Below are 142638 nucleotides of genomic sequence, written 5' to 3'. Positions count from 1 at the left end.
GCACCTTAAACAAGCAGTCGATTACTCACACGCTGAACCTGTTCATTTTCCCAGAATGACTTGTCTATAAATCAAAGCTGTGCTGGCTCTTCCTTGCTTCATTGATATTGAGCAGGCAAGGGGAAAGTCACTCTGACTTTTCCCCACCTGTAGAAAACAATACCAAAACACATGGCAACCAATAGCAGGTGTGCTCACAGCAGGCATTTAATTCACAAGAATGCTACGTCGTGTCCAATTAAGGCACCTGATGGTGACGATTATGAAGAAACCTTCTCATATATTTGTCGTATGTAAAATTACAAGAGCAGTCTGTATGACTGTTATAATACACTCATAAAGGGGTAGGCATTTCACTTATCAAATATGTATGACTCATACGATTTCATATTATCTTTCATTGCATCTCATTGTATTTCATTGTATCTTTTCATTGTAGTCATGGTTTAAATGTAGTAGTGTTTACCACTCGAAAGTGGTCCATGAACTTATATGACCGCTAAAAATCGTATATGTGCGATTCACATTGTCCGGCTAGAGGAATTCTGTCTTTATCAGTTTTCCCTGGTAATCCGTGTTTGCCCTTAAAATGACAGCGAGTAAAGCTGGGGACCCCAGGCTTCGCTGGTCGTTGTGTATTTGCGAACCTATAAATCAAGTTGAGGCGCTTCCCAAACCAAGCTCCCTCTGCGCTCGCGCTCTCTTGCTCTCTCTCTCTCTCTCTCTCTCTCTTGCTCTCTCTCTCTCTCGCTCTCTCATACACACATTTATGCATTATTTAATGTACAGACGTAGGCAGCGTCTGCCGAACATTTCAGGCAACTATAAAGCAAATGCAGTTAGGTTATCACGCTCAATTCTGGCACCTTAATATGAACACGGTCAGTTATTATGCCTGCGTCTCACGTCATTTGATTTTAGTGTTCGCTCGTTTTTTCCGCTGAAATCGGCAAAACTCGGTCGGAAAAAGCACAAATAAAAACCGCGTGCTGCTCATGCGAGGTGTCTAGTATCTCCCACTCTTATGGTTTTCTATTTTACAAATCCCCCTCCACCCCCTCCGTACCTCTCTGTTGGTCAGTGCGTCTGTCGCTAAATCTACCAACCTCCGGTCGTGCTCACGTCGATGATAGGATTCTTAAACAGCTGGCTCAAAATACAGTAGCGACATCAATTTTGCTTCCAGTTGTTCTTATCGAAACTGCGTTATAGACTTGTATTACCAAACAAGCAAGTGCATATAAAAATATGACACCCATTTAAATTCACTGTTGGGAGGTTGGAATTCTCCATACGAACACTGAAAGAAGCCTCGCTGCAAATTTGGCTAAACTCCCCTGAATCTAGCATCCTCTAGTATCTCCTAGCAACAAAACGCCACCTCACCAAACCGAAACATAGAGAGAGAAATATAATTTTGGAACCCAGTAACATCTCATAGGGGAAAAGGTACACAGCGTTACAACAGTCCTGCAGCGGATACCTGTTTTGCAATGAAAATTCGGTTTCACCAATTTACTGCTCAGACGACTGCAAAAACTGCAAAAGGTGTATTGGTGCATGTTAATTTAAATTTCATGTGTATCAAAATTATAATAAAATACATCACAGTACCTCGCATCATCGCTGTTCCTCGGTACACGTATGATCCGCTGCGTCTAATGAAAAAGCTGTTTTTTCACCCTCTGACAACGCTGTGAGCTCAGACACACAGGGAGAGAGAAACAGAGAGAGAGAGAGAGAGAGAGATGGGTAGAGGGACACTACAGCCCGAGCTGGGATTGCCACTCCCGGTTTGATTCTACTGCAGAGGCAAGTGTGGTACAATAATAATAAAGAAACAAAATAAGCTTTTCTAGTGTGCTTACTGCTAAATCCTCTGCACGCCGCTACACTGCATAGAACTATCCCAGATTAGCTAGTATCATGATCGTTAGTCGAGCTATTCCACAAGAATATAGCTGCGCGATATATGACATATCTTCTTTTTACGTTTTAATGTATTTAAAATAAGGATAACACCTGACGGAATTTTAAGTAGAATTTAAATGACAGGTCTGACGGCGGAGATGAAATCTAGTGCAAACTAGTATGTGACCCTCGTGTTGCATTTTTTATTAACGTGCACAATGTTCACCACTGTCAAATTATCGTTACAATGTAACGAAACGTTTTAGGACATATTTGTAATATTCATTTATTACCTGTGTGTGTCCACTCGGTTGGTTTTGTCTACATTATTTATTGTATTACAAATGCATGCAGTTTACAGTATTGAACTCGCTCAACTACTTCGAACTCTGAGCACGTAACAGACTATCGGCGCGCACGCGGGCGCACATACGCACTAAACCTCATTGAACCGCGCAGGCTAACATAACTGACCATGCACCAATACACTTAGCAAAAAAACGCGCACAAAGCATGCATAAAATCAGTATCGTAATGTACTTTACGCTTCAATATGCAAGAGCCGGGCGGGGGCGGGGCGCGCGGGGGGGGTCTACATTCAATGCACCAAGCCACCTCTCTGCCTGTGCTTCACCCTGCCAGGAATCCCGTTGAAATCATTATTGGCATTTCACCGTGATTAATACCCGCATAACGGTAAAACGAGTCGAGGATGCGGCAGCGTTATTCTCGGTCTTCTTATTTGGACTGTGTGGTGATTTATGATTAGTGAGCGTGTAAAAAAATAGAAATTAAATTGACATATTCGCAGGGTGGTTATGCTGTTGGGCAATTTTGGAATGCCAATAACCACTGGATCACTTTCCATAGAAACTGGGTGGTTTGATGAAGGGGATACTTGTTTAGGTGAAGTTCTTGTCACTCAAGTGTTTTCAATAATAGCCATACTGTATGAATATTCAAACCTGGTCTGGTGCTTCCTTGAGATTCCTTTTTAGTACCCATATAGATAGGCTGTTTACGGAGTGGGCCTGGTTTCAGTCCTTGGTGTCTGTGTGTACACTGGCAGTTTTTATTTTTATTTAACTTTTTTGGTTCACAGGATAAAATTCCCTTCTCGTGGAACATCTCATTTTAGAGAGGGTTCTATCAGGGGTATACAGGCTCTACAGACAACAGCAACACATAGCAGACTCACAAACAAAAGATGTTTGGAAGACCAATCGTCCTCAGTGACATCTCCCCTTGTGTCAGTGAGGGCGCAGGTGTGTGTGTTTGTGTGTGTGTTTGTGTGTGTGTGTGTGCGTGTATGTGCGTGTGTGTGTGGATGAGCCTTTATCTGAGCTGAATTGTGCTTACCCCTGAAATTCACTGCTTTCACTGCTGTTTATTTTACTAGTATATTTAATTCAGTAATTGAACTGAGAATGTATTATATTTGTATTGTGAGCATTGTTTAAAATGTATTTACATTCCCAATGGCAACGTCCATGTACCATCTTAACATTAACCAGACAATTCAATTAACATCAATTAAAACTGGCCAATTGATTGTCTGTGTGAACTTTGTGTGTATCCACGAGGCCAGCAACTGGCCAATAACCTGCACCTGTTTAGACCTAATTAGCCTGTGATGAAATACAGGTGCATGGCTGGACAGCAGAGGTCAGTCACTCAGTACTTTTGTCTGTTTGTGAGTCTGGCAAAGGCCACTGCCTGTCTTGTGTTGGTGTCTAAAGTAAAGCATTTGCACATGCGCATGCACATGTACATGTGTTTGTGTATGTGTATGTTTGAGTGCGTGTGTGCATGTGTGTGTGTGTGTGTGTGTGTGTGTGTGTGTGTGTATATGCATATGCAGGTGAGTGTGTATGTGGGTGTGACTACATGTATGTGTCTCAGTCAGGCAGGGGGTGGGGCTAGGCAGTTAGAGATGCTGGTGGAGTGAAGCTGCACCTCTGCATAACCCACAGCGTGTGTAATCAGCAGAGTGACGGCATGCCCTGCGACCCCACCACAAAGGACTCGGGGAGACAAATGGACTCGCCACAAGATGGATCAAGGGACAGAGAGGTGAGTCTCCTCCACACACAGACAAATCGACCGGGTCGATCCAGGTCAGTAGAGGCAGTTCCTCACAACAGGTTGACCCGCCATCATTAGATGCAAGGCACCGGTGCACAACAGGGGGATGAAGTGTTCACCTTTTCACCAGGAGGCTGCGTGTCCCAGGCCTCTACAGCATTTAAATGTTGTCAACTTTGTTTTAGACTAAAACTAACAAAAAACACAACCGATCTCAACAACTGTCATGAATACACAGAGAATAGTTCTCATATTTACATATCAAAACAATCATTGTTTTGCACATGTTCTTGTTTTCCGTTGATTGCCTATTCATTTGCAGTGAAATTGCAAATGAATGGAAGGAGTGCTGATAGATAGGCTGCTGTTATATGTTGCTTGTGCATTTATTTCATGCACCTTTAGGTTTTGAAAGGTTTGAGTCTTAGCATTGCATTGCTCAATTGATCTGAGAAGTTTTGCTACTTTCATTGTGTAGTGCCCCACAGCAGGATGACCCCGGCCGACTCCCCTCGTCACACAATGTAGATTAGTTTTGTGTGCTGGAAAAGGTCATTGAAAACAGACTTCCACCGCCCGTGTTGAATGGCACACAATTGAGTCCAGAGGGAAAACAGTGACCCAGGGAAAAAACCCATGGGATCATACATCTACACACACAAATCTGAACCACAGCCACATGCACAGAGACAAGCAGAAGTTGCAAATGGCCACACACACACACACACACACACACACACACACACACACACACACCATGCACAGAGATAAAGCTTGCTTTTTGCGCCGCAGCAGTTGGATCCGTTTGTCTGCAGAAAGGAGCTGCGGGGCAACCGTACTAACCACAGCGAGAGCAACGGAGGGGCCAGCAACTCGCTTAAATACCGTTTCAACTTTCAAATTTGTCTACAAGCGCAGTTTGACTTGAGAGGAGACGACGAGCTGGAGATAGCCGGAGCGGAGTGTTCCGCTCGCACACACAGAGGCCCCGCAGCCTCCCAGAAGGGAGAGCAGAGAGGGAAGTGCTGCGTGGCACACAAACAGGCACAGACTCGCGTCTGCCGCGGGACTTTGTTCCCAGGCGGGAGCCGGGCACGGCGTGGAGAGGATGAGAGCTTTCCAGCAAAGGAGGAGAGATACGGAGAGGAAGAGAGGGCGGGCAGGGGGGGTACACACACCACAAAAAAACCTGTTGGGGAAGGAAAGAGGGAGCTGAAAACAGACAAATGCAGACCCAGAGATCGATAGACAAGGCTAATGAGCGAAGGTGGAATGAAAAAGGGCTGGCAGCAGGGGAAGGTCGCCATGCGACGCGGCTCTTCGGCCGCGTGGTCATAATGGCTCCAACCGGCCTGAGGGACATGCCCCCCTGCTCTACAAAGTTCAGGAGGAACAGCAGACCATAGCCAGGGTCAGGTTTGATCTGACCATGGGCTGTCCTCAACCTCATGCATTTAACGCATGCAAACAAGTAGGTGGTCTTTCTCAAATTCTTTTCACATTTTTTGTTTGTTTAAGCAACTGCCAAATCAATGATGCTGCAGAAGTGTCTGACAAATAAGTAACACATTCTTAAATTAGGTATCCTTAAATTTAAGGGGAAAACTCACTACAGTTAGATCCTGAGAAGCTAAGATCAGACTACCAATGTACACCTGTGGCCTTAAATTGACTGTCTTTTCATCCCAACTGTGACATTATCCCCTGTGCTGTGGGACTTACTCTATTATGTTTCTCACCCCATCCACAGGTTAATTCTACATTCCAAATATTCCAACAATGCCCAACAGCATAACAACGTCATTTTTATATTTCATCAGTCAAGTCCCTTAAGATGCCGCAGGTAGTAAGATGTCATTTGTATGACATCTGTAAGTCTTTAAATAATTTCATGACAGATACTGTTGTCTCCATAGTTGTATTGTCTGCATAGCTGTATGCAGCCACTGTTCATTGTTGTCCAAATTATTTTGGCGAAATCATTATAATCGTCAATATATACTTAATTATTGTTGCAATAATTCCCTGTCCTTCATATTATCCTCATTAAGGAGCTGACAGGGATTCAGATATAGAGTGAGACTCCCAGCTGTGCTGCAGTTTCTCACTCCCTCAGGAGACAATTGGATGTCTGTCGGTGATGAATTGCTCCAGGCTGGCACTTATCTCGGGGCTCTCAGCAAATGTTTAGGGGGAACAGGCATGGTCCAGAGGAGTCCTGTGACCCAGAGGACGTACCCCTCAGGGCTCACCGCCGGCCTGAGGCACCTTGGAGAGAATGGGAGCATTAATCTTCCCCCTATGCCTTCCCCATCACCTGATACTGCCCACTAAAGATGATAAAGCTGGAGCGTCATAAATCACACAATGGATGCTGGCAGGACTGACCAATCACGAGCACTCCGACACAGGAGCGATGAATGGGAACCGCACTGGGCTCTGATCATTGCTCACTGACCTAAACTAGCCAACCACCAGTGATGGAATCTGCATAGTTTTGCAATGCGCACAGCATATCAAGCATTTATGAACCTAGGGGGTAACCACTCTATTGAGCAGCACCATACTGTTCATATGGACTAATATTTCTTGATGTGTTTTAAGCTTGTTTTACAGTTCTGGAGTGCTGTAAGAGTCTAAGGCAGATACCCACAGACACAGTCATGTTTTGATTGGTGTCAAATCATAATTGCTCAAAAGACAGTCCATGTTACATGGTGATTAAGAAAAAACTGAACAGATTCACCTCCCTCTACTTGTATGTAGTCCTGCCTTTTTTTTTTTCAAAAGTCAAAAAGAGCTTGCCCAAATACTAGTGGACTGTTGGCAAAACATACAACACCCTAAACAAATTCAGACTACAAATACAGTGTGTGATCCCATTAGTGTAAGATCAACTGATTGATGTATTTCACCACAAAATTTGCGCCGATGCAAGAACAACATCATCACAAAGTCACAAAAAAGAGCACCCCTAACAGGCTTTAGCTGGAACTTTCCAGTGGGTTCCCAGCCGACTCGCTGGCTGCTAAATGGGAGCAAACCATTACCCTGTTCCTGCAAATGAGGAAAGCTGTCCATCACGTTCAGGCCTCTCTGAGAGCAGCATACCTATAATCCCATCTAGCTGGGAGTGCGATGGTCAGGAGAGGGGGCAGACGGGAGGAAATTGCGCCGCGTTGCCGTTTGACTGACAGGCTCCGCGGGTTAGCGGACCGGTTTCGGTGGAGCGGACCGTGACATTGGCTGCGGCAGACGCACAGATTAGCACCAGAGGGTGAACCCCCTCAGACACTTCAGAAGCGCCGCTAACTTTTTTTGTCGTTGCTGCTTTTGTCGTCAGTGCCGCTGTTTAGCTTTAAATTCCTTTTTCAAACAGTTGCGGGGCGGAGGTGATTTACCGCAAACATCCGGACTGGCGAGCAGAAAAGCGACACTCCTGTGTTGTAATGGCTCATTGTGGATTTTATAGCGGATGAAATATGTTTTAATTTGTGGAGTGCTTGAGGGTTTTGTCGATAACTCAGCGACGTGAGCGAGGGGCAGAGCCGCTCTCTTTCCCTCCCGCTCTCAATCCGAGGGCTGCAGCCGCGCGTTCCCATGGCAACAGAGCACGGCAGCGAGGCGAGCCGCGTGCCAAGACAGCACGCTGAGGCGCTGTGACACTGGAAGAGAGGAAAAAACTGTATCTCTCTCTTTCTCTTCTCTCTGTCTCTCCCTCTTTCTTATCCTGTCTTTATCTCTCTTTTTGCTCTCTTTCTATCTCTCTCTCTCTCTCTCTTACTCTCCATCTCTCACTCCCCCCTTTGAGAAATACACATAACAGATGCCATGTTTGCCTCTGTCCTTTGGGTATGTATGAAAAATATTTACATGCTGGAGGGGGAGACCAAATTTGACAGCTAAAAGCAACAGACAGATCATTAAGAGTCCTGGCAAATACTGTACAGACAGACAGGAAGAAATGAATTTTTTCACCAAGACATAGCCTTGAGAAGAATGGAAAAGATGGACTGTCAGACACGAGTGGCAGGATGTACTGCAACATTCAAGCTACTGGTCCTGCATGCTCAGTTCCAAAACTGGCACACTCCCTTTGAACCCCCTTCCCCCAGCCCCACCCCCAAAAAAGGAGAAGAAGAAGAAACAGGAGAGGCATAAATCAATAAGCGAATAAATAAAAGAGTATCTGAATAAGAAGCTGTACCTCCAGACTTTTGCCAGAGGTACATCCTTCAGGTGGGGATGTTTGCCTGCCATTCTAAGCCTCATAGGAACGCCGGCTCCAATTAGCGTTCTAAGACCTACTTACATATGACTAGGCTCATTGCAGAGCTCACTTCATCTGCACTTGTAATCACAGAGTTTATGTGCCTATGTATACATATGTGCTTGTGTGTGTGTGTGTGTGTGTGTGTGTGTACACGCACACGTGTGTGTGTGGCTTACAGTACGACTGGAGGAAAAAAGAGGGGAATCACTGCATGTAAACCCCCCCTAGACATGCTGGTTTTCGGAGACCTTGAGGGGTTTAACTCACTGAGGTCTTGAATTTCACCTGCCATTCTAGCAATGGCTTGGAGTGAACACACACACACACACACACACACACACACACACACACACAGGTATCCCAGCTCCAGCTTTGAACAGTCTTTCCAAGCGCCGCTTATTGCTTTTAAAGCTTCAAACCACACATGTGCATCCTCGCCCCTCCAGATAAATCCCATTAACACTGAATCCTGCAGTCATTTCAGTGACCCACCCCGCCCCTTTGCCACTGTGAATAATTAAAGGCAACCCATTTGTGTTTCAGCCTCCCATTTATGTTCCTCTGTTTTATTAGAGGTCTTAGGTGTGTATTTGTTCTGAGAGCTCGGCTATCAGCAAAGTGGATGTCCCCCGCGTGCCGTTCACCGCGCACGGCTGTAATTGACTACTTCATTTGGGGAGAGCAGAGAGCCTCCAGAGAGTGGCTCGTTCAGGCCCGACCCGCCATTAATCAGCACAGGTGACGTGACGTCAGGCGTGGAGCCGGGGAGCCGCGGAGAGCAGGAAACGGTGAAGCCACTTGCACACTTCGAGGAGCTGATCTGAAAAACCCACGGACGGAAAATGAGATGTCAGGAGTGATTAATTTGAATCTAAAAATGTAACCATTTCAGAAAAGACACAGGCTGCGCCCTAGACTCCGTGTTGGCCTCCTCATTCTGTGTGAAGGATTTCTTTTTTTTCCTTTTTTTCCCCGAGTTTGAATTCTTATTCACTGGAGTATCCATTTAACGAAAATGCTTCTTGGAACATGAATATGAATATGAATGTGAATGTGAATATGAATACCCAGTTACTGAGTGGACACTGTTTGGAGTGTGCGGTGAATCAAGTCTCCATGAGGAAAAGGTTATCTGGTTTTGATTTACCAGCCCCTTGGGTTTCTAGGATCTTCCTCTCATTACAACTTCATTGACCTGTAATGACATCGCTGACCCTCTGGGGGGCGATCCCATGTTAATTAAGATAGACCTGAGCGTGGCCTTGTAAGAGAGTGATGCAAAGCAGCCAAACAGGCCGAACCCTGGGTCACAGTGTCAACGCTGTCACCCGCTGTCTGCTCCTAACCACAGGCTGCATCTCTGGTTACAGCCTGCGCTCCTACAATGCAACACTGTGCCAGCAGAGGATGATGTCACTGTCTTGGTTAAAGACAGGAGGCTGCTCGTTTGTGTAAGTGGATCTCCTAAGGCTCCCGCTATCATCTGAGTTTATTTACCTGTCAGATCAGATGTGCTGGGCCTGATTACTCCTCACTCAAGCTCCTCAGAGATACATGGATCCACCTCTGAATGACAAATCCTGCTCTTGGAGAATGAGTGACAGCTTGCAGGTTTTAAGATTTTCCACATTTAAAGATAGTGCCTAATGTCATCAAGGGAATGTCTACACCTCAGCCAGGCCCCCTGTATGAATATTAGTAGGACAGCAGGCAATTAGCGGATTGGTACATCAAAATGAACAAATATGTGCTGCCCCCCTGTGGCCAAAGATGGCATCGTTATTTCATAGCCTGTCTGTCATTTTGTTTAGGTTTTTAATGAAGGGATCTCCCTCCTCCCCCAGCCATCTGTCTCAGGGAATTCCTGTAGTCTCTCTCTCTCTCTCTCTCTCTCTCTCTCTCTCTCTCTCTCTCTCTCTCTCTCTCTCTCTCTCTCTCCCTCTCTCTCGAACAATGGTGTAGTCTGTATCTTTGTTGCTATAATGAGGGACTGCCAGTTTAGCCAGGGCTTGCATACCACAGTCAGCCGGTGAATTAATAGAGCACCGAGGCGTGAAGTAATTGGGACAGTGCAGCAGCGGGCACAGCCCAGGCCGGTCTCCACGCGGCCCGCATGACCTACACTCCTGTTGTGGGCCTCCACATCTGTGCTGCGAGCCTGTCTCCACCCCCAGCTGCGCCTGCACTGGCATCGCCGACCCACATCGGCTGGGAGGCCTAGATTAGGTGCCTCATCAGAGGGGACAAGGCTCTGCTGAAGAGCCTTCTATCTGTTGCTCTGTGATCTGTGGCTTTGTTTTGCAACCGTTTTTGGGGGCCCAGGTGAACAGCGGTGCTCGTTGTCTTCCTGCGGAGGCCGGTGCATCTCATCTTTGGGGGACTCCGTGGGTGACAGCACACTCACAGCGGGGGGGGGGTGGCACACCTGGCACTGTCAGCTCTGTGCAGTGGCAGCGTGAGAGCCTTCTGGGTTTCAGAGGCATGGCCACATGTGGTTGGCATCTGTTGCTCAGCCACCCCTCGGTACTGTCGCCATGAGCCTTGTGACAGTTGTTGAGTGGGATCCTCAGTAGAGGGAATTCTCTGTTTGAATGCACTTTGGAGCTCAGCATGGCTTCTGCGTTTGTGCTTTTCCTCCTGTGAAGCCTTTCTGAACACGTAAAGTAGTTTTATGGGGTTCCATTCACCTGTTTTCCTGAATAAAGGCAATTCCCAGAGAGGCTCATTTGTGCATTTGTTCATTCATTCATTCATTCATTCATCCATCCATCCATCCATCCATCCATCCATCCATCCATCCATCTATCCATTTTTTCTGTCCATTGATCCATTGTAGTCTAAATATCCTGCTTTCTGTTTTTTTGACCCACTGTTCAATGATGTTAATGCCTCCCTGCTTTTGAGGTCAGAGCGATCGCCAATATTTAGTATCAGCCTACACACAGTATATCCAGTTTTCTTGGTTGGGTGCTGGTTGTTATCCCACTAGTGCTGTATGACAAATATCACTGTGACAATGTTCAATGCTTGAATGGATCCCCCACCTCCCTTCGGCTCGCGCCTCTATCAGATGCTATTGGCATGACAGCAGTGCTTTTGTGCTGCTGAGGCAGTCTCTTCCCATTCTTCACTTCCGATGCTCCCAGAATGGCTAATAGATGCTTCTTGTTGTTTGCTTGCTGTCTGCTCTGTTCCTGCGTGCGGCGTTTGTTTGAGTGGTGCTGTGAAAGCGCTGATGGCACGGATTGCGCGGCCGCCCGCGACGCTAGCTCTCTTCCCCAGCCTCTCTGCGATAAAGAACCCCATGCTGGCTGGACCCGCGGATTGTCACTTAGCTTGTCAGCAGCCACACTTCCCCGCCACGCTCCTTCACCAAAAACTCTGAGGGAGAGCCAGGCCTGGCTTTCGCCCAGACTGGAAGCTGGGTGGCTGGGGGAAGCGAGCTCAATGGAGGCCTGCACTCCGTACCGAGGTAAGACTGGTGTTAAAAGATGCTGTGTTGCAGAAGGTGAAGTCCTTTGGGTGTCATGTTACACTGAGGTGCTGTGTGCAAGTACAATGCCGTGGCACTCATTGTCAACAGCATGGAGGTTATCTCCAGTTCCCTGGCCAAATTCCTAATCGGGCCCTCACAGCCTGGCCACCTGATCCTCCCTTTCTCTACTTGGCAGAAACAATTCTTGCCATCTTGTCCCTGATGTGTGATGCCCATTTTGCTAAGAATTGGCTGCTTTGTATCCTGCAGATGAGTGCGTTGAGGTTTGAGGTCATTAGTAAGGTGCCTTATAAACACAAGTCATTCTAATTATCTGAGTTTTCAGGAGGGGAATGAGGCTTTGCACTTCTCCTTCAGCACTGGACACCTCCAGTGAAACTGAGCCTAGCATGCAGATGTTGTGCATCTGTTCTCCACGTATCCCTCCGCAGTTATAGCTCAGGTCTGGCGAATACGAAATGGATTGAGGGGAAGGAGAGTGATGGCACCGAAATAAGACACCAGGGCAACAATGCCTCTCCCCGATCCGTTCTGTCACAGCAGGCCGCAGTGGAAAGTCATTCAAAAAAAAAAAAAAATAGTGACACCAGTGGGTGACACTGCAAGCGTGGCTCACGGAGCCGTGAGCTTCACGGTTCGTTATGCAGAGCAGATTCCAGCCAATGAGACCATTGAGAGGCACGGAGTGGACGCACGATAAGCCACGATATCGGGGAGGAGGGGGGCACGCTTCAGTTCCCTCTGATGGATGAGCGCTTCTCCACCTGCTTCCTGCCCGTTTCTGTGTACACCTGTGGAGAGATAGCTGTCTCAGCTCCGCGCTCCATCAGAGCAGTCCCTGCCGAGAGAGAGAGAGAGAGAGAGAGGGAGAGGGAGAGAGAGAGGAGCAACCTGTCAGCACTGACAGGTATGTAGTGTCTCCCAGTCCAAACCAAAGGATGGCGTGGGGATTGGAGGGAAGCAATCCTGGGATGTTCCTTTCATCGTTAGGGCTGATGCTTTTGGCTTATGGACCATGGCTCTGTAAGGAAGGGGGTGGGGGGAGGAGAGAGGGAAGAGAGTGGAGGGAGGGAGGCTTCTGATGATGATGCCATTGGCCCCCCCAGGTCTGACCGGTGCGTTTGTGCAGAGCCAGCTGCAGCACCGTGCCCCAAAGCTCTTGAGGAGATTCATTTTGGCTGACGTCAACCCGTGAAGAGAGAAGGTTGTGGGGAATGAGGAGAGCGCACATCTTGGTCCGGATGATTTCTCATGTTAACCATTATGAGGATGGGCGGAGAGAACGTGTTGCCATGACTGCCAGCTGCCCTCTACCGGGGCCTCAGCAACCCCCCCCCCCCCCCCCATCCCCACCTTCCGTCCCCATAATCAAGGCTTGATTCACACATTGCGGGGATATCAGATGTGTCATTTATTCAGTGACGCAGCAATGCGGACGCAGAAATCACCCACCATTGTGACTCGCTGTAGAACTTCACAATATCGCTGTAAATAACCTTCTCTCCAAAAATAAGGGTTTCCGAGCAATAATGAAAACCCCTTCCAATGCAGGCACGCAGACAAACCACACTGGGCCGCAGGGATTTCAGTAGCAGTAACCAGCACATTAAACTGCAGTGTTAAGGCATGCACATCAGAAAAAATCAAAATTTTGAAATGAAATGGCTTTGTCGTGTGGCAGATGAATCCCAGTTTCACCCCTCAGATTAAGTATTAAATATTTTTTTCTCATATCTCTTGTGGCATCAGTCTACATCAAAGCCTTTCAGGACTCGTAGCATTCCAAGGAGTGCATGATCCAATAAATCTCCAACTGTCACGATTTCACGCAAGCAGTTTCATGACAGTGTATATCATACCTATTGGCAAAGTGACACGCTGTACATATGGAGCTCATCTTGAGCCCGTTCCAACAACCCAGGGATAAGCAAAATTGATTAAATTAACAAAAGAAACATCTAAAATGGTTTATTTTTAAACAATCCCCATTAAACTGGCACAGACAGCATGTCTGAAAATTCAATTAACTGCTGAATCGAAACAAATAAACTGACGTATATTCCTTACACACAGTTTGTAGGCAGTGTTTCACTCGACCAATGACAGACCACCCCTGTGTCAATGGGACTCCATGACTCACAGTCTGCCAATCTATCTTTGTCCTTGATTTTACTCACATCTTTGCATACATGTACTGGGGCAGCTCCTATACCTTACAGGTTAAACATCAAACACACATTGAAGATCCCATTTACTCAGTTGAGGGTTTTTAACTAGAGCACCCCTGATAATATGACCAGAACAAATAACATTAGTGTGGCTCTGCACACACAGGTGAAGTACCTTACTTAAAGGAACAGTGGCAGTGCTGTACCTGGGATTAAAATCTTCATACTCTGGGTTACAAGCCCAGCTCCTTAATCCCTGTACCACACTGCTACTCATTATTCAACAGTCGCTTCCTCAGAGCTCAAAGAGCTTACACCAGGGCCAGCACTGTCAGGCAGCTGGTGACATAACAGTCTGTACAGCAGGCGATTGATATGCACAGGGCACTGCAGCTCGTAGCGGTGCAACACCCAATGAAGCAAGCCCACAAAAAACCCCAGCCCATCATGCAGTAGCGCCGTCAGTTCTGTGGTCAGGGCCTTCCCTTGGTCGTTTTGGCGCTCTCACGCTTTTCTGGAGCTCAGTCATTTGCTGCAGTCCTTGTGAACTTTGTGCTTTGTGAACATCTGGAGAGCCGGTCCCCTATCCTGCTTCTTGCCTCACACAACAGTGAAGAGCTGACGTGCAGCAGTTCGTGCTGGAATAGTCAAACACGGTCACTTGTGCATGCCTAGAACCACTGTTTCAGGAAGGTCTTCACTGACATCACTGACCAATGGGCACTAAGAAATCTTCATAGTGCTGCTATGCAGTGGGGTTCGCGGGTCAGGGGCACCAGTTCGTCACAGGGTACAGTAGACAGTGGACCGTCTTGAACCTGTAATTGTCACCAAATTGCACATAGACATATTATCAAAGTATGCATTAGCAGAAACTTATGCAAAAACACTGACTTTCATTCCAACAATCTGTCCCTTACTCCAGAGCATGAAACATGCTAAATCCAAGGTGTCAAAAATACTGTACAAAATAGCTGAAAAGTCACTCAGTGAGCTTAATCTGAGCACGCTGGACCTGAATTATAAAGCTGCTGTATAACTGGGAGATTGCACGACAGAGATAGGGTGGTGTTGAAGAGAGTATCTTGTAGTTGTCTCTAACGGAGAAATGGAGAACAGGAGCCACAGGCTGATTGTGATATACTATACTACGCTTGACAGTTGGGTCACAAGGGAGGAGGGTCAAACATAACCAGGGAACACTGTGTGCTGAATAAATTGCTAGATACAGGAAAGAAAATAGGCATGTAGACTGGTTCTTTAAGAAAACAGAAACCAAGGAAAGTATTTGGTATAATACAAAAGCAAAAGTCATATCCATGTCTAACTAGGACCAAAACATGCTATAAAATAAGATACACATTGGATCATTTTCCTCTGCTTAAGAAAGTAAATGAAAAATGTTGTATTTTAATGTTCATAGCATTGCTCTGTTACATAGTCAGATGAAATGAAAATTGAGGTTTTTGGACATGCTGATCAGCTTTGTATTTGGCATAAAAATGTGAGACTTGTGCTAGAAAAGAACCCATCACCAATGTGAAATGATGGAGGGTTTATTATTTTTTGGAACTGTTCTGCATCTCTGTGTCTTGGAGCCCTTGTTAAGATTGAGGGAGTTATGAACTCCAACATGTACAAAGGCATTTTGGCCAAGCACCTGGTTCCCTCTGCCAAAAAGTTTGAACTTGGATGAAAAAGGACATTCCAGTATGAAAATGATCCAAAATATTCATCCAAATCTGCAAGAAAATGGTTAACTCAGCAAAAAATGAATGTTCTCAACTGATCACCTTAGTCTCCAGATCTTAATCCAATCAAGCATTGTGGACCAGAGGAGTTCACAAATTAAAGGTCTGTGGAACAACTCTGACAGTGGGGACAGTCAAAATTCCCTCCCCAGAGTCACCAGAATCTCATAAAACACTACAGGAAGTTTCTTGTCAGTGTAATTCATAGCAGAACAGATTTACATAATATTAATTACAAGGATGTAAATGAATGTGAACCTTGTGTTTTTTGGAATAAGATTCTATATTTGTGAATAAATCTGAATGCTATTACAATTAAATATAATAAGTATTAACAATATTATTAACAATAATAATTAACAATATTATTATAACATATGTCACATGTTTCTTTTATATCTTGCTTTTTGTTGCTATTTAGCAAGGTGTATGAATAAAGGGCACAGTAAATGTGTACATTCTATACTGTCTGCCCCATCTGAACTATGCCTCAGATTACGTCAGAGCCCAGCAGATGATGAAGACTGACCTGGAGGGGTCTTCCTCTTTGGAAAACGTTCCCCTCAGCTCCACGCTATTCAACTTGTTCTCGAACAGGCCGTAGCTGAGTGTCACCTTCAGACAACATTGAGAGACGCACAAAGACTAGATATTAATGCCGAAATGCACACATTCATGCGGGTATAAACAGCATTAAAGGGCAGGGCGGCACAGTCATGGGAGAGTGGCGTGACCAGCTCACAGTGTTTGCCACAGCACATGGAGAGTATGGGAATGTTTGAGTGAATGTGTGACTACGCCAGCGAGACTGATTGAATGAGCGTGTGTTTGAGGCAGCCAGTCAGTGAATGAGCGAGTGGGCGTTCGAGCAAGCGAGCGAGTGCATTAACCAGGGATATAAATAACATAACACTCTGCAGTAATAACAGGAAAATAGCACCGTCGCTGGGTGACACAGGTGCACGATTCCACAGAAGGCTGCACCTCGAAGGCCACACGCAGGCTAAGAGCTAGTGTTCTGCTGGTGTTGAAAGATGTAGTTACATCATTTGAAACGCCCCCCACCCACCCACTCAACTCCTGTCATTTTTTGTGTGAAAACACTGACCCCTAATGGGGAACCTTGGCAGGTTACATTTGGGGTTGATTTACACTATATGGCCAAAAGTATGCGGACACCCCTCGTAATTATTGAGTTCAGGTGTTTCAGCCACTCCGATTGTTAACAAGTGCATAAAGTCAAGCACATAGCCATGCAATCTCCATAGACAAACCTTGGAAGCAGAATGGGTCGTACTGGGGAGCTCAGTGACTTTAAACATGGCACTGTCATAGGATGCCATCTTTGCCATAAGTCAGTTTGCAAAATTTCTGCCCTGCTAGATCTGCCCAGGTCAACTGTAAGTGCTATTATTGTCAAGCGGAAGCATCTAGGAGCAACAACAGCTCAGCCACGAAGCAAACTTACAGAGTGGGACCGCCGAGTGCTGAAGCACCGCCTATCCTCTGTTGAATCACTCACTACAGAGTTCCAAACTGTCTCTGGCTGCAACATCAGCACAAGAACTGTGCATCGGGAGCTTCATGAAATGGGTTTCCATGGCCCAGCAGCATGGCCCAATGCCAAGTGACGGCTGGAGTGGTGCAAAGCATGCCGCCACTGGACTCTGGAGCAGCAGAAACACGTTCTCTGGAGTGATGAATCATACTTCACTATCTGGCAGTCTGATGGATGAATCTGGGTTTGGCGGATGCCAGGAGAGCGCTACCTACCAGAATGTACACTGCCTACCGTAAAGTTTGGTGGAGGAGGGATAATGGTCTGGGGCTGTTTGTCAGGGTTTGGGCTAGGCACCTTAGTTCCAGTGAAGGGTAACATTAATGCTACAGCATACAAAGTCATTTTAGACAATTATATGCTTCCAACTTTGTGGCAACAGTTTGGGGAAGGCCCTTTCCTGTTCCAGCATGACTGTGTCCCTGTGCACAAAGCAACATCCATAAAGACATGGTTTGACAAGTTTGGTGTGGAAGAACTCCAGTGGCCTGCACAGAGCCCTGACCTCAACCCCACTAAACACTTGAACACCTTTGGGATAAATTAGAACACTGATTGCGAGCCAAGCCTTCTGGCCTACAAATTCCTACAAATTCCCACAGACACACTCTAAAATCTTGTGGAAAGCCTTCCCAGGAGAGTGGAGGCTGTTATAGCTGCAAAGGGGGGGGGGGGGGGGGGGATTCCATATTGATTTGGAATGAGATGTCCAATAAACTCATATAGGTGTGATGGTCAGGTGCCCACATACTTTTGGCCATATAGTGTAGCTTATTAAGCATGTAATGAAAACCAGCATTATTAAATGTGGCATTATTTGTAATCTGTTCAGTGTTACCCGGTTATATTTGCAAACTATTACTGGTGAACTGAACACCTGGTCATTAGCATCCTCAACATTAATGCTACAATGAAATCCAAATGTATGTCTCTGACCTGCAGCGGGATATTACTGGGTGTCAGCAGCAGCAGGTTCTCCAGGTGGGAATGGAACATTGGGCTGTGGACCATTGGGATGCCCAGTCTCTTCTCCACTATGAAGCCCACAGTGCAGTCATCTGGCAGGCGGATCACGGCAGAGGTCTGCTCGAACCTGGGGCCACTGGACACAGACATGGCGAGAGTGAACATCACACAGATAAAATGTAATCACAGAGGATGGTCTGAACAAAGCACAGACAAGAGTTTAAGGCTAACATACATATTACACTTTAGATACATAGTGTAGACACAGAAAATGACAGGGTCACAGTCAGCGGTACACAGCCTGTTACGCCGGTGATCGGGGCACAAGCGCGGACCACAGGATGTTCCGGTTCCAGGCGATTATTAGAAAGGGACAGGCAGTTCGTGAATCCAGGGACAGGCAGGGTTCAAAACACAGGGAGGCAATCCGGGGGCAAATCCAAAGACGGGAGTCAGGGAGAACAGGGTCCGGAATCAGGCAGGTGGGTGGCAGCGATCAGATCAAAACGGCAGGCAGGAATCGTGGTCAAGAAACAGGCAGGATCGGCAATGAAGAAGTAAATCACAAAAACAAGCGCGGGGACGAGACAGGTGAAACACACTGCAACGAACTAGCAACGAGACAGAGAAACGAGGGGAAGATATAGGGCTGGGGTAACGAGGAGATGGGAAGCAGGTGAGCAGGCAGGCAGGTGCAGGCAATGAGGGAATAAGGTGGGCGGGGACCCGGCGGGGAGCCGGGCGGGGCAGGAACACAAGGGAAACAAAAGCACACGGACAGGGAAAACAAAAACACCGCGGCTTAAGGGGGCGGAGCCCTGACACAGCCGCACAGAACTGACACAGACAGTGGTACCGGCAAACTGAAAACAGAGGGGTATACAGATTTATGAGTATAGAAAAATACATGCAAAGTTATGCAAGTATGGAGAGAGGAGTACACAGACAGGACTACACAGACAGATGGGCTCACAGAAAGGGGTGGACACACATCTGGGCTCACAGACAGGGGTACATCTACAGGGGTTAACAGACAGAGGTACTAAAGATCAACGTTCTCTGTGCGCTTCGACACTCACCTCGCCCAAGGCGCCATTTTTTCAGCCAGCCTTCGGCTTAGACAGAACCCAGCTCCTCCAGTGGCAAACCAGAACTCCACCTCTCTCTGAAAAAACACACCAGGGAGAAACATGCACCTCTTTAACACAGATAAACTCCTGCTTTGGATATTTCTTAAATATTGCATTTGCCTCTTACAATGCAATGCAAAGGGTCTGAATCATAAAAAACTACATAATGAGAAAATGAACACTCCTGTAATAATCTGAATAATGTGAAGGATTTAAAACATTCATATTTAGTATTATGTCCAATAATTACATTGTGTATTTGAAGTGTGTCAGATGCTGATCAAGTACATGACCTACCAACATATGTTTGATGATCTGCATCAAAAAACAGCTCATGGAAGACCTTTATCACTGTCACTATGTCACTCTTTCAGCTTGCCATGCTCCTTGGTGTTGAGTTTGAACCCTGACCTCCCGACATCATCTATTTCACCTCCACGAGATTCATGGGAAGGAGGTCTGGCCACCAAACACCACAAGGCTCATCGATCGCATAATAAACACTGTCACAAACACAATACACACGCCCTTTGAACTGAGACACACGGGGAAACCCAGGAAAATCCATATTTGACCAGTACGGATTAACACAGCAGACTAAAAACATCTGAGATAAAAAAAATCCTGTCTGTTGACACCTTCACTCCCACACAGTGCCCTGCTAATTTCAATAATCAAGTGACAAATTGCATAACTCTTTAGTTTTGTGCATCTTGACACATTGTTAACTATTCCTGCTCAAAAATAAAAATTCTCTCTCACTTCCCTTTTCTCTCTCTGGTTTCTCCCTCCAATTCTTTGTTCCCTCTACCTCCATATGATGCTCGCTCTCTCTCTCTCTCTCTCTCTCTCTCTCGCTTTCTCTCACGTACTCTCTTTCTCTCATGCCTTCCCTCCTCCTCTCTCTCTCTCTCTCCCTCTGCCTCTTGCTCTCGCTTTTTCTTCCCTCTCCCATGCTCCGGGCTGTTCTCCCCCTGGACAGTGGAAATGAAAAGGTTGATGGGGCGTTTATTACCCAGATGCCCCGCAGCGCTAAGCGATGATAATGTGCCAACAGCAGGCCGTAATTGAATACCGTGCATCCTCCTTCCACTGGACATATCACGCCGGCTTTAACACTGACCACAAATCTCCCCTTAATGAATCACCTTCGGAGAGGAGGAACGCAGCGGCACGTGGTTCACACTGCAGAGCAGGCGGGCGGTTTCAGTACAGGGTTTCAGTTCAGTGTTTTAATCATGAGAGCTGCCAACAGCACGGCTGTCATCAAGTGGGAGTGAAGTCGGTGGAGGATCCACATCCATCACATGACGCTCGTCTGTGTGTGTGTGTGTGTGTGTGTGTCTGTGTGTGCGCGCGCTTGAGTGCACGCGCGTGTGTGTGTGACTGCGGTGCCCACGCCGCCAGCTGCAGCCATTTGGGCCGACTCTGAGTCTTGTCATTCCTTAAGCACCATTACCCTTAATAAGTGCGGGGTCCAGCGAAAGAAGCACAGACCCGCCAGCGCGGTAAATGTAAGGTGACAAACAGACACGCATGCACACTTTCTGAAGCCCTCTCATTTCTCGCACCCCGAAACACCGCCGTCTCGGCGCTCTGGCATGGACCCGGCACCGCACACTGCCTCGCTTAGCGAGCTCATCACACATTAATCTCTGTTTCGTTCACCGCTTTCAAATTCCAGCACTCACACATCCTGTTTGTATCTGCCTGCCCATTCAATACCATTCTACTCTTCAGTAGTATTACTGTACTTCATTAACAGTTAGAACTTCCTTTTTAACCAAATAACATACAGCAACAGTGTCATTACAACCGTTTTAAACTCCTTGTAATCCCTCTTCTGCATTGAATTACGCACTCTGTGACAATCCCATTGAAAATGGAGCTGTATCATTTCAAATATGATTAATTAATTACAATTACGCGTTTAACATGCAGAAGTGTGGATCAAACTGGCGTATTTCATTTCACAGCGGCTTAGGTCCTTTACAAGGTGGCATGATGAGATTCAGCGATCGATAAGCAACTAGAACTTAATCACCAATTGATCCAAACAATTGAGTAGATCTCAGTGGCTTTATACTCTGTCTCCTTTTCTTGCTGGAAAGGTAACTGCAACCTCACAGAATCAATATTAGCAATAACAGAAGCGTAAAGAAGCCGGTAGATGGGAGGGCAAAAGAGTCATTACAGCCGCGGCTGTGCATGCTGGGAGCTGACCGTCTTGTTGTTCTCCAGCAGCTCGTGGGCTCTGATTGGGTGGTCCAGGCTGGGCTTGCCCACGTAGATGTCGTTGTCAGGGGGGAAGGCGGAGAGCAGGGACAGCAGTGCGCTGGGGTTCACGTAGTTGTCATCGTCCACGTGGCAAAGCCACCTAAACAGAACAACACACACACACACACACATACACATTAAAATACTTACGATTACAAGTGACAGAAATATTCTTACTCCACACGCCACACAGGGCCATGGCATATGTTTTCCCTGCCCTCTTTTGCCAGTCTAAATGGAATAGGTGTTTAAGGGCTGACATAATGTGAGATTCCCAAGACTAGGGTCTGGCTACCCTGATCTACATGGAAGCTGCAATATGTCCAGAGAAAAGGGGCAGACTAAGGCTAGGTTTAGAGTTATGGTTAAGGTTAGGGTTAGTACCCCTCAATTTTCATATCGCTTTTACTGTTTCATACAGTGGTTACAGCCCTTTGCACAGGAATGGAAGGCAGCATTAGGGTCCATGTTCATTGCTGAAGTCACATGATGCAGCTATACTGAAAGACTGTAAAAGCCTTGCTGTAAATATATGGTGTCTAAGGCATTAAAATTAATACATCAGGGCCATGGATATTACCCCAAACTGATCAAAATTAAATCGCAGATTGCATGTGTCTACAATCCAAGGAGCCAGCAGGCAAGATAGGGACTCACTTCTTGTCTGAGGCCATGAAGAAGTCGTACTCTGCTGACATCTTGCAGGACAGGGCTTGGTGGCTGTGCTCAGGGGAACAGCTGGTGACGATGATGTTATACCCTGGACACAGACAAGAATCAGCCAATCCTGGATCAAATCTGAGTCAATACCATTGGTTTCCCAGACTACAGAGGGTTACAGAATCATTATGACTGATAGTCTCATTTACATCAAGAACTGACTTCCTTCTTTTTATGAAATGATTCTCAAACTCAGATAATACTGACAAAAATTTCCATATGTACTGAATTAAATATTGCAGTGGATATTCTCCCCGTTTAAGTGACAGTAATGCTCAGCCACAGAGCCCTGTGGGGACAGGGGGGATGGTGGGTATGGTGATGAGCTGTAAATGGACTCAAAAAGCAGAGAAAACCATGGAGAAACACATGAAAAGGTTTTCTTTGATCACTGCTCAATTCCAGAGTCTTCACTTAGCTGATCTATTCCACTCCAGACCCACAGCGAATGGTTTTATGTGCAGAGAAAGGCTGCAATCGATTTAAACAATCCCGAGCCCTCGGGTTTAGAGACGTCCAAAGCGACGGGTTTAGGCAGCCGCAGCGTACCTTTGGAGGCGTTTTCTTCATTCTCCGCATCTGTGAAGATGTACGTCTGCGGAAACAAAAAAAAAAAAAAAAAGAGGCAGATCTGCTTAGATACGTCTCACGTCCGCCGGCACTCTGTGTGAGGAGAACGCGCCCGTATCTCTTGGAGCGTTCGAGCTAATGAGTCGGGCCGTGTGAAGTGGCGGCAGGGAGGAAGACCGATCTGAGATGACCCTGACAGGGCTGTCTGAGTGAGGCTGTTCGCCTCACTGAAGTGACAGGAGATGGCACAGGCCTTATGCTCCAGTTAGTGCTGACATCGCTTCCTGTCACCTTAGGGTTCCTTCTGGCAGCCACTGAGACATGAGCCGAGTGTCCTTTTGCAGCCAGCCTGACTACAACCTGTAACATCGCTGACCCCTGGCATCAGTCAGGGGAACAAAATCACCTATTAGTAGAGATGAACCCCAGAATTGGTAGAGCTACCCTGTGTTGTCAATCACTGGCTCGTAGGAACCAATTAAAATGCTTTGCTATCTGTAGCACAAACATGTGATTAGTTGAATTCAGTGGGTTATTAACAGCTCCCCCCATTTAAGGGGTTTAATGAAGCTTCACTTCCCCACTACTACTTATTATAGTATTTTTTGCATCTATAGTATAGTAGTTTATGATTCATTTGTCAAGCTATATGGGTCTATCTATCAGTATATTAGGCCTTAATCTTCTAGCGGGTTGTCTGAACATAAAAGGCTAACATAAAAACCTGTGATTAAAGTGTTTTGCTTCATGAATTCCAAAAATTGGTTGAGCCATCACGCATGATCAGAGACTTACTGGACTGAACCAATCAGTGTTTTGCTATGGACAACAAAGTCTTTTGATTGGCTCACACAGGTCAGTAACAGGCAGCTTCACCCATTTTGGGGCTCATGAAGACTTCACAAATTAACACTTTGACACCATTAAGATGTCTATGGAGATGAGCCCCAGCTGTCAACTTAAACTTCAGGCAGTTTAACCCAAAGTGAAATCCCCCATGGAAAAAGGATGAGCAAAGACAGCTTAGTGAATGTTGACTTACAGCTGAAGCGCAGGGTGGATCAGCTGCAGACTAAAAATCTGTCTGACTCTGGTCTTTCTGAGGGAGACGGAGCAGAGCTGAAAGTGAGCAGTGGCATTACTGCCTTTGTGTGAGGATAGTAGTGCGAAACAGGCTTTCCGTCTGAGAGGGCACATGGAGAGCTGCAGGGGTGAACTGAGGAGCAAAGTCAAACGAACAGGGAGATTCACAAACATGCAAGGAGAAAAATGAAGACGGAGAGGAAGAGGGCGGAGAGGTGACAGGGTCCTTCGTGCTTGAGCGAGAGGGCAGGAGTCGAAAAAGCACAGAGGTGCTCGTGCTGTTTAACGGCTGACGGAACGCGCCGACATGCTACGGTTAACAACAGGTTAGGGGAGGGGTCAGAGCCGATGCTCTGATCTCATTCATATGTGTCACCATTCACAGTAAGCGCTGGGCTTTCCCTTGTTTCTGCCGGCTGCCTCAGGCAAGCAGGCACATTGCATTATAGGCACTTATCAGCATTTAGCAGACACTCTTAACCACAGCAACTCGCACAGGTTACAATATTCACATGTTATCAATTTATGCAGTTGGAAATTTGCTGAGGCAATTTTGGGTTAAGTACCTTGCCTAAGGGTACACCTTCAGTACCCCAGCGGGGAATCGAACCAGCAACCTTTCGTTTACGAGCCCTGCTCCTTTCCACTACATTACACTGGCGCTCCACAGCCCTCTGTGGTCTGCAGCCTGTTTTAAAACCCTGGTCAATTATGGAGGACACATCCATCACGCCGGTTGCTCTCATAGCGCAAATCATTACACCGACAGATTTGCTTAATAGCTTCATCGCACCGAGTAAGCAGATTGCATTTCTTAAACGGTGTTTTTTGAGAAAGCGCGCAATCGATCTCCACCAGGCTAGAGTCAGACGTAGAGCGGATGTGAGTTTAATTCTGGGATTCATCTATCGTGGTTTGCATGGCATTGGATCAGCCCCCGGGGGGGGTGTTTGCACACCGGCCTCTCTGATCAATCAAGAAGCAGACTAATCACATTCGCCGATCAATACGAGCTTGATCAAACCAAATGAGCCGAACGGGACCAAACGCCATCCTCTCATTTGTAACCCTGTCTTGTCATTGTAGCTCAAACTTTCCCGGATTCTGTAATCAACGTCAAATTAATTTGTTTTGACCAAGGAGCTGAAACAGGGCCTTATGCAGACTCTGTTGTTGTGGGACAGCATGCTGGGGTGTAAAAAGGTCACAACACTCCACAAGGGAGGAAAACAGTTAGTCATCCCATGCAATTAACCAGGCTATAGTAGGAAGTGGACCGTTCCATTTATTTCTGGGTGTGGGTATGTAGGTCCTGTATAAAGATGTTTTTGCATTCTTTTTGCTCCCTTCCAAATAGGAACTACATTAACAGCCAGCACTAGAAAATTAACATTTACAAAGCAGAACATGCTGTAGAAAAACAATACATATACTGTAAATAAATACATATATAGACACATAACTGACAGAGATTCATCAAAATGACTAATGAAAGGTACAGGAATACAGAAAGATGACAAAACACAAATGTATCAGACAGAGCTAGGGATGGGTATGGAGTAAAATGAGAGAAGGGAGGAACAAAACATTAAACAAAAGTGAATGAAAGATTGTGGAAAAGAATTGAGAGTACACAACCTTGGCCAGCTTTCACTTAAATCACCATAAACTTAGCATCAAATTTTCCACATTTTGGATGAGTAAAAGATCGCTAATCCAAGTCCAGCAAATGATACAGCTGAAGTATAAAATCCTAAATGTAACTGAAATCGTGCCCTATTTTTGGGTGGTTTCTGATTGCTTTCAGTAACAGGGGTTGGCAGGGGGGCTGTGAGACTGAGTGTGGGTGTGGGGTTTCAGCTCTCTTCCTGCATGAGCTGTAGACTTCCTCTTTCGCTGCAGTTTCCGTTCTATCATTGTTGCGAGAGTCAGTCTGTGCTAGTAACTTCCTCTTGGCACAGAACTGTTGCACACTATCCTGTGACAATGGACTGCACCGGTTGGATACCCAACATCGAAAACTGAGTGTCTGCACTTAACTTCAAGAAATGTATGAAAATCTTGTGTTTACACTGAAATATCCAAGTTCTAAACTGCCAAATGAATGCTTGACCATGAGCTGTGGAAAAGCTGTTTGACATAGTATTGACTGTTGCTAGCTCACAAGAGTTATGACCGACCACGCTGACTTTTTTTTTTCTTTTATCTTATTGCGTGAGTTGGTGGTATTCGATGAATGCTGCAATTTGATTGGTTTTATGAATGGGGGAAAAATCTTTTTCCATTTTCATTGATGTAATTATTTATTTAATTGTTATTGTTTTACAATAACGCATATTGCCAAACAATTATCCTCAGGGCAGCATCCCTTTACTATACAAATTTGACACTGAAATTAACAATAACCTATTAAGCAACAGAATACAACATGAAATCTCAGTGTGCTGAGACACAAGGTTGCTATATGTTTCACATTTGCTATGTTCTGTATTAATTCTAATTATACTACTTAGTATGCCTTTGTTTCAACCACAGCTTTGTCCCTCTGAAATAAGTACTGTATATTATTTGTGATAAGAACAATAGAACAATATCTATAGAATCTTTTCTCATTTTGGATCTCCCCTTGAATGAGTAACATACTGTACATCTTTTGAATCTACAGTAGTACTCAGCACTGTCACATACCAGTCCAGTTAGTGCCAAAAACAATTAAGGTGAATTTGAGCACTGAATTTAGTATGTTCTGACTACTGACTTAAGTATGAGATAATCAGATAATTTAAGGTTCATCCACACTTGGGTTGTACTTAATGCGAGGGCACGTACTGTTGACTTTGAGATGATGGTCTTAACGATACTACTGTGTCTCACCCCCTAAACATGTTAAACGTTGAATCTGTTAGGCTGGTGTGTCTTTCTGATGCCATTCAAAGCATGATGAAAGGGAAAACAGTAGGCCTGGTGTCCATTTTAACACACAAAAACAAAGCAAGGGCTATATTCAAGACAGCCAATGCTCTGCATTTTGATGTAGGGATCTCATCTGGCATAAATAAAATTTCTGGAAGCCAAGTGTGTATGTATTTTTAAGATCAGTTATAAAACCAGCTGTGTGGGACCAAAGCTGTTCAGAATATCAGAATTAACATAATGGCTGTCTGCTCTTTGAATAAGGCAATCCACAGACACCGAACTTCATATGTTCATGCAAGCCATGGAAGAAGTCCTCATCTCTATCTCAAGACCAGGGGAAATCTTAGAGATCTTTAGGGTAAACTTTGCTATTTGCTTCATAAATATCAAAGGTCGTTCCTTATCCACAGGATGACAGCTGCTGTCTTCAAAACTGAGGTTTTACTTGTCAGCCGATATTTAGTGTGATTGATCTTCGAGTGCATATTGACAGAGCAGCATTTCTTACTCCAGGGTAGAGAAAAACAGTGCCATTCGTCTTTCCTATCCTCATCAATGCCTATTCATTTGATTTTGAGAAAACAAGTGCAGAAAACAACATCTATATTTGTCTGTATCTATAGTTAATGAGGAAAAATATCATATCGCTGCATTACATCTTACATCTAATAAATCTAATCCTACATCGTACATCTTACATCTTACATCTTACATCTAAAAAAGACTGAGGAACAGACAGTTGAAGTTGCATGAAGTAAAGGTCTCCAAACCACTAATGTGCAAGCAACAGCACAGTGATTCTTCCCCCTGTGTTTCCAGTGTAAACCATATTCAATTAAATGAATTACGTTCTAATATTATTAACATTCATAGTGAGAATGTGTGGGCAATTCCAGCATGTGTTCTTGTAGTCAAGACCTACATGTAAATGAGTGTGTGATTATAAATGGGGGTGGACTGAGGGACGTGGTAGGTTAGTCTATGTTCCAGCAGCAATGGAGAGGTTCCTCCAGCAGTGCGTTAATCAGAAAATTCATGAACTTTGTACAAACTGCTGCTACAGTCTGTGACTCAGACAGAAAGTACAGAGAGAGGAAGGGGTGGTTTGGTACAAAAAGGCACATGCAGTCACAACAGGAAGCCAGCAGCTCAGCGCACCACACTGTATTGAGAAAGCTGCAAAAAAGCCTCATGCATCCCAAGATGCAAGATACTTAAGTCATGACCTGCCCATCCCCCTTGGAAAAGATGAACATGAAGAATATTGTGTTAAATGAGCGCTGTTATTTTCAGATTGATGTCCAGAATTCGTTTTCCATGCTGTTCTATTCTAAATTATATATGACACTAGCACAGATGTCACATCACAGAATACTTGATAATATAAACAGATTTCAAGACGTTATTTAACACAGAACCCAGGAGGGAATGGGTGAACGATTAGAGTGGTAGATGGTCTTTAAAGAGACATCTATTGTATACGCACACATATACAGCGTACAACTACAGTGACAGTGGTCAATTGCACATATATAAAGGACTTTGCTTGTTATATTACTTGAAATATATAGTCTTATAGTTTGAATGAAACAACTCTTAAACGACCTTTTTTTCAGTCTTCCCAATGTGAAAATGGGGGGGACAAGTAATGCCGTCTGAAAAAGTTGAGGGGACATGCCCCAAACCGTAAATTCTTCTCTGCTTTTAAGTATCGTATCAGGATATGGTTTCCATCTTTTTTAACCTTTTTTAACGATTTTTAACCATCATTTTAACCTTTATTGCTGTCAGCATAAATGTCCCTTCACCACAGTTACACTTGTTCAGACATTTGCGTTTAAAACTCACATGCTCTTTGGTTCTCGATATCCAGGTCTCCAACAGCAGCGCCAGGCGTATCCTGTGAAATCTGCCGGTGGTCTTAACGGCGATAAAAATGTCTGTGAGTTGAAGAGGTGCACCAGGAAGCACCGTCGGCTTTCTCCTTCGGACCTCCACATTCCTAAGGCGCTGCTTTCTCTCCCGAATCTCCTTGTACAGCTCGGACGAGCTCTGGTTCAACGCAGTAGTAGCACCCGGGGACTTGGCCAAATCCGAAAGTTTCCCCAGCGCTTTTGGCTCACCTTCTCTCCCCGGCGGACGCAGTTCCAGCACAGGGCCATGCACAAACCCGGGGCCTCCTCGGTACACGGACACGCTGTGCTTCTGGGGATGCCGTGCCCGCAGTCGTAAATCCACAAGCACGATTATTAAAAAAGTCAACGTAGCTCCAGACAGAGTACGTAGCGCCTTCTTGACAAGCATAGCCGATCATATAAATAAACAGCAAACAATCAAGTCCAGCCGGTAAACTATTTCAGATTAAACGCTTGGGAAGAAGTTATGACAGATTTGGTGCAATCTACACTTACTCAACAGAGGAAGACTGAGAGACGTTTTGAGCTATATTAGAAGCTTTAGAATAACGGCACACTCAGGTGTACTTTTTTATTCCGGTGAGCACATCCTTATGAAAATAAAACGCCCGTGGTTAACATGAATGTTAACTTATCCAGCACGCCAGACATCAAAGGGTGGTTAGCGAGTATTAACAAGCAAATAATATATAGGCCTTTTAAAAAAGGTTTTCGTTGTTTTGACGTTATCTAAGGCGGCCAAACGAATAATGCCTGTGAAACACTAACAGTACGTCTTATCAAAATGGTATCATGTCATCTTAACTGAAACGTTCTCATTTCCATCTGCTGTTCTGAAAAATAAAAAGTTACGGGGGAAATGTCGATCTGTGTTTTATTTATTTATAACATTTATCATCACGATTAATTGTATTAGTAAATAAGTGGAGTCGTTTATAATCTACATTTAAAAAGTACAGAAACTTCTGCCGTTTTGATAGCCATGAAATTCCGTTATGATGAAACCTCGCTCATGTAGGAAGACGCACCAAAATTCGGTAGTAGGCTAATACATTTTTTTTTAAATTATCCGATTTTCAAACAATTTGCGTTTTATTCTACGATAAACAGTTCACATGTGCCTGTCAGCTCACAGTCCTACCTGTGATGCAATGAATCTGTCACTGGTAGAGAGCGGATGCGATCTCATTAGCTCAACTCTCTGAGACGCATGAGGCAAATCCCCGCCTACTGCGTTCTCCGAGAATGGGCGGAATTTGTTAGTAAAGAGGAAACGTGGACCTCCCCGACAGATTGTGCGTATACTGCTGTCAGGTGCACAGAGCAAAGAAAGTAGCGGCAACGTTGATTGCTTCCCATTCCGTTAGCTGTCCCACTATAATTTTTTCTGCAGAGTATGGTAGCCTATGCACATTAGGTGACCGATCTCTTCCTGATCGCAGCATAAGGTCTGTGTTAATTATGCGGAATGATTCAGCGCTCCTTATACGGTTTATACTCATGAAACACATTGTGTTGGTGAAGAATTGCTGCACGCAGACAGGTGTACAGGCACGGTGAAGGGTGCTTTGAGAATACATTTATGGGCAGACATATTTCGAATGCGCGTCCAAGTTTTCGAATGTGAGGATTCTTTGTGCGTATCCATGTCCTCCCACGCTTCTCTTGGGGGGAGACATTGCGCTGCAGAAATGGGTTTTCGCTTGTGCACAAAAGCACAGGCTGTTTATGATTTAATCCCGAACAGGTTTCTCCCATCTCGAACATGGCACAGGGATTAGCCGTCATTGGCAGCGGTGCGAAGAATCCTACCAAGTGACAGGAACTGCGGATGTTTTCAGCCGCAGAGTTAAAACGTTGCATTAAAAGTTGCTTGTCCAATATGTACCACTTAAAATAGATTTATTCCTTGTATCTAATTTTTACCAGAGAAATGATTAAAGGTTCTAAATTTACATGCCCTGAACATGCTCTCAGTGACATTGTTCTACCCTAAATTCACACAAATAATAATAAAAAAAAGTCTTTAATATAAGTTAAATCTCATCCAGGATATTCTTCAGGTTCATTAAGAGATAAAGAAGGCAGATACACACTGCATTTTCATAATGTTATTTGAAAATATCTCTTATGTTGCATGTAATTAAAACAGTTGTACCCTTGTTAAACATAAGGTAAGCATACTGTGCAATGCAATTTATTTTATTAATATGCTATTTTTCATTAACATGAAGTTACCGACATTTCTTATGTACTCACATTTGTGATCAATATATCAATGTTATTAGTATAGAATCAATGCATTCTGTAAGCACTGATACTCAGATTAAACATTAAAGCAGAGGAAAAACATTGTTGCATCGTGAAATAAATATGTTTTCATGCAATAAACCATGGCTTTCTATCTTTTATGGAGGTTGATACAATTAACAAGACAAAAAGCAACCTCCATCACCGCCTTTATTTATTTGTGCTTTCTCAGAGATATCAAATTACAACTATTCATCCTCGGGTCCTAGCGACCAGCTGCCACCTTTCTCTCTCCCTCCCCCATGTTCCCCGGTGTAGTCCCTCAGGTATACCAGAGAAGTCTGGGCACACCCTGGCTAGGAAAGGCCCTGGATCGGTTTACGGCCTACCTGAAAAGATCCTTTTAAAACAGCAAGTACATTGCTCCCTACTTTGAACAATAAGTCAGAGGAGCAAACCTTTTCAGGCTTTGTGCTGGAACCCAATATACATGGCGCACCACACACAAGGTTGGACCGCTCTCTGATGCTAACCCAAGAAATTTCAGGGATTAATGAGCTTCGTGATCGTCTCTGCAGTGATTGGTGCTCGCATAATTCCGTTTTATCATGGAAATCCATACCGTGCAAAAGAAAAAAAAATAAAGAATGCCCCTTACACAAAACTGGACAGTGGTTCATATGAAAACTCAGCTGGTGCTGTCACCATGACAGTGGTAGAGCTGTGGGTGCCACTTGCCTTTGTCACTTCACAGGTGAGGGTATTGGTGTAGATCAGGAAGTAGGTAAAACGGTTGTAATATGTGTTCATTTCAAACAGAGCTCAGAGATATAACTCATCTCTTTTCACTCATACAAGTCATACAAGTTGAAACCTTGCTCACCAGGCAAGGGTCAGGCCAGCTGCATTCAGGTAGTCTCATTATACAGTCAGCATCTCATTGCGCTTGAAATACTGTTCTCTCTGTTCAGATGTCACTGAGCATCGCCGACACTGCAGTGAGTCCAGGCATAATCTGTCTTTTATCCCTCATACCACAGAAGGGATCTGTCAGCGAGTATACGCTTACCACTGCAAGGTGTAGTGTAACCTCTGTGGGAAAATTGCGCAGTGAGTGATGGAAAGCCTTCTTTGTCAGAAACATCGGTCAGCCCTGGATTTAAGTACCTGACAAGTCCCTGTTATCGGCCTCTGCCATCCATCCGCTCATTTACAATGTAGGACATGTATTGAATGACACTGAAGTTGTGAAGACCACACACCCCCTCTCGCACTGTTGCCTGGAAGCACATGTTACATTTCCACCGGCGTGTCTGTTACACACTTAATGCCGAAGTGACCAGAGAAATTCCACGTTGGTGGTGGTGGGGGGGGGGGGGGGGGGGGGGAGCTTGAGAGGCCGACTGCAGCCAGAAGGGACCGCTCTAGCTATCAACAGGAGTGCCATCAAAAAACGACACAGTTTTCTTATAATGGCATTATATCAAAGTGTTGCACTGCAGACACTGACAAAGCCTGGAGGATTACTGAAACAAACAATCAATGGGAGAAAAGGGCAGATTAAACAAAGCATCTTTTTTCCTCCTAACAGAGGCGAGTGTGAGAAATGTCTGGTTTCGCCACGGTTAGATGCTGTTCATTTGCTAAACTGCAGCTCTCCACATGCAGAAGTATGCCCAGGTGTGCCGCTGTTGTCATGCGCTCGGCCAAGGAATGGAGCACAAATGGCCGCAGCAAATATGCAGCTGTTTAAATGGATAACATCAAAAACCATGTTACGTAAGTCGCCGTTGATAAAAGCATCTGCTAAGCACATGTAACGTGCAAGTGCACCTCCCAGAATCACGCGAAACCAGCGGCGTTGTTATTTTAAGCCTAGCCCCAAATATTTTCGCCCTGAAAAAGGAGGTGCTCATAGCAAAACAAAAGCCAGACTGTGCAACAGAGCGGAACTTGACTTGCAGCGTCCGAAGGTGTGATAATGATTATTTATTAATTAAGGTAGATATAGCCTCCCCAACCTACCGATGCAGGTCTCCCTTCAAAAAAAAAAGAAAAAAAAAAAGACAAGCCCCAGGCGAACTTGACTTCGCCCCGAATCTTTTCAACGGCTAAAAAACATCCCTGCACAAAACCCAAAAGATCAAGGAATCACAGCCTGCATCATGCTTTGTGCATGTTCTGCTCCATGTGCCTGCGGCAGCAGGGTACTGCCTGGCCATGCTCCACTGGTGCACAATCGATGCTAAATGCCAGACACCGTAGGCTAGCCCAATAGTGATCAATTACAGTACAAATGTCCCTTTACCTTTTTATTCATGGCTGAGGTCCATAAAGATAATCTGCAGTATATCAGCAAAACCTTAGGAATCATCTATTTTTTGCTGAATTGTGCCAGCAGCACGTTGGTGCTAGAGAAATGAATGGAGATAGCTGGGGGCAGTCTGTGGAGCCATAGGAGTGTGGTCTTTAAGCAACTTCTTCTTCCTCTTTGCTCTTGTGAGAGATTTATTTGAGGGTCGCAGATGTAACTAGCTCTTGACCATGATGTGCTTGCCACAGTGTTGATTTGCAGATCCACCTCTTTAGGGCCTCCGACTTGCTCACATTTCACATCAGCACCAAGGTCTGCATTCTGAGCAATGAATGCTCAGGTTTTATCAGTATGATTACTGGCTCCTGTTTAAGCTTCACGAAGGTGCTGTTTATAAGGAAAGTTCACACACTTTGGATTAGAAAAATCTATACACGTGTTATCCATTCATCCAAAAACCAGCCATAGTTTATCAGTGTGTTTCTACTGTTGCAGACAACAACCTCCTCCATAAACTAATAGTACAATATTGTTAGCACTAGCACTAGCAACACATTTTTGCCATAACTCTTCCAAACTACACTGCATGTAATTTTTTCAGACCATGGTATTTTTTAAAAATGATGTGCCCCTTGGCATTTGCATGGCTCCATATACTGCATACTGTATCTACTGCATGAACTTTATGTACAGTATTTGTTTACATTATAACATCTGAAGTCATCCGAGGGTTAAACATACTAAAATGTGCATAAGCGATGAGTCTCATAAATTTATTCCAATTTCCAGCAAAAGTGATATATTTTGTGAAATCCCACATTTTCTTGCAAATGTGGAGGGAAAAAAAACACGTTCTATTTGAATTTTCAAAGCAAATTTTACAAACTTGGACCATCTAGCTGTGCAGCCTTTGGTTTCATCGCCAACTCAATGGTTAGGCAAGAATTAGGAAGCTGTAGTCCTTATGTGACGTAGCCTATAGAGTGGTGCTGGTGCCCCCTGTGCTTCATTACACCAGCCATGTGGGAGGTGAAGAAAGTGCCAAGAGGAATGGAGACGTAATGGACTTGGATGTGGGACAGGTAGGAGGTGCATGTTTGTGCACAGGTTCAAAGGTTGTCAGAGTGGGTGGAGGGCACTACAAATTTTAATCGTGACTCTAAAAATTCCCACTTTTCTTGCCTCCTTCTTTTGCCTGTGTGCAAAACAGTGTCTTACAAACCCTGTGCGTGTGTCCCATCTGAGGTCGTTCTCACGCTCGCTTCGGACAGTCCGGCACATTGCTCCATACAACCAGCTTTTCCCCTTAATTTCACTCTGCTTCATATTGATGGCACAGCAAGAGTACAAGCGTCTCAATGACTACCTTTTTACCTACAAGGGATGTGTCTTTCTTATCAACAAAACCAATGAGGTCTCTCCGGAGTACATAGACAGCTTGGAACACTTCGAGATCAGAGACAGCGATGTCTTTGTCATCACTTACCCCAAATCTGGTGAGTACTTCACTGGTTTTTCAGTACCATCAAAGGGCTGGTTGTTTACATTGTGTTGAAGTGAAGCTTTATATTATGCTATATACATACAGTATATGTATTATATATATGTATATATATATATGAAGCGAAGTGATTATTGCAATCCTTGATTTTGCTGTTGAACACATTGAAGGCACATCTTTTTATGATGCAACACATTCAAGCTCAAAGATTTACAGCAAATCCCATAAATTATAAGTGATCTGTGATGTGATACCTGTTTGATTATTGACAATTATTTTTATCTATGTGGACACAATTAAAATTATTTCTTTTCATTGAGGTGTGTTGATATGCATTGCTCACTCAGCTATGCATTGAGTGTGTCTGCATACAGAGGATACAGAGTTATAATTTTAATATACTTTGTTATGACCCTGAGTCATAAGAGTGTTTTGTTGTGTTTTTTTTCCTGTGTGCTGTTGGCTCTCCGCCATTGTCCCCCAATGGTGGAATGAACTTCCACACTTCATGCATTTTGGCGAGTCTATGTTTACCAGATGGTGACCTCTGGACATAATAATGTTACATATTTACCAATACAGTGGGTCAAGTGTAACAGCAGTGATAAGGATCATGCCTCACTGACCAATTAGGCAATGAGGTGTACTGCTTATGATGATGTCATGGCCAACAGTCAGTGTCACTCAAGATTGTCACAGCCAATTATGAACAATTATGTAATTAAACAGCAAAAATATTCAACCATCATCCACAGTCCAGATTCAGACATCATACTTCATTCTTTCTGAACACACACACACACACACACACACACACACAATGAGTAATGCATTTATTTTACTCTAAGTATGTATATTTATAATTATATATGTTGTGAAAAACGTGATCAGATGCATGTGTTATGAAAGGGTCTATTGTAGCGTTGGTGACAGTGGCACTCGGGACAGGAATGTGTTACCTGATATCATCTTCTGAGGTGAGCCTGAGAGGAGAAAGGTGTCCAACCTGGGAGGGTTGGCTGTCTGCTTGTGTTGGGGTCTGTGAGTGTCATGGTCTTCCCAAAGCTTTAAACCATTCAAGGGACGCAGTTATTATGGTCATTTCAGTGAGGACGAAGAACCTCATAACTGATTATATGAGCAGGCATTCTGACATCACCTTCAGTTTTTCTTTTACATTTCCAAGGTACAATGTGATGCAAGCATATTTTGTATGCTTTATCGGGTCACATATACCAATTGTCAATTTGGTTTGGCACAGAATGACCCAGATGTTCTTCAGAAAGTCATACCATTCACAAGGATGTTGACCCCTATACAAAAAGGGATTTCTGGAATGCATTCCAGACAATTTGGTGTATGTGTGTGTGTATGTGTGTGTGTGTGCCTGTGAGTTTAATCTCTTCCTCCTCATATAAGCTTCACATCAGTAGCTTCATGTCAATGCCCATCCCAACAGCACATTTAGTATCAAATGAGTAACTTTAGTTTTTGGGATTGGATAAGTGTTTTGGTAATTAGTGCTAGCTGAAACTTAATTCATGTGTACTGTAATGTTTATTTACTTGAAGACGATTCAGACACAGGTATCAGAAAAAGGGAGCTTAATGCAGACTAGTCCCTGTCTTCACACTGTTCCTGATGGAACATTAACATTACTGCCACATCCAAAACTGCACTTCTATTGCAGCACCTTATAATAAATAACTAATTCACTTTATCATGCAATATCAGCTGATAACTAGCTTAGGATAGAACCTCATTTTTGTTACTTTTAAATCTGTCTTGTTGCCTATTATTGTCAATAATTGATATAGCTGACCCTAACAGTCTTGTGTTATAGTATAGTTGACTGCCCTGTAAGTTGCGTTAGGTGAAAACGTTTACTGAATGCTGCACTTGTTAAGATGTCCACAAGGTGGCACCATAGAGGAGCAAAAGCTCTTTTGTGATCCACGGCTGAGTTGAATTCTAATGCTTTGTATAAAATTAGATCGGGACTCTTCAGTCCGTACACAGTGGTTGTGAAATAGCTGAATCACAGCCTGTCAACACATTTTTGCCATAACTCCTCCAAACTACATGCTGTATGGCATTTTTTTCAAGCTGTGGTATTTTTTTTTAAAACTGATGCTCCCTTGTGTGACATACGCGTGGCTGCATATACTGCATGTAGTTTCTACTGCAGGAACTTCACGTATTTGTTTAAATTACAACTAAGTCATCCGATGGTTAAATGTGCCAAAAAATGTGCATGAGCAATGATTCTCATAAATTGATTACAAATTCCAGCATGTTTATATATTTTGCAAAATACACTTTTCTTTTCACCTGCATCTGTGTGTGTGTGCTTGTGTGTGAGTGTGTGTGTGTGTGTGTGTTGGGGGGGGAGGGGGTGGTAATTTGAATTTTCAATGCAAATTTTATAGACCATCTAGCTGTGCAGCCTTTTGTTTCATCGCCAACTCAATGGTTAGGCAAGAATTAGGAAGCTGTAGTCCTTATGGGACGTAGCCTATAGAGTGGTGCTGGTGCCCTCTGTGCTTCATTACACCAGCCATGTGGGAGGTGAAGAAAGTGCAAAGAGGAATGGAGACGTAATGGACTTGGATGTGGGACAGGTAGGAGGTGCATGTTTGTGCACAGGTTCAAAGGTTGTCAGAGTGAGTGGAGGGCACTACAAATTTTAATCGTGACTCTAAAAATTCCCACTTTTCTTGCCTCCTTCTTTTGCCTGTGTGCAAAACAGTGTCTTACAAACCCTGTGCGTGTGTCCCATCTGAGGTCGTTCTCACGCTCGCTTCGGACAGTCCGGCACATTGCTCCATACTACCAGCTTTTCCCCTTAATTTCACTCTGCTTCATATTGATGGCACAGCAAGAGTACAAGCGTCTCAATGACTACCTTTTTACCTACAAGGGATGTGTCTTTCTTATCAACAAAGCCAATGAGGTCTCTCCGGAGTACATAGACAGCTTGGAACACTTCGAGATCAGAGACAGCGATGTCTTTGTCATCACTTACCCCAAATCTGGTGAGTACTTCATTGGTTTTTCAGTACCATCAAAGGGCTGGTTGTTTACATTGTGTTGAAGTGAAGCTTTATATTATGCTATATACATACAGTATATGTATTATATATATGTATATATATATATGAAGCGAAGTGATTATTGCAATCCTTGATTTTGCTGTTGAACACATTGAAGGCACATCTTTTTATGATGCAACACATTCAAGCTCAAAGATTTACAGCAAATCCCATAAATTATAAGTGATCTGTGATGTGATACCTGTTTGATTATTGACAATTATTTTTATCTATGTGGACACAATTAAAATTATTTCTTTTCATTGAGGTGTGTTGATATGCATTGCTCACTCAGCTATGCATTGAGTGTGTCTGCATACAGAGGATACAGAGTTATAATTTTAATATACTTTGTTATGACCCTGAGTCATAAGAGTGTTTTGTTGTGTTTTTTTTTCCTGTGTGCTGTTGGCTCTCTGCCATTGTCCCCCAATGGTGGAATGAACTTCCACACTTCATGCATTTTGGCGAGTCTATGTTTACCAGATGGTGACCTCTGGACATAATAATGTTACATATTTACCAATACAGTGGGTCAAGTGTAACAGCAGTGATAAGGATCATGCCTCACTGACCAATTAGGCAATGAGGTGTACTGCTTATGATGATGTCATGGCCAACAGTCAGTGTCACTCAAGATTGTCACAGCCAATTATGAACAATTATGTAATTAAACAGCAAAAATATTCAACCATCATCCACAGTCCAGATTCAGACATCATACTTCATTCTTTCTGAACGCGCACACACACACACACACACACACACACACACACACTCAGGTCCTCCTCTTTGCTCTTTTGAAAAATTTACTGGTGGGTCGCAAATGTAAATAGCCTTTGACCTTGATGTGCTTGCTACCGCATTGAGGTCTGCATTCTCAGCAATGGATGCCCAGGTTTTAAAAGCCTGTGTACTCTCTCCTCTTTAAACTTCACAAAGGTGCTGTTCATAAGTGAAGTTCACACACTTTGGACTAGAAAAATCTGTACATATATGTGTATAACTGTTGCAAACAATCATGAGAGAGCTACAGAAGGCCAAAACACCAATCAAAGTCCAAAGTTCTTCATAATGAAACCTGACAGGCTCGCAGCCTCTTTCATCATCTGTACATTATGTTACATGGAATGGGAGGTGTTTGCAACAGTGCATCACGTCCATTGAACACAGGCAGGGAGACTCCTTTGCACTTTCCTAAGGATACCACTAGGGGGCAGAAATGTGCCGTGGTCACATAAACCTTAATCTGTAGAGGTTTCCTGATTATGCGTCACATGACAAATAGAGACGTGAGGTCAAGAAAGGGCTCTGAAAGTGTGCGTGGAAACTGTGCTTTGGAAGTGAATTTTAATACTGTATGAAACATATTATGCTGAAATAGCAGCACATCAAATTGTGCACATAAACCTCAGCCTTGACTCCAATGCATTGATGGCACAACAGAGTTCTCTTGATAGGAATGTACAACATATGCAACAGATTAAAGCGCCACTTGATTTGAGCCCTGCTGCCTCACTGACCAATTAGGCGATGAGGTGTAGTGCTTATGATGATGTCACGGCCAACAGTCAGTGTCACTCAAGATTGTCACAGCCAATTATGAACAATTATGTAATTAAACAGCAAAAATATTCAACCATCATCCACAGTCCAGATTCAGACATCATACTTCATTCTTTCTGAACACACACACACACACACACACACACACAATGAGTAATGCATTTATTTTACTCTAAGTATGTATATTTATAATTATATATGTTGTGAAAAACGTGATCAGATGCATGTGTTATGAAAGGGTCTATTGTAGCGTTGGTGACAGTGGCACTCGGGACAGGAATGTGTTACCTGATATCATCTTCTGAGGTGAGCCTGAGAGGAGAAAGGTGTCCAACCTGGGAGGGTTGGCTGTCTGCTTGTGTTGGGGTCTGTGAGTGTCATGGTCTTCCCAAAGCTTTAAACCATTCAAGGGACGCAGTTATTATGGTCATTTCAGTGAGGACGAAGAACCTCATAATTGATTATATGAGCAGGCATTCTGACATCACCTTCAGTTTTGCTTTTACATTTCCAAGGTACAATGTGATGCAAGGATATTTTGTATGCTTTATCGGGTCACATATACCAATTGTCAATTTGGTTTGGCACAGAATGACCCAGATGTTCTTCAGAAAGTCATACCATTCACAAGGATGTTGACCCCTATACAAAAGGGATTTCTGGAATGCATTTCAGACAATTTGGTGTGTGTGTGTGTGTGTGTGTGTGTGTGTGTGTGTGTGTGTGTGTGTGTGCCTGTGAGTTTAATCTCTTCCTCCTCATATAAGCTTCACATCAGTAGCTTCATGTCAATGCCCATCCCAACAGCACATTTAGTATCAAATGAGTAACTTTAGTTTTTGGGATTGGATAAGTGTTTTGGTAATTAGTGCTAGCTGAAACTTAATTCATGTGTACTGTAATGTTTATTTACTTGAAGACGATTCAGACACAGGTATCAGAAAAAGGGAGCTTAATGCAGACTAGTCCCTGTCTTCACACTGTTCCTGATGGAACATTAACATTACTGCCACATCCAAAACTGCACTTCTATTGCAGCACTTTATAATAAATAACTAATTCACTTTATCATGCAATATCAGCTGTTAACTAGCTTAGGACAGAACCTCATTTTTGTTACTTTTAAATCTGTCTTGTTGCCTATTATTGTCAATAATTGATATAGCTGACCCTAACAGTCTTGTGTTATAGTATAGTTGATTGCCCTGTAAATTGCGTTAGGTGAAAACATTTACTGAATGCTGCACTTGTTAAGATGTCCACAAGGTGACACCATAGAGGAGCAAAAGCTCTTTTGTGATCCACGGCTGAGTTGAATTCTAATGCTTTGTATAAAATTAGATCGGGACTCTTCAGTCCGTACTAAAACACAGTGGTTGTGAAATAGCTGAATCACAGCCTGTCAACACATTTTTGCCATAACTCCTCCAAACTACATGCTGTATGTCATTTTTTCAAGCCGTGGTATTTTTTTTTTATATTGATGCGCTTGTGTGACATTTGCATGGCTGCATATACTGCATGTAGTTTCTACTACAGGAACTTCACGTATCCGTTTCACGTAGCCATGTGGGAGGTGAAGAAAGTGCCAAGTAGTGAATTTTTACGAAACATATTACGGAGAGATATCAAAACATCAATATGCCATCCAAATTGTGCACATAAACCCTATCCCTGGCTCCAATTCTTTGATGACACGAAGGAGTTTGTCTCTTGATACACAGTTGTCTCTTGATAAGAATGTACGACATATTCAACAGGTTAAAGCACCACATGATTTGAGCCCTGCTTTCTCACTGACGAAATTAGGTGATGAAGTGTAATACTTATGAGGATGTCATGGCCAACAGGCCATGTCACTCAAGATTGTCATAGCCAATTATGAACAATGCAGTTATTTTACCCAAAGTATGTACATTTATAATTATATATATTGTGAAAAACGTGATCAGATGCATGTGTTATGAAAGGGTCTATTGTTGCTTCGCAAATGGTGGCACTCGGGACAGGAATGCGTTACCTGATATCATCCTCTGAGGTGAGCCTGAGAGGAGAAATGTGTCCAACCTGGGAGGGTTGGCTGTCTGCTTGTGTTGGGGTCTGTGAGTGTCATGGTCTTCCCAAAGCTTTAAACCATTCAAGGGACGCAGTTATTATGGTCATTTCAGTGAGGACGAAGAACCTCATAATTGATTATATGAGCAGGCATTCTGACATCACCTTCAGTTTTGCTTTTACATTTCCAAGGTACAATGTGATGCAAGGATATTTTGTATGCTTTATCGGGTCACATATACCAATTGTCAATTTGGTTTGGCACAGAATGACCCAGATGTTCTTCAGAAAGTCATACCATTCACAAGGATGTTGACCCCTATACAAAAAGGGATTTCTGGAATGCATTCCAGACAATTTGGTGTATGTGTGTGTGTATGTGTGTGTGTGTGCCTGTGAGTTTAATCTCTTCCTCCTCATATAAGCTTCACATCAGTAGCTTCATGTCAATGCCCATCCCAACAGCACATTTAGTATCAAATGAGTAACTTTAGTTTTTGGGATTGGATAAGTGTTTTGGTAATTAGTGCTAGCTGAAACTTAATTCATGTGTACTGTAATGTTTATTTACTTGAAGACGATTCAGACACAGGTATCAGAAAAAGGGAGCTTAATGCAGACTAGTCCCTGTCTTCACACTGTTCCTGATGGAACATTAACATTACTGCCACATCCAAAACTGCACTTCTATTGCAGCACCTTATAATAAATAACTAATTCACTTTATCATGCAATATCAGCTGATAACTAGCTTAGGATAGAACCTCATTTTTGTTACTTTTAAATCTGTCTTGTTGCCTATTATTGTCAATAATTGATATAGCTGACCCTAACAGTCTTGTGTTATAGTATAGTTGACTGCCCTGTAAGTTGCGTTAGGTGAAAACGTTTACTGAATGCTGCACTTGTTAAGATGTCCACAAGGTGGCACCATAGAGGAGCAAAAGCTCTTTTGTGATCCACGGCTGAGTTGAATTCTAATGCTTTGTATAAAATTAGATCGGGACTCTTCAGTCCGTACACAGTGGTTGTGAAATAGCTGAATCACAGCCTGTCAACACATTTTTGCCATAACTCCTCCAAACTACATGCTGTATGGCATTTTTTTCAAGCTGTGGTATTTTTTTTTTAAACTGATGCTCCCTTGTGTGACATACGCGTGGCTGCATATACTGCATGTAGTTTCTACTGCAGGAACTTCACGTATTTGTTTAAATTACAACTAAGTCATCCGATGGTTAAATGTGCCAAAAAATGTGCATGAGCAATGATTCTCATAAATTGATTACAAATTCCAGCATGTTTATATATTTTGCAAAATACACTTTTCTTTTCACCTGCATCTGTGTGTGTGTGCTTGTGTGTGAGTGTGTGTGTGTGTGTGTGTTGGGGGGGGGAGGGGGTGGTAATTTGAATTTTCAATGCAAATTTTATAGACCATCTAGCTGTGCAGCCTTTTGTTTCATCGCCAACTCAATGGTTAGGCAAGAATTAGGAAGCTGTAGTCCTTATGGGACGTAGCCTATAGAGTGGTGCTGGTGCCCTCTGTGCTTCATTACACCAGCCATGTGGGAGGTGAAGAAAGTGCAAAGAGGAATGGAGACGTAATGGACTTGGATGTGGGACAGGTAGGAGGTGCATGTTTGTGCACAGGTTCAAAGGTTGTCAGAGTGAGTGGAGGGCACTACAAATTTTAATCGTGACTCTAAAAATTCCCACTTTTCTTGCCTCCTTCTTTTGCCTGTGTGCAAAACAGTGTCTTACAAACCCTGTGCGTGTGTCCCATCTGAGGTCGTTCTCACGCTCGCTTCGGACAGTCCGGCACATTGCTCCATACAACCAGCTTTTCCCCTTAATTTCACTCTGCTTCATATTGATGGCACAGCAAGAGTACAAGCGTCTCAATGACTACCTTTTTACCTACAAGGGATGTGTCTTTCTTATCAACAAAACCAATGAGGTCTCTCCGGAGTACATAGACAGCTTGGAACACTTCGAGATCAGAGACAGCGATGTCTTTGTCATCACTTACCCCAAATCTGGTGAGTACTTCACTGGTTTTTCAGTACCATCAAAGGGCTGGTTGTTTACATTGTGTTGAAGTGAAGCTTTATATTATGCTATATACATACAGTATATGTATTATATATATGTATATATATATATGAAGCGAAGTGATTATTGCAATCCTTGATTTTGCTGTTGAACACATTGAAGGCACATCTTTTTATGATGCAACACATTCAAGCTCAAAGATTTACAGCAAATCCCATAAATTATAAGTGATCTGTGATGTGATACCTGTTTGATTATTGACAATTATTTTTATCTATGTGGACACAATTAAAATTATTTCTTTTCATTGAGGTGTGTTGATATGCATTGCTCACTCAGCTATGCATTGAGTGTGTCTGCATACAGAGGATACAGAGTTATAATTTTAATATACTTTGTTATGACCCTGAGTCATAAGAGTGTTTTGTTGTGTTTTTTTTTCCTGTGTGCTGTTGGCTCTCTGCCATTGTCCCCCAATGGTGGAATGAACTTCCACACTTCATGCATTTTGGCGAGTCTATGTTTACCAGATGGTGACCTCTGGACATAATAATGTTACATATTTACCAATACAGTGGGTCAAGTGTAACAGCAGTGATAAGGATCATGCCTCACTGACCAATTAGGCAATGAGGTGTACTGCTTATGATGATGTCATGGCCAACAGTCAGTGTCACTCAAGATTGTCACAGCCAATTATGAACAATTATGTAATTAAACAGCAAAAATATTCAACCATCATCCACAGTCCAGATTCAGACATCATACTTCATTCTTTCTGAACACACACACACACACACACACACACACACACATACACACACACACACACACACACACACACACACACAATGAGTAATGCATTTATTTTACTCTAAGTATGTATATTTATAATTATATATGTTGTGAAAAACGTGATCAGATGCATGTGTTATGAAAGGGTCTATTGTAGCGTTGGTGACAGTGGCACTCGGGACAGGAATGTGTTACCTGATATCATCTTCTGAGGTGAGCCTGAGAGGAGAAAGGTGTCCAACCTGGGAGGGTTGGCTGTCTGCTTGTGTTGGGGTCTGTGAGTGTCATGGTCTTCCCAAAGCTTTAAACCATTCAAGGGACGCAGTTATTATGGTCATTTCAGTGAGGACGAAGAACCTCATAACTGATTATATGAGCAGGCATTCTGACATCACCTTCAGTTTTTCTTTTACATTTCCAAGGTACAATGTGATGCAAGCATATTTTGTATGCTTTATCGGGTCACATATACCAATTGTCAATTTGGTTTGGCACAGAATGACCCAGATGTTCTTCAGAAAGTCATACCATTCACAAGGATGTTGACCTCTATACAAAAAGGGATTTCTGGAATGCATTCCAGACAATTTGGTGTATGTGTGTGTGTATGTGTGTGTGTGTGTGCCTGTGAGTTTAATCTCTTCCTCCTCATATAAGCTTCACATCAGTAGCTTCATGTCAATGCCCATCCCAACAGCACATTTAGTATCAAATGAGTAACTTTAGTTTTTGGGATTGGATAAGTGTTTTGGTAATTAGTGCTAGCTGAAACTTAATTCATGTGTACTGTAATGTTTATTTACTTGAAGACGATTCAGACACAGGTATCAGAAAAAGGGAGCTTAATGCAGACTAGTCCCTGTCTTCACACTGTTCCTGATGGAACATTAACATTACTGCCACATCCAAAACTGCACTTCTATTGCAGCACCTTATAATAAATAACTAATTCACTTTATCATGCAATATCAGCTGATAACTAGCTTAGGATAGAACCTCATTTTTGTTACTTTTAAATCTGTCTTGTTGCCTATTATTGTCAATAATTGATATAGCTGACCCTAACAGTCTTGTGTTATAGTATAGTTGACTGCCCTGTAAGTTGCGTTAGGTGAAAACGTTTACTGAATGCTGCACTTGTTAAGATGTCCACAAGGTGGCACCATAGAGGAGCAAAAGCTCTTTTGTGATCCACGGCTGAGTTGAATTCTAATGCTTTGTATAAAATTAGATCGGGACTCTTCAGTCCGTACACAGTGGTTGTGAAATAGCTGAATCACAGCCTGTCAACACATTTTTGCCATAACTCCTCCAAACTACATGCTGTATGGCATTTTTTTCAAGCTGTGGTATTTTTTTTTAAAACTGATGCTCCCTTGTGTGACATACGCGTGGCTGCATATACTGCATGTAGTTTCTACTGCAGGAACTTCACGTATTTGTTTAAATTACAACTAAGTCATCCGATGGTTAAATGTGCCAAAAAATGTGCATGAGCAATGATTCTCATAAATTGATTACAAATTCCAGCATGTTTATATATTTTGCAAAATACACTTTTCTTTTCACCTGCATCTGTGTGTGTGTGCTTGTGTGTGAGTGTGTGTGTGTGTGTGTGTTGGGGGGGGAGGGGGTGGTAATTTGAATTTTCAATGCAAATTTTATAGACCATCTAGCTGTGCAGCCTTTTGTTTCATCGCCAACTCAATGGTTAGGCAAGAATTAGGAAGCTGTAGTCCTTATGGGACGTAGCCTATAGAGTGGTGCTGGTGCCCTCTGTGCTTCATTACACCAGCCATGTGGGAGGTGAAGAAAGTGCAAAGAGGAATGGAGACGTAATGGACTTGGATGTGGGACAGGTAGGAGGTGCATGTTTGTGCACAGGTTCAAAGGTTGTCAGAGTGAGTGGAGGGCACTACAAATTTTAATCGTGACTCTAAAAATTCCCACTTTTCTTGCCTCCTTCTTTTGCCTGTGTGCAAAACAGTGTCTTACAAACCCTGTGCGTGTGTCCCATCTGAGGTCGTTCTCACGCTCGCTTCGGACAGTCCGGCACATTGCTCCATACTACCAGCTTTTCCCCTTAATTTCACTCTGCTTCATATTGATGGCACAGCAAGAGTACAAGCGTCTCAATGACTACCTTTTTACCTACAAGGGATGTGTCTTTCTTATCAACAAAGCCAATGAGGTCTCTCCGGAGTACATAGACAGCTTGGAACACTTCGAGATCAGAGACAGCGATGTCTTTGTCATCACTTACCCCAAATCTGGTGAGTACTTCACTGGTTTTTCAGTACCATCAAAGGGCTGGTTGTTTACATTGTGTTGAAGTGAAGCTTTATATTATGCTATATACATACAGTATATGTATTATATATATGTATATATATATATGAAGCGAAGTGATTATTGCAATCCTTGATTTTGCTGTTGAACACATTGAAGGCACATCTTTTTATGATGCAACACATTCAAGCTCAAAGATTTACAGCAAATCCCATAAATTATAAGTGATCTGTGATGTGATACCTGTTTGATTATTGACAATTATTTTTATCTATGTGGACACAATTAAAATTATTTCTTTTCATTGAGGTGTGTTGATATGCATTGCTCACTCAGCTATGCATTGAGTGTGTCTGCATACAGAGGATACAGAGTTATAATTTTAATATACTTTGTTATGACCCTGAGTCATAAGAGTGTTTTGTTGTGTTTTTTTTTTCCTGTGTGCTGTTGGCTCTCTGCCATTGTCCCCCAATGGTGGAATGAACTTCCACACTTCATGCATTTTGGCGAGTCTATGTTTACCAGATGGTGACCTCTGGACATAATAATGTTACATATTTACCAATACAGTGGGTCAAGTGTAACAGCAGTGATAAGGATCATGCCTCACTGACCAATTAGGCAATGAGGTGTACTGCTTATGATGATGTCATGGCCAACAGTCAGTGTCACTCAAGATTGTCACAGCCAATTATGAACAATTATGTAATTAAACAGCAAAAATATTCAACCATCATCCACAGTCCAGATTCAGACATCATACTTCATTCTTTCTGAACGCGCACACACACACACACACACACACACTCAGGTCCTCCTCTTTGCTCTTTTGAAAAATTTACTGGTGGGTCGCAAATGTAAATAGCCTTTGACCTTGATGTGCTTGCTACCGCATTGAGGTCTGCATTCTCAGCAATGGATGCCCAGGTTTTAAAAGCCTGTGTACTCTCTCCTCTTTAAACTTCACAAAGGTGCTGTTCATAAGTGAAGTTCACACACTTTGGACTAGAAAAATCTGTACATATATGTGTATAACTGTTGCAAACAATCATGAGAGAGCTACAGAAGGCCAAAACACCAATCAAAGTCCAAAGTTCTTCATAATGAAACCTGACAGGCTCGCAGCCTCTTTCATCATCTGTACATTATGTTACATGGAATGGGAGGTGTTTGCAACAGTGCATCACGTCCATTGAACACAGGCAGGGAGACTCCTTTGCACTTTCCTAAGGATACCACTAGGGGGCAGAAATGTGCCGTGGTCACATAAACCTTAATCTGTAGAGGTTTCCTGATTATGCGTCACATGACAAATAGAGACGTGAGGTCAAGAAAGGGCTCTGAAAGTGTGCGTGGAAACTGTGCTTTGGAAGTGAATTTTAATACTGTATGAAACGTATTATGCTGAAATAGCAGCACATCAAATTGTGCACATAAACCTCAGCCTTGACTCCAATGCATTGATGGCACAACAGAGTTCTCTTGATAGGAATGTACAACATATGCAACAGATTAAAGCGCCACTTGATTTGAGCCCTGCTGCCTCACTGACCAATTAGGCGATGAGGTGTAGTGCTTATGATGATGTCACGGCCAACAGTCAGTGTCACTCAAGATTGTCACAGCCAATTATGAACAATTATGTAATTAAACAGAAAAAATATTCAACCATCATCCACAGTCCAGATTCAGACATCATACTTCATTCTTTCTGAACACACACACACACACACACACACACACAATGAGTAATGCATTTATTTTACTCTAAGTATGTATATTTATAATTATATATGTTGTGAAAAACGTGATCAGATGCATGTGTTATGAAAGGGTCTATTGTAGCGTTGGTGACAGTGGCACTCGGGACAGGAATGTGTTACCTGATATCATCTTCTGAGGTGAGCCTGAGAGGGGAAAGGTGTCCAACCTGGGAGGGTTGGCTGTCTGCTTGTGTTGGGGTCTGTGAGTGTCATGGTCTTCCCAAAGCTTTAAACCATTCAAGGGACGCAGTTATTATGGTCATTTCAGTGAGGACGAAGAACCTCATAATTGATTATATGAACAGGCATTCTGACATCACCTTCAGTTTTGCTTTTACATTTCCAAGGTACAATGTGATGCAAGGATATTTTGTATGCTTTATCGGGTCACATATACCAATTGTCAATTTGGTTTGGCACAGAATGACCCAGATGTTCTTCAGAAAGTCATACCATTCACAAGGATGTTGACCCCTATACAAAAGGGATTTCTGGAATGCATTTCAGACAATTTGGTGTGTGTGTGTGTGTGTGTGTGTGTGTGTGCCTGTGAGTTTAATCTCTTCCTCCTCATATAAGCTTCACATCAGTAGCTTCATGTCAATGCCCATCCCAACAGCACATTTAGTATCAAATGAGTAACTTTAGTTTTTGGGATTGGATAAGTGTTTTGGTAATTAGTGCTAGCTGAAACTTAATTCATGTGTACTGTAATGTTTATTTACTTGAAGACGATTCAGACACAGGTATCAGAAAAAGGGAGCTTAATGCAGACTAGTCCCTGTCTTCACACTGTTCCTGATGGAACATTAACATTACTGCCACATCCAAAACTGCACTTCTATTGCAGCACTTTATAATAAATAACTAATTCACTTTATCATGCAATATCAGCTGTTAACTAGCTTAGGACAGAACCTCATTTTTGTTACTTTTAAATCTGTCTTGTTGCCTATTATTGTCAATAATTGATATAGCTGACCCTAACAGTCTTGTGTTATAGTATAGTTGATTGCCCTGTAAATTGCGTTAGGTGAAAACATTTACTGAATGCTGCACTTGTTAAGATGTCCACAAGGTGACACCATAGAGGAGCAAAAGCTCTTTTGTGATCCACGGCTGAGTTGAATTCTAATGCTTTGTATAAAATTAGATCGGGACTCTTCAGTCCGTACTAAAACACAGTGGTTGTGAAATAGCTGAATCACAGCCTGTCAACACATTTTTGCCATAACTCCTCCAAACTACATGCTGTATGTCATTTTTTCAAGCCGTGGTATTTTTTTTTTATATTGATGCGCTTGTGTGACATTTGCATGGCTGCATATACTGCATGTAGTTTCTACTACAGGAACTTCACGTATCCGTTTAAATTATAACTAAGTCATCTGATGGTTAAATGTACCAAAAAATGTGCATAAGCAATGATTCTCATAAATTGATTACAAATTCCAGCATGTTTATATATTTTGCAAAATACACTTTTCTTTTCACCTGCATCTGTGTGTGTGTGCGTGTGTGTGTGTGTGTGTGTGTGTGTGTGTGTGTTGGGGGGGGGGGGGGGGGGGGGGGGTGGTAATTTGAATTTTCAATGCAAATTTTACAGACCATCTAGCTGTGCAGCCTTGTGTTTCATCGCCAACTCAATGGTTAGGCAAGAATTAGGAAGCTGTAGTCCTTATGTGACGTAGCCTATAGAGTGGTGCTGGTGCCCCCTGTGCTTCATTACACCAGCCATGTGGGAGGTGAAGAAAGTGCCAAGAGGAACGTAGATATAATGGACTTCGGTGTGGGACAGGTAGGAGGTGCATGTTTGTGCACAGGTTCAAAGGTATTGAATTTAGGGCACTACAAATTTTAATCGTGACTCTAAAAATTCCCACTTTTCTTGCCTCCTTCTTTTGCCTGTGTGCAAAACAGTGTCTTACAAACCCCGTGCGTGTGTCCCATCTGGGGTCGTTCTCACACTTTCTTCTGACAGTCCGGCGCATCGCTCTGTATTGCCAACCTTTCCCCTTCGTAATTTCACTCTGCTTCATACTGATGGCACAGCAAGAGTACAAGCGTCTCAGTGAGTACCTTTTTACCTACAAGGGATGTGTCTTTCCTATCGACAAAGACAATGAGGTCTCTCCGGAGTACATAGACAGCTTGGAACACTTCGAGATCAGAGACAGCAATGTCTATGTCATCACCTACCCCAAATCTGGTGAGTACTTCACTGATTTTTCAGTAACATGAAATGACTGGTTGTCGCCACCAGTGTTGCACTGGTGTGTGCATTGTTGTGAACTAAGTGGAAATGGTCTATGTTTGAAACTGTTTACTAGATGGTGACCTCTGGACATAGTACTGTTACATATTTACCAATACAGTGGGTCAAGTGTAACAGCAGTGATAAGGATCAATCGACATCCATCAGCCTCTGAACAGAAGACATGGCTATCTCCAGTTTTTCAATTTCAGTTACCTGTTCTTCCCTCAGCCATCCACATGCTTCATGAAGACCATGTATGTTAGCTCTCACAAGTAAAATAACTAGCCTTTGACCATGATGTGCTTGCCACAGTGTTGATTTGCAGATCCACCTCTTTAGAGCCTCCGACTCCCTCACATTTCACTTCAGCACCAAGGTCTGCAGTCTGAGCAATGAATGCTTTTTTTGCCAGGTTTTATCAGCCTATTTACTGTCTTTTACATTTACATTTATTCATTTAGCAGACGCTTTTAATCCAAAGCGACTTACATGTGTACAATGTTATCCATTTATACAGCTGGATATTTACTGAGGCAATTGTGGGTTAAGTACATTACCCAGGGGTACAGCAGCAGTGTCCCAGCAGGGATCGAACCGGCAACCTTTCGGTTATGATTCCTGCTCCTTAACCACTATGCTACACTGCCGCCCTCTGTTTACGCTTCACAAAGGTGCTGTTTATAAGTAAATTTCACACACTTACACACGTTGGACTAGAAAAAAACTATATACATGTTATCCATCCTTCTAAAACACAGTCCTAGTTTATCAGTGTGCCCATATTCTTGCAGACAACAACCCCCTCCATAGATTAATAGTATAATCATTTTTAGCTGTCTGAACCTATGGTCTATAACGGACCATTGACTCACATTTAACATGTCCAACACCTCACCCATCCTTTTTTTTCACAGTCAGTCTAATATATGAATCAATGATTAAAACATTTAAAAGCTCTCTATGTAATACATTTAATAAGTTTCAGAAAAATTTCAGAAATATTTTACTGTGGCATTTTTGTTGCCAGCCCCGGTCTAAAATATACCTTCTATTCTTATAAAGGTTTATCAATACAGCCAATTATTATGAAATAATTGTAGAAATTATCTGCCAAAGCTGATATCTGTTCTCTGACACCCTGGCATGTAACCTTTATGCTACTATGGATGTTCCCACTCCTATCTGCAGTTGCACAACTGTTGCAAACAATCATGAGAGAGCTACAGAAGGCCAAAACACCAATCAAAGTCCAAAGTTTTTCATAATGAAACCTGACAGGCTTGTAGCCTCTTTGATCGTCTATACATTATATAACGCTAAATAGGAAGTATTTGCAGCAATACATCATCGTGTCCATTGAATACAGGCAGGGAGACTCCTTCGTACTTTCCTAAGAATCCCTCTAGGTTTGCAGCACTTTGCCATGGTCACATAAACCTTAATCTATAGAGGTTTCCCGATTAGGTGTCACATGACAAATAGAGACGTAGGGTCAAGAAAGGGCTCTGAAAGTGTGCGTGGAAATTGTGCTTTGGTAGTGAATTTTTACGAAACATATTACGGAGAGATATCAAAACATCAATATGCCATCCAAATTGTGCACATAAACCCTATCCCTGGCTCCAATTCTTTGATGACACGAAGGAGTTTGTCTCTTGATACACAGTTGTCTCTTGATAAGAATGTACGACATATTCAACAGGTTAAAGCACCACATGATTGAGCCCTGCTTTCTCACTGACGAAATTAGGTGATGAAGTGTAATACTTATGAGGATGTCATGGCCAACAGGCCATGTCACTCAAGATTGTCATAGCCAATTATGAACAATGCAGTTATTTTACCCAAAGTATGTACATTTATAATTATATATATTGTGAAAAACGTGATCAGATGCATGTGTTATGAAAGGGTCTATTGTTGCTTCGCAAATGGTGGCACTCGGGACAGGAATGCGTTACCTGATATCATCCTCTGAGGTGAGCCTGAGAGGAGAAATGTGTCCAACCTGGGAGGGTTGGCTGTCTGCTTGTGTTGGGGTCTGTGAGTGTCATGGTCTTCCCAAAGCTTTAAACCATTCAAGGGACACAGTTATTATGGTCATTTCAGTGAGGACGAAGAACCTCATAATTGATTATATGAGCAGGCATTCTGACATCACCTTCAGTTTTGCTTTTACATTTCCAAGGTACAATGTGATGCAAGGATATTTTGTATGCTTTATCGGGTCACATATACCAATTGTCAATTTGGTTTGGCACAGAATGACCCAGATGTTCTTCAGAAAGTCATACCATTCACAAGGATGTTGACCCCTATACAAAAAGGGATTTCTGGAATGCATTCCAGACAATTTGGTGTATGTGTGTGTGTGTGCCTGTGAGTTTAATCTCTTCCTCCTCATATAAGCTTCACATCAGTAGCTTCATGTCAATGCCCATCCCAACAGCACATTTAGTATCAAATGAGTAACTTTAGTTTTTGGGATTGGATAAGTGTTTTGGTAATTAGTGCTAGCTGAAACTTAATTCATGTGTACTGTAATGTTTATTTACTTGAAGACGATTCAGACACAGGTATCAGAAAAAGGGAGCTTAATGCAGACTAGTCCCTGTCTTCACACTGTTCCTGATGGAACATTAACATTACTGCCACATCCAAAACTGCACTTCTATTGCAGCACTTTATAATAAATAACTAATTCACTTTATCATGCAATATCAGCTGATAACTAGCTTAGGACAGAACCTCATTTTTGTTACTTTTAAATCTGTCTTGTTGCCTATTATTGTCAATAATTGATATAGCTGACCCTAACAGTCTTGTGTTATAGTATAGTTGACTGCCCTGTAAGTTGCGTTAGGTGAAAACGTTTACTGAATGCTGCACTTGTTAAGATGTCCACAAGGTGGCACCATAGAGGAGCAAAAGCTCTTTTGTGATCCACGGCTGAGTTGAATTCTAATGCTTTGTATAAAATTAGATCGGGACTCTTCAGTCCGTACTAAAACACAGTGGTTGTGAAATAGCTGAATCACAGCCTGTCAACACATTTTTGCCATAACTCCTTCAAACTACATGCTGTATGGCATTTTTTTTCAAGCCGTGGTATTTTTTTAAAACTGATGCTCCCTTGTGTGACATACGCGTGGCTGCATATACTGCATGTAGTTTCTACTGCAGGAACTTCACGTATTTGTTTAAATTACAACTAAGTCATCCGATGGTTAAATGTGCCAAAAATGTGCATGAGCAATGATTCTCATAAATTGATTACAAATTCCAGCAAGTTTATATATTTTGCAAAATACACTTTTCCTTTCATGCATCTGTGAGTGTGTGTGTGTGTGTGTGTGTGTGTGTGTTGGGGGGGGGGGGGGGGTAATTTGAATTTTCAATGCAAATTTTACAGACTTTACCATGTACTTGTGCAGCCGCTGGTTCACCAGTTAGGCAAGAATTAGGAAGCTGTAGTCCTTATGGGACGTAGCCTATAGAGTGGTGCTGGTGCCCCCTGTGCTTCATTACACTAGCCATGTGGGAGGTGAAGAAAGTGCAAAGAGGAACGCAGATATAATGGACTTCTGTATGGGACGGGTGCGTATATTCAAAGGTTGTCAGAGAGTGGAGAGCACTACAAACTTTAAACTTGGCTCTAAAACTCCCCACTTTTCTTGCCTCCTTCTTTTGCCTGTGTGCAAAACAGTGTCTCACAAACCCTGTGCGTGTGTCCCATCTGGGGTCACTGTCACACATTCTTCTGACAGTCAGGCTTTTCCCCTTCGTAATTTCACTCTCTTACATACTGATGGCACAGCAAGAGTACAAGCGTCTCGATGACTACCTTTTCACATACAAGGGATGTGTCTTCCCTAATGAGGACATCCATGATATCACTCCGGAGTACATAGACAGCTTGGAACACTTCGAGATCAGAGACAGCGATGTCTTTGTCATCACTTACCCCAAATCTGGTGAGTACTTCACTGGTTTTTCAGTACCGTCAAAGGGCTGGTTTTTGCCACGAGTGTTGCACTGAAGTTTTATATCATTTTATATTAATATATATATGTATAGAACTAGTCAACTTGTATGCACCTGATGAAGAGATAATGGGAAACTTTCAAAGAAATTAATTTAAAGCCTTATGCTTAAATGGTAGAAATTTGTTTCAAATATTAATATAAATAGTGTAGTTGATGGCAATGCATGAATCTCTTTCCATTCTTTAATTTAAAAAAATATTTTTGGCTCTTTTTGAGAATCTAAAATATAAGATAGGTTTGATTTGTTTGTAACATTTTTTTGGTCACCACATAATTCTGTTTGTGTTATTTGTGCTATTAAAATGTGGAAAATAGTAAATACATACAAATATACACAGTACCAGTGTGGGTATGAGTTTGGACACGCTTTATTTATTTAATTATTTGTACATATACATACTCACATATATATATATATATATATATATATATATGCTTGCGTTGTTTTTCATGTGTGTATTTCAGAGTGAACTGTTTACTGCAATCCTTGATTTTGCTGTTAAAATCAGACAGACTTTTTATCATTTTATGAGGCATCACATTTTGAAAAGTTCAGAGATTCACAGCAGCTCCTAGAAACTGTACAGGATCAGTGATGTGACACCTATTTGATTATTGACAATTATTTTTTTCTATGTGGACGCAATATTATTGAATTATATTTATATTATTTATATTATTATATTATATTTATTTTGATTAAGGTGCATTGCTCACTCAGTTTTGCGATGATTATGTCTGTATGCAGAGTTATGATTTTGATATTTAGCATTCCATTGCCCTGCAAGTAGGTTTGGTGCTACTTTCCTTTAAAATGGACAAGTTGTAAAAATAAATATACACCTCTAAAGGTAAACACTGGTGCAGGGTTGTGTTAGAAATTCTTAGAAATCCTTTGTGATAGTCATTATAGGGGTGAATAAAGTTTATTCAAGGTGGGGAAGCCATACTTTGTTATGCATTAATAAACAATAATAAACTTCTACTAAAGTGGAAATGATCTATGTTTGAGGCTGTTTACCAGATGGTGACCTCTGGACATAGTACTGTTACATATTTACCAATACAGTGGGTCAAGTGTAACAGCAGTGATAATGATCATGCTACATCCATACAGCCTTTGCACTGTTTTCTCCCAAATCCTCCACCCCCAGGACTGATCCCACCCATTATGTGCCACATGTGAAATGTCCACAGCAAAAAAGACTTGAAAGACAAGGCTACCTCCAGTTTTTCAATTCCAATTACCTGTCCTACCCTCAGCCAGCAAGAAGCTTTCTGAAGATCTACTATGTCAGTTCTCTCAAGTGAAATGCTTCGTGAGTGGTGCTTGTCAGTACCGGGAACTGGGCTGTATAGCGTTTGATCACATTTTCATTCCAGCTCATAAATTCACCAGTGTGGACTGGACCCCTTCTTTGTCTCACCCTTGGCCTCTCTCTTTCACTCTCCCTCCCACACGCAGGGACAGTGTGGACCCAGCGAATCGTCACCTTATTGTACGAGGACGACTTCCCAGACTCTGTGAATCAGAGCACGTACAAGCGCATGCCCTGGCTGGAGTATTTGGAGAAGGGCAAGGAGTACAACTCGCGGCCATCTCCACGCCTCTTCTGCTCCCACCTCCCGCAGCACCTGGTCCCCAGGGGGCTGCTCAAGAAGAAGGCCAAAGTAAGCCATAAGGAAGCAAGTCGACTGAACTGTATCAAATGCCACACCCCCATACTTACAACCTCTCACCACACCCTACTCTCCTGTCAGAACATTTTGCTCTGCTACCTGTGGATGTTTAGTTAGCCCCTTAGCGGAAGGGTCTCTCATCATGTTCATAATCCTCCTGTACACTCGCCCCCAGGTGGCAGAATGAGCATCCTGCAAATGTCAGGATCACTGTCCTTTTTCCATCGCAGGCTAAAAATCCACCCAGTCAGCATACACCCGGGCTCTCCGTACTCAGGACACCTCTCCCTCCAAACGCTAACATGAGCTACTAGCTGTAAGACTGACTGTGCTTTAACCATAAAAGATAAAAGTATGGTGACACCTCAAGCTTGCAATTTCATTAGCTTAGTTGTAACCGCATTGTGAAGAAACAAATCTGTTTTGTAACACTTCAATGCTGAAAAAAGTTTAAAAAATGCTGGCTCTACCCCTCAGAAGGTAAACAGAAATATTGTCAAGCACCTGCTGGGGGTGAACACACACAATTTTTTTTTTTTTTGTTTGTTTTTTATGGATGAGACACGCACGTAGCTTCATTTGTTCACCCAACCTTTCACCAGCTCTAACCCCCAGAACACTCGTTATCAGATGACATCACATGTTGACAATCACAGTGTTTAAGGTCATGCGGTTTAAATTTAAAGTCCCTCCATTGTAGTTTATGGTTGTATGCCCTTTGACAACGCTTAGTATTCAGTGTTTCATAAACATAAGAGCCAACAAAAATGGAGGGTAGGAGTTTGCATGGAGTTTAAAGACCACACAAGAGGGAACCTGTCTGTTTTTTCTATGGCTGGGTTTGTTAACCATTTAGATGTACATGCAGTCCATTCACTCAGTTGCAATTACACTTTCTGAAATTTTGAAGTGCATCTGCATACATCTGGAAAAATGTAAAGTCATGTACAGATTTATATTACCTCGTCTCAGACTTTGAGGGTTGTGGATTCATGGGTTTGAAAGGGTGTGGACTGCAGGTGCATTCCTGAGGAATATTATGTCACTTAACCTCAATTGCTACTGTAAAATCAAGCTGGTCTGTGAATGGGTTATGAAATGTATTAGATACGGGGCTGTAAGTGCTTATAGCCCTGATTATGCATATCTGCTAAGCAGTAATGGGTTGAATGAGCCAATGATTCCTTTAATAGAATGGGAATTACAGTCTCACAGAGATAAGTGGAAAGTGCTCTTAAATGATAGCACATATCTGATCCGATTGAATTGCAAAGTTTACGATAATCCCAGGTTCAAATCAGTTCAGATCAGGTGTACTCTTTCAAAGAGGTGGCCGGAGGTAAAGAACAGCAAACTCTCACCCAGTGAAAACATTCGTATTTACATTTATTCGTTTAGCAGTGGCTGTTATCCAGAGTGGGTTATAAAAGTGCATACAAAAAGGTTAGGAACACACACACAATTACTAACATGGGTAATGTACGTTATCATTCCACCTTATCTGAAAACCCTTTGCCTATGCTCCATATTCTTCTATGTTAGATGAACTGTTTTGACCTCACAAAGAAACCAACTTATTATCAATGCTGAGATGTCCCATCAGCTGCATAGTTGGTTAGTATTTTTATCATTATTGATGTGCCAAGACATCAAATACTGTTTGCACCCTCTTAGAACATCATGCTAAAAATAACAGACAAAATTAATATTCAGTTGACACAGAACAGGACATCACAATATCCCTCATACCCAAGACTAGGGGCCACATGTATCAATGGTGCGTATGCACTAAAATCGTGTGGAGCACTTTTCTACACATAAAACAATATTTATGAAAAGATACTTCCCGGGAAAACATGTGTACCTCTATGCATGGTCCCGAGGTGGTGTATGCATAAAATTTGTAAATTTCGATACCAAGAGGAACTAATGGTGATGCAAGTAAACAGGTCTTGTGTCAATCATTGATAAGTGTTATCGTGCCAGGATGAAGAGACTGAGGGGGCACAAGGCCAGTCCAAGCCTTTATGGGGCCCTAAGCAGAATTTGACTTGGGGGGCCCCCCACCGCCTCAGCGCCACCAATACTATTGACTATTGTCAAATCTTGATCATTTGCACACCTACTGTAAATCTAACACACCCATTAGCAATTTTATTAGTTGTAGCTGTGTTGCTTACATCATACTAATGTCAGCCTGGCATGTTTTTACCCTTCTATGGTTTTTAATCTTAAAAGGTAGCAAACTCACAAGAGTGGTCTGGTGTTAATTTGCACTTTAATATCCAAAGTGATACAGTACTAAGTGGCATACTGAACGCGGTGTACTGAAAAGTAACAAAATAAACCAGCAGACAATACATTTACTGTAAACAAGTTAACCACCGCTCTTGGGGGCCCTAAGCAGGCGCTTAGTTTGCTTATGCGTCGGGCAGAGATGAGGGGGCAGTTAAAAATGGCGAGGGGGCAAATCTTTTTATATAGTAAAACAGTAGATTATCATCCTGCTATACCTATTTTAGCTTTTTTTTTTCATCCTACGGGTGGCAATATAGTGGCATTTTAACTAGATGCGAACAATTCCCTACCTTACCTTTTTCCATGTGTTTGTGCGTCATGGCCATAATATGAATTAACCATGCAGTAGCCTTTGAAAGGCTAAATAACAACAACACAAGACTACTGTTTCAAAATCAAATAATACATTTATTTCACAGCAGTGGTGAAGCCAGTATTAAACCTGAGTGTCCTCGCACAATTTAGGGAATCGGAGCAATCGGAACGTAGGTCTACAAGACGCAAAATACAATTTATGAACGATTCTAACCACTGAGAGATGACTGCTCTTACGTCCAGCTATTGATCCCCAACATCAATCTCTGCATTTCACTCAGATTTACCTGGGATCTTTAATATGCTAATTCGCCTTAATTAAAGGCGTGTCTCGGTCCATATAAACAATTGTGGGAGTGGACGTTAAGCGCGTTCATGTGCACATAATCTCACACAAATTTGATGTACGATCAATTTATGACAACAATTAGGCGTATGTGGTGTTTGATAACTCAGACGAAAAACCTCCGTATACAAATCGTGGGATTGCGCGTACACATGGTCCTACGGCAAGTTGTAGGCCTACACAAAGATTGATACATGTGGCCCTAGGTCTTTTATTTATTATTAAGACATCTTACTTTATCTGCTTCATTTGTGGGGTTTTTTTTTGTAATTCTGTAATGTCTGATTTTATCAGATCATCTACGTCACCAGAAACCCAAAGGATGTCATCGTTTCCTACTTTCATTTTTCAAAATTCATGGTCAAACTGGAGACGCACAACCATCTGGATGAAACGCTGGACAGATTTTGCAGTGGATGGGGTAAGTGCATGTCAGGGTTTAGACTAACATCATTTCTTTGACATTAGTTTTCTCTTTCAGCTTACAGTTATATTACATTACATTATTGTCATTTAGCAGATGCTCTTATCCAGAGCGACTTACATACATTAGGTTACAATTGTACCCATTTATACAGCTGGATATTTGCTGAGGTAGTTGTGGGTTAAGTACCTTTCACAAGGTACAAAAGCAGTGCTTTAATGGGGAATGACATCAGAAAACGTTTTGGTTACCAGTCATGCTCCTTACCACTATGCTGCATTGCAGTCCCTGTTTTTTGGGTGTTCCATGCCAAAGGATTACACTAAGCCAACCTTGTAGGCTACTAATTTCTGATCGTGTGGGGTTCATTCCTCTAACCATGAATGTTGCCTTGCTTTCATTTATCTTCTCAGTTATTGGAGGCTCCTGGTTTGACCACGTCAAGGGATGGTACAATAACAGAGACAAGTTCAACATATTGATCCTGAGCTATGAGGAGATGAAAAAAGTGAGAGAGAGAGAGAACTGTTTTGGACAATTTTTACACAACATCCAAAAAGTTTTTGCATAATGTCCTCTGAACAAAATGCTGGTTTGTCAGAACATCAGTACTGTGACTGTTTTCAATTTATACCATTTGACTATTCATACATTCTGTATTTAACATCACATACTGACAGTTTTTATTCTTTATTCTCTTCCAAAATATAATATACATGTTCTGTGCTTTTTGTGGTTTTTTTCTGTCAGGATCTGAGATCTGTTGTTGTGAGGATCAGTGAGTTTGTGGGGAAGCATCTGTCTGATGCCGCCATTGACAAAATAGTGGAAAAAGTCACCTTTAAAAACATGAAGGTTGATCCCACCGCAAATTATGATTTTCTGCTACAGGATGTCTCAGACAAGGACCAAGGAACATTTCTGCGCAAAGGTAAAGACAACATACATTCTACAAATAGAAACATCCGTTGACAACCATGAAATCACTGAATGTTCTCTGATTCTGATGACGTCATATATTCTCAAATTATAGGTATCGTTACCAAGAAACTATTGCCTCCTGTGATAAATATTTAGTTAATGTAAATTCACTGACACAATACCCCATACTCTTGAAGTGTTTGAGAGATACTGTTTATGAGTACTGTGTTAGACATGATGATCCTCAGTCTATTGTGTGTCGTACCATCACCAGCAGCTAACCAAGTTCTTTTGTGAACCCATTTAACTTATAATAGCAGCTAACTGTTAGCTCTCTAATCACAGCAGATAGCGCTGCTTTGAAAAATGCACTTGTGAAGAAAAATCAGCTCGTAATGTTTGAAAACAGATAGCTGTGATAAGCCTCATGTGCAGCCCCTTTTCAAATACTTAGTCGACACAGTCACTTGTCACTGCTACATAATTACTCTCCCCTGTGGGTGCTGGTGTGATGCAGGTACAGTCGGGGATTGGAAGAACTCCTTCACGGTGGCTCAGAGTGAGCACTTCGACAGGGTGTTCCAGGAAAAGATGAAGGATTTCCCCATGACCTTTGTCTGGGACATCTCTGAGTTCCAAGGCTGACTGGAGAAGTCTACACACACCCATGAGACCAGACGGGGAGCCCTGCACACCTCGAGCTGATCCCTCCTAAATTCAAATGAATGAGACCCTTTTTTCCATCTTTTTTCCCAATGATGTAGATACCCATTTAAATATTCCAGGGCCACTCTAAAGGAAGTCTCCCACACTCATTCCAGCATACACATCATGGTGCTACCAAGTGTGCGGCCGCCGCTGTGCTTAAGAAGCATTTCTGTTTGCAAAAGATAAGACGTTCAAAGTCACACCATCCAACTTGTAAAGCCCAGTAAAGTGAGTCCGTGAAGTTACAAAATACAAATGTAATTGATATCTTTTACTGATTTTACACTTTCATTATATTATTATTATTACATTTGCTTAGCAGACATCTTCATACAGCATTACTATCATTGCATATGTTCTCAGATATTATTCTCATATACAACTAGATGTTACACTACTGGATGGTAATTAGTAGAATATGGTTCTTTGCTGGGGGTTACAATGCTACTGTACAACCTGGGAACTGAGCCTGCAGTCTGGATTAGCCAAGTTTCATGACCACTATACCACACTGTCACCCTCATATACATATATATCAATCACTACATATTATAAAACAAATGAGGAGAAACAAAACTAGTCTCCTAAGTTAACGCAGGTGATCGACATAAAAGCTCATAGACCTTTCTGAGCGGGTCAGAAAGTTAAGGTGCTTCTAAGCACAGACTGAGCCCTATGGCCCAGGGTCAAGCCTGGCTGCACCATCTGCCGGCATTGACCTGGAGCCCACAGTGTAAAAACAAACAGGCTTTCTTCTATCGGGGTAAGGGTGGGTACCTGAGGAAGGGTCCCCTAGTCACAGCACTCCCAGCATCCTCCGACTCATTCGGTCACCTGTGAGTTACTCAAACAGCGTCAGAGAGATTTTCTCATCCTCTCATCACGGGTCTGCTTCCTAATTCACAGTGAGACTTGTAATGTGGACAATAATTACAGCAGGCATGTGTGTGAATCAGAGGATTGCATTCACTGCACCCTGTGCTCCTGCAGGTTTCTACGCATTTGTAACATCCATATCTTGTTTAATTTAGTCATGGGAAATAAAATGCCTCTGTTTTCATAGGGAAAAAGAGGATGGATGAGTGAATTGTGGTGCTTTAAAGAAAAAAAAAACATGTAAACGGTTTTTTATAAACAATGATTAAATCACAAATCATGTTTTGCAAAATAATTTCTTCACTGGCACAACTAGCTATTCTCTTCCTTGTTCATTTGCTTGAAAGCTGATGGATGATGCTGCCCTCTTCAGTACAGAAGTGCATTTTTATGAAAGTGGAATTTTGTACTGTAAAAACATGGTGTTGTAGGGGAAACATGACAACCAATAAAGAAAGATGCATGGTCAGAGTCAAGCCTGGATAATGCAAGCCCTGGCTGACCGCCAACAGAATAGCATGGCACTTTATAAACTGTCTTGCACGTATGTTAACCCTAATGCTGAGATTTTCCAGATGTCCAGTTTTCTCAGCTTTCAAGGTTACAAAGACGCCTTTTAAAATCTTTCCTTGTGTTCTATTCAATCAGTTCAGATTACAGTGCAATACAACAGACTGTAACATCCCACCGTTCAGAGAGCCACTGAGAGTAACTACTATAATGGGTGGTGTTTGTGTACATCCCAAATCATGCCATCTCTCCAAGCGTCTCTCTTCTTCACATGCTCAGCTGCCTACCTGCACACAGTCCCCCACAGCATAAAAGCAAATAAATAGCATTGTTCACAGAGGAGTGTATTCTTAGAGGGTCATTTCATTTTTCATGGGGAATTTAGTCTTTGCAAATGGCAACACAGGTGTACTTAAAATTGTGTAACAAGGAAAAGTCACAGATTGAAGCTGTATGGAGGCTTTACATTATTGTTATTTAGCAGATGGTCTTATCCAGAGCAACTTACAATTTCATCAATTTACTAATATATTTACTGAGGCAATTTTGGGCGAAGTACCTTACCCAAGGGTACAACAACAGTGCTCTAGAGGGGAATTGAATCAGCAACCTTTCAGATACAAGTCCAGCACCTTACCACTGTGCCATCCCTTTTCAGACTTTATTAGTGAATGGGCCTTCATGCAGTATCAGGATTATATGTGAATGTGAAAATGAACTGTCAGATGTGAAATTATTTAATCTGTAATCAAGGAGCTTCAAGCACTGAATTCCATGCTTTCCAGACTTTATACTCACTATGCCAACTATCTGACAGTATGGTCATCTGATGACAGTAATGATGGACAGATACTGCTCAAAGTGTGGAAAGAATGATCTCACAAGTTTGTGTTGATTTCCCCATGTTATAGGGACAAGTGAAATAATTTTTATACTTTTCCCCGTCCCACAATATGTAGGGAGTGATTAGCATTATGCCTCTTGTTCAGCTACGCTTAAAAGGTGTTTTTTGTTCTAATATACAGCAAGGCGTCTATGTGACACCTCAAAGTGGTGGGTGGGGGGGTTTCATTCCAAGATTCCATTCTGACATCAAGGTGACATGGTCAAGCTGCTTCTGAATCCCATGGAGCTGGGTTTCCCAGTGATGGCTTCTGTATGCTGGTTTTTTGGTATATGTCTTTTTTTAAGTGGGTTTGACTAAGCTGCTAAATGACAAATGAACAGTCTAACTTCAGGAGGATTACCACGGCCATCCCTTACTGGTACCAATTCCCTGTTTTTCTAGCCTACAGTAACCCCAAGGCAGCGTTTATGAAATAAAGCAGACCTTTAGCAAAGGCAGTGCTTTCCAAACCCATGTATACTGTTTTAACCACCGCAATCAGTTGCAATTTCTGTGCAAAAGAAAGTCGTTTTTGGGTGTGTCTTTGCACTGTTTCTTCTTTATTTTAAAATCTTGTTGTAAATGGGTAAATGATATATGTCTTCTCTGTGATTATATTGTCATTTTTCAGATTTAAGCAGGAAAATAAAGGTAAACAATGAAAAAGGCAAGAAACTACATTTTTGTGGCACTGTCATTGTACTTTTTTAATGTAGTCATCTATTTTGGGTTGGTATTTTACCATTGCTGCTAACCAGTGCTGTTCCAAGTCTGTTACAGGATGTTCCAAACTAATACATAAACAATTTGTTCTCTCATCCTATAACCCCATACACCCACTGGTTTTTAAAACACCCTGGGACAAGACACAAATAGTGCAGCCCTAAAATTTGTATGGAACTGTGTATGCTTTTTTTTTCTAAAAGTTAGCTACAACTGTTGCACAATATTATAGCATATATCATGTGGCAGTGATACAGCAATAACATCGTTGACATTATGATATGTAATTCGTTTTTCTGCAGAAAACAAAAATAAAACACTCAAACATTTGGACATGTTTTACCTCATTATAAGAACCACCTTTTCTACATTCAAAACATAGATTCTAATAATAATATTAGCTGATGGAGCAGTGATTGTTATTTATTTAGTGAAGATGAAATGCAGTCCGTCGTGTAGTTCTGCTACTGTAAATGGGTGTGTACAAGGTGGAGCGCGACCCAACCCTGCTCCAAACCCTGCCCACCACAGAATTCAACAGGCCATAAACCTAACGGACCGCTTCTTCTCACGAGGAGAGAGCTCTTTAAACGCACTTTGGAGGGGAAATACAGTACCTGACAAACGGGAGATAGCGATGGCAGAGGCTAACATTTCTGTCACGGAAAGTCAGTTCCAATGCCCAGTTTGCCTGGATGTCTTGAAAGATCCAGCGACCATTCCCTGTGGTCACACGTACTGCATGGTGTGCATTAATCGCTACTGGGATCAGGAGAACGCGGGAGACAATAGTTGCCCGCAATGTCGGGATACATTTAGCCCCCGCCCGGTTTTACGGAGGAACACAATTCTTGTAGAAGTGGTGGAGAAACTGAAGCTGACGGAACTCGTAAATGCATCTGCTCCCGACCGTTATTTGGGAGGTCTGGGAGAAGTCGCGTGTGACTTTTGCCCAGTTGACCACAAACTCAAAGCTGTTAAGTCATGCCTGGCATGCCTGGCCTCTTATTGTCAGCTACACGTTGTTCCGCATCGGGAGGTCGGCACTCTGCGGCGGCATAAACTGGTGGACGCGATCGAGAGTCTAGCCGAAAGACTCTGTTCACAGCACCGAATGGGCCTGGAGGGCGGCGGCGGCGACAGCCAGGGCGACTGGACCGGGGACTGTCCGCTCTGCGAGTCAGACCAAGAGGATCTGAGTAATGCTGATGCACAGAGAGCAAGGAGACAGGTGAGGCAGCATCTCATCAGTGTTTGGGAAAATAATAACAACAACAATAATAATAACAATAATAATAATACTTATTATTATTATTATTATTATTATTATTATTATTATTATTACAGTTAACACCAACAGCATATTAGCTAATTCATACATTCACCTGCATGCTGCATCTCAATAGGATTTACAGCAGAGGAACACACAAAGCCAACAGCCCAATAACTAGAAATAAATTCACCTGTATCTCAACAAGACAGGATTTACAGCGCAGGTACACTCAATTAAAGCCAACGGAACATTAACAAAATACACCGCTCTAAACCACAAATCAGAGATAAGTTTATGCCATCTCTAATGTTAGCAAAAATGCCTAAAAACGCAATTGACAGCAATCTATGGTGTCACATATAGCAAACACAGGAAGACTTTATAAGCCTAAATTAATCATAAAATAGTCTTACCTTATGCAATGCATTTTTTTCCTGGCTCTGCTTCATGCGAAATCATCCACGATATCATCCATAGCACAGGTGGTACAAAAGCTTCAGACTGCATTACAGTCAATGCAAACAGCTCTTTGGTCTTAAATGCTCAGAACACAAAGTTCACGGTCTTCTCAAAAGTTCGCTTACAGTTGCTTGATGATTTTAGCATTTTCACGTCCGATGGCAAATTCATTGAAAGGGTACCCTCGTGCAAGTAAGTTATTTGGGTATATGGATAGACGACAAGCTTTTATTTAATGTAGCCTACATACTGCTAATCTAGTTAGGAAGCTCAAAGTGAAGATTGGCTTTTATTTTAGAAATAAATATTGTTTTACTTTTAATGCTAAGAAAAAACTTATGGAAGCTACTTTTCTGCCTGTGATCGATTACGGTACAGTGGTTCCCCCCTTATCCGCGGTTTCAGTCTTGAGCCGTAGAACTGATGAATAGGCTGTATATAGCCTGAATGTATTTCAATGAGTGTCAGCCAGAGAGCGAAAAAATGAAGGATGGGTTTATTCTAATTATTGTATTAGTTCCTTGCACCTGATTTAACGGAAAAACATCTTTTTTAATCACACTATACCGCCCACTGAAAGCACGTTTTAATTTAGGCGCACCTCACCTACCTCAGTAAATCAGGGGGGAGTCTTTATTTGTATCGCAAATCTGAGGATTAAAACTTACTTACAGAGCGAATTCTCCCGTTCTCTGCTATAGGCCTACCTATCTTAAACAAATAATTCCTAATCGTTGTGTTGTTATTAACCCTTTTCACCATGTCTCGCCCTGCACATTTAACTATATTTCATGTTTATGAAAAATATAATCAATTAATTATAAATATTATAATGACTAGAGGAAACTCTTGCTGATTTATGTTTTCATTAGCGCTATTAAGTTTCTCATAGTTTTCAATAAGCATTTTCCTCAAAGCTAAAGTTAGCTAGCATTTTTCCAATCTAGTGTTCTAATCGCACCAGTTTTAGAATACGCGGTAAACGCTAAATCACTCCGGTGTGACCGTACGCGCGAAAGGGTAAAAAAAAAACTGTCCTTTGAACAGTGGATTTTCTTGCACTTTAAATATAATTCAACTGAAAAACAAATAACCCTATCCCCCAATCCCCCACGGATAAGGGGGAGATCTACGCTATATGCTTGCAGTCTCCTCCATTCTATGGAGCCTTGATTCAGCGTACCATGCATCGATACGTTTTATTACAAATGCAAAGTCTCTTACTCACCACTGCATTCATTATGAGTAGACATCACTGACCACTCGCAGATAACAGCACTGGTATATTTTTATCTATAAAGCGATACTGGGTAAACTTCCAGTTTACCTCTTGTACCCTTCTCTGTCTCAGCTCAGGTAGTTACCAGCTACGCTCCTCCAGGTGCGTGGTTGCTTTTTAATGTACCCCGGGTTTTGACGGATATGGAGAAAACTGCATTTACTTAGGCCTACTATGCAACTTGGACATGGAATAATCTACAGAATGATTTAAAATCAGACACATTTGTATCCTTTGATAAATTTGAGGACATCATAAAGAATGTGGTGAATGAGACATGTGGTTGTTTTTCTTGAGAGGCCACTTTTAAAGTTTAAATAAAAGTTTAAATAGCTGTTTTTGTTGTGGATTTTTGTATAGTATGTTGTATATGTTGTATTTTTAATATGTTGTGAATTTGCACGGCTGCTATCTTGGCCAGGTCTCTCTTGTACAAGAGATTTTTAATCTCAATGGGACTTCCTGATCAAATAAAGGTAAAATAAAATAAAATAAAATAAAAGTAAATAAAGTGATACACCACAAAAAAAATAAATAATAATAAAAAATTAATCAATGTAGGTTATCTGGCATGCATAATATTTCAAAGAGCATTCTTTAACAGGCAGCTCCTCAAATAGCCCTCCCTGCCCTTTAAAAAAATCTGCTGTTGTATGGCCATGCAGTTGTAGATTGGTCTGCAGGCCTGTGTTATATCTTCGAGGGGCCCCATTCAGACAGATCAGGGGTGGATAACATATAACATATAACAACAGATAACATGAAGACATAATGGGGTCTTCATGAACCATGACTTTACAGAAGTGCCATCTTGTCCCTGTCTATGACTGCCTCTGAAAGGCCCCTTAGCCAGAGCTTTTAATGCTGTTGTTTTGCACTTGCTTTTTGGATTTCTCCTGGAGTTGAAGGGCCCACTTTGCATGTCCATTGTACTCAGCCCCTCTAAAGTCCTATACAAAAACTGAAGGGATAAACACTCACTTAAAAGGTACCATGATGTTTTTTTTTTCTTGTGACATCTTCAAAGTTGTTCAGTAGGACTTTGGGGGCTTTGTTATGGCCATGAATGACTAAGCCCTTTGACTATGCGTCAAGAAATGCAAAGTTACACAGCGACTTTACACAGAGGCTCTGGCTTCAGGGCCCCCTGATCCCTTGGGCCCGTGGACCTGGGCCCGGTAGGCCCGTTCGGTAATCCACCCCTGACTTTCACCCCACCAGAGAAGAGCGGAGCTTGATGTGGTACAATTAAGCTTGTTACTTGGTGGAGATAACTGTTGCATGAAGATGGTAGGCATTGCTAGTAAATATTGGTTTTTGATTTTAACCGCAGTTATTGGTATGTTAAGTCGGCCATTTGCTCTGTTTCTGCTATTCATGTGAAGGAAAACAGTATATGTGAAATTCATAAGCACTGCCATTTCCCAGGGGATATTTTAGTTCATAAGCACTGTCTTTAGGGTTATTGTAGGTTGAAACAGAGAATTAGTATCAGCAGCATGCGACCTTGGTGAATTGGGGTGAGGCCAAGGCAGATGTCAGAGTTTTTAAAAAAAATATATAACAGGTGTGGCCTTGAAGATAATGGTGGAAGTTCCAGGCAAGATTTTGCTTTAAAAAATTAGAGAAGTGCAGACATGTGAAGATAATGGTGTATCAGAAAGACATGCTAGATAACAGGGGAATGTGGTATGACTTTGCTGGAGGAGGTTGAGTCTAGGCAGGGGCTGACTGGCAACAAAAAGCAGCCCAGGAATTTGCTGTCAAGCGGCCCCAATTTGATACACCAAATTCGAACTGACACAACATGTTTGTCGATCAACGAATCATTCATTTAAAAAAAAAAATCTGTTAATTTGTATTGTTTTTGTTAGTTTCATCATTTTACATATTAGCCTAATTTTCCAAGGTTTTTCTCCCCATGTTTGTGTACAGAAAGCAAAAATTCAAAGCTGAATTAATGTAATGATCACCTGACACCTAATTTGACTTAATACCCTGCTTTTATTATCAGAATTGTTTAAAATATTGCAAAACAGTCAACAGTGTTTAAACACAGAACTAAATTAGAACCAGCAGACTCTATCCACAGGAGCACACTATGTTCACACTACATAATTCACACAAAGCACACTATATTTACAGCAAACTAAATTCACATAAAGAACACCATATTTACAAAATATCACACATAGCATATTATATCCACACTATATCACACAAAGCACACTATATTCACAATGTTTTTTGTTTTTGATTTCCTTTCTAAATAGTAGAGTGTAAAATGTTTGTGTAAAATATGTAAACTTTGTTTAGATTGTAGAGTAAGTATTTAACAAATCATTTTTATTGCTGGTCTGGCTATTATATGCCTTATAGGCTATAATGCGAAAAAGAATTGATGAGTAGTCTAGAAGAAAATGATCAAATTTACATGTTTATTTTACCCATTTTCAGTCGAAGTTGATGACCATTTTTTTAGACACTTTAGAAAAGTTTAGCGTAAATTTTTTTCTAAATGTTTGTGCGCTGAGTCTGACTAGTTAAACCTTGGAAATGGTCAAACCTGCAGCGGGACTCTAGCATTGAAACCCCAAGGTTAACAAAAACATTTTGTTCTTTAGTTAGTTCATTTAGCTAGTTCATTTAGCTAGTTCACAGCACATAGCATGTAAGCATGACAAAGCACCTGCTCCCTGCTCACTCCTCTTTGATGTTTCTGTCTCTTCGCCACTGTCCTCATCATCACCTGCAGACTGCTTAAATAAATCTTAGCACACTGCAGCATCAGCCAGCAAAGCCCTTTTCTTTTCAGCACCGCCGGCCGCGGGTTTTCTCTTTCTATCCATGTTTCGGCAATGAGCGCTAGATACTAACTGTCCGAGTGCTAGATACCTTCAGTTGTGATGGCAACTGCTACCTGCTATTACAGACTGCACCAGCCGTGTCGCTGCAGCTAAGATGACCTGTTGAAGGGACTTCATCATTTATACACTGGGGTCTAAAATACTTGGGACACTCACTTTTTTCTGAAAATCCACAATATTTTTGCTGCATATTCCATCAGACATTGGGAAAGTCATATTTATGTCAATGTCAATTTCAGCTTCATCTTCTGTGACCATGTTCCAACCTTGTTAGGTTTATATAGGCTTCAGTATGAGTGTTCAATTAGGGGGCAGGGCAATGGTCAATCAGGCCTAATTGAAGTGATGGTCATTTTTGTTCACTTGTCTGCACTCAATAAGTATGTAGGTACCTTTTAAAATTAAGTTAATGTCATGGAATTGTCGGTTTGTTTGGCAGAATTAATGTCATACATATTATTAAAATGTTGGAAATAAGGGTAGTCATCAGGCAATTGTGTGCCAACCACATAAAGAGATGTTTTGAAAATGTTAATAGCTGCCAAAACATGGAACTGTTTTCGCCACACCATAAATTAGTTTCAAGTGATAAAACTAATAGCTGCATGGACACATCCACACTTAACCACAAAATGCCCAGGTGTCCCAATAATTTTGGACCAAATGACACTAAGGAAAACTGCTAAAAAAAATAACACAAACTCTTTATCAATGACATTATCCCAAAAATGTGTCACATGACATCCCCTCTAACCAATAAAATCAAAGGTTATTTAATATGTTTATAAAATTTGTTGCTACAAGGACGTGAAGGAGACAAGAGCATATGTGGAGTCACATGCAGGAGTAGTACGATGGTAAGTCAATTTCAAACAGTAAAATATATAAAAATCAGTTACCAAAAATATTACTAAATAGCCCACACTGTTTTCTAACACTTTTAGTCATTTCATATGAAGATTTCTAAAAATTAGTCTTTAAAAACCTCACGTCACGTTTCTTGAGTGACAGATGGATGCATATCAGCAGGGGACATTTCTAACATATCCAGGGAGGAGATTCAGCCTATGTTTCGTTGCATGAATTACCATTGTGTATACACAAAATTAATAATTCATAGACTTCTATCTTCTATCTGTGGTTGGAGAAACCCCTTCCAGTCTGGGCCGAATAGACAGGGGGCTCCCTCCACACCCGCACAATAATTCACCAAGTTGCGTAACCGATATATACCGTTTCATAATATTTTCAGAAAGTAAATTCCAGTGCCCAAAAAAGAACAAATATACTTCTCAAGAGTCTGATGTAATTGGTTTACTGTATATGTGCGCAAATCACATACAGCAAACTGGGCTGGTCTGCGCGGAGCAGCACACACATTCACTCTCACAGTCACTCTTCCTGAGTGCCCTCCCACTGCACGCACTTCTCTTTTACTCCTTTCCTCAGCTCCTCTCGTTGTAGAGCTTAAACTCAAGAACCCCTCCTTCGGTTTCATAACACACTTTCTGTACATCATTATTTTTCAGTTTGGCATCTTTCCCACTTCATCTTTTATACTTATTGCCAAGCGCGCACCTGTTTGATATACGCAACAAAACAACTGTCTTGCCTTGGCCGTACATCATCTCCAGGGCCGCCTATATCTAATATATAAAAAATAATTAGTTACTTGCTATAAAAATACTTGATTACTTGCTCTGGCCTGTCTAATAACTACCTGGCAATGTTTGCCAAGGTTGCACATGCGCTTATCGGATATCTGCTTGGCAATGCTTGCCAGGGTAGCCCATGTCTAAATATAACTGATTACTAGCTTTGGCTTAATTAACTTTTACTGGCATTATTTCCACAAGTCATACCCCTTCATTAAAAAATGACACTCGACAGCATCAGAAAAATATTCGCGACCCCCTCCTCACAGAGTCCAATTATTTTTATCTTAAACTCTATAGTCCATTTTCTGGGCAATGCTTGGACAGTGTCCAACTCTCACTAACAGTCCCACCAAGAGGCCTCACTGTGTAACTTACGGCGTGCAGATATCTCACAGCTGCATACCCTCCCCACAGTCTCCTGTACTCTCTTGACCCTTCTTTCTCTTCTCTGCTCACAGGCATACAAAGTATAATAGGATACATTATTGTTTGTTTAAGGCTTACAGTGTTAGGTTGTTTAATTAATAGAGTAAATGGTATAGTGGTAGAGTAAATATCAATAACTTCAGTTAATATATCTGTACCTGTGGTTAAAATAAAAAAAACTAACATGCACCCAAAACCTCTCCTTCACCACATATTGGACTTGGGAGTCCTTTAGAGGCAAAAATACACAGAAACTACACAAAGTGGGAGGGATTACTGGAGTTGCCATGGATATGCCTCTGGCAGTAGGCACTCAAGAGGTGATAAGGCCATTCAGCAGGGTTGTAAATTGTGTACACAGATGGGGGGAGGGCAGTAATTGAAGCTCCTCACACAGACCTGTGAACTGTTTACACAGAAGGGGGGGGGGGGGGGGAGAGGACTTCAAGGCCCTGGGACTGACTCTGATCCACAGGGGGGAGGGGTAGCTGGTGGCAGTGGAGTCTCAGTGCTGGATGGATCTGCTTCAATGAAAGGATCTACTGGCAAACTTATAATTTACATAGGGGGTATACACTTAGTCAAAAAATTTCCACCACAATCTGCATCAGACTCTGAAGATTATTCTTGTACTTATTTTCTGTAATTATTACATAAAATTGCGTAATTCGGTGACGTTGCAGTACAAGTGTGGAGGGAGCCACCAGTCCAACTGGCCCAGACTGGGAGCGGTTTTCTCCCGCAGGATGTGAACAAGAGTGGCCCGTCCACATGAAAAGGGGGTGTGTCGTGAGACATATACTGTACCGTTGCAGAGCGCGAGTGGGAGAGGTGTTACTGATGGGCAGAACATTGTGTCCTTGAACGCTGTGTATGAAATGTTTAGTCCTTGAGTCAGTTATTAATATTAATTTATATAATAATAATAATAATATATTAATTTATCATTATTCTAATTAATAATTTATACTAACAAAATATAATTTATAAATGTCATTACATTGCATTCATTCCCATTACATTATAATGAAACAAATGCAGTGTCCCTCATTTTTTATTACTATTTTAGTCCATGTGGAATTATGATGGCTATGATTTTTGATGTCATGTTCATTTTGATTAGAGAGAGCATATGCAGCATCCCCATATGTGACTGCGACAAATGATCGTATACAGGGAACCAGCGTTACAGCTTTATGCTCCAGCTTTTCCTCCTCATGTGTTTCTCTCAGCCTGCATTGGTAATATGCTGATAAAATGTGACATTCTGACGGGCTCCTAAATCTGTCTCCTCTGCTTGGTTACAAAGGCGCAGCTTCTGGAGTGTCAGAGGGCGGTGCAAGGCCAGATTCGGGCCGGGGAGCGGGAGCTGGGGAACTTCCAGCAGGCCCTCGATTTGCTCAAGGTAGGTACCCATGCCATTTGGCAGCAGAATGCTAATCTTTGGTCCTTTGACCATCCCACCATGAAACATTTCATTTTCTTTTTTTTTTTAGTTTCTTGTTTAACCTGCTCCAAATCAGGCCAACTTTTATGTTTGTATTCTCAGAAAGTTAATTGAAGAAAATGTTACGTTAAAAGGGATTATTTTTCATCGGGGTACTGTGGCGGAAAACTGCTCCCAGTCCGGGCCTGTTAGACTGGTGGCTCCCTCCACACTTGTACTGCAACGTATTCAAATCACACACTTTTATATATACAAATTAAAGAAAAATAAGCACAATGATGATCTTCAGAGTCTGATGCAATTGGTTTATTGTATATGTTGCAAATCACATACAGTAAACCTGGCTGGTCCGCAGAGCAGTCTTTGTCATCCTATCCCCATCCCCTATCCCCCATTCTCTGCCAAACCCGCCAAATGCGTCTTTCTTTTATGGTCATTCCCTAGCTCCTTCTGTAGTCAGACTCCTCCTGCAAAGTCACACCCCATTCCCCCATTATCTGGCATGTCTTTCCGATACACCATTACCTTCACATTTCTGCACTTCTCTTTATTTATTGGTTTAGTAAAAAACATATCTCGCCTGGAATTTCCACCAATATTTCCAAGGCCAGGCCGGGGTAATTTTTTAAAAACCTTGGCATTTTCCCCAAAAACTACAGACAACTGGCTTGGCATTCCCCCAGTACACCAAGGTCGCATATTCCTGATACTGATTGTCCTACAGCAGCCTCAAGCGGAGTTTCTGAACTCAAATAACCCCTAGGTGATGCTTATACAGACATGTATTAATGCTTGTTTAAATTACACCTAATGCTTAAAATTACACCACAGTACCCTGAGTTGAGGTACCCTGAGTTTGTAAATGTTGTTTCTTTACATACATTAGATTTGAATGTAAGTTGCTTGTTGATCTATTTACATTTTCATTTGGCAATTGCTCTTATGCAAAACCAGTTCAAGAAAAATTACTAAAGTAAGTAAAACTGAAAGTTCATCAGACAGAATGGCATGAAAGATGGTAATAAGGCTTTTTGATGCTTGTGCTATATGGGGCCCTCTCTAGGAGAAGTCAACATGCAGTGTGATGGAAGGTTTTACAGAGATGTGACGGGGCTTGTAATTGTGAACTTAATATCTTTAAATGACAGTGGCGGGGATGTTCCATTCCTATCACTCTTTTATGACAAAGGTCATTAGGGCATTGTGATGCCAGAAACCAAGGGTTTCTCAATGGGGAGTGCATGTTGTGTGGTCGCAGCATTGTTTCGGGTCCGGCGTCGTGTGACATTCTGATTCTCACAGATTTGCTCCCTCATCCCCCTAGTGTTCGTCATCCGCTGTGGTGGAGGACAGCGAGACTCTGTTCATCGACCTGGCCCAGCGACTGGAGAAGACGCGGGTGGAGGTGCGGGCCCGGCTGGAGGCCCAGGAAAGGGCAGTGCTGGGCCGGGTGGAGCGGGAGATGGAGGAGCTGGAGAAGGAGGTGGCCGCGCTGAGGAAGAGGGACACGGAGATGGGCCAGCTGCTGCTGACAGTAGACAACGCCCACTTCCTGCAGGTCAGCCAGTGTGTGTGTGTGTGTGTGTGTGTGTGTGTTTATGTACATGTTTGTGTACGTGTGTAAAGATGCAAGCATCATTCTTCACCATCACCTTTCTTCTCTGCCCACTAAAAGAGGTGACTAGACTTCCTTTTTCACCCGCTTTCACACATTAATAAAGCAGAAGGTGGTGTGGTGGAAAAGTATGACAGATCGTATATTCCATATGTAGTTCATAAGCATTGCCAGTAGATGTCAGTTAAGTATTCATAGGACTTTAGTTTTGATTTTTTAACAGGTGGAAGTGTTTATGACAAGAGATGTCAGAGAAATTTGTTGATCATTGACCGCTGTTTTGGAACATCTAAGCGCCTGTCAGGACTCAGTTACGGACTCAGACGCGGACCACGAGTGCTCCAATTACAGGCGTTTAATAGCAGAATCCTCAAACAAGCAGGCAGTCCAAAAACAGGCAGGGTCAAAATACCAGGTAAGCAGTCCAAGGGCAAAACAGGGATCAAAAACGGAAACAGGCAGGGTCAAACCTTGAAGGCAGGCAGATCAGGCAATCAGGACAGAAGGGCAGGCAAAAACAAAGTCGAGGAACAGGCGAGGCAAAAACCAGCAAAATCCAAACAGGGTAAACAGGCGGGAAACGAGACAGGCAGAAACACTGAAACGATCTGGCAAACAACACAGAGACAAGGAGGGTAGATATAGGGCAGGGCTGATTAGGAGATGGGAAGCAGGTGTGCAGGCAGGCGGGTGGAGACAATCAGGTGGGCGGAGACAGGGCGGAGAGCGGGGCAGGGCTAGAACACAAGGAAAACAAAGGCACATGGACAGGGAAAAACAAAAACACAACAGCTAGGGGGCGGGAGCCCTGACAGCGCCGGGGTGATGCTGCGGACAACCCAGAAAAGAGGCTATGTATTTATGTTGTTGTGGGCTTTTTTGTAATATTTCAAAATAATAGTTTTAAAATAGCATTAATAAAAAATAGTAAAAGTTAAAAATTTTGATTTTTTTTTCTTCCCTCATTTGCCCCTATGGATGGACGGCGCCCCTAGCATTCACCTATACCGCCTATGCCACGGGCCGGCTCTGGGCTCAAGGAAGCTGAATGCCTGGACGGAACTGCTGTTTCTCGGTTCAACAGTGGCCACAAGAACAAGGTAAGCAGAGCCTTTTTCCAAAGTCTGCAAGTGTTAGTTGTATTCTAGAGCAGTGTGTATCAGCCCGGGCCAAGGCAGTGCAAAGCCTCTCCCCTAAAGAATCTAAATCTGTTAAGGGGAAGAGTCTGATGTAATGTTGTGTGCATGAGCGAAGAGAATTGAATGAAAATGTGAGAGGAAATGAGTGGATGCTTAAAGTGATGATAGTGTGTTAGCTTGTTGTCTGTATTGCATTTGCTGGAGGTTTGATTCATTTGGTGTTGATGCATCACAGGCATATAGGGTATTGGAACCCATGACGTTGAGAAGTGGTAAGGGAATACCCAAGAAGCAAGAGGAGGAAGATGAAGAAATACATGGAGAAAAGGAAGTACTCCAGATGCCCCTAGTTCAAAAAGGGGGTCAGACACAGTATGTACCATGGTCATTTATGGACATGGCAGAGTTAGCAGGACGATTGCCAGATCTCACAAAAGGAGCTGAAAAGTGGATTACAGCCCTAGAGGAAGGTACAGGGGGAACTAGGTTGGCTCTAGGTGACATTAAGGCCCTGCTGATCCATGTGGTTGGAAAGCATGTGACCAGAGAGGTCTTCATGGCAACAGGATTGGACCAGGTAGCAACGGGGCACACAGTAGATCATGTACGATTTAGAAGATACAGGACCCAAGTATGGGCGGAACTCCGGCGGCAGTATCCTGAAAAAATGGATCCCTCAAAGCTGGAAGGAGAAGAGTTAAAGGAAGGGGAGAGTGTGCAGAAGTTTCTACACACATTCCAACGAAGATGGAGAGAAGAGACAGGAATTCCCTGGAATGAAAATGCCATCACAAAGAATTTGTTCAAATTGATGATCAAGAACAGCCTGCCGCAACCCGTACAGAAGCGCCTGGAGGGGGTAGTAGGACTAATGAAAATGGAGTGGCCAATGTTCTCAGAGTATGTAACACATCATGTGGAAGAGTATCAAAAGGAGAAGAAAGACGCAGATGAACAGAACAAGCAACTGACTGGCAAACTCGAACAACTGCAGCTGGGGGCCAAGAAAGACAAAGAGAAAGACAAAGGCAGGAGTCAAGCCCCAATGGTGCTAGCTGAATCACCCGCGCCAAATTCAACTGTCGTGACTCCAGTGGCTGTAGCAACACCTCAGTCACAAACGCCAATCCCAGCCGAGTCACCTCTTGTGACTCCAACAGCTGCAACAGCCTCGCAAATTCCATCCTTATGTCTGTATGTTAATCAGTCAGGAGGTGGTTATCAACCCCTAATCGGAATACAATGGGGAAGAGGAAGATTGGGACAAAGAGGAGGAATGCCTCAGAGAGGTCCGCCGGGACAGCCACCAAATTATCCCAGCCAAGGACCACAACCATCAGATGGCCAACCCAGAGAAAAAGCGTGTTGGGCGTGTCACCAAGTTGGGCATCAAAAGAGGGACTGTCCAACCAACCCATGGGCAGGACCACCTCCCCCCAAACCATGGACAGGACCAGCAGCAGACTGGCAACGTTAGGGGTGCCCAGAGAAGCCAGAGGGAGAAGTGATGTCACAAATTGTTTCAGCACAACTGCAAGGTGAGCTCACCATACCTGTAATCATCAATCACCTAGACCATCAGTTTATGGTGGACACAAGTGCAACTTACTAATGCATTGGAAAAACAGGCTCCGGCCTCCCCCTCTCCAATTTATCTGTTAAGACTATTGGCCTCTCTGGGAAACCACAAATAATTCCGCTTACGCAGCCTGTCCCAATGGGAAGTGCTGATAGAACTATAGTTGCACCTTTACTCCACTCAGCTCAGACCCCAGTCAACCTACTAGGTAGGGACATATTGTGTCCACTGAAAGCCAATATCATGTGTACACAAGATGGCATCTACTGTATGTAGATATCCCAGATGATTCACAAGACAAAATGATGCCCATGCTGTCTCAATGAAGTAATTTATTGCAACCCATAGTAAATTGACTACATTTGACTCCCCAAGAATTGATGTTGCGACAACCATGGAAAAGGTGGGAACCATGGATGCGCGCTCAGCTAGGTAAAGCTACAGTGCCTCAACTGCCATTACACTGCACCCTCATGTTTGATGAGTATCAAACACACAAAGACTATGAAGCACACTGGGATGAATTGATCAACAGGCGCCAATAACACCTCATAAGACAAGATATCTTTATTGGACCACAAGGAGCGGCAGCTGCAATAATGTTGCCACCGGCTCTGCAACAGCAACAATGGTTTCAGGTCCAGACGTCCACCCCACATGTGACGTTGCTAACAGCAGAGGGCCATGAATCACATGAACTGGGACCAATGCTTAGAACGGCTCTGCGGGTGCTAGAGTGGACGCCAACAACAAACGAGTACATTCACATCTCTCCAGATAAACAGTTTGTCAGGATCTGAGTAAAGCCATACAATGAGGGACTGGCAGAAAGGGTTCTGTTAGATGAAAGGATACCAACACAAATGCCCATTGCATCAGAACATGACATTTTACTGCAGCAGGTGCCAGAGAGTGTGTGGTCAACACACAAAGTGGACATAGGATGTGTTAAGTCTGCAAAGCCAGTGCGTATCACATTAAAACAAGGGATCAATTTGCTGTACCACAAGCAGTATCCCCTCAGACAGCAGGCAATAGACAGTATTAACCCCACAACTGATGACCTGTTACAGGCTGGTGTGCTGGTAAAAACTGAAAGTCCGTGCAGCACTCCAATTTTTCCAATCAAAAAGCCACACTGAAATGATTATCGTTTGGTGCATGATTTGAGGGCAATCAACTCCATTGTTGAGGCAGAGGTACTCCTAGTCCTAGACCCAAGCAAGCTGCTTTCCAATATTCCACCAAACACATGATGGTACACAGTGATTGCTCTATGTTCTGCTTTTTTCAGTGTACCATCGCACCCTGAATCACAGTACCTCTTTGCATTCACATACCAAGGTCAGCAATATACTGCCACAAGGATATTATGAGAGTCCATCAGTGTTTAACAGGGTGTTAGCACAGGATTTGCAGCATTTAAACATATCCAGCACCCTGATCCAATATGTGGATGATTTGTTGATTTGCAGCCCCACAAAAGAGCAGTGCGAAGCAGATTCGATTGCAGTACTAACAGCCCTTGCAACAGGAGGCCATGAAGTTAGCAGAGACAAGTTGCAGTTCTGTCAACAAACAGTTGACTACATGGGCAGACAACTGAGCGGAGATATATTGCACTGTCACAAGTTGAAGCTATCACCACAGCACCCAAACCACAAACAGTAGGACAGATGCTTTCCTTCCTGGGAATAGCAGGGTATAGTAGACCGTGGATTTGCAACTATGTGGTCATTACGACACCTTTACGGGCACTAATTAGAGCAGCAGGGCAGGGCGATAGTACGGCCCAATTACAGTGGACTGAAGAGGCTCTAAAAAGTCAGATGCAAGCAGCCCCAGCACTCGGAAATCCAGACTATAGCAAACCATTCCATCTGTATGTTGTGGAGCGTTCAGGCTTTGCGAGTGCATTTTTGATGCAGGACACACCCGCAGGTAAACAGCCATTGGGTTACTATAGCACAGAATTGGACGCCGTGGAGCAAGGCCTGCCACCATGCTACCAGGGACTGGCAGCAGCTGTATTTGCCTATCAAAAGGCCTCTACCTTGACAATGGGACATCCAGTAACACTGGATTACACGCGTTGTTAACCAGTCCATGCTTTTTCTTAACCCAAGCCAGGAGAACTGGTTACGAAGTAATTCTGTCCGCACCAGATATCAACATCCAGCGATGTACTACTGTCAACCCGGCAACCAGAATGGTTTTGCCCATAGATGGTGCCCCTCACAAATGTATCCAAAGAACAGATGCCTTCCTAAAAGCTTGCGAAGATTTGCACAACCAACCCATTGTAGGTGACCTCACGCTGTTTGTAGACAGTTCATGCTATAGAGATGAAAAAGGGAATCATGCAGGATATGGCATTGCATGGTTGAACACTGATGGCATCTCCTTCTCTAAAGTGCAGGCAACGAAGATTGCGCAGCCGTGTTCTGCTCAATTAGCAGAAATCAAAGCCCTAACAGCAGCGTGTCAGTTGGCAGCTGGTAAGCATGCCAACATTTATACTGATTCTGCTTATGCGTATGGTGTTTGTCATATTTATGGTACTATCTGGAAGCAACGAGGTTTCAACTCAGAAGACCTCACCACTGTGGACAGTTGCGACATGGCGAGCGAAGATGGACCTAAGTGGTTGATGCTCTCCTCAAGTAAGCACCATACCTTGGATTGATTGCCACGCTGGAGGGAGAGACCCAAATCACTGTGCATCGTAAGTGCTAGTAACCTCTCCACAGTGATGACCCTCTACGGTGTGCAAAACACCTGGGTTGAAGAAACACACTTACACTGATTACACACTCACATGAAGACAGAAGCTGATACACATTCACAGGAGCCAAATGGTCCCTAATCCAGTTAAATAGTTAAATACTCATACATATTTATCTCTCCTACCTCTGCCAAAGAAGAATCATGACCAGCAATGGCTGAGTGAACTGCTAGCAACCTCTCCTCTTTCCACTGGTCCAACGACTCCGACATTAGACCTTGGAAGAAGAGAAGACATTAATCCGCTTAAGTTGCCTTAAGTGATTTAATGATAAAGTGTGACTTCATAATAAAGTTTTGATTATGTACTTAATGAATGCTGCTAATCATACCGTGGTTGGTCCCATTGCTTCTGTAACCATGCTTTGCAGGCGAATTTTAACTGACGCAATCACAGTATGTAAGTAACGTCAAACATTAGAAGTCAACCCTTATCGGGCCTCGTTGAGTGGTACTGATGGCCATGATTTGCCCTGTCAACGTTGTTCCAGGGACCTCTGGCGGACGGCAACCGAGGTCCAGGTGGCGGGCAAAAAGTGCATGCTGGCCACCATACCTACAGCCACTATCCATGTGGAGGGGGCCACATGGCATTATACAACATATGTCTTAAAGACACTGGGGGCATGCCTTGGCGGAGTTCTGTGATAAAGCTTGCCCCTGACCACGGTAATGTGGAGAAGTCCTGGATGACGACTCCTGGGCAAATTGGTTTACTAATGGCATATGTAAGTGGTAGAAAGTCCGTTTAGGGAGTCTGCCAGTTTGTTCAATCCATCGGTGAGTCGGTGGGGGCTGACTAAATATGTTATATGTGGTTATACCTGACTGACTATGTTTCATGTTTTCTTGATCATTATTTATGTTGATTAACTTCTCATGATTCGGTTTGTACTAACTCTTTTTGATATTGATGAGTGGCTTTTACCCACTCCCCGCAAAACAGGGAGGGGATGTTTTCCACACTGTGCTCTGCTCTGCTGTTGGACCTCCCTCTGAGCGATAGTCATCGTCTTGATGATCGCTAATGCCCTATGCCAGCGTCTTGCTGACTGGCTGGAGGGAATCTGACAGCAGGCAACAGGGACAGTATGACAGTGTGACATATAAGTCACAAAGGGGGGAAACGTGGTGGAAAAGTATGACAGATTGTATATTCCATATGTAGGAAAAGTATGACAAATAATATATTCCATATGTAGTTCATAAGTATTGCCAGTAGATGTCAGTTATGTCAAAGCAGGTAATCAGTTATTTTTTATATTAGAGGTGTGTGAACTGTGGAAATACTGGTGTAAAACAAAGGCAGGATATGGAGTGGGAACAATGCCAGAATGAGAAATAATGATGTACAGGGGAATGTGGTGTAAAACAGAGGGAAGAGTTCAAGTTTAAGCTCCACAACAGGAGAAGCTAGGGGAAAGCATAAAAAGAGAGTGTATTCAGAAGGTGCTTCAGAGTTGCTCTGTGCGGACCAGCCCAGTTTACTGTATGTGATTTGAAAACATATACAATAAACCTAATTACATCAGACTCTGTGGATTATACTTGTTCTTTTGGGGAGCTACTGAAAAGTGTGGAAAGAGCTCTCAGTCCATCTGGCCCAGGCAGGGATTAGTTTCTCCCACAGTGGCTGTCTATCTATTAGTAATGACCGATTGTAACTCTACCAATGTTAGGATGGAGGTCAATGCGTGCGCACTGTGCTTTGTGTGAACTGAACCATTCGAACCACCAGTTCACCTGTATTTGCCCTCTGTCTGGGCAGTTCACTTCTTTGCTGTGTGCGCTGCCAGCCAGCAGGGGGCGCCCCAGAGCAGCAGAAATCTCCACCGAATGCTTCATTGCCGTGGCACTGCAACCAGTGGCAACCTCAGCTGACCTCTGCTTGTGGTCGTCCAGCACGGGAATTGTATCCGAAAGTGTGGTGTTCTACTGCTTCCTTTAAAAGGGAGAGCTTTTTATGTGTTTTTTTTGTTTTGTTTTTTTTTTTTTGAGTTGATTTGGTGGTTTGTTTGGAATTATAATGAGATCTCTGAGGTCTTCATCAGTGTTCTAATCAATATTGTGACGCCATATTTGTTTTGGTAAAGCCAAAGACAATCTTCCACCTGGACTGCATGTTTGTCCTATTCTCTTATATTCTGTTGTAATCATCTGAAGAATCTCTCATTTTAGCTTTTCATAGATTATTCTTTTCTACTTTGGCAGAAAATAAAGTGCAGCCATTGTTTTGCAGGTCAGTCACAGTGGAAGGTTAAAGTGATCTTCCAATCCCTCTTTATACTTGTGTGTGATAAAATCCTGTTCGTTTTCCGACCTGCAAAGTTTGATACAGTTTATATTGTAGCAAAAAAAATGCCAACACCCCTATAAGTAGTCTACACGGTGTCCTCAAATACTGCTACTGAACAAGTGTAACATTTTCCTCTTTTCATTTATTATTTATCTTTCCTGTCTTTCAGTGTTATGCATTTGCAGATTCTCTTATCAGTTACTGGAATGTATTATCAACATGTAGCCTTCTGGTTACAAAGCCAGTAGCATCAACATTGCAGTGTTACAGGGGGAAGCCACAGTGTGACCTGCTGGTGACCTCACTCCTCATTCTCCCAAAGTGAGCCCTGTTGCTATGGACGGAACGAGGAGACTATTAAGGAATTAGTAGTATGAACAGAGGTTGTACAAAGGTTGGATTGAGGGTGAATTCAGTACGTTAGTCTTGTGTTGCAGTGTAAAGCCATGCTTTTATCCACACCTGTGAAAGTCTGTGTTCTGAGGGCAGGCTTTTGTAAGCAAATCCCCGCTTGCCTAAAGTGACTATGTCACCCAACCGCTCAACATGGTGAATAGGATCTTGCTGATGCCTGCAGTTTGTCCCAGAAAACTTGGGCACGTCTGAAAGCTTCTCCCTCACACAGAGGTGTCACCTGGTTTTAAGATAGGGGGGGGTCCACAAAGGGGTGGGAGTGGAGCCGAAGGGGGGGGGGGGGGGGTGCAGACCGAGTGATCACAGTGAGCGGCAGCGGTCTCAGTTGTGGCACTGCTGTCACTCCTGAGTGCTCATCCCTGCGCAAAGCTCCACAGAGAGACACCGAGCACAAATCAGCCTCCGAGGCTCATCTCTCCTGAGAGGAAACCAGCTGTAACAGCCCTGCCCTCACAGAGAGCAAACAGCAGCTCACGTCAGAGCCCCTGCTTAACCTCTGTTCAAAGAGGCAGGATCAAATGTTGCATTGTGGTGAAGGGACATGGCTTGGAACCGTAAGGTTACTGGTTCAAATACCATGAGTGGCATTGTGGTTGTACCTTCAGAGCAAAGTACTTACCCTTTACCTATTCCGTTCATGCCTTTGGCAGGAGCCTTGTTGTTCTTGGAAACAGGATTGGGTTTGCCCATACGCAGCACCTCACATTCCCTCCCCGCTGCACTGCTAGGCTATCCTATTGTCTAAAACTGCCTGCTGGACAGGAACGAAAACTCCTGGAGGTTGCGCTGCACGCACTCGAGGCACGTCGCCTGGCACAACAACCGCAAGACGACCGTGGCTGCCCCGCCTTGCCCGAGGATATGCGTTTTTCTGGAGCGCCAGCAGGGGGCACTCTCCTTCTATAACCTATCTGATACAGTCTACCTCCTGCACACCTTCACTGTCTAAAGGTAAACAATAAAAAAGGCAAGAAACTACATTTTTGTGGCACTGTCATTGTACTTTTTTTAACATAGTCGTCTTTTTTGGGTTGATATTTTACCATTGCTGCTAACCAGTGCTGTTCCAAGTCTGTTACAGGATGTTCCAAATTAATACATAAACAATTTGTTCTCTCATCCTATAACCCCATATATCCACCGGCTTTAAAACATCCTGGGACAAGACACAAATAGCGCAGCCCTAAAACTTTTGTGGAACTGTGTATGCTTTTTTTTCTAAAAGTTAGCTACAACTGTTGCACAATATCATTGCATATATCATGTCGCAGTGACACGGAAATAACATCGTTAACATTGTGATATGTAATTCGTTTTTCTGAAGAAAATATGAACACATATGTGATTGTGATTTATTTAGTGAAGATGACATGCAGTCCGTCGTGTAGTTCTGCTACTGTAAATGGGTGTGTACAAGGTGGAGCGCGCTTATAGTTGACATCCTACGGTAACGCTGACTGTGTGACGTCAATGTTTGTTTCCTCGCTGCTTCGCCAGCTAGAATCTGAATCAGGAATATCAGTTGCTGTTATGTGACCATTTCCTTGGGGATGCCCGATACAGTAGGGTGGCTATTCCCGTTCTGCTCCAAACCCTGCCCACCACAGAATTCAACAGGCCATAAACGTAACGGACCGCTTCTTCTCACGAGGAGAGAGCTCTTTAAACGCACTTTGGAGGGGAAATACAGTACCTGACAAACGGGAGATAGCGATGGCAGAGGCTAACATTTCTGTCACGGAAAGTCAGTTCCGATGTCCCGTTTGCCTGGATATCTTGAAAGATCCAGTAGCCGTCCCCTGTGGTCACACGTACTGCATGGTGTGCATTAATCGCTACTGGGATCAGGCGGACGCGGGACACTATAGTTGCCCGCAATGTCGGGATACATTTAGCCCCCGCCCGGTTTTACGGAGGAACACAGTTCTTGCAGAAGTGGTGGAGAAACTGAAGCTGACGGAACTCGTAAATGCATCTGCTCCCGACCGTTATTTGGGGGGTCTGGGAGAAGTCGCGTGTGACTTTTGCCCGGTTGACCACAAACTCAAAGCTGTTAAGTCATGCCTGGCATGCCTGGCCTCTTATTGTCAGCTACACGTTGTTCCGCATCGGGAGGTCGGCACTCTGCGGCGGCATAAACTGGTGGACGCGATCGAGAGTCTAGCCGAAAAACTCTGTTCACAGCACCGAATGGGCCTGGAGGGCGGCGGCGGCGACAGCCAGGGCGACTGGACCGGGGACTGTCCGCTCTGCGAGTCAGACCAAGAGGATCTGCGCAATGCTGATGCACAGAGAGCAAGGAGACAGGTGAGGCAGCATCTCATCAGTGTTTGGGAAAAAAAACAAGTATAGTTGCACGTCCCTGAAGTGCTTACTTAACATTTCTGTTTTCCACATGCCACATTCCACATTCATTTCCACATGAAAAGTGCCAAATTAGTAACTGGATGTGAAGAGTGGTCCGTCCACATGGGCAGTGAAGGGGGTGTGTAGTGGGACGGATACTGCACCGTTGCAGAGCGCGAGTGGGAGCTAGAGGTGTTACTGATGGGCAGAACACTGTGTCCTTGAACGCTGTGTATGAAATGGTTTGCCCTTGAGTCAGTGAACGGGTGGAAAGAAGAGGAATTCGAAGTATGCACTTGTGGTAGCAGCCGTTTTAAAAAAGGGAACACACGGTTAGTCGGCGATATGTGTTAGCTAGCCACTGTTGGTTGTAAAGATACGCTACCACTGTTGCTGGAGGATCAGTGAAACGGAAACTTTGCAACAGTGATTGTAATTTGTGCTATGCATTTTTAACAGCTGAAACGCTATCCCGTGACCAGATTTGACTCCTGTTAGACAACTGACTCAGTTCGTACTGAAATTGATGACTGTTGTAAGCGATGGAGTATCTGTCCGTTAACTAGTTGTAGACTGGGAGTCATGTAAAGTTAGATTTAAGATTCAAAATGTTTGATCATCATCGTCATACTTCACTTTCGGAACCATTTGATATATAAAAAAATATTAAATTTTTGCGAAAGGGTCCCACACCAGTTTTCCTTTCATAATTCATTTCCTATAAGTAGGCTAGAATGTCCAAATCAAACCCACAGTATACAGAAGGCCCTTAATGATCCTAACGCAAGTGCATTGTATTGCACTTTGTGCAGATCGATGTTAAGACACTCTGCAATTTGATAAGCACGCATTTTAAAACTAAATTATATCAAAATAAGGAAGTAAACCAGCAGAGTAATGCGAAGAAAATGATTTAACCAAGGTGCACAGGGGGCAAACAAAGTAATGGAAACGCCAAAAGAACTCGTATTTTCAAGTAACTTAAACATGGGGTCTACCCATGTCTTTCATATTAATGTCAATATTAATTGCAATTATGTTTCTGCGATAAAAGGCGTTTAAAATCAGCACACTAATATGTCAGTTTCTAAAGCAACATGACAGTTTTAACAGATTTGGAAAGAGGTGAGGTATTTTTTGCCGAATTGCAGGTGCTTCCGTCACAGAAATTGCAAAATGGTTTAAGCTGTCAAGGAAGACCATGCAGCTGCATGTGTACACAATAATAATAATAATAATAATAATAATAATAATAATAATAACAACAATAATAAACTTTATTTATATAGCACCTTTCATAGAAGAAATGCAGCTCAAAGTGCTTTACGATAAAGAAATTACATGCACCGAGTGCTTCACATGGAATGAGCATAGAAACAGGGATAGAATGCCATAATTACTGTAAAATAACATGGAAAATAAAAATAATAACCAAAAATTAAAGAAAGGTGAAATTAGAATACATAGTATGCATAATAAAATAAAATAAAAATAAAGTTAAAAGATAGAATACATAGAGGCCTGTATCAGGGAAGTCATAGCTAGTTAAAGGCAAAAGTGAAAAGATAAGTGTTTAGCTTTCTTTTAAAAATATTTAGCGAGCTGGCTTCCCTGATCTCTATAGGTAGTGCGTTCCATAGCTTTGGGGCGTAACTGACAAAGGCTGCATCCCCGATTTTCTTTCGGCTGTTGCTGAAAACTTTCAGTAAACCAGCAGCAGATGATCGCAGCGTTCTTGAAGGCAAATAGTTAACAAGACGATCTCAGACTGATATTCATACTAACATGCTACATTGGTGCTTCACTGCAGCAAATGAAGCCCTTTACTTTTACGTTGTTTTCCACCTCAGTGAAAGCCAAACTGCTGCTGGTGCCCTCTGCAGAAATCTACAGGGGGGGGATTAGCTGAAGCCACCTGTTCCTGTGGAGTGTGGCTCACTACACGCAGAGAGCGCTTCTGCTGACCCAAGGAGAATGTCGTGCAGAGATGTCTTTGAGTTAACTTGTCTTGACAAGACATGTCAATCCACTTTATCAGGGAATTAAAACCTTTGAATTCATTTTGGATATACTCCAATGGTTACAGAAAAAATAACAGTTCCAGGTACAACTTGGTTTGCAAGGTTGCTTGTTGAAGGAGCAGCAGAGCAGTGGGTATGATGGCCTCATTCTGGTTTGGTAAAGGCCCAGAATCTTTTCCACAGTGGTACAGAGAATGAGGAGATCAACAGGACCTTGTAATACATCTGTGTTTTCATTGTATTACTTCATTTTTAGTACCCTATCAGCTATGAGATCATGACACAGAATCCACAAAATGTAGCTACTGAGAGCCAGGATCCAAAAAAATTCACTTAGTAATTTCAAAGAACAATCAGTCAAATAATCCAAGTCTCTAAACTGATTTGTTCTCTAAAATCTCAGCAATGTCCCTAATATTCACACATTGCAATGAAACGAATGTAAATGCGATGTCCCTCATTTTTTATTACTAGTTTAGTCCATGTGGAATTATGATGGCTATGATTTTTTGATGTGATGTTCATTTTGATTAGAGAAAGCATATGAAGGATCCCCATATGTGATTGTGACAAATGATCGTATACAGGGAACCAGCGTTACAGCTTTATGCTCCAGCTTTTCCTCCTCATGTGTTTCTCTCAGCCTGCATTGGTAATATGCTGATAAAATGTGACATTCTGACTGGGGCTCCTAAGTCTGTCTCCTCTGCTTGGTTACAAAGGCGCAGCTTCTGGAGTGTCAGAGGGCGGTGCAAGGCCGGATTCGGGCCGGGGAGCGGGAGCTGGGGGAGTTCCAGCAGGCCCTCGATTCGCTCAAGGTAGGTACCCATGCGATTTGGCAGCAGAATGCTAATCTTTGGTCCTTTGATGTCTTTTCCGAGTATCGCACCATGAAACATTTCAATTTCTTTTTTTGTTTCTTGTTTAACCTGCAGAAATGGATCCAAATCAGGCCAACTTTTATGTTTGTATGCTCAGAAGGTTAATTGAAGAAAATGTTACATTAAAAGGGTTTATTTTTCATCGGGGTACCCTGAGTTGAGGTACCCTAAGTTTGTACATGTTGTTTCTTTACATACATTAGATTTGAACATAAATTTAAATAAATAAAAATAAATAAGACTTTTTGATGCTTGTGCTATATGGGGCCCTCTCTAGGAGAAGTCAACATGCAGTGTGGTGGAAGGTTTTACAGAGATGTGACGGGGCTTGTAATTGTGAACTTAATATCTTTAAATTACAGTGGCGGTGATGTTCCATTCCTATCACTCTTTTATGACAAAGGTCATTAGGGCATTGTGATGCCAGAAACCAAGGGTTTCTCAATGGGGAGTGCATGCTGTGTGGTCGCAGCATTGTTTCGGGTCCGGCATCGTGTGACATTCTGATTCTCACAGATTTGCTCCCTCATCCCCCTAGTGTTCGTCATCCGCTGTGGTGGAGGACAGCGAGACTCTGTTCATCGACCTGGCCCAGCGACTGGAGAAGACGCGGGTGGAGGTGCGGGCCCGGCTGGAGGCCCAGGAGAGGGCGGTGCTGGGCCGGGTGGAGCGGGAGATGGAGGAGCTGGAGAGGGAGGTGGCCGAGCTGAGGAAGAGGGACACGGAGATGGGCCAGCTGCTGCTGACGGAAGACAACGCCTATTTCCTGCAGGTCGGCTAGCGTGTGTGTGTGTGTATGTTTATGTACATGTTTGTGTACGTGTGTAAAGATGCAAGCATCATTCTTCACCATCACCCTTCTTGTCTGCCCACTAAAAGAGGTGACTAGACTTCCTTTTTCACCTGCTTTCACACATTAATAAAGCGGAAGGTGGCTGATTGATGGTAACTCTACCGATGTGAGGATGGAGGTCAATGCGTGCGCACTGTGCTCTGTGTGGACTGGACTATTTAAACCACCAGTTCACCTGTAGTTGCCTTCTGTCTGCGCAGTCTGCTTCTTTGCTGTGTGCGCTGCCAGCCAGCAGGAGGCGCCCCGGAGCGGCAGAAATCTCCACAGAATGCTTCAGTGCAGCAAGAAGAGCCCTTTCCCACCTGAGGGCCAGGATGGAGGAGCTCTGGAGGGAGGAGGTAGAGAAGATCACCAGAGCAGGTGGGTTTCCTGCAACCAGTGGCAACCTCAGCTGAACTCTGCTTGTGGTCATCCAGCACTGGAATTGTATCCGAAAGTGTGGTGTTCTACCGTTTCCTTTAACAGGGAGAGCTTTTTTTGACATTTCATCCACTGGGGTTCTGTAGAGTTGAGTGAGTGGGTGGTTTGTTTGGAATTCTAATGAGGTCTCTGAGGTCTTCATCAGTGTTCTAATTAATGTCGTAATGCCATATTTGTTTTGGTAAAGCCAAAGACAATTTTCCATTTCTGGACTGTACATTTGTTCTATTCTTTTACATTCTGTTGTAATCATCTGAAGAATCTCTCATTTTAGCTTTTCATAGATTATTCTTTTCTAATTTTGCAGAAAATAAAGTGCAGCCATTGTTTTGCAGGTCAGTCACAGTGGAAGATTGAAGTGATCTTCCAATCCCTCTTTATATTTGTGTGTGATAAAATCCTGGTCGTTTTCCGAGCTGCAAAGTTTAATACAGTTTATATTGTAGCAAAAAAAATGCCAACACCCCTGTAAGTAGTCTACACGGTGTCCTCAAATACTGCTACTGAACAAGTGTAACATTTTCCTCTTTTCATTTATTATTTATCTTTCCTGTCTTTCAGTGTTATGCATTTGCAGATTCTCTTATCAGTTACTGGAATGTATTATCAACATGTAGCCCTCTGGTTACAAAGCCAGTAGCATCAACATTGCAGTGTTACAGGGGGAAGCTACAGTGTGACCTGCTGGTGACCTCACTCCTCATTCTCCCAAAGTGAGCCCTGTTGCTATGGGCAGAATGAGGAGACTATTAAGGAATTAGTAGTATGAACAGGATGTACAGAGGTTGGACTGAGGGTGAATTCAGTACATTAGTCTTGTGTTGCAGTGTAAAGCCATGCTTTTATCCACACCTGTGAAAGTCTGTGTTCTGAGGGCAGGCTTTTGTAAGCAAATCCCTGCTTGCCTAAAGTGACTATGTCACCCAACCGCTCAACATGGTGAATAGGATCTTGCTGATGCCTGCAGTTTGTCCCAGAAAACTTGGGCACATCTGAAAGCTTCTCCCTCACACAGAGGTGTCATCTGGTTTTAAGCTACGCTCTTAGCGTGGGGGGAGGGGGTCCACAAAGGGGTGGGAGTGGAGCCGAGGGGGGGGGGGGGGGGGTAGGGTGCAGACCGAGTCGCGTCACAGTGAGCGGCAGCAGTCTCAGTTGTGGCACTGCTGTCACTCCTGAGTGCTCATCCCTGCGCAAAGCTCCACAGAGAGACACCGAGCACAAATCAGCCTCCGGGGCTCATCTCTCCTGAGAGGAAACCAGCTGTAACAGCCCTGCCCTCACAGAGAGCAAACAGCAGCTCACGTCAGAGCCCCTGCTTAACCTCTGTTCAAAGAGGCAGGATCAAATGTTGCATTGTGGTGAAGGGACATGGCTTGGAACCGTAAGGTTACTGGTTCAAATACCATGAGTGGCATTGTGGTTGTACCTTCAGAGCAAAGTACTTACCCTTTACTGGTTCAGTAAATATTCAGCTGCATTAATGAGGCCTGTGTAAAGACTATGTAGATTGTCCTGGATAAAGGCAGCTGCTGAAGAAAATAAATATTAATAAGGAGCACATCTTCATGTTATTTTTCTCCCTCTCTTCTCCAGTGAACCAAAATGTCTATCAGCTGCCTGGTAATGACAGTTTGAAAGGTAAGCCTGTTTGTACCACCAGCTTAGATATGTGGAGATCACTGAAAGCACTGTTTTAGTTGGGAGAATTCCATTCTTCTCATTCATCACTTGAAGGACAGCCTTGGTAATGCACAGATTATTGGATGTTGTGTTTATTTAGCCACAAACAGTCATACAGGTTCCTTTTTTTCCTGTTGATTTTGGAAACACAGGCGCACCAGTCCATAACAACAGATCTTTTGTTGTGCACGTGGGGCGTCTGAATGGCTCACTTCATATTTAATGCAATGCAGATGGGCCTGTGCGGAAGTGTCTCCCCTTATCAGGAGTGGAGAAGACGGTGGCGCCCTGCCCGTTCCCCCTGTCTCCCCTCAGCCTGCAGCCGTCAGACCAGCGCACGAGGGAGAATTTTCTCAGGTGTAAGTACTCCCCCTCTCGTCACACTCCCTCTCCACCGGCTCACTGTAGAAACCCAACCTGACCTCGTTTTCACACCCCTGTGCCGACGAAGCCGTCCCTTGCGGACATGTGTCTACATGCGTTTGGCAGGAGCCTCGCTGTTCTCGGAAACACGATCGGGTTCACCCATACGCAGCGCCTCGTGTTCCCTCTCCGCTGCACCGCTAGGCTATCCTATCGTCTAAATTTGCTAATTACCTAGGTCTCCTTTCTTCCTTACCTCTTACTCTGTTTTCGTGTAAGCTGTTATACGCTGTGTATTTCCACTGTCTGTCAAAGATTCAGGTCATAGTTGTCATTAATGGTAAGTTTGTCTAGCACTGGCTTGTCTTCTCCTGCCCTTTGCAGATGCCTGCCACCTCTCCCTGGACCCCAACACAGCGCACCCCACTCTGGTGCTGTTTGGAGATCCCCAGAGAGTCCACTGTGGGGAGGAGCCCCAGGCTTACGGGCCACACCCTCAGCGCTTTGACAGCGTGGCCCAGGTCCTGTGTAGGGAAGGACAGTTCGGGGGAGCCAGCTACTGGGAGGTGGAATGGAGGGGGGGCGGCTGGGTGGACATCGGAGTGACCTACCAGGGCATCGGCCGGAAGGGGGGAGGGAAACCGTGCCTGCTGGGCAGGAACGAAAACTCCTGGAGGTTGCGCTGCACGCACTCGGGGTACGCCGCCTGGCACGACAACCGCAAGACGACCGTGGCCGCCCCGCCCTGCCCGAGAATCGGTGTTTTTCTAGAGCGCCAGCAGGGGGCACTCTCCTTCTACAGCCTGTCTGATACAGTCTACCTCCTGCACACCTTCCACTGCCCCTTCACCCAGCCTCTCTACCCAGCTTTCCGGCTGGACCTGGACTCCACCATCCTCATCTGTCCCTTTGACTCTCCCACTCTGCACCCTGACCCCTAACCCCTGACCCTGTGTTGTCCCCCCTGGCCCACCCTTCTCCAGTCACCTGTAGTCTTTCACAATGTCCTGCTAGCTCAATAATGGGATCAGCAACCAATGATTTCTTTTGTGACATTTTAACTCAAAGAGACATATCACCATTTGAGAAACCCATCTAAATGGGATTCAGACCTGCCGCCGGTACTTCAGTCCAGACTATTAACGTCTCCATTATGTCCTTCCTATACAATCCTTCGTTTGCCTGCTCACCCTCACCTACACTACATTCTTGAGCATGGCAAAAACTGAATTTATCTCCCCATCCCCAAACCCCCCACACACACACACACTCAGTCTGTCCCACTCACTTACATAAACACCTGTTTCTGAAACTACTTTTCAACAGCCCTTCATCCTTCCTCTACAACATCCTCTCCTTTAATCATTGTGGGGAAAGAAATACCAAAGTGTTCCTTTATTTTTACACATTTTATCTCCCTATTGCCCTAGCACCAGTATTGGCTCACGTGGATGTATGCCGTGACTTTGAAGAGTCAGAGATGAATGATAGCCCTCTCTGAGGACGATCGGTTTCTGTATTCCTGAATCTCACTGTCTGTGTTCTTGAAAATGGTGCTATTGTACACTGTTGCTTCTTCAGGAAGAACCACTCCTTTTCCGTGGTGTCACGTCACACACTAGGTTTTTTGTGAGAGCTAGTAATGCCTATATATGTATGGTTTTTAAATCCAGGCCATGTTTTTGCACAGCTGTGGTATATTGTACCTCACCCCAATCCATCTCCCTGTGTGCACAGGGTTTACTCAAAGGGTGACAAAGGACAGAATTTAGTCCCCTGGCTTTTCAGTTTTGCCTTAACTCTGAATTGCATATTTAAATAAGTGTTTTTAAAGTCTTGTTTCTGATTATTTTTTGTAGTGAAAAAAGCAACACTTGTTTGAATTTGTTATACAAACTTTTTAGCCCTAACTTTTCAGTTGTGAAAGATGGGTTTGGACATAGTTTGGCAGTGGAATAACATGGAGTGGAAATGCTGACTTTGCCTGTGTGTGGTTCTTTGTCTCTTAAAGAGCCCTGTCTACCTCTCCTGGCTTTAGCTCATGCCTTAGTGTCTTTCGCTTGTGGTCTCGTGGTTCTGTAGGTTCTGTGTCTGTGCGTACCTGTTTATGTGTGTCTGTGAGTGTGCTTTACTGTTGATATTTATATATGCAATTAAACCACGCATTTCACCTTAAACCTTCTCATTTCATTTTCATATTTGAGTAAATTGAATAAAATATCTACTCTCTGCACTCAACGTTTTAACATGAAGATGAGTGTAAAAGATCATAATGTCCTCATTGAAAATGTATATTTTTTTTATAAAACTTGAACTAACATGTCTCCACACATATAGTTTCATTCACAAGAATTTGTCAGCGACTTACAGTGTTAGGCTTGAATAAGAGTGCAAGGTCTACTACTTTTGGACATTGAACTATTTCACCACATGAGGCAAAATATGCTTCAATGGTCTCAATAATGGTCTTACTTTGACAAGTCTCCCCAATTCTCCTTCCATCACCGTCACATTTTAACAAAAACGGGCTGACAAATGAAAGTGTTATTTTACAGCATCAGATGCATACCTAAGCCAAACGAAACACGGCACGCTAGCACACCCGATTATATCGAGGCCGTTGCAGTGTGTTCAAGACAGACGCAATACACAAGGTATTTTGTAACGGTGCCGATAGGAGATAAATTCAAAGGTTCAGGGTAGTGTGGTATTTGTCTAGTTCAGAACGTCTCCCGTTAGTTTATCTTTGTGACCTTTTCTGAATGCTATAGCTGGCTGGAGAGTTGTGAGCACTTCGCAAATACGGTGACTTCCAGCACCAGCAAGACCCGAGCAACAGTTACTCAGAAACAGGGCCCCCATGTGGTAAAATGGCACAATTACTGCCTATGATTTACGGAACACCTGTAAATATTTATTCAAGATACAAAATGTTTTCGAAGAGGTAATTCACTTACAGCGAGTTACATTTTCAATTGTCACGGGAGAGTTTAAGAATGCCAACTAACAGCCACGCCTGTGGACTCCCTGGACTGAATTCTGGGCTCCCGACCTGACTTTAAAAGCCTACAAATATGTCACTCAGCAGACGCTGAAACGACAGTGACGCCAGCGATTTCGTTCGGATTTGGCACGGCGCAGGTGGTGGGATAGTGACCACTACAATTACCTTTTGCTCCGCAATGAAAGTCGCAATCACGGCAGAATAAAGCGACCGCTATGCCGGCGAGTCTGAGTTGCGGGTTGAAACACGTCACGTGAATTCACTGACAGTTCGTGTCATATGACCAGTGAGTGTGGTTGTTGCTGAAGATGGCGGCGTCTGCGCTCACGGCCGCCGTGGTGTTTCTGTTATTTTACGGCGGGGTCCTAGGCTTCCCCGCTGGCCAGTTTACCCGCGATGAACCGGCCTGTGGGTACAAGGTGAGAGACTCAGTTTATCCCTTTTAGAGGTGGAGAGAATGAAAGACAGAGACAGGAAGGATAGACAGAGAGAGGGAGAGAGACATGGAAATCGGAGGCATTTGCTGTACAGGGAGCTTGCTGTGAAACAAGTTTGCTCTTTTTGGATGTTATTTTATTTTCACAACAATAATACCGTCGGTTCCGCCACAGTATCGTTGTAACGTAGATCGCTGGCTGTCTTTAGAGAACCGAACGCTTTGAAGTTCCTCATCCCAGGTGTGAACCCAAAGTTGCTAGGTCCATAGAACAACAGTTTCTTTTTCATATGGGACTTTTCGAAAGAAACAAGTAGCTGCACCATTACCAAAAGCGGAATATAGAATATATTTTCTGCAATCTGTGTGAATGTCAAATAATAAACAGAATCATGTGCAAAATATTTTCCATATTCATCATGTGATTTGAAGGTGACGCAAGTCTTGATCATGAATGCTTAGCAGATAGTATTTTGCAAGACTGGCTGAAAGGATCTTTTTTGAGGAGAAGGCAAAATTGATGTGCATTGTGATGTGCTCTGTCTCCCTGCTTTTTTTTTATCTGTGTTGTGAGTTGTATATGACCGACCATGTTATGTGTGTGTGTGTGTGTGTGTGTGTGTGTGCGCGTGTGCGTGCGCGCGTGTGTATGTGTGTTCTCATGCACAGTCATGTCCAGCAACAAAGCCCTCCATGCTGAATGTCCACCTGGTCCCCCACACACACGATGATGTTGGCTGGCTCAAGACTGTGGACCAGTATTACTATGGAGGTCAGACTGCTTCTCTTTCTTCTCTTTATTACTCTGTCATCCTACTCTTTGTACAGGGCAGCATATTGTCATTGCAGGACTTCAAATAAACCCTATAAAATGCAACATTTCTCAGTGCTGTTTGGTGTAGACAGGAAACCTTCACCAAACAGTGTTATCACTTGGACCTCTGCTTCTCAAGTGCAGAACAAGTTTGAAGATTAATATCATGGTGCTGAAAGAGGTGTGAAACTCATGGGTTGTCACACAACACTTATCGAAAGACTTGAGATAAATGTGCTTGTATATTGTAAGTCGAATTTGAAATGAATAGATGGGACCTTGTAAAGCTGAATTGTCATAAAGACAAACCTTTGATACAATAAGAGTCTGTCTTTATGACAGCATGAAAAGGAACTGTGGCTTTCTCCACTTGTTTTGTTGTGTCAGCTTGCTTGTTCGATACTGTAAGCATGTGACCAATACACATAGTCACCTGCTTTAAACCCCATCATCAAAGGCTACACTACTGTGGTTAACGTGAATAAACTATAGTGATAAACTCAGAGAGGATGTGTGTAGCTGAATGTTTTACTTCTGGAATGTAGTGAGATAAAACCTAACTATACATGCAAGTGTTAGAGGCACAAGCCTGTTGATGGTATATGCCCTTGCCATGTAAAAAGCTTGGTGGCCAAAACTTTGCGGCAATGGAATCTTGTGGCGGCACAAGGTTGGAGGCTCTGGAGAAGATCGTCTGCCAAATGAATAAATGTGAGTGTGAAAATGTAAGTCACAGCAGGCAGGCTTTTGAGCGAGAGACTGCTGCTCGTGTTCCAGACCGCAATGACATCCAGCATGCGGGCGTCCAGTACATCCTGGACTCGGTGGTGCAGCAGCTTCAGGAGGACCCAGCTCGTCGTTTCATCTATGTCGAGACCGCCTTCTTCTACCGCTGGTGGAAGCAGCAGAGCGCCAAGACCCGGCAGGTCGTCACCAATCTCGTCAACGAGGGTGAGCTGTAGCACTTTTTACTCATCATTTAGCAGATGCTCTTATCCAGAGCGACTTACATCAGTTACAGTTCTTTTTACAGCTGGGTTAAGTACCTTGCCCAAGCAGCAGTGCCCCAGTGGGGAATCGAACCGGCAAACTTTTGGTTATGAGTCCTGCTTCTTAACCACTATGGTATACTGCCGCCCGCTACACTAGACTACTCCACCCTGTATTCTTACATGCCACACCAGGTAACGTAGTATGTTTGTAACTGAGTGGCTACAACTAAGTCGCTTCAGAAATGGCAGTGTCCCTCACTTACAGACTGAGTTGCGCCAGAGAGAGCAACTCCCCTGATGTAACAACAATTGCTCACTTTTACCACTTGATGGTGAAAATGCACCAATACATTTTTTTCTATTGTCAACGCAGTTGTACAGAAAAGCTGAAACTTGCACATTTGGACTGTAATCCAGTATTTTACAGTGTTGTGTTTGGGAAATGTATCAGTATTAGTATATGCAGCTCATTGGCCCAGTTTTGCGAGGGTAATAGATTGGAAAAATACAGCAGGATGCTTGATACTCCTGGTCCTTATGTTTGTGTAACATCTAGCCTCAGTCCCCTGAGCCTGTCTCTGCGGTCTGTCTTTGAGCTCTGTGTGTCTGTCTTTCAGCTCATTTGTGTCCGCCTGTGAGCTCTGTGCCTGTGTGCTGTTCTGTTTGAGCCCCTCAGAGCTCCTGTTTCCTATCCTCTCCATTTTCTCATAATCAGAATTCATTTTGATTCCCGTGTGTCAAAGCCAGTTCTATTTCCATACGCACAGAGCTGTAGCTTAGTTCCTGTGTCAGGTTTGAAAATGACTCTTTACTCCTTGTTATCAGTTCCTACATTTCATTCATTCCTACAACCATGCAAGCATTGTTGTCACAGTGCCCTCTGATAGTTGTCCTCCTGTGCCTCCGTGCAGACTCTAGTCCTGCTGAACTGTCCTGGTCTGTTGCGTTAACCCTCTCTTGTCAATCTTTGCCTCCATCCCATCGTCTCCAGGGCGTCTGGAGTTTATCAATGGAGGCTGGTGCATGAGCGATGAGGCCACCACACACTACAGTGCAGTGATCGACCAGATGACACTGGGGCTGCGTTTCCTCAACGACACTTTCGGGGCGTGCGGACGCCCGCGCGTTGCCTGGCACATTGACCCGTTTGGGCACGCCCGGGAGCACGCCTCCATTTTTGCTCAGGTGCTGTTCATGTCCGGACGCTGATCCAGTATCTACAAAATCAGCACTCCAAAATCAGGGTCCAGGGATGTACTAAATACTCTGGTTGTCATTGCATCGGTTTTCCACATGGTGTCACTGCAGCCCGTGAACAACAGTGAATTTGTATTCAGGCACCCTCTGTATAGCACATTACACATCTGCATAGCACAATACAGTTATAGTTTGCTGTCGTGTCTGGGCGACAGTGAACTGTCATTGTAAACTGAACACCTGCCCTGTGTCCCTTGCCTTTACTCCCCGCCCTTCAGATGGGGTATGATGGCTTCTTCTTTGGCCGCCTGGATTACCAGGACAAGATGAGGAGGATGAAGGAGAAGGACATGGAGATGCTGTGGAGGGCCAGCGAAAGCCTGAAGCCCCCTGCTGCTGACCTCTTCACAGGTACTGTCCCCCTGACCTCAGGGTCAATGCTTCACCAGCCCTCTCCTGGCTGCTCTGACCTCGTCCCCATCCCCCTGCCAGGTGTCCTGCCCAACGGCTACAACCCCCCCGAAGGCTTCTGCTGGGACCAGCTCTGTTCAGACGCGCCTATCCGTGACGACCCTGACCTCGAGGACTACAACGTTGACGAGATAGTCAAGAAGTTCCTGAACGCGGCGAACGAGCAGGTCAGAAGCACGGCCTGCTGGGAGGGGCACGCTAAAGCGCTCACCACCTGCAGGGCGACACACCCCGAACTGCACCAACTGCTCAGACCAGCCACTCACTGCCTGTACAAACTGGATTCATCCATTTACCGTTTGGCACTGCCGTATTCCAGTCATTTCATTACGATGCATTATTGTCGTTTAGCGGACGCTCTTATCTGGAGCGACTTACAGTTTTATCTATTTATGCAGCTGGGCATTTACTAAGGCTATTGTGGGTTAAGTGCCTTGCACAAGGGTACAACAGCAGTGCCTCAGTGGGGAATCGAACCAGCAATTTTTCGGTTACAAGCCCTGCTACTTACCACTGTGCCACACCGCTGCCAATCATCCTGTCAAACAGGCCATTGAGTAACTATGCACATAAGCATGCTCACCATGCTAACAGTCTATCCTGACCTCTCAGCAACTATTCCTTCAGCAACTTTCCATTCAGTGGCTCTACACACTCACAGCAGAACTGCAGTGAATAGATTCCCAGAATGCAAAAGCAAGCAAAGTCCAGCCTTGTACGCACTCTCACTGATGCTAAATGACTGTAACTCTAACTCTGTGTCCCCCTGCAGGCGACTCTGTACAGGACCAACCACATCATCATGACCATGGGGTCAGACTTCCAGTATGAGAATGCCAACCTGTGGTATAAGAACATGGATAAGCTAATCCGCTACGTTAACGCCCGGGTAAACGCCACTCACGGGACATGCGTTTGTGTGCAATACATGTGTAGTCAGCACGCGGGGATTTTTGTTTAATGAGCCTAAGATGAACAGCTCAGTTTGCATGTAGAAGACTTTGTGACGTTTCAGTGCAGTTGTATGGGCAACTGGTGGGTGTGTGCAGGATGAGTGACCTGTCTGGTCTGTTTTCCAGCAATCCAAGGGCAGCAAAGTCAATGTGCTGTACTCCACTCCATCCTGCTACCTCCAAGAGCTGCACAGAGCCAACCTCACGTGGTGGGTAGCTGCTTTTTGGCACTCAATCTTTGTATCATCTTTACTGCTGCTGTTGCAAATGGCTCCACTGTCACAGAAGGGTTCTGTGTCTGTTAGCAAGTATTTGTGTGAAGAGGCTATCACCATCTATATCACTGTCTGTCTCCCTCCTTCTTCCTTTCTCTCTTCCTCTCTCCCTCCCTCTCTCTCCCACCCACCTTTCCTCACTGCCTTTCTCTCTCCCCGTCCCCTCTCTCCTTCTCCCTGTCCCCCTCTCTCTCTCACTCTGTCCTTTCTTTCACTCTCCCTATACCTCTATCCCTCTCTCATCCTCTCCCCCTCTCTATTCCTCCATCCCTCCCCCCCTCTCTCATTCTCTCTCACTCCCCCCAACGTTCCCTTTCTCTCTATCTCCCTCTTTCTTCCTTTGTCCCTCCCTTCCCCCACTCTCAGGTCTGTGAAGACAGATGACTTCTTCCCCTATGCTGATGATGCACACGACTTCTGGACTGGCTACTTCACCAGCCGGCCCGCTCTGAAACGCTACGAGAGGCTTAGCAACAGCCTGCTGCAGGTACTCTCACGGCGCCCTGACAGCTGCCCCTGAACACGCACGCCATCCGTTTCAGCATTAACGTGGAAGGATGGGCCTTCTTTCTTATCTCTTTCATGAGTTGTTGCACAAGTTCTGCAGGACAGGAAACTTGTAGCAACATTGTGGTTTATTTAGGTTGGGGTTTGTTGTGATCTCCAGATATGGTTATGTTTTAACAGGGGAACTGATGGCAAAAAACAGAAAGCTGCAATAGTAATTCTCTTACATTTGCTTATTCTAGATATTATTTCTGCAATCATAAGATCATGAGATGTAGTGGTATGTTGGACTACTTGCATTATCTTTTGTTACCATGAAAATAGTGAGCCTTTTCCCAGAGTAAGATTTGGGCTCTAGTGCATAAGGAGGCAATATCACAGACACTCACCAGAGGGATTTGAAGTTACAGACCAGTGCAGAGCCGCCATTGAGGACCTCTAGAATTAGTGAGGTTAGATGGACAAAACAGTGATGTGGGTATATCTCTTCCCAGGTCTGCAATCAGTTAGAAGTCCTTGGAGGTTCAGAATCCAGGAGAGGTCCCCATGGTGAAGGAGACAGTGACACGCTCAGTAAGTGTATGTTAGAGAGAGCTGTGTTGAACCACAGTGTGAAGCACCATGCTGTGTAAGTACGTGTAGTGGACAGCTTTGTGGAATTCTGAGTGTCTGGAATGGTGGATGATCTTGTGAAGTTTTGTGATTGGTTCACCTCTGCGTTGCTGTGCTCATTACTGTGTGCTGATTGGCAGAGAGGGCTATGGCCGTGGCTCAGCACCATGATGCCGTATCGGGGACGGAGAAGCAGCATGTTGCCAACGACTACGCCAAGAGACTGTCCATCGGTTCGGCACACTGCCAGGTAATGAGTGAGTGATTGGGTGAATGAGTGAAGATGAGTAAGTTAGTTGGTTGTTTAGGATTGCAGCTGACCTGTTATTTAATATGATAGATAGGTTGGTTGCACACTGATTGTACTGGATTTTCTCACTGTGCCTCAGTGAAGGATGTGTGATAACAAACCCTCTCTCCCTGACTGTCAGGTGCTGGTCAGTAACGCTCTCTCGAAGCTCAGCGGCTCAGACGCCCCGCGGGTTTACTGTGAGAATCTCAACATCAGCGTGTGTCCCCTGACGGAGAGCAACAGCGAGGTGCAGCACTTGCAGCGTGAAGCTGATGGAGTGTTATCATATCTCTGCGCATATCCATGAACAGCAAGAAGATGAAGTCTCTCTCTCCCCTCTCTCTGTCTTCCTCTCAGTTCTCGGTGACCGTGTATAACCCCCTGTCTCGCTCCGTCAGCTGGTCAGTGCGGCTTCCACTCAACGGCACACGCTACAGCGTTACTGACCCCAGCGGGCGGGAAGTTGACAGTCAGGTGAGGCAGCAGACCGTCCGTATGCGTGCATGTGTGTTTGTGTATGTATGTGTGTTTCATGCACAAAGTTGTTTAATATGCAGATGTTAAATGCTCTGGCAGTCTGTATGTGTGAGTTCTTTGAGTTCACATTTGAAGTCATCTAGAAAGCTGTAGCTTTTCCAGATTGCCTGTGGCCATTGTTGTATTACTTGCTGTTTATTTTACGTGTGGTATTGCAATGCGTTTTGGATTCCGTGATCTAGTGACTGTGATGTATGGTAGTATACTTGGCTTACCTTGTCTAGTCAGGTTGCGTAAGTAACTTGTGGTAGGGTTTGAATAGTGTTATACTCACACTGGGCTGGGAGTGTTGTTAGCCTGATCTGACACTGTTGTTTATTCAACATGATTGGATACACTTCTGTTCTTTTGTGCCAGAAGTCCCTCTAGAATGTAATGTAATGTAAAGCACATAATTGTTTGTTTCAATCAGCTGTGTTCTGTGCTTGTGTTCCGTGTCAGGTTGTACCCGTGTCCCAAGCTACGCGGGATATCCGGAAGGACAGGGGGTATGCGGTGAATGAGCTGGTTTTCCAGGCGCAGGCTCCCCCTCTGGGCTTCAGCACATACTCTGTCTCTCAGCTGAAACACCAGCCTCCACCTGCCTCTCCCAAACCTGGAGTTCCACTCTACTTGCAGAATAAGGTCTGTCTGTGAGGGTGTGTCCATGCTCCTGCGCAGTTTGATTGTTGGTCTGTTTCAAACTCCATCGTCCTTAACTGACGCCTCTCCCTGTGCTCCAGTTCCTCAAGGTGACCTTTGACCCTGACACGGGCCTGCTGAGCAGCCTCAGTAACCTGGAGACGAAGCAGACGGTGCAGCTCAAGCAAAGCTTTTTCTGGTCTGTCTACCTGTGTGTTCACGTCGGGGTCTGCAGTCTGCGTGTATGTGTGTCCGTCCGTCTGAAAGCTTGTGTTGCGTGTTAGTCAAACTTAACGTTTTTTGACTTTGTCTGCTTGTGTTTCACATTGATCACTTATTTGAAATTTTAGTGTCAAACATGTCACAAAACGCATTTTGCATTTTGTTCAATACACCGACATTGTTTGTTGTGTGTGCTGGAGATTGTTGCTCATTGGCCATTGAAATTCTTTCATTGCATGTGTTGCAGGTACAATGCCAGTGTGGGGAATTTAGAGAGCAGCCAGGCCTCAGGAGCCTATATCTTCAGACCCAACTCATCCACACCAGTACCTGTCAGTCTGAAAGCCAAGACCCAGACAGTGCAGGTAATACAGGAGTCGGTGCCGTTAATATAAACACAATGCTTTTCATGTGCGCTAACGCACAGTACTATAAACATGCACTAATACAGAATGCTGTTCAATGCTAATAGTGTGCTCTTATACATTGTGCTAACATGCAGTGTCACACTGAGTGCAGTTAACATGCACTAACACACACAACAAATGCTCACTGTTGCAACCTTGTATTGTACCTCACTTGTAAGTCGCTTTGGATAAAAGCATCTGCCAAATGAATAAATGTAAATGTGAATGTAACCTGCACACAGTAATACACAGAATAGAAACATGAACTCATGCATACAGCATTTACTTGCTGTTACCATAGACTGACACACACTCACTGTTAACATACAGCAACACACAGAGCACATACTTACTTAAACATATACTATCTCAAAGCACATGCTCAATTTTAACACACACTTTTCCTTCCTTTAACCTCCTTCCTCAAAAATCGCTCTTAATCCTCCCTCTCCCTCCATCTCTCTCCTCCTGTCCGGCATCCCTCTCTCTCTCTCTCTCCCTTGCTGTGCCTCTCAGAATTCAGTGGTGCAGGAGGTGTGGCAGCAGTTCGGGCCCTGGGTGTCCCAGGTGGTGCGCCTCTACCAGGACAGCAGGAATCTGGAGCTGGAGTGGACCGTGGGTCCCATCCCTGTTGGGTGAGTCAGTGCAGGGCAATGTGCCCCCGGGCAGGAGGAAGGAGAGCGGGGGACACTCACGCCCAGCAGAGCTGCTCTGCTGGGCGCTCCATCTCTGTCTCTTCCAGCTGGGCGTCTCCGGCTACAGCAGATGTTACGGCTGTATGTTCAAGCCAGTTCTGAGAATTCAAGGTTTGCTTGTTTTGTTATATTTAAAAAAAAAAAAAAAAAAAAAAAAGATTAGTAAAGTTGGAAAGCTTTTAGAATGAAGTATGTCTTCTCTTAATGTTTGTCCCTTGTTTTTTTTTTTTTTTTTTTGCTGCTCTCATTTTTTCTTTCCTTCTCTCTTCCTCTTGTTCTCTCACTCTTGCACTTCCATGCTCTCTTCCTCTTTCTCTCTACCCCCTCACTCCTACTTCCCTTCTTCCTCTTTCTCTCTGTCTCTTTTTGCTCTTCCAGGGATTATGTTGGGAAAGAAGTCATCACTCGTCTGGACACCAATATCGACTCCTCTGGTTTCTTCTACACCGACTCCAATGGCAGGGAGGTCCTGGAGAGACGGTGAGGGAGGGTCAAAAGAGAGGGAGGGAAGAGGGGAGGTCCTGGAGAGGCAGTGAAGGAGGGTTGTAGGAGTGAGGGAGGGAGGGAGGAGGGGAGGTCTTTCAGGGACAGTGAAAGGGAGTGGAGGGTTTAAGTACACAGATCAGTTTGCTGTGAGTGCCAATGCTTTCCTCTGCCACACAGGAGAGATTTCCGCCCCACCTGGGTCCTCAAACAGACAGAGCCCATCGCTGGCAACTACTACCCATTCAACTCCCGCATCTACATCAAGGTCAGCGCCTCACTGCCTCTGTGTCACGCTTCCACTCCTCAAGCCGGTCGTTTCTCATTACTTCTCTCTTTCTCATTCAGACCCTCTTTCCCTCCCTCCTTCTTACTGTCACATGATCGTTGTGATGTCACAATGTAGGACCACAGGTTGAGAGCCAAGGACACTGTTACTCTCTGAGTGTTTCTGAGAGGGGAAAGAGATAAACGCACAGGGTGTCGGTCTCAGTGCTCTGTGTCCCTGCAGGACAAGGAGCAGCAGCTGACCGTGGTGACCGACCGCTCTCAGGGCGGGAGCAGTATCCAGGACGGCTCTCTGGAGATCATGGTAAAAGAGGAGGACCCACATGGACACCAGAACCTAGTCAGATTGCATAAGTTAACTTGTGGTAGGGTTTGAATAGTGTTACGCCCACACTCACTGGTCTGGGAGTGTTGTTAGCCTGGTCTGACTCTGTTGCTCAGTTAACTTGAATGGGTACACTTTTGTTCTGTTGTGCTGGAAGTCGCGCTGGATTTATGTGAATTTATGTAATGAAATGTAACTCATACAATAATGTGGCTAGAGACACACAGGCACACACTGGCACTCACAGACACAGACACACACACACCCTCTCCTGCACAAATGACACATATTCTTCTCCACTCTTAATTTAAGGCTGACACATGAACTTGGTGATTTTGTGGGGTGTTATTCCATAACATTAACTACACTTTAAGTAAACTAGAGTCTTCACCTGCGCCCACGCTCTCCCCCAGCTGCACAGGAGACTGCTGATGGATGATTTTCGGGGTGTGGGGGAGCCCCTGTCTGAGCCAGGAGAGTACGCAAAGGGGCTGGTGGTGCGGGGACGTCTGCTGCTGGCCCTCACGCCCCCTGCTGCCGCCGCCGACACACACCGCCCCCTAGCGGAGGAACTGGTACTGCAGCCACTGCTCTCCCTGCAGGCCAAAGATATGCGCCCCAACGCTATACTGGAGGTGAGAGGGGAGAGAGACCATGCTGGTCAGATAGGGACAGTGTTGACAGGCGACAGTATAGATCTACAGACACTATAGATCTGATAGGGATGGTGTTTCAGATGTGAGAAGACATTATGGATTATGGATCAAGCATTATGGATCTCATAGATACACTGTTATGGATGAGAGAGGGACAGCGTAATGGATCTGAAAAGATTGATGTAATCAGTGACATAACTGGTATTGTAAAACAAAGAAGGGTGGTGGGATTATTCAGTAGAGAGAGAGTAGAGTGGAGTCAGAGAGAGGTGAATATCTAACAGGGAGGATGAAATGAGGGAGAGAAGAGAGAAAGAAGAGGACAACAGAGGATGTCGCTGTATGGACTTGCTGGTGTGAGGAGGGGACACTTGGTGATCAGTGTGTTTCAGATGTATTCAGTTTCAGGTAAGATATTATAATGTATTTCTCTGTCTCTCCTTTCCTCGATCAGTTCTCGGGGCTGCAGGCCGCACTGCCCCCTGCTGTTCACCTGCTGACAGTGTCTCAGTGGGACAGGGACTCTGTGCTGCTGAGGCTGGAGCACCAGTTCGAGGCAAAGGAGAGCCACACACATTCACAGCCTGTCACTGTCAACCTGCAGGTGAGGACAGTGCTTCAGCAGGGCTCAGCAACAGTTAACAACATGCTGCTAGTATTACTGGCTGTTTATTTTACATGTAGTATCACAGTGTGTTTTGGATTCTGTGATCTCGTGACTGATGTATGGTAGTGTACTTAGCTTCCCTTGTCTAGGCAAGTTGTTAACTTGAGGTGGGGCTGGAACAGTGTTATGTTAACACTCGCTGGTCTAGGAGTGTTGTTAGCCTGGTCTGACACTGTTGCTCATTCAACTTGCATGGATACTTCTCTTTTGTACTGGAAGTTGCTCTGGATAAGAGCATCTGCTGTAATGTAATGTAAGGTAATGATGTTTCACTCATCACTGTGTGCTGGAACCCAAGCTAGCCAATGACCTTGTCTGCAGCTGTTAGGAATAGCCTTGATGTCTTAGTCATTACTGTTGGTTCTGTGGTGAGCTGGAAATGGGCCCTGGGAAAGCTTAAGCCGTGTCACACATATATGTTTTGCACTTCTGACTCCAATAGCTTGAGTTTGGTATTTTGTTTTCCTCCCTTGTATGTGGTGCCTCATGTCCAGTAGAAAGCTACCTGTTTCATAATAAGTTCTGCTGCTCCATCTCTTTTTCCGGTTTTGCATTCAACAAACTCTGGAAACTCGAGCTGGAGGGCAGAGTGTCGGGTAACCTTGAAGCCCCCTGTCTCTCTCCCTCTGTAGAAGCTGTTCTCAACTCTGGAGGTTGTGGGTATGTCAGAAATGAGTTTGGCAGCCAATCAGTGGAAAGATGAGATGACCCGCATGGACTGGAAAGGCAACACAGGTACACAGGTTTATAATAAGTGACTAGTTTGCTATATACAGACAATATTATTTTTTTTCATTAAATGCTTAATGTGTATTACATCATGTAGAGTTAAAACGTTTCACTTCGTTGCACTTCAGAGGAAATTAAGATTATCCTAACAAATTAGGTAAATATTAATTTGATCGTTTTGATCACATTGCTCTGAAACCTGCATTTTGAGAGTGAGCTTTGGGGAGTCTATAAACTAAAATATACCCATTGCCACACTGTGCATGTGTCCACTTTTAATAGATTAATAGGCAGTTTGGGAATCAGAGTAATATAGACACCTTAAGGACTTTATGGAATTTTTACTCCGGATAATAGAATTGAATTCAAGATCACAGAATATCAGACATTTTCAGTGCAAGGAACAAATCAAATTATTAAAGAGTAGATTTCCATGTTAATTCCCCAACACACTATATTAAAACAGATGCTCCTGTTTCACTCACTGTCATAGTGTCTTGTTGGCAGAGCTAGGGGCATCAGTAATTGCTGTGATGTGTGTTCCAGGCGAGAAGCCCCTGAAGCGTGGGACGGGAGACCCCTCTGTGTGGGAGGTGACGCTGAACCCAATGGAGATCCGCACCTTCCTCCTCCGAATGCACCGCAGATAGCCAATCTCAGAGCAGCCAATCACGGATCAGTAGTTCAAATCACCCAATCTCTGCGAGCCACCCGTGTCCTTACTTCAACCCTCGTTCTGGCACGGATCCAGCGAGCAGCATTTACACACTCTCTGCCCGAGTATTATCACGAAGTGCCACGTTTCTGTCCATTGTTGCGTTCTGAAGATAATCTTGTGCCTTTTGAAGATGTCTACTCAGACAGGTCTGTCTGACCCAACACAGCACTGCATATCCTCAAAAAAAACGCCTCAACCTCCTGCCACAGAGAACAGCGAGGTGCTAATGATTTTAGAACAAAAACAAGGTGTTCTCTCCACATTCTTGGATTCATACATACATTTTATTGTCTAAAACACATCACTCAGTTTCACAGTGCCATTGTTTAGCCATAAAAAAATACTCATCACCTCACCCTGTAGTCCTCATAGAGTCAGAGGCATTGGTCCCTGGACTGCCACTGGCTGAGGGGAACATCACTTCCATCGGTGTCAGTGTTGCAATCAAAGTGTTCAAAGAGTGTTGCTCACTGGAGACGTGGTTGGTTCTTACTGCACTGTTGCCTATATGTGTGTCTCTGCTTCTCTGGGCGAAGGTGGCTGTGTGTGCTGTTTCGGAGGGGTTTCAAAAGATCCAGCCTCGAGATATAGGACAGAGGCTTGCCTGACACCATCATACACCTCCCTACATCATTTTCTTTCAGGTGTTACGTGTACTGTTCAGCCAACCAATCAGCGAACACAGACGAGCTGGATTACTCTCTCACCTCTACCTATGGCCACCTTTCAGCAAACTGTGCAATAAGTATGATTTTTTTGGAAAATGCTTTTCTAATTTTTTTATTTCTTTTTTTAAACTGTGTGTTGATGAATTTGTGTTGATCACAAGCAGCTAAAATAAATCTCAGTGATTGCTATGCCTACAGTACCTGCTCATTAGCTAGAACTGTATTTGTGCTGCAGATCCTGTGTAGGATGTACTTTGTCTTCTAACAGATGTATGTCTTAACCTGTGTGCACTGTGACACAACGTACTGCCGTGTCCCTCCCATGATGAGTTTCCCCTCATCGCTACTGTTTTAGCCAGTGTCAGCATTCCACTTGCTTCTCGAGTTTTAACACTGACACGCTAACTGCTTATTTGTACTTGATCTGCTTATCTACTTGATCTCACCATTCGTACAGCAAAGGGACAGTTTCAGACGTCCGTTAAAAGGCGAAATTTGGTTAATGTAATTAATGCGAGGCAGTAGCTGGGAACGTACTGTACAGGCTGGGATCCTAAGCAATAATGTCTTAGGGGTTCTTCCCCACAACAGAGCCTAAGGTTTACCATGTGACCTCAGTGCATTCTGTGCTAAATGGATCTTCAGTTTGCCCGGGCTAAAATGTCTGCTTTCACTCATCCCTCCAAAAAAAAAAGAAAAAAAAAACGCCAAACATGGAAATGGGTGCCCTTTGTGTTCGACTGTCAAAAACACACAGACAAATGCAAACAGTTTTCCATTACCTGTGGTCCCCTCCACTGCACTTCAGGCCTGGCCTTGGAAGAACCTTTACTGTCAGCCGCTACAGCTGCCCTTACTACTGACGAACGGAAGAAAGATCACCTGAGAGTTATAGTCAGAATAATGAAAGCACAACCTCAATGAAACGAGGGAAGGGAGAGAGATGGGTTCCTCTAAGGCCAGTGCAGTAAACAGCTGCTCCACTTCAACTCTGGGGAGCTGGGGGGAGGAGGGGGAGGGGGGCCTGACGTGTGTCTGTGAATGTGACAGACGAAGGAGGAGCCGTGCTGAGAACCGGCACACAGGAGAGCTAATGGCTTAAAAGCACGCAAGCGTGCGCGCGCGCACACACACCCACGCACACTGATCGTCACAGGCATTTTATTCGCTGTTCAGGCCAGCAAAAAAAAAAAAATACAAGAGGGAAAAAAAAGGAATAAAACAACAAAGCCAGTCCCTTCCTATACATCTGCAATTTACATTATGTTACCCGTCAACTAAAACACCACAGATACAGCACATCACTGGGCTTGGAAATCCTCTTCCCATCGTTTCAAACGTGGTTCTTTTATGGAACCACAATACAACCCCCCCACCTCTCACATTCACAGCTAAGGCACACATTAATGCACACAAAACATTTCCGTCCAGCACTCCACACTGCTTTCTACTAGGAGCACGGCTTCTGGGTTTCAGCGTTTGTCGGTTTCAAACCCTTGTGCTCAACCCTGCTCCTTAAACGCCTCAAGTGGTCTTCCAAGCTCTGCTCACATCATAGGACCCTCTGCTGCAGGCCTTTGGTTTGAACTCCATAATCTCACATCTCAAGTCTTTTACCTCTGTGAACTCTTACACAATGTTTGATCGGTACATGAGACATAGGACGTACGTAACGCATTATCCTGAATTTTTTTATTGTGCATTGGGAGCTAGCAGTCCTGAGAGAGATTTTGATTGCATTCGCAGCTCGGAGCAGAGGAAGGGGCGGGGAGTCAGGGTTGGGTGAAGGTGTGAAAGAGCTGACGGCCGATGCATGGCTACCCTTCCCTGGGGGGTGGGAGCAGGACGGGAGGATGTAAACATGTTCCGCTGAGAGAATGCCATCACTCCATCTTCTCCACCTTCTCTCCTTCTCCAGCCTCCTGTTGGGGCTCGTGAGAATAGCTGCACTCCTCTCCACGTGAGCACGTACCCTGGGGGAGGAAAGAGAGGCAGGGAGACGAGGGAAAGGGGCAGGAGGGTTAGAGAAGATCCAGCCATGCCTCCATTGTTTTAAAACTTTATGTGCATATATACATGTGGCCCTGCAGAAAACATGCAGACATGGTTTGGGGCTGCAGTGTAGCATAGTGGTTAAGGAGCAGGTCAAGGTTGCTGGTTCGATTCCCCACGGGCCACTGCTGCTCTACCCTTGGGCAAGGTACATAACCCACAATTGCCTCAGTAAATATCCAACTGTATAAATAAATGGATAACATTGAAAAAAACTGTAATTGATGTAAGCTGCTCTGGATAAGAGCATCTGCTAAATGCCAGTAATGTAATGTAATGTAAAATGGTTTGTGTGGTTTCATTATCACATTATTGTCATTCAGCAGACGCTCTTATCCAGAGGAACTTACGCAGGTTAGAGTTTTTTTTTTTTTTTTAACTTTTATGGTGTTATCCATCCATTTTTTTCTCTGGATATTTACTGAGGGAACTGTGGGATAATTACGTGGCCCAAGGATACAACGGCAGTGCCTCAGTAGGGAATCGAACCAGTAACCTTTCTGTTACGAGGCCTGCTCCTTACCACTGTGCTACACATACGTGCATCCTGACACATTTAGAGTTAGCTGAAGGAACATATGTAGCGAGTGTAATGCCCTCGAGTGGACATCCTGTTCACACACCCGTGTGTGTGTGTGTGTGTGCGCGTGTGTGTTTGTGTGTGCACCTTTCTGAACTTCTTGCAGGGGTAACTCTTGAGCTGGGAAGCATCGGTGATCTGGTTCTTCCTCTTGTTCTGGTACTGCTTCCTCCTGTCCTCCAGCTCTGTCGAAATGCCCCCGCTGAGAGAGGAGGAGAGAGGGCTTTTAGAAGGACAGACCGTCACATTCACATGGACTGACAGGCAGACAGATGCAGGCGGAGTCTCCTGTGGTGACGCCCCCACACGGGGAGGGCAAAGGTGCCGGGGGTCAGTCGGGGGCGGGCAAGCGACCGAGCTCCCTCACCCCGCCTTGGCGCGGGCCTTGGGCCCCCAGTTGGCCTGCGGGTTCTCCTGGAAGCGGACGAGGTGGCGGCGCCGAGATTGGGGGTTGGCGTCTTCGCGAACTTCGAAACACGCCTGCAGCCTGAGGAGAGACAGGGCCGCAGGACGTCAACGCGACCAGACGAGACGAGCGAGGGGCAGAGAACAGAGCACCGCATGCATCACCACAGCCAGCTGTGGTCAACACAACCTCACAGCAGACCGCAATGCAAGACTATGAAAGCTGATGAAGAATTATGAATCCTATTCTTTGGCTGCAAGTAGCACTGATCAAGGCATTTTGTATACCAAAGAAAAGTCTCATTGTGCCACGAGGGCTGGAAAGAATGTTTCGGTGTAGGAGTATTCGTTTAGCAAAAGAGCAGTGGAACATCTCAGCATGTAATATAGGACAGTGAGTCACTGCACTGGTCATGTAATTTAAGAGTGTGTTACTGTGTTTGTCATGTAATTTAGAAGTGTGTTACTGTGTTGGTCATGTCATTCAGGACAGAATGTCACTGCTGGTCATGTGATTTGGGACAGAGTGTCACTATCAGCCGTGTAATTTAGGAGTGTGTTACTGTGTCAGTCGTATCATTTAGGACAGTGTGTCACTGTGTCGGTCAGTCTGCACTCACGTGGGCTCAGTGGACAGTATGCGGAACGCTGGACTCGTCTCTGACAGTCTCTCTCTCTTCACTGGGTTTTTCTTCTCCTGAGAGAACACATAGTCAAAACACAGGCCCAGATCACAGTTCAATCCCTGCCCAATCATGTAAATAATAACTCAAAATACAGTTCAAAACACAGTACGCTGACTGGCTGAACGATTCAAAACAGGACATTCACTGCACAAAGCACAGCTCAAAACTCATGCATCACCTCCAGCCTTTTCCCACAATCCTGTGCCCTTACCCAGCAGCGCATGATGTCCCAGAGTGCACTGGGGGGAGCGTCAGTCTTGAGGGCGTTTTTGCAGGCGTGAGAGAGGGACACTCTGAAGCCAGCGTGGAGGAGGGCAGACCTGAGGTAACAGATGAGGGCGGACGGGGATATTCTGAGAGGATGACGGCAACAGACAAGAGCGGAGGGAATTCTCTACACGGATGGCTGTAACAGCGGGGAGGCGGTTTGTGCGCTGCAACACGGAGGGAATGCTCTAAAAGGATGATGTTAACAGACGGGAGTGCAAGGAATGCTGTGAGGGGATGACGGTAACAGAAGAGAGCGGAGGGAATTTTCTGAGAGGATGACGGTGACAGATTAGCGTAGTGAGGCAGTCTACAAACTGCCGCATGGAGGGAATGTTCTCAACATTACATTACATTACTGTCACTCAGCAGAAGCACTTATCCAGAGCGGCTTATATGGGTTTTAATTTTACATACTATCCATTTACACAGGACGTTTACTGAGGCAATTTTGGGTAAAGTACCTTGCCCGAGGGTACAAGGGCAGTGCCCCAGCTGGGAATTGAACCAGCAACCTTTCTGTTACTAGCCCTGTGGTGCCTTACCACCATGCTACACTGCCTCCCCTATGAAAGTTGGCTGGTGTTGCAGAGGGAGGTGGGTCTGACATGGGCAGGCACTGTTGGGAAGCCCTGCGTTGCTGTACCTGAACTGCAGCAGCGGCGGGGTGTTGCAGTGCACAGTGCTGCTCAGGCTGTCGAGTGTGTAGTACAGAGGCACATCCTCCAGCTCCTGCAACACACACACACACACACCTGTCACACATGCCAACCACATGCCAATCTGTAAACCAAATGGAGAACACTGATTGTTTGAAACACTGTGACCATCACACACCTCCGTGACCATGCTGAGCATGCCCTCGATGCGACGGGACGTCCCGAATCGGGACGGGTTCCCTGACACAGCGGACAGAACCTTCTGGACGAACTGGGTGTTGTGGAGGGGCTCCGCCCACATAGGACCTCCCAACTACAGAGAGGGATGGGAAGATGAGAGGGTAAGCAATCTTTGACTGGACAAGACATTGCAGTCACCTAAAACAGTGAAGAACATAGAAATATAAAGGAAGACTATGGTTAATATTCCACCAAAAATGGCAACACCACACTCTGGCTGAGCAGACTTAAGTTTATCCCTGTGTAACTCCAGAAACTGACCTGGTGTCGGTGGCCGCAGTGCTCACAGTTTGGGCCAATAGGGGGTCCTGTGGCTGCAGAGTACTTCATACTGAAATATTACATTACATTGTTATCTTTTAGCAGGCGCTGTTATCCAGAGTGACTTACACAGGTTACAGTTTTTACATGCTATCCATTTTTACAGCTGGATATTTGCTGAGGCAATTCTGACTGAAGTACCTTGCCCAAGGGTACAGCAGCAGTGCCCTTAGCAGGTTCTGAGGCCTACTTCTTACCACTACATTACACTGTACCCAGTGCACAAACATACCAACACACACACACAGGTCACTGTGCCAATCTCCTACAGCATAACTGAAACGGCATATACTGCACACATATTACACACTCTCAGCTATGATGAAGTCAGAGAGGGGGGGGGCTAAGAGCTGCAGGGAGGTGGAAGGACAGACAGTGAGGGGGGGGGGGGGGGCCATACTGCTTGCCCTGGCTGATCCTCTTGCCCATTCTCTGCAGGTGGAAGGAGCCACAGCCCACACAGTTGTACACCAACGCCTGTTTACTGCAACACAAACCGCAACACAGCAGCACATATTAGTTTACATTTACAAACGAGCCTCGTTACTCTACACCGTTTTCATATCGCAGCCCTCTTAATGGCACCCTTTGAAAAATCCACTTGGCATTCCCCATGTTTTAAATGGACCCCCATGGAATATTACATGGGAGACCCAATTAACACCTCCTAGACCACCTACCAAAGCTGTGTGCATAAAGCCCATCCTGGGAAACTCACACTGTTAATAAGCCATCATAGTTTCATTACACAGGTTTTCACACTGTGTCAGCCTCATTTTTTTTTCTCTTTCACAATAAGTGTGCTTACAACCATCTTAAATATGCTTCCCCCTTGTTTTAATAATGCCTGAAACAATTAGCTGTAAAGAAAATGCCTGATTCTAAATGCAAAGTACACTATGGACTCTGAAGAAAGGCCTATCAAAAGACATTCCTTCCTATAGCCATCTAGCTAGATCGTTAACTAAAAGATTTTATGCATCGTTTTACATCAAAATTGGCAAATTACATCAAAATTGGTTAGCAGGAGGTGAGAAGCTGCAAGAGGGGGCAGGTTCTACATGTAAACACCTGGCAGAGTTCTTGACCATGGCCTGGCCTGTGTGCACTCTGACGAAGACGCGGATGTAGAAGTCCACGCTGACGCTGAGGAGGGGCTCAATGTAACGCTGGTACACCCCCGCTCTTTGGTCCAAACTGTGCAGGATGATACGCAGTGCCTAGAGCAAACCGCCATGTTAGACACTGACCACAACACACACACGCACGCACGCACGCATGCACACGGGCACATACACGGGCACACACACCCTGAACACTTCGCAGTAACAACATGCCAGTGTTAAGGAGAACGCGCATGAACCACCATGCATGTTGCACAGCATGCAGAAAAAGGACACGCAGGTTCCACAACATAGCACATAGAAGCCATAAACACATTATATGGCAAAGGGAGCACACAAAGCCCAGACTTAACATGACACACATAAACACCACAAGCAGCCACCTAGCACCCTTAAACCTTACGAAACAATTCATGAGCATAGGATATCATGCACAACTTATCCATAATCTAGTAGCATTCATACCGCTTTCTCAGAGTCAGTGCGTCTGGGAGCATTCACACAGCTTTCTCAGAGTCAGTGCGTCTGGAGGCATTCTGAGAGTGCGTTTGGCAGCCAGTCAGTGTGCGTTTGTCAGAAATCACAGAGCTGAGTCAGCACACTTCGCTGTGTCAGGGTGCGCTCACCATTTCATGGCAGTACTTGGCCTTGATGGAGATGGAGCCGTATTTGCTGTAGCATGTCTCTCCGCTGTTCCCCGCCATCACAGCCATGTCTGTGCACGTCACACAGAGCAGCCCTGACACGCACACACGGAACAGGAATCAGAATCAGCTCTCCCCGGATCAGGCAGACACACAGCGAGAGCATTCTAGGACCTTCTAGCAAATGAGGCCAAAGGTTCAGTGAAGAAGACCCTATCGGTGTATTAATGTGTATTTGCACAAATGTCTGTGAATATGTGCGTACCTGTTTTGCCTGCTGCGAAGTACACGTTCTATGCCATACCAATGCAGAAAGGTCTGGGAACCAGACAGAGAGACAGGCAAACAGGCTCAATCAAACTGACCTCCTTCACTGACAGCCTGCACCGCAGCATCTAGGAAGGGGGCGGGGCTGCCATAGGGGTCAAGATCGATGACGTCATAACGCTCCTTGCGCCCCCGAGCCTCGTACATCAGCATACTGAAAGAACAGGAGTGAGAACATGACGCCGTCAAATGTAAAAAGGCAACTACACGGACTCAAAGCAGGAGAGTGTGTTAGCGTTCGTGCATGTCTCAACCATGTGTTTCAGTGTATCACTGTATATCTCAGCACACTCCCCTTTGTGGATCAGTATATGCCTTACTGGGGGAGCAGTGTGTTAGCATGAGAGCGTGTGTTTACCTGGCATCCCTCTGGCTGGCCTGCAGCAGGTGCGAGACGCCGTTGTACTGGGCGTTACGCGCGATGAGTGCAGCTGCACGGGCGGAGCAGTCGTTGGCCGTCACGCTCTGCAGGCCCGGGACCTCCAGGGCGAAGCGGACAGAGCGCAGGCCCGACGCGGCCAGGCCCTCCAGCACACGCAGCCCGCGCTAAGGAGGGGGGGAGAGAGAGAGAGGATGCCACACGCTCTTCAGCTCGAGACTACGCCATAAAGGAAGCACGGCACACAGAGCATGCGCACTCTCACACAGGCTCCACTAAAACACAGAGCTTAGTACACGACTGATAATGCGCTTTACTTGCTGAATCATGTACATGTCCTTGTTTTCGTACATCATTTCTTGCTGTTTTGTTAAATGCACCTCACATTTGCACACTGGAAGTTGCTCTGGATAAGAGCATCTGCTACACGACAAAATGTAAACATACACGTATACACACACACGCAGACACACCCACCCCTTAAACCCACCCCCAACTGCACAGACACATACTCCAATACCCAGGGAAAGCCACAGACAAACTCATCTGTGTATGCACACAGAGTAACCATGAGAGAGAGACAAGACATGTAATACACTCTCAGAGAGATCACTATACATGCCTCCAGGTAGAAAGGACTGTACTGTTATTGCCTTTGCCAGGACTCTGGTGACAGGTGGAAAAGAGTGACACCAGCCTGACAGCCCCACAGCCAAGCACAGAGTGATACCTCGTAGCGCTCTCCCACGACAGCCGTCTCGGTCTCCTGTCCCGCCTTCTGCTCCCCGTCCTCCTGCTGTCCGTCCTTCTCCTGCTCCTCGGTCCCCTGGCCGTCATCGGACAGACTGACGACCACGCGCTCCTTCTCCCCCGGCACCAGCACCCGCACCCCCCTCTTTGACAACTGCTCCCGCGCATACTCTGTGATCACGGCACACCTGGGGACACAAAGAGAAATGCCAAAAACTGAAAAAGAAGACCACAAATGCCCAATTCACACCTCACAGCTCAAGAAACTCTGGTGGGTCTTCACTCTGCGGCCTTGGGTACCACTCCAATTCAGGGTATGTAATGATCAAAACACTCCAAGTGAAACTATTAACGCTTTATTTCTGAAACTGTACAGTACAACTAAACCACAATAACTGACACACGTATACACAGACCAGCAGCACCAAGAGTTTACCAAATTGGAAAAACTGATATAGTACATGGCTTGCAGCTTGTTCCTAAGCCTATTCCTGGAGTATCTGGCACACTGCAACATAACTCAGAGATTGGGACAGTATGGGTGATAGATGGAGGGTAACTCACGTCAAGTCTCTGTTGAACTCCTGCACAGGGTTGTAGAAAACCTCATTGGCACTTGGAAACAAGATGGCTGCTTTACCCTCTTTCACCACGGTCTCGCCGGGCAACAGTCCCGTGCCTTGGTTGGATTCAGCTGGAGAGCTGGAGAGGCCCTTGACCCCACAATCCAGAGGGGTTCCGGCGTCTGTAGCGACTTCAGGTTTAACGTCTGATCCGCAGACAGCGGTGGTTACATGGGAGTCTTTAGGGGTTGTGAAAGGATCCATGATCCTCAGTCCTCTGTGAGATGTGACGCCTGCTCCACTCGGTGCCTTCAGAATAGCGTTCCGCACGCTGGACACGGGCGCACGCCGGGCAGTAAAACACACCAACCGCGCGGCGCTGACCAGCATAAAGCAGCGCTAAGGTTCCACTCCTGCTTGAGACAGACGTAGTTAAACCTTTAGATACAATAACGTTGCATCATGTCACGAACTGTCCCAAATGCTCACCACGGGCAGAATCGCACATCAGTCAAACAACCGGCATGAGCCAACATAGCAAGCAAACACAATCAACACTGCGGTTAGCCACTATGACAGGCTGACAAACGCAGTGCAGTTGGTCGTTTGACGCAGTTAGGAGAATTAACCCCTCTCAAATTTAATTCGTGTTTCGTGACTCTGAGACAGATCGTGCTGTTAGCAAGCTAGCTTGTTAAGCTGTTTCACACGAAAACTATATCCGCCTTGCAGTACAATGTAAAATGAACCCTTACCACGGTTTGGTGGTATTTTTCAATTGACAGAATATATTTTTTTCCAGAAAATGTCCTTCAAACGTTGATTAGATCTGCAAATGTCGCTTACACCACACTCTTGCAGCTACCACGAAATGCTACAGAATCGTCACATGTACGCAGACATGCTGGAACGGGAACTACGGAAGCTGCATGGGTCCGCTCTGGGTGGAAACGCCACCGGATGCGTCTGTGAGTCGGGTAATGTAAGGACACGTATGGAACAGAGGGGGGCATTCATACTTCTTCGCGTAGTACATGGAACAAATGCTTTTAACAGGTCTGTACCTGATTTACTGTTGCCTTTTAAAGTATTTGTAGCTAAGTATATGATACTGACTACTATGACACAGCAAGAAAAATACCATATTATAACAATGATCTATTTTGATTCAATTCAAAATCAGAAGTTGAGTGACGTATTTAAATAAAGATACTTCTCCTCATGACTCTAAAAGAAAACAACAAATCAGTTTTAACAAAGGACAGGAAATATACAAAATTATTAGATATCTTTGTATAGATACGTGCGTACAAATAATATTTAAAAATGGCAGGGATTGCAGCCACGAAAGAAACTAGAGAGAGCATTTCAGATTATTTTTGTAAGAATTTCTTAATTTTGTAATAATTAAGGAATGTTTGGTGAATGGTCTTCCCTAATCTATCATTAAATCATTTATGGATACTGTTCATAAGATATGGTGCCACGAACATAAGCTATGTACATGCTTCCAATTTACAAGACACGAAATTCATAGTAATAGAATATGATGAACAATTATATACGCGCATGTATATGTTATGTAGATACAACTTCTTACTCCCCTATTCCTCTATGTTATACTGCATATAATGAGATAAAATTATGTCTGAATACACCAATACGTCATGTATTGGTTCTGTATTTCTCTAGATATCCTCACTTTTTATAAATTACGATCTGAACTTAAACGTTTAAGAGTACGCGCTCTGCTTCAAAATAATAAGATGCATGAAAACGTAGGGGGCTTGTTTAAGGCTATGGTGGTACAAAATAAATGCAATTGTTACAGTCTTCAAACTCATATTCATACACTATTATTATTATTATTGTTATTATTATTATTATTGCTGCTGTTGTTAGAATGTTATTGTTTTGTTATCCAGGTCCTCTGGGTTGCATTTTTATGGGTTGCATTCCTATAGATTATATTACATTATGTCAATCAAAACCATTGACATAAATGCATTTTGAAAATTACTTATGTGACAAATTCGCTAGGTAAGGATACTGGTCTACAATTTTGTCTGAGGAAAATTAAACTGACTACCGTTTATGTCGTAAAATAAAATAACACATTATTAAGTAGCTCCAGTTGTGTTCATGCGGACGTTGCTTGGCATTCTGTGCACTCTCTGTTCAGACCCCTAGGGGTTCACCTGCTGGAGTCTAGACGCACTGAAATAGCCCACTTTCCATAGCATTGGTGTGTCTGTCCCTCACACACAGTGAAAGAGGCGGGTTTTTTGCTGTTGCAGTATACACAGAGAGACCACGGCCACCATCACAAGCCACAGAAGATCTTAATCTAAGGTGCGTCTATATGCTCGTACGCGTGATCGAGACAGAGAGGGGAATCATCCGTCTGTGCGATCGGTGACATCTGCGATCTTCACCCCTCTGGGAAAGCGTTTGCCCTCGATAACTCTGCGCTCGCCGTCTCGCCTTTGCTCACAATGAATGGCTGCCTGTAGCGAGAGAGAGGGAGAGAAAGCTTCTGACTCCTCCATTGAAACACTTTCCAGCGGCATACAGTGAGGGGGTGAGTTTTTACCAGGCTTCACGCCGGCTTGTCGGGGTCGCGTAGGGCAAACCGGTACCGTGTGGGAGACTGGACAGCCAGCCGTTGTTTAGCGCCTTGGCTTTGGGGGAAATCGGATCGGTTCGGAGTGGTTTTTGGGGGTTATTGTTTTTGGGAAGGTGTGTGATGGGGGATGGGCTCACAGGGAACGGCACCAACAAAACTTTAACCACTTCAGTGGCATCACAGCTATCACCTCGGGTTGGCGCTTCCACCCGCGCCGCGAATCACTTAGCAACTTTAAAATACAAGATTAGAATATTGCTCTAAATACATGGGAGAAGTGGCCAGTAAGTAGCTAGCCAAAGGTATATGATGGAAATTTGAATTTGAGATAAGGATGGTGTACATCACGTACCGGCGATAAGTGGTTAAATGGTGTCTTGTCTAGCGACTTCTAACCCCCCTCCTCCTCTTTCAGCGCTGGTTTAGTCTGGCTCGCCCCCAGTTGCTGCATTTGTCCCGGGATGACCTGTTGATGTCGGGAAAGATGGAGCGTGTGGGGGGATGTGACTAGCCCCCCTTCGCCGCCCCCCCCCCCCTCCCTCCCCAACACCATCGCCGCCGCCGCCAAAAATATAAATAAAAATCGAACATTTAAATAGATAGATTTGACGAATTCTTATTGTTGTTGTGGCTTTCCTCTGAAATACAACCCCGTTCAAGATAAGCAGATTTTTTTCTGTTTTCTGCGAAAGAATAATGCGTGTGTGCTGCCGAACCTAAAATTTGACTACAGTCAGAAGATCCCGTCTCTGTAGGCCCTAGGATGTAACTCAACCCGACATCGCATTGCATTGGCACAGACAGTGCGAGAGCGGCGGATGTGGACTCTTAAATAATTTATTTGTTTGACTATTTTTGTGTCAGAATTTATGTGGGCGTAGTAGTTAATAGCGGGGAGGCGCTGCATCGGCAGTGAAAATCGGGGGATTCTGTATTTTTTTCGTCGGCTGTCGTTCCCCTGGCCGTGCCAATTGAGCGCCCCAGTCCTACCGGGCAAAGATACTGGCACACGACGGGGCACCGCCAGCTTGCTAACGAGACCGCTTTGCAGTTTTCCAGCTGCCGACCCGAGCTAAACACGACCGGGGAGGCATAACTTGCACTTCCTACACTTGAGGTTTGCAATTAGTGATGATTTCTTTTCCATGTAGCTATTTTATATCAGTCATGCTTCGGGGAAGGGGGGGTTACATCACAATATCGCTAGCGGAGTTAGCTGCACCAGCAGGCAAGCTAATAATTGCTGAATTCTGTCTGCACGAGCGATTTGGAATCCGATATCAGTAATAGTTTTAATTAGAGTACTAGAAATAGAAACATTAAACATTAACGTGAAATGGGATATAAAATTACCCAGAAGTTATGTTTAGCTCGCTAACTATACATTGTAACATTTCGCTACCTTAGCTAACCTCTTAACCAGGAAATGGAATGTCACCAGACATGGCTAGTCGATAAATTGTTAGAATTTTTCCTCAGATGTTGGCAACATTTTTACATAGGTGCAATTAGTTATACAAGGTTAGGGTCATGATTACATTTTTTTTAGTTTATTTAAGCAAATTTAATTGAAAGCAGACGTCCAAAGAGGAATTTTACCTTCATCTAAAACAGTGAGAGAAGCAATAATTAATAGAAAACAGTTTCTGTATTTCCTGTAGTTATATGCTGTGAAGGTATACTTGTGTGGTGACATGCTGAACCGCTGTGTTAACGGGTTGGGGCGTCAGTCTTTGAAACATATGCATTGGGGCAGAAAACTTGTTAGTGGGGTAAACTTAGGTGACCTTCTTGCCCTTGATCTGTTGAGTGTCGGGCACGTGCATTTCTTAAGTCACTGAGTGGCACTTAATATGAAAATGAATGCATCCGGAATGTTGATGCCATGGCCCGTGCAGACTTCCTCTCCTGCCCCCGTGTCAGAATTAGCCTTGCTAAACCAATGTGATTCGGTGACAGAACGAAATGTACCTTTGATTTATTTTATTGTGACCACCTGTCCTTGTGCATGTTTTAGCTGCGTGTGTGTGTATTTCCCTGAGTACATTGATATGAGCTATTAAAAGTGGGAGGGTCATTTCACAAGCTCAGGATCAGGCAGCACTGCTCGGTCTGTGTAACGCTAGCACTTGATTTAGTGTTCATGGTCATGTTGCAAGGTAAGGTAGGGGCAGTAGACACAGAATTTATTTAAAAGTTAGAAAATGCTGATTTGTTTAATTAAACTATCAGCTTACTCCAAAAATCTTATGAAAAACTTCCTTGCTGGGTTCCCAAATTTAGCATCGTAACTGTCAGACGGTGTGAAGTCCCTATTATTAGTTCTGAGTGTACTTGAATCTGTTTTAAATGTCTCTGCGTTGTGTCCTGGTTTCACCACACAATTCCCGTCCTGCATCTCAGGTTTGCTGTTCCTCGTAGATAACTGCAGACTGTAAGAAAGCAGATGCCCAGCTTTATTATATAATCACCATGATGATATTTTCCTTTTTATATATAAAAAAACTACAGTCATTGAAAAAGTTGCAGACATCGAAACATTAAATCACTATGTCCCTTGTGTTGGGTAATTGTCCAGGATAATTGTTACGAATAACCAAAGAAAGTATAAATGGTAATAATTCTGCTATTAACACTGGTAGTCTGGTGGTGGTATTGACAACAGTAAAGACTCCGTCTGGTGGTGGTATTGACAACAGTAAAGACTCCAGGGATGGAAATGGCAGTCCTGGTGCACAGCAGTTTGGCTTTACTGGAATCAGGTTAGTGTACTGAGCAAAATCTGTCTGGTACATGAACCTGCTTCTAGTAAAACCTGGAGTGGCTCGACCTCTTATTCCCTGGGTGTGCTGCCTTATCTGTTATCTGTCATTCTTAGTATGTTGTTAGGTAGGTTTCTGTCACTGCTATGTATGTGTACAGTGTCATACTTTGTCCCAGGGCAGTGGACGTCAGTGGAAGTGCCCATGAGCATCTATCTGCCTGTGTAGACGAACCTGATTCCATTTGCTTTATCTAAATTGGCCATAACTTGTGCATTTTATGTAACCTGCAATATTCATGAAGCGTCATCACATGAAGTGCCAAATGAGATGTCTCCTTATGAACACACTAACTTTCTGCTAAGGTACTGTTGGGAGCCCAGAGGTTGTGGTTAAAGCTAAAGCTGAAGTTTAAAATTTGGAGACCAGTTCTGATAGACTTCAGAAATAAATGTAGAGCGAGTTTCCTCGTTTCAGATTGCACAGGTAACATCAATTAGTGAAGTTCATAGTGTGTGGTGGGTGTGGGGGGACTCAACAGTAATAAATCCAGGTGACACCAGCACCTGTGGATTGGATTCAGCATGATATCAATATTTCAAGTGTATGTTAAGAAGCATTAGCAAAAATAGGACGTATAGCCCACCAGGGATAGAGTTGGACAACCTGTGTGTATGTGTGTGTGTGTGTGTGGAATAAATATGTATGTAAATGTGTGTTCGTATATACATTTGCGTGTTAGTGTGTGCGCGTGCACTTAAAACCTGTCACTTAGGATCATTAGACTTCAGTGGACTATTTCAGCCTGGTACACTTACTAAAGTTAATAACATAATGTTAACTGGACACAGGAGTGTAGTAACCTCTCGTTCTCTCTCTCTCTCCCGTCGGGCAGATTCTGTGGTGCTGGGCATAGCACCATGGCTCAGACGCTGCAGATGGCGATCCCAAATTTCGGTAACAACGTCCTGGAGTGTCTGAACGAGCAGCGGCTGCAGGGGCTGTACTGCGACGTGTCGGTGGTGGTGAAGGGCCACGCCTTCAAGGCGCACCGCGCCGTGCTGGCGGCCAGCAGCTCCTACTTCCGGGACCTCTTCAACTCGGGCAGCAAGAGCTCGGTGGTGGAGCTGCCGTCGGCCGTGCAGCCGCAGAGCTTCCAGCAGATCCTATCCTTCTGCTACACGGGCCGCCTCAGCATGAACGTGGGCGACCAGTTCCTGCTCATGTACACGGCCGGCTTCCTGCAGATCCAGCAGATCATGGAGAAGGGCACCGAGTTCTTCCTCAAGGTCAGCTCCCCGAGCTGCGACTCGCAGGGGCTGCACGCCGAGGAGACCCCGCCCTCCGAGCCCCAGAGCCCCGTCACGCAGACGGCCGCCGGAGGGGCGGCGGGGGCCGGCGGGGGCGCGGGTGCGGCTGCCGCCACCGCCGCCGGGCGCCCCGCCTCCTGCCTCACCCCGCTCCCCCTGGTGTCGCGCGTCAAGATGGAGCAGCAGGAGTCCTCCTCCCACTCGGTGGTGTGCACCCCCGTGGCTAAGCGGCTGTGGGAGGGGGGCAACCGCGAGGCGGGCGGCGGCTCAGGGGGCGGAGGGGGCGGGGGCATGAGGAAGGCCGCCCGCTTCTCCCAGGAGGCGGCGAGGGGCGGCGGCCTCCAGTCTCAGGGCGGCGCGGGCGCCCACACCGGGAGCACCACCAACAGCAACAACAACAACAACACCACCTCTGAGGGCACGAGCCCGGGCAACCTGAGCGCCTACACCAGCGACTCGCCCATCTCCTACCACGACGACGAGGAGGAGGAGGAGGTGACGGAGGACGGCACGGAGGAGCAGTACCGACAGATCTGCAACATGTACACCATGTACAGCATGCTCAACGTAGGAGCCGCAGGTGAGAGGGTGCAGCAGCCACGCAGAGCCAGCCACTTACAAGGAGTGTGGATGGAGCTGGCATGCGTTCAAAGGGAGCTTTTCAGGTCATGCATTCTCATTGCTCATTATACCTCTTGTTATGTTACATTTAGAAATTTAGTTGATGCTCTTATCCAGAGCGGCTTGCAGTACAAAGGTTCAAAAGTACATGTAGGAAGTCCACATAACGTGTGGATCCATCACAGATTGCCAGAGTAACCACTGTCATATTCAGTACATAATAAAATGCTACAGTAGTCAACAAAATGTCAACAACTAATGTCAAAATGCTCTGGCGGTTGTTTTGAATCGAGAAAGTGGGAGAGAGAGAGAGAGAGGAGAAGTAGGTGTAAAGTGCCAGGGCATTGTGGGTAAGTGTAGGTGTAAGTGCCAGGGCGTTGTGGGTAAGTGTAGGTGTAAGTGCCAGGGCATTGTGGGTAAGTGTACGTGTAAAGTGCCAGGGCATTGTGGGTAAGTGTAGGTGTAAAGTGCCAGGGCATTGTGGGTAAGTGTAGGTGTAAGTGCCAGGGCGTTGTGGGTAAGTGTAGGTGTAAGTGCCAGGGCGTTGTGGGTAAGTGTAGGTGTAAGTGCCAGGGCGTTGTGGGTAGGTGTAGGTGTAAGTGCCAGGGCATTGTGGGTAAGTGTAGGTGTAAGTGCCAGGGCGTTGTGGGTAAGTGTAGGTGTAAGTGCCAGGGCGTTGTGGGTAAGTGTAGGTGTAAGTGCCAGGGCGTTGTGGGTAAGTGTAGGTGTAAGTGCCAGGGCGTTGTGGGTAAGTGTAGGTGTAAGTGCCAGGGCGTTGTGGGTAAGTGTAGGTGTAAGTGCCAGGGCGTTGTGGGTAAGTGTAGGTGTAAGTGCCAGGGCGTTGTGGGTAAGTGTAGGTGTAAGTGTCAGGGCGTTGTGGGTAAGTGTAGGTGTAAGTGTCAGGGCGTTGTGCGTAAGTGTGTGACGGTCGCCGGTGGCTGATTGGGCGTCGTTGCTTTGTGTGCCGGCAGCCGGCGAGCGCGTGGACGCCCTGCCGGACCACCTGACCACGGACACCCGCAGCAGGATGCGCATGCGGCAGGACCTGGCCTCGCTGCCCGCCGAGCTCATCACGCAGATCGGCAACCGCTGCCACCCCAAGCTCTACGAGGAGGGAGACCCCGCCGAGAAGCTGGAGCTGGTCTCAGGTCAGCCTCGCTGCCGCTTCACCGCTGTCTGTAGACTGCAGCTGATCGCAGATCATCAGTTACACTGTTCTCTATTGCATTTGCACTGGTTTCTGTTGCATCTCAGATCATCAGTTACACTGTTCTCTATTGCATTTTGACTGATGCTACTCTCGGGTCAGTTTCACTGCTCCTTATCACTGTTTCCAAACAGATTCATTGGTTAAGTACTCTACCTTTCTGTTTTAGTATCTGAAATAATATAAAGGAAAAGAGATCAGACATAGCTGCTCTTCCATGAGGGTTACGATGCGACAGTTTCCGCCACATCTTCATTTAAAGGTCTATTCATGCGTGCTCCGTCCAGTCTCACTCCACTGAGCACCTGATATCCTACAGAATATCACTTTATATACTCTCGCAGTCCTTTGCCATCACGGCTGATTGCACTGTGAGTTGTGAAGTGCTTCTCTCTAATGTAGTGGGTGTGTATGTCTTTGTGTGTGTATGTCTTTGTGTGCGTGTGTGTCTCTGGTGTGTTTGTGGTCTGCAGGCACCAGCGTCTTCATCACACGGGCCCAGCTGATGAACTGCCATGTCAGTGCAGGGACTCGGCACAAAGTACTGCTGAGGAGGCTGCTGGCCTCTTTCTTCGACCGGTGAGTTCGCCTCCTGCCTCACGCCCCTCGTTACATTCCGTGTCTGCACTACATTTAATCGCGTTGTTGTCGTTTAGCCGTTATCCAGAGAAACTTGCACAGGTTACAGTTTTCGCGTGTTATCCATTTATGCAGCTAGATATTTACTGAGTACCTTGCCCAAGAGTACAGCATTGGTGCCCCAGTGGGGAATCAAACCAGCAACCTTTCAGTTACAAGCCCTGCTCCTTACTACAACTCTACACTACCTTTGCCACTGCCCTGTGGGGGCAGGGGGGAGCCAGTGGCACAGCAGCCACCGCTGAACGGGTGACATACTGTTATACAGTTCATATACTGTTCACAACACAGCGGACATAGGGATTCTCAAAATAATTTGTGCAGTGGCGGCTGCTTACTGCAATTATACTGTATGCGTTTGTGTGCTTGTATGTGCATGTGTGTGCGCGTGTGTGTGTGATTCGTGCGTGCGTGTCTTTTGTCTGTATGTGAGTGTTTGCATATGTGTGTGGCTTCTGACCGTCTCCCTCTTTCCACAGGAACACTCTGGCCAATAGCTGTGGCACAGGCATCCGTTCCTCGACCAATGACCCCAGCCGCAAGCCGCTGGACAGCCGAGTGCTGCACGCCGTCAAGTGTGAGTCTGCTGTTCCGCGTGCGCGCGCACACACACACGCACACAATAAGGATTATTTAAACTCAGTGCTTGTTACAGTCCATTGTAGTCATCTATAACACAGATATACACGAAAGTGACCTTAAGCACATCTGGAAGAGCCTACAATAAATTCACACCTCAAACAGTTAGAGTCGTGTGGATTGTACATACTCTGCACCACATATCTGTGCAGATAAAAGTAAACCTGCCCCAGACACACGCTGGCTTCGGCCGCGCGGTGCTCTCTGGTCTGTGTGGGCCCGGCGTGACTGAGTCCCCGCCTCCCGTTGCAGTTTACTGCCAGAACTTCGCCCCGAGCTTCAAGGAGAGCGAGATGAACGCCATCGCGGCCGACATGTGCACCAACGCGCGGCGCGTGGTGCGCAAGAGCTGGATCCCCAAGCTGAAGCTGCTGATGGCGGAGGGGGACGCCTACTCCAGCTTCCTGCCCGACACGGTGAAGATGGAGGAGGACGGGCTGGGGCCGGACGGCTTCGAGGCCGCCGGCCTGGAGGCCGGGGCCTCCGGCGAGGCGGGTGCCTCCAGCGAGGCCCTGCAGGGGGTGGGCGGAGACAGCAGCACTTTGTTTTAGTGAGTGACCCTGGTTAAACACCACCCCACCCACCCCCCTCCTCCCTCCCACCCGAAACCCCAACCCTACACCCTCCCCCCAACCCCACACCCTCCCATCCCTTGTCCCAGAGCCCCTTGGGTCACCCTGGGAGGGAGGGGGAGAGGCGGGTGAGGTGATCAGAGTGGGTGGGGGGAGGAGGGAGGGTGTTTCCAAGAGAACAAGAGATTGACAGCCCAACCGCAGCGTGTGCGGCCTCTCCTTCTCCCTGGTCTGCTGTTAACGTTTTTATTTCGTACCACGGGCAACAACAGTGCCAGAGGTGGGCTGCGGCGTCGCTTATCAAGGCCCGCCCCCTCCATATCAAAAAAAAAAAAACACATTCCCCCTGTGGGGCGGGGCCAGGGGTGGGGGCGGGGCAGGTGGGGGCCCGCGAGTCTGAGAACACTGTCCACATTCTGAATGTATGTCGTCAGAGGCGTCGGGGGCCGGCGTCGGGTGACGTCAGATTGTATCTTATCCCCCGAAACGAAACCGCGACCAGTGGTGTCCGAGGGACTCTGGCAGTCCCGCTGCGGGGGGCTCGTGCTGGGAACACTGGGTGGATGAATCTGTGTGTCCCAGCACCCTCCATCCCCACCCCCACCCCACCCCCCACCCCCTCGAACCCTCAGTGTCGCGTTTTCCCCAGAAAGTCGACCATTTCTTTTTACTTTCCTTTTTATATCATTTTTCTTTGTTTTTCCACTGTGTGTAATAAGCAAAGGGTCCCGCGACCGAGGGAGTTGTTACTGAAGATTGTAAAGAAAAGAGGCATGGAAGACACCCATGTGTCGAGATTATATTTATCTATATGCACATATCTATTATGTGTGTGGAGAAGCAGAGATGGATTATTTTAAACTCTCCTTTTCAGACTGAATTGTTTGTGAAGTTAATCCCCCCCCGCTAAAGATTTTAACTGATCAACAAAAACAACTATTATTATTATAATTTTCTTTGCTTTAGCAAATCTTATCCAAATACAGTGTTGTTTTTGTTTGTAATGTTGCCCAGACTCTGTGATGTGAGTGTGTGTGAGGGTGAGTGTCTGTTTTTGGATGAGACGGCACCATATTTTTCATGTGACCCGTGACTGGGATCCAGGGGGGTCCTGCCCCCCTCCGGACCCCCCCACTCCCTGCGGAGGGGATCGGCCTCGACCCCAGTGACCCCCCCAAGGTTTTGCAGGCGGTTGTCCTGGTCTGGTTGCCGTGTCACGCGCCATCCTCAGCAATAATTCACCCACGTGTCTGGCCCCTGCTTGCCCTAAACACACGAGCGCCTTTGCCGTGCTGGTCCGGGGCCGTGAAGGCATTGCTGAGTCGATTGGACGCTGCTGTAGGCACGCCTCCAAAAGGGGCGGTCCTCTCTGTGACTCCCACCGGCTGTTGTTCCTCGCACTGACGTGCCAGATTCCAGCCCTCTGCTCCAGGGGCTGCCGCTCTGTCGGCAGGCTGGGCGGGCGGGAGCTCATTTGCTCTTTGGTGCCCTCGGCCTCCGCGTGGTGACAGCCAGTCTGTGGGGGCGTCCGCGTCGCACACTCCCTGATCATTGGGGGCGAAGCTCGGGAGTCAGTTTAGCATCTGTCAGTCCCAAACAGGGAAAGGGGCACACGCATTAGAGCTCTGTGTCTCCCACCTTTTCCACGTGTAGGTGTGGGAGGAGGAGTCGGGGCACTACACTTGTCCCATCATGCACTGGGACCCTTACAGGCCCCGTCCCTCTGATGCTGACTAATGCGGAGCCCCCAGAGGATGCAGTTTGTGCTCCTGTCAGGTGAGGGCTGCTAGGAGGAGAGAACTTAACTATGCGAGTTCAGTGTGGAGGCTGTATGTAAGTGTTGACTTCAGTTTGACCAAGGTGTGGGCAGGGAGCATAGCCTGTTTTACGTGACTTCAGAGGAGTGACGCTAAAGCCAGACCTTGACTCATTGCTGAGCCCCGGTGGAAGTGGCATTTTGCTCACCAGGTGATGTTGTGAGGACGCCTGCAGGATTGGTCATCACTGCGAACCTCCTGATCTGATGAAAAAAAAAAAGACACACCAGACATCACTTAAAAACATTTGAAATGGTGCCGCTTTACGTTTGGGACACAGGTCATGGCAGACACTAAACTGCTGGCAAAGACGGGAGCTGGCAGTCGTCACAGTTTCTTTGACATGGGTTTTACTGAGGAGGGAAAATTCCATTCCTAATATTGTATAGAAGTTGCGCTTCAGTGGGAACAGCTGACTGAATGTGTTGTGCAGTGACCAGAATGGCACAGGCCCACCACGTGGTTTTGCTGGGTGTCCGTACATCCAGCGAGACTCAGAAAGTACCCCGGGGGCTTTCCCCACTGCGGGGCAGATGAACGCAGCAGGCTTCAGGGCCCATTGTGTGTGCGAGTGAAGCACCCGTTAAGTAAAACGCAGTCTGAGGCTGTCAAAGAATGGTCTTTTAACCCTGGGGGGAAAAAAATCATTCAGTTCAAGTTTTATTAAGATATCAAGTTTTTTTAGATTATGGCAGGTTTGTGGCTGAAAGGCTGAATCGCAAAGGACTGTTGTTCCTGGAAGCACACAGACGTAAACGTGTCTTGTGAGAACCCTTCGACAGGGCTTTGGGGGGGGGGGGGGGGGGGGTCAGCTGTGACGGAGAAGCGAAAGGAGTGTTACGCAGACAGGGTCTCGTCTTCCCGCGGTGGCGGTGGTGCTGTGCTGGAGAGACTGATCCGACTTTTGTACATGAGAAAGAGAGAAATTTGCACACTTGGGAAATGTGTTTCAATGCTGCCTTAAGGAAAAAGAGTTTGTGCCTGGGAGCTGAAGACATTGCCGGTCTCCTGGAATGGGGAGGGGGGGGGGGACTGGGGGAGGAGGAGGGGGAGGGTGGCTGCTGACTGGGTCCGTGTGGATGCGTGCGCTCTGATATGTTGATTTCTGATCCCGTAGCATTGTTCACGGCTGTGCCCAGAGGCGTGCACGCGTGCATGTGTGCGTGTGTGTGTGTGTGTGTGTGTGTCTGTGAATGCGGAGGGGGGGTGGGGAAGGGGGGCGTTGTGCGTGTGCCTGTGTGTTGCGGAGGAGGGGAGACGTGTGTGCGTGTCCGTGTCGGCGCGTGTGGGTGGGCGGGCAGGCGGCTGCCTGGCTCTGTGTCGAAGTGGGGACGCAAAGGCCCTCCGTTTCTCTCGTCTGACTCATCTTGAGCGACACGCAGTGCAGACGCAAGCAGAGCGGGGGAGGGTGCTGTGAGGACACGCGTGCACACACACACACACACGCACGCGCGCACACGCAGGCAGGCACAGCTGGCAGGGAGACATCGCCTAGACAGCTACATCAAACAGTTACGCCTTAGCAAAACAAACCATCAAATCTCATTGAAGCCCTAATCTGATTTGCCTGTTCATTTTTTTGTTGAATTTAATTTTCACTTCATGACCCAAATTTAGTAAATGGGTGTGTGTGCGTGAGAGAGAGCATGCTGTCATTTTTGTGTGTGTGTGTGTGTGTTCCTGTCTAGCAGCAGATGGGAATGCTGGGTAATGGGGTGGGCACAGTTTCCCCCAGGAGACCTAGACCGTGTTTTTTTTCTGCACCTTTTCTATCGCATAAAATTATGATGGTCTACATTTCAGAGGCTCGGCCAGTACGGAATGTACAGAGTTAAAAGTGATTCCTGATGTAAATATTGATGAGACTGTCAGACTGATTTTTATCGTTGTAGATTTTGGGGGGTGGGGTTTGGGGGAGAGGGTGGTTGATCGACGATTCTGCTTTTGAAGAGGCCTGCATGTTCGACGATACTTAAAGGCGGACAAAGGGTTTGTCGTTGACAGTTATCGATTATCTCTCTCTGCCCAGAGATGGGGATGGAGGGGGGCAGGTAACTGAGGGAGATATGATCCCATGGCCTTGCTACAAAGATGCGTGCGTGTTTAAAGGGGGGGGTTGGGTTACGTCTGAATGGACAGACCAGGCATCTCTCTAGTGTCGCTGGACAACTTCGGCGGAGCTGGGCGGAAATTCAGACAGGAAAGTGAAGGGATATTTCCTCGGTATGTTTGTGTTTTTGTAAAAGTGCTGGGAGCCCGACTGGGCTCTTACTGAAACTGCTACTGAGAGACAAGGAGGGAACGAGAGATATGGAGTGTGGGACCGTTACGCGCTCCGTAAGCACACGACCGACAACAAGGACTGTGTCCGGGTCTGGAGGGAGCGCTGCGAAGCTCCAGACGGCGATTGTTGCTTTTTACCTAAAGTTTTTATTTGTATTTTTCTTTTTTTTTTTTTCTCCAACAAAGTAAATACTTGTAGTGTTAGGTTGTTCAGACTACTACTAATTCCATGATTAACGAGTAGAGTTGCCAATTCTTTTTATAAAAGGAAAGAAAAAGCCGAAGTGTATGATAGTTAGAGAAAGAGTATGGGATATTTTTGCATTGTGTATATGATTGAAGTGCTGGGGGGTGGGGTGGGTGGGGAAGGGGGGAGGGGGTGTCAGCTTGGTCCCAGCCAAGGAGCTTGTTGATGGCCCTATTATCGCTGTGGGGGGGGGGGGGTCATTAAGTACTGCTGAGTGTGAGGGGAACGGGCCCCTTTTCTGGAGAGAATGTAATAACAAGAGGCCCAAGCCTGCCTCCATCTTGAAAAAAAAAAAAAATCAAACCAATGTTGAATGAAAGCAGGAGGCTGCCCTATGTGAAGCTTGCGCACGCAGCTAGAAACCCTGTCTGTTGGAGGCGCCCGGCGCCAGTTGGTGTTGAGTAGTGTTGCCGCAGCATGAAGATAGGCTTTGACTGATTCCAGCCATTACCAGCATCCCACCAGCAGGGGGCAGCACACCCCCAGAGAGGCACCAGGTTATGACAATTACTCCAGGCTGGAAAATACCCTTACTTCACTTGTTTAAGTGCAATTTGGAAAAAAAGGCTTTTAAATGCTTTCAGCAAAGCTACCAGCTGGTTGGTAATTCGTGTGGTTAATTTGTATTTCGTGGCTGCCGTAGTGCAGACACACCAGCTAGCTGGGTTGTGGAGGCAGCGCTGTCAGGGCCAGGGCGATCTTAAATGGGGCATTCGCCCCGTTCTCTAGCTTTCGGGGCAAAGACGTGAGCAATGGAAGTGGTCCTGTCTTGTTTTAAATCTAGTGTTCTCATGGGGGTTTTCAAATGCGTCTTTATTAAAACTTAAAAATAAATTAAAAAAAAAAACATTGTGATGTAAGCAAAGAGCTGACCTTTGACCTTTATACTAAAGAAAAGAGGAAAATGTGTTTATAGACAAAGGAAAGAAGACGGGATGATTGAGTGGAGTGTCCTGTGAATAAGAGGTGTCTCTATAGCAGGATCCATGAGCTCTGTTTTCTGTCTTGTCTGCCTGTCACCCCTTCCACACGAGGGAGGGGGGGAAAGCACCTTTTGGGTTGGCCTTCACTGTCTTCGGACTGTGAGTCAGCAAACCGGCACCTTCTGTTGAGTTTTATTGTTTCAAAGTGTGTGGAGGGGTGGCAGTAGGGGGTTGGTTGGTGGGGTGGGTGGGTGGATATGTGTTACAAGTTTTTTTTTTTTTTTTTTTTTTTTTTCCTAAGCTGTTTTGTTTTACATTAACCCCCCACCCCGCCCGCCTCCTTCCCCTCCCCAGGCAGGCTCTAGGGGAGGTGGTGAAAATGAAGGGGTGGGGGTGGGAGAGGGGAGTCCTCTAAACGATAGGGTGTGATGCTGGGGAAAGGGTTTATTTTTTCGGTTTGGGTGGGTAGGAGGGGGGAGGGGGGGGGATGACGGACTGTGTCTGTCTGAACTCTGTCTCTCTACCGGGTGCCCGATTTTGTCTTTGAGGGCCCTGCCCTGCCCCCCTCCCCTCCCCTCCCCCCTTTCCGGACTCCCCTCTGCGCTTGGTGCTGCGGCCTGTCAATCCTCCTACTTTCCCCTGCGCTCATCTCTGCGCATTCCGCTGACGGCGACCTGTACACTTTTATCCCGAGTCATTCTTATTATTCCGCTCTTTTAACGAACCGACGCACCAGAGACACCGAAAGCCCCTCTGCCCACCCGAAAAGCACCCCGTGTGGTGGTGTTGGGGGGGAGGGGGGCTTTCTCTGACACCCAGTCATCCCATTCCTCGCTCTGAGTGACACAGCGGCACGGCGGACAGCCTGCTCGGTCACGCCCACGGGGTCAGGTGCTCTAGGCCCCTCCCCACAGATAGTGCTGCTGACCACCCATGAGCCTTTGCTGCTGTTCAGGAAAAAACCGACTGCAGGGAGTGCTCACCTGTGGGTTTAAAAAAAAAAAAAGACTATGGGTACTGAACATAAAATTGGGTAAGAAGAAACTGACTGTTGTGAAGGAAGAACTGTCCCTCACACAGAGAGAGAGCGAGAGAGACTGATTTATTAATGGGAGCAGGCCGCGGACAGCGTCTCTGGTGCGGTTGGGGTCATCTGAACTTTTTCACTCTCTCTCTCTCTATATATATATATATATACATATATATATACTGTATAATATACATAGAAGCACTAATGAAGTTTGATTGTTAGTTGTGCACTCACAGCATGAGGTATTAATCCAGAAACGCTTTTCGAACCAATGCAGTAGAGTCTACTGATGTCAAAGACCCCGCTGTGACTCCCCTCCCCCGTAATGCCAGTGTTTATTCTGTGTTCCAAGTGCCAATAACTTTGTGAATTCCTAACTGTGACCCAATAATAATGATAATTGCACATTAACTACTGTAAAAAAAGGCAAAAAAGAAAAAAAATCTGAATATCTTAATAAAAGGTTTGTAACAAATGATGTGCCTTTTGTGTCTTTTGTGGGGTTTTTTTTTTTTGTCTGTCAGCGTTGGCTTCATCCAAGTACGATGAATTATGGCAGGTAACATGAGGAAGTAAAAGATTTGCATCATGAGACTCAAAGGAAGCATTCAGTTCTCTCACACATGCATGTGCACATTTCTGGAAACTGCGTTCACAAACGATCCAGTCAATGATTTTTGCATGAAGATGAGGCTGAAGGGGGGCAGACATTTTGGCATTTTGCCTGCATCAGTGAAAGATGTTTTGCCGTTGCCAATCTTTATATACCTAAGAGTGCAACGTCAATTAGAGAGGTCCTGCCAGTTGGCACCTCCTCTGTCGGTAAGGCTATTCATGAACTAACATAATCGTTCACTGATGAAGGCAGTGCCAAAATGTTTCCCTCAGCCTCATCTTCATACAAAAAAACCACTGGCTGATGATCTTTTTGTGAGTGTAGTTTCCAGTATTCTGTTAACTTTCCCCCCCCCCCCCGAGTTTGCTCGGGACAACCATTAGACCAAGCATGTTGAGCACTACACCCAAAGCGCTATGTGTAGGCAGGTTTTCATTCCAGCTCATTCACCCTTGAGTAATTGGAGTCAACAGTTAACAAGACGTGCAAATTCATACACATCCCAAAACACAAAGGATAAAATTCCATTTGAGTATGTCAAACAATTTCCACTGTGATAGGTCATTTGAGGAAATGTTAAGAACGTCAAAATGAGTACAAGGCTGGGCCAGGCGAGTAATGGAGAGCAGTCAGGGGCGTAAAACAAGCACACCATGGGTCCTCACGAGAGGATTTGATGTTTAAAAAATGATCAGAAATTGGAGCAAGCGCTACTTTCAAACGTACTGATAATTCGGCTGCGTCGAGCGGTGTCCCAGAAAATCAGCTTCACACAGTCTGTGACTCGGGTGGGCCGCTGGAGGGAGGTTTTCCTAAAACTACACCCAAAAGGACTCGAGCGAATCACTTGCCATTTTAGCTTCAGTGTGGAGTCCTTATCCAGAGTTCATTACTGCTGAGGTGCAACATCAATCATGGATTTAAACCAAGGCCAAAAAGACACAAGACAAGCGCTTAAAAGCATATTCCATTTTATTAAGAGCCAGTAAGGTTTTCCATGAATCTAACATATAAGCAAACATTTAACTGAATAAAGGCTTTAGAATATGTATATATAAAAACAAAGAGCTCACTTAACATTTCAGAGCCTGCTTATATAAGTTTTACCGTGTAAAATACATTGGGAGGCAATGGGACATGAGGATGACGCCAGCCATACGTAACCATGACTCCACCGAAAAGGAATTGAGCCAAGAGGTAAAACAATTTACTGACAACGTCTTCACTGTCTCCATACCAAAGAAGGAAGCGGCCACCGGCCCCTGCCAGACGGCACATTAGCAGAGCTCCCTTAACAAACGCCTAAGCTCACGCCAGCTGAGGGGTACGGAAAACTCCACCCAAACAGAGAGACATTACCGTGCTTCACTCTCGCTGCACCGGGAGCAGTCAGGAGGCTCAAAAGAAAAAAAAAAAAAATCAACAAGAAAAGACATGACAGAAGTGAAGCCAACTTGCATGAACGTGCACTCGTTTCACCCTACGGGAGGATTGGCCCTTCTGTCGAAAAAAAAACGTGTCTCGTCTCGGCGGGGCCCATCTGCTGCTCCACTGAGGATTGCACGGCTGTGGTTAGCTGGGAGCCAGTGTGCCAGGGTCAGGATGCAGCACCAAGAAACAGAACAACCAGAGCCAAAGGCCTTCTGAAAGGTCAAATGTCAATTTCCCAGTCTGACCGACTGTGAGCCCTCTCGACTACATGGTACCGGTTTCCAGACCCATTTTTTCAAAAAAGCTGCCCAACCAGGGGAAAAAAAAAACACACACATACACAGCTATTTATGATGCTGCAATGAGGCAGACCCACTGAGCTGGGACAGAGGGTTACAGACACATGTTAAGTGTGAGAAAATAGCTCTCTCTACCATCCTGAGCTGCTGCGGCAGGATCCTGAACCCTGAGAGGCAGGCAGTGAGTGAGACACAGTGGGGGGTATTCAGACTCAAAGAGCCGAGAGGCCTGATGGAGTTAAAGACCCAGCTTTAAGTGAGTAAATCCCAACCCAGGGGTGCAGTCTGGCCTACTGTATCTGGCTAGGCCAGGATATGTTTTCAAGGATGTTCAAGGAAAGCTTTTTAAGAGAGGGCACCAACATTCACACAAGCAAAGACAGCATATACTGCTATGCACTACACGTACTGTATACTGACAGCACAATCATCTCTGAGGGAGCGACAGCCATTTCAAAGCCCAATAAAAACAACACCAACACTGATCAATGGCACAAGTGAAATGACCTTTCACTGTACTGGAAATTCAATGGCGAGTAGCCCATTAAATCCAGTATAACTGCAGATTTTAAAATACACTTCTTTCGGGTTTTTTTTCTTGACAGACAGGAACCAAACCTGAGTTATAAGGTCCTCACCAAAACAGAACAAGAGCATGCTATGGCTCTCTGAACATTATGATAAAAAGACAGAGCCTGACTGATGTGATATTTCCTGCAGCTCCTGCTTCAACCAAATGGGATCAAATCAAATGAATGAGGCCAGATATACAAGATGTACATGTGCAAGCCAAGCTATTTTGAAAGCAATCTTTATCATTTCTGGTCTTTCAAAGCCAAGTTATAACCAGCTGCAACTAGAGTGGTAACAGGACTGTAAGGCATATCAAAGGACGGTGAAGATATTCTTGTGAGTCTATTTTTTGACTTTAGAGATGACAAGGCTAGGCAGCTGATATTAAGGCATGAGCTGTCCAGCAGCAATCTCACACAGCTGTTTCTCGGCCCCACAGTGGAATAGCAAGGGCACAAGGTCAAAGTTCAGTGCTGTGGTACTCAGGGACAATACTGGAGCTATTGTTTCCAAAAAAGTAGAGTGGGTGTCTGGAACAACCAGCCCAGCCACACTGTAGGAGCAAATTGCCCTACTGTAGAAACTGACTGCACTGTGGTGGAATAGGCTCCTCCCATTTCCAACCATTTACATACGCTTTTCTCCCACCCACTATAGAGGGTTCGTGAAAGGGTAGCCCGTGGATCGAAACAATGAATTAGATGGAGCTATGGAGCGAATGCACGGGACAGCCACTATGTCCACCAGGGGGCAGTAGTGATACAAATGAAGAACAGTAGTTGTGCTCTTGAGTTTCTGCCTAGAAACTGTTGTTTAGCTTTCATAATTCATGATTCAACAGGCTATCAACCTTTATTTAACCATACCGTGATCATAGATATATAAAAATAGAATAAGGCAATAACTATTAACACACTGTTAAGTTCACAATGTGAACATTCAACCGCCCATCCGTACCATGTTTAACAAAATAAAAACAACGAATGAAATTTGACAAATGAGAGTGACATTGACCATGAACTTGGAACACGTTCAGCCCTGGCTTGATATGAGTGAGTCTTGTGGCAGACGCTGAATAATGATGTCATACGCAATACTATCCCGAAGCAGAGAGAAAGTGTATGTTCCGGTCTAGGGTCCCCTCCGTGTGCTACAGAGAAGGAGAGGAGGGGGGCTTTCCCTCTTCCCTGCCTCTGCATCCATCCATCCATCCATCCATCCACCCATCATTTTCCTGATCCTCAACCGCAACCAGGAGTAGGACATGTGGAAGGGCCAGGGGGGTCGAAGGTCAAAGTGCAAAGAACAGGATCAGAACAACGATCATGACCACCACCAGGACTCCAATCGCACACCACTGGCGCCGACCTGCAACACAGAACAGGAGGTGGTGAGGCCCACAGTCAGACACGCACGCCTACAGAAAAAAAACACTCCTTTGTGGCACATTTAACACACACAGTAGAAAATACTGTTACTGAAAACACTGAGGAAAATACAGCATAGGTAAAGCCTGTAGGAAAGGTATCTGAGTGACACCGGCAAAGTCACAAATCTGAAAACGCACTTGTGAATGAGCTATATATCCTTTTTTGCCATTTCCCTTCCACTCAGCAAATGCAAGCACATTGACACCAACAATGCTTCCAGGCTGTTTTGTCTCTATGAAAGGAACCACAGTCTACAGCCTTCATAGTAATAGTCAGGACTTTGATGAAATGCAGAATACTTATACAGAGGGCATGGCAGACCAGCACATTGCGGGTGAAGGGAGAAACCCAGACAAACTGCAGTAGAAACTTACTATTGGTCATGAGGGAAACTTTTTCCATTTTCTTCAGCACCGAGTCCATCCGTGAACCAGTCTGATCCATCTCCTCACTGAACTCTCCCAGCATGCTGTTCAACACACTCACATTACCATCTGTGCCTCTTACTCACACACACAAGCACACTTTACCAACTACTGTAGCTGTTACACAACACTCACACACAAATAGCGTCCCTCATTTATTCAATTTATCACTCTTACATACATTCACACATATAAACAACATCCTTTCAGTCATTCTAGCCATTTGACAGTGCAGCATAAGACCCGACTGGGTATAATCTTTAAGCAACTATTCACCATAGCCATTCCAAACTTACAGCACTTATCATAGCATTTTCTCAGGTATCACAATGTTTACAAAATAAAGAGGGTGCTTGTCCTTCAACCCAAGACCTTATTCTCACTCAACTGTGAACAAGATGTAATCTACACTGATAGCCCACTGTAGCAGTGTGATGAAGTGGTTAAAAGCAGGGCTCGTAACTGAAAGGTTGCTGGTTCAAATCCCCACTGGGGTAGTGCTATTGCTGTTGTACTCCTGGGCAAGGTACTTAACCCATAATTGCCTCTGTAAAAGTTCAGCTGTATAAATGGATACAAATTGTACGTACATGTAGGCAAGTCTGGAAAAAAGGCTCTGCTAAATGACAATAATGTAATGTAAGGAGAGACTGAGGTCTATCTATTGGAAAGCCAGCTGTAGTGTTACAAGCAGCCAACATTCAAAATACTTGACACTTCTAAAAGAATGTTGAAAGAACATTCACCATTTTTTGTTGTTTGCATTCACTCGTAAATGCTGTCAGTAAGCAGACAGGTTCTCAGAATAAACTGTAACATGAGCAGGCAGAGTCTCACCATCTTAGAGTCTGCAGCCATATAAACAGACATCTGTTCAGTGGTGCGTTGTATTTCATCTCAAACACGAATCAAAAATTTGCTAAACACAATCTCATTACATGACAATGTTGTCATTTTGCAGATACTCTTATCCAGAAAGACTTATATATGTTACAATTTTCACATTATCCATTTATACAGCTGGATATTTACTGAGGCAAGTGTGGGTTAAGTACCTTGCCCAAGGGGACATCAGCGGCAGTGCTCAGGTAGGGAATCGAATCGGCAACCTTTTTTGGTTGCAAGCCTTGCTTCTTTCGGAGCACCAAATGTGAGGCTTAATGCCAAGGTATTAAGCAGCAGGTATTCAGAGTTATTTGCAATGCACCTGCATGCAAACATTAAATGACCTAATCTGAAAATTCCAAATGTGACTTAGATTTCCAATATTGCCTTTGCAGTAACTTTAACAGAACATCTCTTACTGAGAACACTGCCTTAATCAGAATATTTTATGAAAATTCACAAATATTTCAACTAATAGCATTAGTACACAGTGAGCGCAAACCAAGTGGTGTATATGTTTTGGCATGTGTATGGGGCGGCAGTGTAGCATAGTGGTAGGGAGCAGGACTCGAAAGGTTGCTGGTTCGATTCCCCGCTGGGGCATTGCTGTTGTGCCCTTGGGCAAGGTACTTAACCCACACTTGCCTCAGTAAATATCCAGCTGTATAAATGGGTAACATGTCTGTAAAAAAAAACTGTAATATATGTAAGTTGCTCTGGATAAGAGGGTCTGCTAAATGCTGTTGATGTAACCTAATGTGTATGTGTTGGTAAGCATGCTGAAGCATATTGAACATAAAGTGACAATCAGACAGGATGCCTCTGAGTGTTATGAATTCAGCAAGGTGATCAGCCATATTGACCCTAATGGTAACAGTGATGTTCACTCACATGGACTGCTCGTCGAGCTCATCGCCAATGCGGCCGGACATGTCCTTCAGTACCCTGATGCTGCCCGACACCAGCTCCAGCTGCTCGTCCTGGTCCTGCATGATCAGCTGAGGAGAGAACGGGGACAAATGAGGCGGGGTGGCAGTTTAGCATAGCGGTAAGGAGCAGGGCTTGCTGGTTCGATTCCCACGCTGGGGCACAGCTGCTGTACCCTTGGGCGAGGTACTTAACCGAGAATTGTCTCAGTAAATATCCAGCTGTATAAATGGATAGCGTATAAAAACTGTAACTGATGTAAGTTGCTGTGGATGAGAACGTCTACTAAATTGCAATAATATAGCGTAAGGTCAATGAGGGCTGGGTCACACATGTCCCCAAGTGGACACCCCTCATCTCAATATCCTCTCCTTCATCCCTGTGCACTTTCTTCAATCACTCTCCTTCATCTCTGAATCATATCAACCACTTCCCCAAATACATCATCTGATTCTGCTTCAGTTCTCCAGTTGCCTCATCTAGTTCTCCTTCATTCTGACCTCCACCCTACATTCTCTCCAGCATTGTGTGATCTTCCCCCTTCTAAATACCATCCTCATTTTCCTCCATTTCTGACCATTCCCCTTTAACAGATCACTTCTTCTCTCTGCTCTCCCTCCTCCCTCCCTCTCTCCCTACAGACCTGCTGCTGCTCCTGCTGCTCCTGGATGTAGCGGGAGTTGGCCGAAACCAGATGAGGCTCAAGTCCAGCGTGGCGGTCCTGTCCTGTCGCCCCGAGGAGAGCCTGCAACATCCAGTGGGACAGCCATGAGGAGGAGACAGTAATGAAGGTGAGACAGACATGAGTAGAAGGCAGTAATGGATGTGGGACACCCAAACAGAGACAGTAATGGAAGAGAGACAGCCATGGAGATGACACAGTCATGAATAGGAGACAGCCATGAGATAAAGATAGCAATAGAGGGTGGGGAGGTGACAGAGTCAGTAAGGGTAGACACCCATGGGCGAGAGACAGTTTTGGGCCTGTTCATATTTGAAAGTACTACAATATGAGAGACCCACCTTGGTGTACTGATAAATAGGAGATGCAAGTTAGTATCTCCATTCTGCAAGCCATTCAAGTGACCCGTGCGGCATTCGGCATGTGAGGGCGCGGGAACGCGTGATGTCAGTGAGGCTGACTCACCTGGCGACTCTTCTTCTCTCTCTGGGCCACTGCTGTTGGGCTGGAGAGCTGCTCCTTCATCTCCTACACAAAACATGTTACGCCAGCACTCGTGTTAAAATGCTTTCACATTTTTCATACCCAATGTATTATACTATAAACTACTTACTTATGCATTCATTTCTGTGAAATCAGTTTTATTCTACACTTTAAAAGAAGGGAAGCAGGTAGCTGAATAGCTGTTGTCCCAAACAAACATTATAGATTACACTCTTATTATGGTTCTATGCTTCTGGTATAATGATAAGCATAACCTAAGCACTCCTTGTTCAAGAGTGTATTCATGTTTGTCTACACTGTAACAGCATTTCACATGTATCACAGGACTCAA

At 44.7% G+C, this 142638-nt stretch overlaps 9 protein-coding genes across 12 annotated transcripts in view; 5 read left to right on the top strand and 4 right to left on the bottom strand.

The window, feature by feature from the left end:
* The window catches only part of elfn2a (extracellular leucine-rich repeat and fibronectin type III domain containing 2a), a 102608-nt gene extending 100908 nt beyond the window's left edge, over positions 1 to 1700 (bottom strand). For all 3 annotated transcript variants that reach the window (XM_036544510.1, XM_036544486.1, XM_036544495.1), the window contains exon 1: positions 1615 to 1700. The gene's annotated coding sequence lies outside the window, so the exon portion shown is untranslated. The remainder of the gene's footprint in view (positions 1 to 1614) is intronic.
* A 12054-nt stretch (positions 1701 to 13754) lies between these two features.
* On the bottom strand, positions 13755 to 29954 carry mfng (MFNG O-fucosylpeptide 3-beta-N-acetylglucosaminyltransferase). The gene is made up of 8 exons (XM_036550015.1): positions 28753 to 29954; positions 22885 to 22930; positions 22273 to 22375; positions 21562 to 21715; positions 19288 to 19373; positions 18179 to 18344; positions 16214 to 16299; positions 13755 to 14751 (listed from the first exon to the last, which is right to left on the bottom strand). The coding sequence occupies exons 1-8, from the start codon at positions 29206 to 29208 to the stop codon at positions 14700 to 14702; spliced, it is 1149 nt and encodes a 382-aa protein (XP_036405908.1). The 5' UTR covers positions 29209 to 29954; the 3' UTR covers positions 13755 to 14699.
* A 20316-nt stretch (positions 29955 to 50270) lies between these two features.
* LOC118792401 (amine sulfotransferase-like) lies at positions 50271 to 63405 on the top strand. 2 transcript variants are annotated; one of them, XM_036550244.1, is made up of 6 exons: positions 50271 to 50712; positions 56272 to 56477; positions 59740 to 59866; positions 60283 to 60377; positions 60620 to 60800; positions 61308 to 63405. In XM_036550244.1, exons 1-6 carry the CDS (start codon positions 50313 to 50315, stop codon positions 61433 to 61435), a joined length of 1137 nt encoding a protein of 378 aa, XP_036406137.1. In that variant the 5' UTR covers positions 50271 to 50312; the 3' UTR covers positions 61436 to 63405. The 2 variants fall into 2 exon arrangements, with proteins under 2 accessions (XP_036406137.1, XP_036406144.1); XM_036550251.1 differs by lacking the exon at positions 50271 to 50712 and adding an exon at positions 54358 to 54734.
* A 1725-nt stretch (positions 63406 to 65130) lies between these two features.
* On the top strand, positions 65131 to 79547 carry LOC118772901 (E3 ubiquitin-protein ligase TRIM47-like). The gene is made up of 5 exons (XM_036521605.1): positions 65131 to 65724; positions 73765 to 73860; positions 75227 to 75460; positions 76513 to 76617; positions 79530 to 79547. Exons 1-5 carry the CDS (start codon positions 65131 to 65133, stop codon positions 79545 to 79547), a joined length of 1047 nt encoding a protein of 348 aa, XP_036377498.1.
* A 5696-nt stretch (positions 79548 to 85243) lies between these two features.
* On the top strand, positions 85244 to 94059 carry LOC118786296 (E3 ubiquitin/ISG15 ligase TRIM25-like). The gene is made up of 7 exons (XM_036541433.1): positions 85244 to 86036; positions 88819 to 88914; positions 89516 to 89749; positions 90031 to 90190; positions 91844 to 91888; positions 92164 to 92289; positions 92678 to 94059. Exons 1-7 carry the CDS (start codon positions 85443 to 85445, stop codon positions 93232 to 93234), a joined length of 1812 nt encoding a protein of 603 aa, XP_036397326.1. The 5' UTR covers positions 85244 to 85442; the 3' UTR covers positions 93235 to 94059.
* A 1528-nt stretch (positions 94060 to 95587) lies between these two features.
* man2b1 (mannosidase, alpha, class 2B, member 1) lies at positions 95588 to 109252 on the top strand. The gene is made up of 24 exons (XM_036529767.1): positions 95588 to 95716; positions 96403 to 96505; positions 97325 to 97498; positions 98531 to 98724; positions 99015 to 99147; positions 99229 to 99374; positions 99980 to 100096; positions 100287 to 100369; positions 100802 to 100922; positions 101437 to 101515; positions 101695 to 101804; positions 101986 to 102093; positions 102204 to 102320; positions 102825 to 103007; positions 103106 to 103203; positions 103474 to 103591; positions 104150 to 104268; positions 104707 to 104808; positions 104992 to 105079; positions 105323 to 105403; positions 105838 to 106059; positions 106535 to 106684; positions 107380 to 107482; positions 108023 to 109252. The coding sequence occupies exons 1-24, from the start codon at positions 95606 to 95608 to the stop codon at positions 108124 to 108126; spliced, it is 2964 nt and encodes a 987-aa protein (XP_036385660.1). The 5' UTR covers positions 95588 to 95605; the 3' UTR covers positions 108127 to 109252.
* Positions 109253 to 110101: 849 nt separating this feature from the next.
* Positions 110102 to 118758, bottom strand: trmt1 (tRNA methyltransferase 1). Its single transcript, XM_036534015.1, has 16 exons — positions 118615 to 118758; positions 117861 to 118272; positions 117277 to 117484; positions 116526 to 116713; positions 116206 to 116321; positions 115823 to 115935; positions 115144 to 115292; positions 114473 to 114556; positions 114013 to 114082; positions 113690 to 113824; positions 113499 to 113584; positions 112797 to 112905; positions 112520 to 112596; positions 111862 to 111981; positions 111582 to 111696; positions 110102 to 110835 (listed from the first exon to the last, which is right to left on the bottom strand). The coding sequence occupies exons 2-16, from the start codon at positions 118247 to 118249 to the stop codon at positions 110746 to 110748; spliced, it is 2049 nt and encodes a 682-aa protein (XP_036389908.1). The 5' UTR covers positions 118250 to 118272; positions 118615 to 118758; the 3' UTR covers positions 110102 to 110745.
* Positions 118759 to 120358: 1600 nt separating this feature from the next.
* Positions 120359 to 128252, top strand: LOC118779501 (nucleus accumbens-associated protein 1-like). The gene is made up of 6 exons (XM_036531647.1): positions 120359 to 120440; positions 124143 to 125137; positions 126150 to 126326; positions 126859 to 126964; positions 127504 to 127601; positions 127916 to 128252. Exons 2-6 carry the CDS (start codon positions 124168 to 124170, stop codon positions 128212 to 128214), a joined length of 1650 nt encoding a protein of 549 aa, XP_036387540.1. The 5' UTR covers positions 120359 to 120440; positions 124143 to 124167; the 3' UTR covers positions 128215 to 128252.
* Positions 128253 to 137372: 9120 nt separating this feature from the next.
* Positions 137373 to 142638, bottom strand: part of LOC118793819 (syntaxin-10) — an 8245-nt gene continuing 2979 nt past the window's right edge. Inside the window, exons 4-8 of the mRNA XM_036551992.1 lie at positions 142269 to 142331; positions 141765 to 141866; positions 141086 to 141192; positions 139259 to 139353; positions 137373 to 138822 (exon numbers count right to left, since the gene is read on the bottom strand). Of these exons, the coding sequence (XP_036407885.1) occupies positions 138746 to 138822; positions 139259 to 139353; positions 141086 to 141192; positions 141765 to 141866; positions 142269 to 142331 (444 nt within the window). The 3' untranslated portion in view covers positions 137373 to 138745. The remainder of the gene's footprint in view (positions 138823 to 139258; positions 139354 to 141085; positions 141193 to 141764; positions 141867 to 142268; positions 142332 to 142638) is intronic.

The sequence above is a fragment of the Megalops cyprinoides genome, chromosome 1, assembly GCF_013368585.1.
Source record: "Megalops cyprinoides isolate fMegCyp1 chromosome 1, fMegCyp1.pri, whole genome shotgun sequence".
Taxonomy (NCBI): Eukaryota; Metazoa; Chordata; class Actinopteri; order Elopiformes; family Megalopidae; genus Megalops; species Megalops cyprinoides.
This window is presented reverse-complemented; position numbering and strand designations above follow the sequence as displayed.

Excerpts from the sequence above, each read along its gene's own strand:
- LOC118786296 (XM_036541433.1), top strand. The coding sequence starts at position 85,443 with ATGGCAGAGGCTAACATTTCTGTCACGGAAAGTCAGTTCCGATGTCCC. Across the intron at positions 91,889-92,163 it reads TGGTAATGACAGTTTGAAAG|ATGGGCCTGTGCGGAAGTGT; the intron begins GTAAGCCTGTTT and ends AATGCAATGCAG. Across the intron at positions 92,290-92,677 it reads GAGGGAGAATTTTCTCAGGT|ATGCCTGCCACCTCTCCCTG; the intron begins GTAAGTACTCCC and ends TGCCCTTTGCAG.
- man2b1 (XM_036529767.1), top strand. The coding sequence starts at position 95,606 with ATGGCGGCGTCTGCGCTCACGGCCGCCGTGGTGTTTCTGTTATTTTAC. Across the intron at positions 101,805-101,985 it reads TCGGTTCGGCACACTGCCAG|GTGCTGGTCAGTAACGCTCT; the intron begins GTAATGAGTGAG and ends CCTGACTGTCAG. Across the intron at positions 105,080-105,322 it reads ACTCCCGCATCTACATCAAG|GACAAGGAGCAGCAGCTGAC; the intron begins GTCAGCGCCTCA and ends GTGTCCCTGCAG.
- LOC118772901 (XM_036521605.1), top strand. The coding sequence starts at position 65,131 with ATGGCAGAGGCTAACATTTCTGTCACGGAAAGTCAGTTCCAATGCCCA. Across the intron at positions 65,725-73,764 it reads CACAGAGAGCAAGGAGACAG|GCGCAGCTTCTGGAGTGTCA; the intron begins GTGAGGCAGCAT and ends TTGGTTACAAAG. Across the intron at positions 73,861-75,226 it reads AGGCCCTCGATTTGCTCAAG|TGTTCGTCATCCGCTGTGGT; the intron begins GTAGGTACCCAT and ends TCATCCCCCTAG.
- LOC118792401 (XM_036550244.1), top strand. The coding sequence starts at position 50,313 with ATGTTTGTGCACAGGTTCAAAGGTATTGAATTTAGGGCACTACAAATT. Across the intron at positions 50,713-56,271 it reads CATCACCTACCCCAAATCTG|GGACAGTGTGGACCCAGCGA; the intron begins GTGAGTACTTCA and ends TCCCACACGCAG. Across the intron at positions 60,378-60,619 it reads GCTATGAGGAGATGAAAAAA|GATCTGAGATCTGTTGTTGT; the intron begins GTGAGAGAGAGA and ends TTTTTCTGTCAG.
- LOC118779501 (XM_036531647.1), top strand. The coding sequence starts at position 124,168 with ATGGCTCAGACGCTGCAGATGGCGATCCCAAATTTCGGTAACAACGTC. Across the intron at positions 125,138-126,149 it reads GCTCAACGTAGGAGCCGCAG|CCGGCGAGCGCGTGGACGCC; the intron begins GTGAGAGGGTGC and ends GTGTGCCGGCAG. Across the intron at positions 127,602-127,915 it reads AGTGCTGCACGCCGTCAAGT|TTTACTGCCAGAACTTCGCC; the intron begins GTGAGTCTGCTG and ends CTCCCGTTGCAG.
- trmt1 (XM_036534015.1), bottom strand. The coding sequence starts at position 118,249 with ATGCTGGTCAGCGCCGCGCGGTTGGTGTGTTTTACTGCCCGGCGTGCG. Across the intron at positions 114,557-115,143 it reads ATGGTCAAGAACTCTGCCAG|TAAACAGGCGTTGGTGTACA; the intron begins GTGTTTACATGT and ends TTTGTGTTGCAG. Across the intron at positions 113,825-114,012 it reads ACTGCGGCCACCGACACCAG|TTGGGAGGTCCTATGTGGGC; the intron begins GTCAGTTTCTGG and ends CCCTCTCTGTAG.
- mfng (XM_036550015.1), bottom strand. The coding sequence starts at position 29,208 with ATGCTTGTCAAGAAGGCGCTACGTACTCTGTCTGGAGCTACGTTGACT. Across the intron at positions 21,716-22,272 it reads TTCATGGCCTCAGACAAGAA|GTGGCTTTGCCACGTGGACG; the intron begins GTGAGTCCCTAT and ends TGTTCTGTTTAG. Across the intron at positions 18,345-19,287 it reads AAAATGGCGCCTTGGGCGAG|TGGCCCCAGGTTCGAGCAGA; the intron begins GTGAGTGTCGAA and ends GTCTGTGTCCAG.